Here is a 139,803-nt window from a genome sequence, read left to right on the forward strand (position 1 = left end):
GAACAACAAGGGATGGTCATTATGAACACCTAAATAAAGAAATAGCAAGTATAAAAAAGAATCAGACGGAGATGACAAATACAATATCAGAAATAAAGACCACAATGGAAGGAATTAAAAACAGGATAGATAGAGCAGAAGATCGAATCAGCGAGTTGGAGGACAACTGGAATGAAGGCATGAAAGGAGAGAAGAAAAAAGAAAAGAGACTCAAAAAGTCTGAGGAAAGTATTAGAGAGCTCTGTGACAACATGAAGAGAAATAACATCCGCATCATAGGGGTTCCTGAAGAAGAAGAAAAAGAACAAGGGATAGAGACTTTGTTCAATCATATCATAGCTGAAAACTTCCCTAAATTAATGCAGGAGAAATTCTCACAAGTTCAAGAAGCACAGAGGACTCCATTAAAGAAAAATCCAAAGAAACCTACACCACCACACATCATAATTAAAATACCAAAGCTAAGAAATAAAGAGAAAATATTAAAAGCTGCTAAAGAAAAGATGGTATCACCTACAAAGGAACCCCCATAAGGATGACATCCAACTTCTCAACAGAAACACTTGAGGCCAGAAGGGAATGGCAAGAAATATTCAAAGTAATGCAGAACAAGAACCTACAACCAAGACTACTTTATCCAGCAAGGCTATCGTTTAAAATTGAAGGAGAAATAAAAAGCTTCCCAGACAAAAAACAACTCAAGGAATTCATTACAACCAAACCAGTGCTGCAGGAAATGTTAAGGGGCCTGTTGTAAACAGATCAAAGTGGGAAAAGAATATAGCAAAAAAGGAATACAGCTTTAAAGAATAAAATGGCAATAAACAACTACATATCAATAATAACCATAAATGTAAATGGATTAAATGATACAATCAAAAGACATAGGGTAGCTGCATGGATAAGAAAACAGGACCCGTACATATGCTGTCTACAAGAGACACACCTTAGAACAAAAGATACACATAGATTGAAGGTAAAAGGATGGAAAAAAACATTTCATGCAAATGGAAATGAAAAAAAAGCTGGGGTAGCAATAGTTATATCAGACAAACTGGACTTTAAAACAAAGGATATAGTAAGAGATAAAGAAGGCCACTACATAATGATAAAGGGAGTAATCCAACAGGAAGATATAACTATTATAAATATCTATGCACCTAATATAGGAGCACCTAAATATATAAAGCAGACTTTGCTGGATTTAAAGGGCGAGATCAACAACAATACTATAATAGTAGGGGATTTCAATACTCCACTAACATCACTAGATAGATCCTCAAGAAAGAAAATTAACAAGAAACAGCAGACTTATTTGACACACTAGATCAACTCGATTTAATAGATAACTTCAGAACCTTTCACCCTAAAGCAGGAGAATATACATTCTTTTCAAGTGCTCATGGTACATTCTCTAGGATAGAGCACATGTTAGGGCACAAAAGTGCTCTCCACAAATTTAAGAAGATTGAAATCATATCAAGCACTTTCTCTGATCACAACGGCATGAAACTAGAAATGAACCACAACAGAAAAGCTCAAAATTTCTCAAACATATGGAAACTAAATAGCAGGTTGTTAAATAACGAATGGATTAAAAATGAGATCAAAGAAAAAATAAAAAAATTCCTAGAAACAAATGACAATGAGCATACAACAACTCAAAATTTATGGGACACAGCAAAAGCAGTACTGAGAGGGAAGTTCATAGCACTACAGGCACACTTTAAGAAGCTAGAAAAAGCTCAAATAAACAACTTAACCCAGCATCTAAAAGAACAGCAAGTAAAGCCCAAACGTAGTAGAAGGAAGGAAATAATAAAGGTCAGAGCAGAAATAAATGACATAGAGGCTAAAGAAACAATACAGAGGATCAATGAAACTAGGAGCTGGTTCTTTGAAAAGGTAAACAAGATTGATGAACCTTTAACTAGACTCACCAAGAAAAAGAGAGAGAGGACTCAAATAAATAAAATTAGAAATGAGAGTGGAGAAATAACAACTGACACAATAGAAATACAAAATATTGTAAGAAAATACTATGAAGAACTGTATGCCAAAAAAATAGACAACCTAGATGAAGTGGACAAATTCCTTGAAACATACAATCTTCCAAAAATCAATCTGGAAGAATCAGAAAACCTAAACAGATGGATTACACCAAATGAGATCGAACAGTTATCAAAAAACTCCCAACAAAGAAAAGTCCGGGGCCTGATGGCTTCACAACTGAATTCTACCAAATATTCAAAGAAGAACTAACTCCTATCCTTCTCAAACTATTTCAAAAAATTCAAGAGGAAGGAAGACTTCCAAGCTCCTTTTATGAGGCGAGCATAATTCTGATTCCAAAACCAGGCAAAGACAACACAAAGAAAGAAAATTATAGGCCAATATCTCTGATGAATATAGATGCTAAAATCCTCAACAAAATATTAGCAAACCGGATCCAACAATATATGGAAAAAAATCATACACCACAATCAAGTGGGATTTATTCTGGGGAGGCAAGGATGGTACAATATTCGTAAATCAATCAATGTGATTTATCACCTAAACAAAAAGAAGGAGAAAAACCATATGATAATTTCAATAGATGCAGAAAAAGCATTTGATAAAAGCCAGCACTCACATATGTTTGATCAAAACTCTCAGCAAAGTAGTAATACAGGGAACATACTTCAATATGCTAAAAGCCATCTATGAGAAACTCACAGCCAACATCATACTCAATGGGCAAAAATAAAAGCAATCCCCTTAAGATCAGGAACAAGGCAGGGGTGCCCCCTTTCACCACTCTTATTTAATATAGTCCTGGAAGTCCTAGCCACAGCAATCAGACAAGAAGAAGAAATAAAAGGCATTCAAGTTGGAAAAGAAGAAGTAAAACTATCATTATTTGCAGATGATATGATATTGTATATAGAAAACCCTAAAGTCTCAGTCAAAAAGCTACTGGACCTGATAAATGAATTCAGCAAAGTGGCAGGATATAAAATCAATACTCAGAAATCAGAGGCATTTTTATACACCAACAATAAACAGTCAGAAAGAGAAATTAAGGAAACAATCCCCTTCACAATTACAACCAAAAAAATAAAGTACCTAGGAGTAAACTTAACCAAGGAGACTAAAGACTTGTACTTGGAAAATTACAAAGCATTGATAAAAGAAATCAAGGAAGATACAAACAAGTGGAAGCATATACCGTGCTCATGGTTAGGAAGCATAAACATCATTAAAATGTCTATATTACCCAAAGCAATCTATTAATATAAATTCAATGCAATACCAATTAAAATACCAATGACATACTTCGAAGATATAGACCACATATTCCAAAAATTTATATGGAACCAAAAGAGAACACGAATAGCCTCAGCAATCTTAAAAAAGAAGAATAAAGTGGGAGGTATCACACTTCCTGATATCAAGTTATACTACAAGGCCATTGTACTCAAAACAGCCTGGTACTGGCATAAGAACAGGCATATAGATCAATGGAACAGAACAGAGAACCCAGAAATAAACCCACAGTTCTATGGACAACTGATATTTGACAAAGGAAGTAAGGAAATACAATGGAGTAAAGACAGCCTCTTTAACAAATGGTGTTGGGAAAATTGGACAGCTACCTGCAAAAAAATGAAACTAGATCACCAGCTTACACCACTTACAAAAATAAACTCAAAATGGATAAAAGACTTAAATGTAGGCCGTGAAACCATAAGCATCTTAGAAGAAAACATAGGCAATAAGCTCTCTGACATCTCTCGGAGCAATATATTTGCTGATTTATCTCCATGGGGAAGTGAAATAAAAGACAGGATAAACAAATGGGACTATATCAAACTAAAAAGCTTTTGCACAGCTAAAGACAACAAGAACAGAATAAAAAGACAAACTACACAATGGGAGAACATATTTGACAATACGTCTGATAAGGGGTTAATAACCAAAATTTATAAAGAACTTGTAAAACTTAATACCAGGAAGACAAACAATCCAATCCAAAAATGGGCAAAAGAAATGAATAGACACTTCTCCAAAGAGGACATACAGATGGCCAATAGGCATATGAAAAAATGCTCAACATCACTAATCATTAGAGAAATGCAAATTAAAACCACAATGAGATATCACCTCACACCAGTCAGAATGGCGCTCATCAACAAAACAACACAGAATAAGTGCTGGCGAGGATGTGGAGAAAAAGGAACCCTCCTGCACTGCTGGTGGGAATGCAGAGTGGTGCAGCCACTGTGGAAAACAGTATGGAGATTCCTCAAAAAATTAAAAATCGAACTGCCTTTTGACCCAGCTATCCCACTGTTAGGAATATACCCCAATAACACCATAGCACTGTATGAAAAGAAGAAATGCACCCCCCATGTTTATGGCAGCATTGTTCACAATAGTGAAGATCTGGAAACAGCCCAAATGTCCGTCAGAGGACGAGTGGATAAAAAAGCTTTGGTACATATATACTATGGAATACTACTCAGTCATAAGAAATGATGACATTGGATCATTTACAATAACATGGATGGACCTTGATAACATTATATGGAGTGAAATAAGTAAATCAGAAAAAAACTAAGAACTATATGAATCCATACATAGATGGGACATAAAAATGAGACTCAGAGACATGAACAAGAATGTGATGGCAATGGGGGTGGGAGGGTGGGGGAGGGGGAGGGGGCGAGGAAGGAGAGAGGGGTTGGGGGAGATGAGGGGCACAAAGAAAACCAGATAGAAGGTGACAGAAGACAATTTGACTTTGGGGGAGGTGTACAGAGCACAATCAAATGTCAAAATAATCTGGAGATGTTTTCTCTCAACATATGTACCCTGATTTATCAATGTCACTGCATTAAATTTAATAAATAAATTTAAAAAAAAAGGTTGGATGAATGAACCTGCATCTGGTGAAGCCTTAGACCAGGGGTCCCCAAACTTTTTACGCAGGGGGCCAGTTCACTGTCCCTCAGACCATTGGAGGGCCAGACTATAAAAAAAAACTATGAACAAATCCCTATGCACACTGCACATATCTTAGTTTAAAGTAAAAAAACAAAACAGGAACAAATACAATATTTAAAATAAAGAACAAGTAAATTTAAATCAACAAACTGACCAGTATTTCAATGGGAACTATGGGCCTGCTTTTGGCTAATGAGATGGTCAATGTCCGGTTCCATATTTGTCACTGCTAGCCATAACAAGTGATATGACGTGCTTCTGGAGCTGTGACGTGTGCATCCCACGTCACCGGAAGTAGTACTGTATGTGAGTGACGCCGTGCTTTGTGGTGCTGCCACATACAGTACTCCAGGAGCACCAATTAAAGAGGTGCCCCTTCCAGAAGTGCAGCGGGGGCCAGATAAATGGCCTCATGGGGCTGCATGTGTCCCATGAGCCATAGTTTGGGGACCCCTGTCTTAGACACTAGTATAAATGACATGATATATGAGTACATATGATTAGTTTTCATTTACTGAGGACCCACTGTTGCCAGGCCCTGAGCTGGACACCTTTCATTTACTAAGCACATGTATAAAAACTTATTCCTGGCCCTGGCTGGTTGGCTCAGCGGTAGTGGTGTGCAGGAGTCCTGGATTCAATTCCCGGCCAGGGCACACAGGAGAAGCGCCCATCTGCTTCTCCACCCCTCCCCCTCTTCTTCCTCTCTGTCTCTCTCTTCCCCTCCCGCAGCCAACGCTCCATTGGAGCAAAGTTGGTCGGGGCGCTGAGGATGGCTCTATGGCCACTACCTCAGGTGCTAGAATGGCTCTGGTTGCAACAGAGCAACACCCCAGATGGGCAGAGCATCGCCCCCTGGTGGACATCCCGGGTGGATCCCGGTCAGGCGCATATGAGAGTCTGTCTGACTGCTTCCCCGTTTTCAACTTCAGAAAAATACAAAATAAATAAATAAATAAATAAATAAATAAATAAAAATAAAAAGTTATTCCTATTTTACAGATGAAATTAAGCCATGTGCCTAAGGTCACATAGGTAGCACGTAGTACAGCCAGGTTTTGCAGTTAAGTTGGTCTGGAAGCCCAAGTTCTAACTAGCTTTCTTTTCTTTTCTTTATTAAGTGAGAAGAGAGGAAGCAGAGAGACATCCCACATGCACCCCGACTGGGATCCATTCAGCAAGCCCACTGGGGTGATGCTCTGTCCATCTGCAACGTTGCTTTGTTGCTCAGCAACCAAGTTCTTCTTAGCACCTGAGGTGGAGGCCGTGGAACCATCTTCAGCGCCCAGGGCCAACTTGCTCCAATTGAGCCATGGCTGCAAGAGAAGAAAAGAGAGAGAGGGAGAGAGAGGGAGGGAGGGAGAGAGGGATCGGGTGGAGAATCAGATGGATGTTTCTCCTGTGTGCCCTAATTAGGAATCAAAAGCTAAGACATCCACACGCTGGGCCAACACTCTACCACTGAGCCAACTGGCCAGGGCCATAACTAACTGTCTATGCTATACTGCTTTCCACCACCTGGCCTCTAGCCATATCCTTCAGTACTGTGTTGTTGTACACATTTGTTAGGTTATCTCAAATATATCTCATCAGTTTGATATACAGTTCTTTATACTTTTGTTTCTTCAAATACTACCTTTTTATGATGCTTAATGAGCTTTATAGTACCCTGCCTACAGGAGAGTCACAGTCACCATTCCCTTCTATTTAGAGTATTTGCCATAGCTATATGCTCTTGCTGCTTTTATCTGCTGACACAAGACTTGGGGGGAAATCTATAGCCAGCTGCACGCTGTTGTTCCTGGTCCAGCAGCATAAACATCACTTGTTAGACATGTGGAGACACTGATCCCACCCGGAACTTAGTGAATCAGGACCTCTATTTTAACGAGATCCCCAGGGATTTAAATGACCATGAAAGCTTGAGAGGCACTACTATCTGTAGCTGTGAGCAGAATCCCTGAACCCAAAAAGCTTTGGGGGAGTTTCTGGTAAAAAGCTTTTGAAAACTAATAGGCTGTGGCCTTAGCAGATCAAGAGCCCTCAAGATCACCTGCTAAGACCTCACCTGCCCCAGCATGCAGGTGTGGGGTATCAGTGGTGAGATTCAGCCAGTTCACACTGATTTGGCAGAACCGATACCTAATTTTTTGTTGAGTTCGGCAAACCAGTTGTTAAAATGGCACCTATAATCAGGGTTCTGTCTAAGGTGGGTGCCTGGGGAGCTGTTCAATGTATGAATCAGAAATTTACATTCCTTACTCTTTTTTTAATATTCATCTGCACAACAGTGTATTCTGAGTGCTTGTAGTAATGTTCATTCCGTCCATAGGTGAAAAAATTTGACAGAACTATGCTTGTAATATTTATTCATTTCATAAAACTCATTATACTTTTTTTTTAAAGGTTTTATTTATTGATTTTAGAGAGAAGAGAGAGAGATAGAAACCCCAGTGGGGAGGAGCCTGAAGCATCAGCTTTTTTTTTTTTTTTTTTTTTTACAGAGACAGAGAGAGAGTCAGAGAGAGGGATAGATAGGGACAGACAGATAGGAATGGAGAGAGATAAGAAGTATCAATCATCAATTTTTTGTTGCGACACCTTAGTTGTTCATTGATTGCTTTCTCATATGTGCCTTGACTGTGGGCCTTCAGCAGGCCGAGTAACCCCTTGCTTGAGCCAGTGACCTTGGGTCCAAGCTGGTGAGGTTTGCTCAAACCAGATGAGCCTGCGCTCAAGCCAGCGACCTCAGGGTCTCAAACCTGGGTCCTCCGCATCCCAGTCCAACGCTCTATCCACTGTGCCACCACCTGGTCAGGCCTCATTATACTTTTGATGAAATACTGCATTTTAATTCCCTCGTGTTTGTTACTTCAGTAAACAAACATATATTTATTTGGGTTTCAAGACCTAGCTCAATTGCTATCTCTTCCTTAAAGGCCTTCTCTTTTTCTCTGCCAAAGAAATGACTCTTTACTATGAACTTGCAAATAATTTTATCTCTATATCTCTTATAACATTTATCAATTTCTTCTTTGGGTTTAGTCACTTATTGAAATAGTTTGTTGGCCTTGGCCAGGTAGTTCGTTTGGTTAGAGTGTCATCTGTATAGGCCAAGTTTGCGGGTTCAATCCCCAGTCAGCGCACATACAAGAATTAACCAGTGAATGCATAAATAAGTGGAACAACAAATCAATCTCTCTCTCTCTCTTTCTGTTCCTCTCTCTAAAAAATCAATTAATAAAAAACTAATAAAAAAGAAATAGTTAGTTCTCATTAAATTGTAGGTGAGTTTCTGGAGGTCAGAGACCCTGTCTTAAACATTCTTGAACTCTCCACATTGGCTAATAGTGCATATGAACTCAGTGAATGTTTAATGTTAAATGACTGAATTTCTTCTTAACAATAATCTGAATATTTGGAGGTTGGGAGGTGCATTCATTCTGGAGTTAGTGATATTTTTCTGTGGTTTCCAGTTACTTCATGTGTACTTGTTACCACTTTCAGGAATACCTCTTCCACCTCCCACCCTTGAGGCAAACTCACCCAGAATTGAAACATGAAAGAGTGGTACATCTTGATTCATAGAAAAATGAGGCCCTGGCCGGTTGGCTTAGTGGTAGAGTGTCAGCCTGGCGTGCAGAAGTCCCGGGTTCGATTCCTGGCCAGGGCACACAGGAGAAGCGCCCATCTGCTTCTCCACCCCTCCCTCTCTCCTTCCTCTCTGTCTCTCTCTTCCCCTCCCGCAGCCGAGGCTCCACTGGAGCAGAGATGGCCTGGGCGCTGGGGATGGCTCCTTGGCCTCTGCCCCAGGCGCTAGAGTGGCTCTGGTCGCAACAGAGCAACGCCCCAGAGGGGCAGAGCATCGCCCCCTGGTGGGCAGAGCGTAGGCCCCTGGTGGGCGTGCCGGGTGGATCCCGGTCAGCTGCATGCGGGAGTCTGTCTGACTGACTCTCCCCGTTTCTAGCTTCAGAAAAATACAGGAAAAAAAATGAAAAAATGAGCTGGAAGGTATAGATATTTCTCATATACTCCCTGCCCCACTCATGCATAGACTCCTGTATTATCAACATCCCCCAACCAGAGTTGTACATTTGTTACAACTGATTAACTTATATGAACACATCATTATCACCCAAAGTATCTAGTAAATATTAACTTTTGTACTTAATTTTAGATATATGTTTGGCTATGATTTGAAATTTTTTTTTTTTGTATTTTTCTGAAGCTGGAAACGGGGAGAGACAGTCAGACAGACTCCCACACGCGCTGGACTGGGATCCACCCGGCACGCCCACCAGGGGGCGACGCTCTGCCCACCAGGGGGTGATGCTCTGCCCCTCCGGGGCATCGCTCTGTTGCGACCAGAGCCACTCTAGCACCTGGGGCAGAGGCCAAGGAGCCATCCCCAACGCCCGGGCCATCTTTGCTCCGATGGAGCCTCGCTGCGGGAGGGGAAGAGAGAGACAGAGAGGAAGGAGAGGGGGAGGGGTGGAGAAGCAGATGGGCGCCTCTCCTGTGTGCCCTGGCCGGGAATCGAACCTGGGACTTCTGCATGCCAGGCCAACACTCTACCACTGAGCCAACCGGCCAGGGCTATGATTTGAAATTTTAATAGAAATAACGTTGTGGAAGATTTGTCAATCATAAGTGTTGTAGAAATGTTACTTTGTTGGTGTTACTATTGTCATTATGATGGAGTTTACTTTTTATCTTTAAAGACAAAATTTAAAAATCGATTAATTCACATTGTAAGGTATTTTTCCCCACCGAGAAGGAAGGAAGAGGCTAGAGCCACAAAGTGTGGAATAGCAGACGGCTTTATTGAGTACAGAGTGCACATCCCACCCGGCAAGGTTCCCTGGCCCCGAGGAAAGAAAGATGGAGGAGAGATGGAGGTCAGGGAAGTTGCAAAGATTAAACTGCCTGGGAGATATTTAAAGGGTCCCTCTAGGGAAGTGGAGCTACTATGACGTGGTGAAATTTCACTGGCTGGCAGACGATCGCTTCTTTCCAAATGGTTCCTGGGAAGCTTCCTTTGGCAGGCTTGGTTGTGGGCGGTCCTAGCCAAAGTGGGCGGGTCTGAGTTACCCACATGACCATCCCCCATTATCCACCGACCTTACACACATCAGAAGAAATTTAGCTCTTTTCAAAAACTTTTAAGGCCTGACCTGTGGTGGCGCAGTGGATAAAGCGTCGACCTGGAACGCTGAGGTCGCCGGTTTGAAACCCTGGGCTTACCTAGTCAAGGCACATATGGGAGTTGATGCTTCCTGCTCCTCCCCTCCCTCTCTCCCCCCTTCTCTAAAATAAATAAATAAAATCTTTAAAAAATAAAAATAAATAAATAAAAAAAAAACTTTTAAAATTTTTATTTATTAATTTTAGAGAGAGAGGGTAGAAGAGAGAGAGAGAAATATCAATTTGTTGTTCCATTTATATATGCATTCATTGGTTGACTCTTGTATGTGCCCTGACCGGGGATTGAATCTGTTACCTAGGTGTATTGGAATGATGCTCTAACCAACTGAGCTATCTGGCCAGGGATGAGATTTAGCTCTTAATGGAAGAAAATAATTCTGAAACAAAGTAATAAGGGGTTTAACATTAGAAATGATTTGCTAGGCTTTGGCAGTGAAGGTTATTGTAAGGTGGGAGAGGGGGAAAAGACTGGAAACCTTGTAATATATACTTACTTAATAATTCAGTTCTTTTCAGTCTCTTTGAAGCTAATTCCATTAAGCAGAAAATTAAATAATGTTGATTATGACTACACACATGTATTTGGGTATGTATAAATGTAAGTCAACATCAGTAGTACATGGATGACTTGAAATGAAGGAAGGATTCACTAAGAAAAAGGAAATTAAGAGGAATTTAAAAATATTCAGGTTTTCTACACTTGAGAAGATATATCTGCCGTATTTTTTTGCTCTATAAGATGCCCTCCCCCCCAAAAAAAAGTGTAGGGGAAAATGCTCCTGTGTCTTATGGAGCAAAAAATAAGGTATTTTATTAAATATTTTAACACACCATTTGGTTCAGAATATTTTTTTCTTATTTTCTTCGTTAAAACCCTAGGTGTGTCTTATGGTCAGGTGCATCTTTTTTTTTTATTTTTCTTTACATATTTTAATACAGGCAGCCATTGGGGTGTTAAAATATCACCCTATAAAGTACAATTGAAACAAAGAATTTATCTGCTTCAGTTTGACATTTCAACTTCAGACTAATTTACATCACTTTAAAAGTAACTACAAAAGTAGGAGCAATTAGGTAATTTAGATGAGATCTCTGGTTATTCATTAAATATTTGTTAAAATGAATCATATTTTGACCAGGCAGTGGCACAGTAGATAGAGCATCGGACTGGGATGCGCTGGACCCAGGTTCGAAACCCCGAGGTTGCCAGCTTGAGCGCGAACTCATCTGGTTTGATCAAGGCTTACCAGCTTGAGCCCAAGGTCGCTGGCTTGAGCAAGGGGTCACTCAGTCTGCTGTAGCCCCCTGGTCAAGGCACATATGAGAAAGCAATCAACGACTAAAGTGCCACAATGAAGAATTGATGCTTCTCATCTCTCTCCTTTCCTGCCTGTCTGTCTCTATGTGTCCCTCTCTCTGTCATCAAAAAAAAAAAAAAAAAAAAAAAAAAAAAAAAAAAAAATCATGTTTTATTGACTTTTTTTTTAAATAAAATTTTATTTTAATAGGTGACATCAATAAATCAGGGTACATACATTCAAAGAAAACATTTCCAGGTTATCTTGTCATTTAGTTCTGTTGCATACCCGTCACCCAAAGAGAGATTGTCCTCCGCCACCCTCCATCCAGTTCTCTCTGTACCCCTCCCCCTCCCCCTTTCCCTCCTTCCCTCCCCCCACCCCCTGTAACCACCACACTCCCGTCCATGCCTCTTAGTCTCGCTTCTATGTCCCACCAATGTATGGAATCCTGCAGTTCCTGTTTTTTCTGATTCGCCCATTTCACCCCACACAATGCTACCAAGACTCCACCATTCTGCTGCAAGTGATCCGATGTCATCATTTCTCCTAGCTGAATAGTATACCATGGTGTATATGTGCCCCATCTTCTTCATCCAGTTCTCTATTTTTTTTTTTACAGTGATTAAAAGCCTTTAAGCAAACTCTTGGCCAATACAGCAAGAATCCCTAAAAGAGTAGTGTCCTTAACATGTTCACCAAGTCCAAGTTGGCCCCATCACCATGCCAAATCCCTGAAAAATGCAACCCAACCACAGTTCAGTCTGTTAGGAGCTGTCACAGGGAGCAGGAGTCCAGGAAAGTTCCCCACAGGAAAAGTCCGCATGGCACTGGAATTGTTGTCACCATTCTATACTTTGCAGCTCATGTCCAAGTCCCAATGACCGCTGCTTCTAGCTGGTAATGATTCAGGTAGACTGGAAAAAGCCATTTGCAGCATGCGTGGATATGGAGCTTCTGTTCTCCTCTGCCTGGAGAGTTGAGACCAGGTTGCTTTTCCCTGGAGCTCTGTGACTGTGGCATGGTAAAGAGAACCTTGGGATACACTAAGCTGGGTGGCAAAGGTAAATTCATAATACAAGTTGGCAAAAGGAGGAAAGAGAGCTCTAAATTAGGAGTAGGTCCGAGCCTGAAATATGAGTGGGGCATTGAGGTAGGAGGGATAAAGGAAACACTATATATTAAGCAAAGCAGCAGAAAATAGGACTATCAACACCCACAACAGAGATCTTTGAGGGAAGAATAAAAAACCTGACTATTCAGGCAAAACATAGTTAAGTGGCCCTTGTGCAAATGAGATCAGTTTACCTGCTTCTTGGAAGAAATATCCTAGGCTCGTCCACAGTGTCGTAGATGGGGCCGACGGCCCTGGGCACCTTCAGCCTTCAGTGGCTAACCCCAGCATTCTGGGCAAGGTTAGGTCATAGGTGGCTGGAGCAGGGCTGGAAGAGACTGAACACTCCCTTAGAGGAGCGAGGGGGAAGCCCACCTTCCAGTGTCCCTGTTTCCTCACAGCAGAGGCGTGTAAGCCTGGCAGGCTTTAGCTCAATGACCTTCCTTTCCACTATTGAAGCAGGACCCAGATGGCATTCTATGAGACCCCTTTGGGGCGTTGGAGCCTTTAAGGGTGTATCCTAGAAGCTGGTAGTTCCCCTGATCTCTATTGGGCTTTTTCTGCCTCTAGGTATCTTAAAAGCCATTCTCAGAAGATCTTGCTGAGGGGTTTGAGGATCCCGATCCGCCTATATAAATCTTTTCCATATATCTGGAGCTATTTGGAAAAAAGACAGAACAGTGTTATTAACTAGATTTAATAAAGAAGGTAGTAGTTTGCAGGCAAAAAAGATTTGGTGTCTCCTGTTCATCAGCATTCAAAAGAAATGTAAATTTTTTTTTTTTTTTTAAGTAAAAAGCATGATATGGTAGACCCGTCGGAGTCATTGGCCTGGTGTGCAGGATTACCGGGTTCGATTCCTGGCCAGAGCACACAGGAGAAGCGCCCATCTACCTCTCCACCCCTCCCCCTCTCCCTCCTCTTCGTCTCTCTCCACCCGCCCACAGCCAAGGCTCCACCAGAGCAAAGCCACCCCGGGCACTAAGGATGGCCCCATGGCCTCTGCCCCAGTTGCCAGAATGGCTCCAGTTGCAACAGAGCAACATCCCAGATGGGCAGAGCATTCCCCCCGGTAGGCATGCCAGGTGGATCCCAGTCAGGCGCATGCGGGAGTCTGTCTGACTGCCTCCCCATCCCCATCTTCAGAAAAATACAAAAAATAAATAAATAAAAGAAAAAATACTAAAAAAAAAAAGGGGGGAGGGGCATTCCCTTGTGCTAAAGCTCCAGGGAGCATGGAGTGAGCTTGAGTATGTCCTATGAAACATGGAGCTCTATGTTGACATATAAGTCTTTGAATAAGGAGGAACTGCTGAAATAGTTTATCAGCATTTGTCCCTAAGACAGCAGTCTTTATAGTGGGAACACCATACGTACATATTTGCTGTCTGTCTATAGATTATGGGGGGAATATAGCAAATGCTGAAAAGCCATGATCTTTGTGCCCCTCCCCTCCCCCAACCCCCTTCCTCTCCTCCCCCTACCCTGTAACCCCAACACTGTTGTTCATGTCTCTGAGTCTCATCTTTATGTCCCACCTATGTATGGAAACATAGTTCTTAGTTTTTTTCTGATTTACTTCTTTCACTCAGTATAATGTTATCAAGGCCCATCCATGTTGTTGTAAAAGATCTTATGTCATCATTTCTTATCAGGTGCATCTTATGGAGTGAAAAATATAATACCCACAGTTAAAATGAAATTGGTTAAAATTTTATTCACAGACACATATAGAGACCATGTAAAAAATGTCATTTAACATGTGCTATTAGAATGAGAAGAAAATGTGGTTGTACCTCTGGTGCTACCATACTCACTTAAATATTTCATTAAAATGATCTCTTGAATAAAACAATTGTGTTAGCATTAAAACATCACAATGACTCTGAAATTGTGATTATTTAAAGGTATAATTCAGATTTATTTTAGAGAATATTTGGGTGATCTGAGTTTATGTTCAATAATGTGAAGTTCTAGGGTAAAATGTATTTATACCTTTGGTTGTTCATTGATTGCTTTCACATATGTGCCTTGACCATGGGCCTTCAGCAGACCGAGTAACCCCTTGCTCAAGCCAGCGACCTTGGTTCCACACTGGTGAGCTTTTGCTCAAACCAGATGAACCCGCACTCAAACTGGCGACCTTGGGGTCTTGAACCTGGGTCCTTCCGCATCCCAGTCCAACGCTCTATCCACTGCGCCACCGCCTGGTCAGGCTGTATTTATACCTTTGGAAACAGAGAACACATGTTCAAATATTTAATCTATTTTGGTAAAAAAAAAATTCTATTTAGATTTTCCTGGAGGTTAGCAAATAAATGCAATTTGGTTAAAATGTTATATCATGCATGGTTCAGTTCTGTTCAAGCCACTTTTATGCATGATCTCAAAGCTGCAGTAAAAAGAATACCACTGCAGAAAACAAGTCAGGAGTAAAATACTTATCATCAATAATTTATATTGCCACAAGATTTTAAAACTGATGTATTATCTTTACACAAATGCTGAGTAAAATGTATAATCAGCACTGGGAGGTTAAAATACTGTGCTGACTTCATAGTCCAGTCCTCTTCCTCTCAATTCTATGTTTTATTCCCCACCCCGAATGTAGTCTTGAAAAACTTTATACAGAAAAAAGTAAGGAGGGCTATGCAGAGAAAATGATTTTCTGAAATTTCCTTTCAAAACAGATAATAGGACATTTCAAAGGGAAGAGAGAATACATGTAAACAATAGTCTATTGTAAAGCATTACTGACAATGATAAATACTAGTTTTGAGGACATGATATGACCAGATTTCTCTTCCAACAACGGAAGGTATAGTGAAAATAACTTAGCAGATATTAACTGTATTAAAGTGACTTAAAAATACAGTGTAGCCTGACCAGGCGGTGGCATAGTGGATGGAGCGTTGAACTGGGATGCGGAAGACCCAGGTTCGAGACCCCGAGCTCGCCAGCTTGAGCATGGGCTCATTCTGGTTTGAGCAAAGCTCACCAGCTTGGACCCAGGGTCACTGGCTTGAGCGAGGGGTTGCTTGGTCTGCTGAAGGCCCGCGGTCGAGGCACATATGAGAAAGCAATCAATGAACAACTAAGGTGTCGCAACGAAAAACTGATGGTCGATGCTTCTCATCTCTCTCTGTTCCTGTCTGTCTGTCCCTATCTATCCCTCTCTCTGACTCTCTCTCTGTCCCTGTAAAAAAAAAAAAATACAGTGTAAAATGTGGTATTTGCTTATTACACAGTTTTTGCTTTGGAAAGCTTTTTCAGTATACAGTGGTACCTTGACACACAAGCACTTTAAGTCACGAGCAATTTGAGAGACAAGCAGTCACTTGTGGGATTTTTTGCCCTAAGTCACAAGCGGATATTTGAATCACAAGCCTCTGCCACCCTCCACTAGATAGCCTGCTGAACATTCTGAAAGGAAGGAAGAAACAAACTTCCATGGAAAGGTTTTTGTTGAAACGGCCTCTAAGTGAAAGCGAGGAAAGTGTGGCGAAAAAGCCAGAAGTCAGTGAAGAAAGTGATGATTGCTGGGCAAATGAGTTTGTAAAATTTGTATTTTCTGAGTTTGCTCACTTTTATTGTTAAAAATGGCACTGGGCAGCTGTCTGTGAAATTGCTAATTACCTTCTCACTTGGGAAAAGCCATTGTTATGCTAATGTCTCTCTCCCTCCACCAGCATCTTCGCCTGACCTTGAAGGTAAACACATTTCATAAACCAGTTTATTTCTTTACTTTTTCTCTTATATATATATATTTGTTATTTATAAAGTACATTTTCTTATTTAAAAGCATGTAAAACAAACATTCGTGTGGTTTTGGGGGCCGGAATGAATTAATTGCATTCCCATTAATTTAAATGGGGAAATTCGATTTGACACACAAGCAAATTGAGTCACCAGCTTGGCCATGAAACATGAAACAAATTAAACTCGTGTATCAAGGTACCACTGTAATTCCTTCTCATCTTCACAACCATTCTGTGAGGTATGGGGCCCAGTAGGTCTTTCCTTTTCATCCATAGACCGGAGATGGAGACGCTGAGATCCGCCCCAACCACAGTCATCCCCAGATCAGGGCACTAGCCCTTTTCTTCCCAGCCCATTAGGCACTTGTCTGTGGAATCTCATAGCAGGCAAAGGGAGGAAGGAACTCCCCAGAGCGATGGCTCCCCCAGCAGTTCCTTGTCAAGGCGTATATTCCTGCCTACATCCTTTGTGCCATCAGTGATCAGGGTTTGAATCCCCAGATTACGTGATTTCAGGCAATCTCTCTGAGTCTTAATTTTCTCATCTGGAGAGGAAGGAATATTTTGATTTATTCCAAGGAGTTTACTGACAATTAAATGATATAAAGCAATGAAGTTATTAGTCTGTTGTCTGTGGGTAGAAGAAAACGCTTTTGACCGGGCGGCTATAAATATTGGCTCTGGGGCCTCTGACGGGTTAGATCAGTTGGTTAGAGCCTGTCGGATATGCCAAGGTTGCGGGTTCCATCCCGGGTCAGGGCACATTCAAGACTCAACCAGTAAATGCATGTGTGGGTGAAACAACAAATCAGTGTTTCTCTCTCTCCTTTCCTCTCTAAAATAAATACATTTTAAAACATAAATATTAGCTCTAAGATAGGCAGGCACGGTCTCTACTAGCTTAGGGAATGTCCATCTGCAAAATGCGCGCATTGTAGACCTCAGTCTTTTTTAATAGCAAACATTACTTTGCAAACAAAGCCCCCACCAACCTCCCCTGTGCTGTCCTATTCTGACTGTCCCTGTTCAAAATGTGGGGGCTGAAGGAGCGGATCCGGAACCTAAGGAAACATCATTTACCAGGAAAATTAATAAGCGGGAAGGCAGGACAGAGTGAAGTAGGACTAGGAGAGAGGAGGAGGGAGAAAACTTCTGCTCAGAATAGCTGCGACCCCAGTGTCAGCCCGGTGAAACGTGTGCGCCCACTGCTCGGCGCGGAAGCCTTCGCTGGGACTCCGTACACCGAACCCCTGAACCTAGAGCAGGACACTGGAAAAGGAAGCAAAGAAAGGAGGTAAGGGGATTCAGAGTAGGAGAGGAATCCTCCGAGGCTTGAGGGGCAGGGCAGCGCCTTCGGGGGCGGGGCCAAAGGCGGGACCTTGTAGAGGTCTATGGCTGCGCGCGCCACGTCTCCCTTAGCGAGGGTGTGAAGGAGAGGCTGGTGGGGATGGGAAAAACGAGCGGGGCGGGGACTGTCTTCTCGCGAGAGCTGGTGACGGTAGCGGCGGCGGCGGCGGCGTGTCCGTGAAAGCAGCGTGGGGGCGGGGAGGAGAGGCGGCGTCGGCGTCCGAGCTACGCCATACCGGGCCGGGGCGCCGGGAGTCAGAGCGCTGAGAGGGGTCGCGGGGCGCCGGTGAGGAGAGGGAGGCAGAGGAGGGTGTGCCATGGCGGGGCAGCAGTTTCAGTACGATGACAGCGGGAACACCTTCTTTTACTTCCTCACCTCCTTCGTGGGGCTCATCGTGATCCCGGCCACATACTACCTCTGGCCCCGAGACCAGACTGCCGGTAAGTTCTTGCAGCTGCCCGCGGACTTGCTCAGGCGCTGCCGGCCTCCCTGGGCCACGCCGCTCCCGGCCGCTCCGGCCCAGGCGGCCCGGGTGATGCCGCCCGCGCGGCCGGGTCTCGCGTCCAGGCGTCCGCCGCTGGCGGGGCCCGGGCTCGGCGGTGCTTCCCTCGGTGCTTCCCGGAGCTCCTCTCCACCACCCTTCATTGTCCTCCTCGGGAGTTTCGCTTAGCACCCTCTTCCCCCATTGTTCTAGACACTCTCAGCCTCCTCCTGTCTCTTTGTCTTCTCTGCCTCTGGTGTGTGTGTGTGTGTGTGTGTGTGTGTGTGTGTGTGTTTTCCCCTTTATGGAGGGAGCAGGGTGGGAGTTGGGATTGAGAGAAGAGTTGGCAAAGGAGGAAGCCGGAGGTGCAGCCCCTAAGCCACGGTCCTCTTCCTCCCACACCCCCGTTTCCTTGTTGCAGCTGTCGTTACAGATGTTTTGGGTACCGTCTGAACTGGGTGGCATGCTTAGGATTCCAGCTGAGCCCGCCAGCCGCCCCTCCCCTTGTCCCTTTCCCCCGTTGCTTTTTGGTTTGTGAACTCACACCTGTAGTGATTATACCCCTAGCAAATGTAGGCTTTTCTCTGTTTCCTTTTCTTTTGCATTTTCCTGTTTGTGGCAGAAAAAGTGCAAGTACGATGGATTAAGTCTTGTAGGTATTTCATCTTGTAGGTAGTTAGGAGGAGGTTGGTTCATTTTCTTTTAGCTCCAAATCTTTTCATATTAAATAACATCGGATTAGAACATAGAATAATATAGATTCTTGTCAAGGTATTTTATATTTAGGTAATGCTTAGATTCCATTTGTTGCACTCAACTAGGACATATGGCAGGTGGTATACTTAACGCTGATGAACTGTAGGCCCTACTAGGTTATTTATGGAAGCGTTGACAGTAACTAGTAGATTTTTAGTGTTAACATTTAGAGAAACCTTTTTACTTCACAGCTATGCTAACTTGATTAAGTATCTTCCGACTTCATGGCTATGCTAACTTGATTGAGTATCTTCCGTTAAGTTGGGTGTGGTGAAGGTCTAGGCTGTCCAGGTCACATACTGTACTTTGGGGCATTGTTAACACTGAAGCATTGATTCTGCTCACAACTTATGCTTTAAGACTGATTCATTGCTTTGCAAAATTCTTGAGTTATATAATGGAACTAAATTAAAATTGAATGTAGGGACAATAATAAAGGATTCCATCTTGTACATTTAACAATAATTGAAATATCCATTAGCTGCAGAATTCCAACCATAGTAACCAGTTTTCTCATTCAGTGGATACTTTATGAAGATTGGATTTTGGTCTGTTGTGCTTTCTCTTCCTAAGTTTATTTAAAATTGTCTGGGTTCTTTGTATAAGTGATGAAGTCTTAATATTGTAATGGTTTCCCTCTATCTGCGAAACCTAGGCCATTCTGGTAATTTTGTTTCAAGTAAAAAGTGTATTTTTCAATATAATAGTTTATTTTTACTTACCATCTGTTTGTATGTGCAGTTGGTTGTGTGGAAATCAAAAGGGCATTGGGAGAGTAGGTAGGTTTGTTTCAAATGTGTTGCAAAAAGATTTCAGAAATTAGTCATTTTAATCTACACTTAATTTTTGAAATTTGAAAGTTATATTTTCATGGTGTATTTTGTATTACGAAATTAAAAAATTTTTTATTATTATTATTTTTGTGTGTGTATTTTTCTGAAGTGAGAAGCGAAGGGGGGGGGGAAGCAGACAGACAGACAGACTCCCGCATCCGCCCAACCAGGATCCACCTGGCAATCCCACCAGGGGTGATGCTCTGCCCCTCTGGGGCGTTGCTCTGCTGCAATCTGGGCCTTATAGTGCCTGAGGCAGAGGCCATGGAGCTGTCCTCAGCGCCCAGGCCAGCTTTGCTCCAATGGAGCCTTGGCTGTGGGAGGGGAAGAGATAAATAGAGAGAAGGGAGAGGAGAAAGGGTGGAGAAGCAGATGGGTGCTTCTCCTGTGTGCCCTGGCCAGGAATCGAACTGGGAACTTCCATATGCCAGGCTGATGGTCTACCGCTGAGCCAACTGGCCAGAGCTATTTTATTTTAAATTTTTAAGGCCACCACCAGTCTAAGTCACCTCTGGTTCTCCATCTGCCAACATGGCTTCTTACTGTGCAATACTGGCTTCTCTGTATTATGAAATTTGCCTGATACCTTACTTATATCATAGGAAGGTCATACTCCAACTCGAGTCTTCAGCATATAGTTGGACTTCGGAAAAGTGGCAGGGAATTAATATTAACTCTAAGTCAATATAGACTTCACATGTTACTTTATTTAATCCTCTTAAAAATACAACGAAGTAGGTACTGTTATTGTCACTTTTATTCTTATGTAAAGAAACTGGAATTTAGAGGCTGAAGTAACTTTCCTGTGTGGTGGAACCGGGTTTGCTTAGCTTTCAAGTCTTCTCTTGTATTGCTAGATAGAAAGTTATGTGTTTGTCTTCCTCTTCTTCACATCTGGCTCTCTACGTCAGACTTGCCTTAGTCAGTAAATGTGCATATGTTGATGTATTTGTTTGGTCTGGCCCCAAATTACATTATGAAAATTAAGGCAGATACTTAAATGCTATTTTAATCATCATGAATATTGGTGGACACCACCTGGACTTTTTTGTGTGTGCATGTGTCTAACATAATAGAGTTGTTTCATTAGAATTACTTTGGTGTTAAAAGGAATTTTTTTGACATAGTGACTTTTTTTCTAAAGTCCAATTACAGTGTCTTGAATATCACAGAGAAATCTTGAATTATAGGTTCACCCAAAGCTCTGGGGAAAAAAAGTTTTTCCCAGATGTTTGCAGCAAAATAATTTGGTGACTTGTACTGACAGGAGGCTACTTATAATCGCTATTCATTGCACTAAAAAAATTATCCAGCCCTGGCTGATTGGCTCAGTGGTAGAGCGTCGGCCTGGCGTGCAGGAGTCCTGGGTTCGATTCCCAGCCAGGGCACACAGGAGAAGCGCCCATCTGCTTCTCCACCCCTCCCCCTCTCCTTCCTCTCTGTCTCTCTCTTCCCCTCCTGCAGCCAAGGCTCCACTGGAGCAAAGTTTGTCCGGGCGCTGAGGATGGCTCTGTGGCCTCTGCCTCAGGCGCTAGAATGGCTCTGATTGCTGCAGAGCGACGCCCCAAGATGGGCAGAGCATCGCCCCCTGGTGGGCGTGCTGAGTGGATCCCGGTCGGGCGCATGCGGGAGTCTGTCTGACTGCCTCCCCGTTTCCAACTTCAGAAAAATACAAAAAAAAAATTATCCTATTTTGCTATTGTAGTATTTGTTTGTTTATTGGAGCTGTTTTAGATCCTCTAGGACTTGTTAGAGTAGAAACATTACTGCCTTTCTAAAATCTGAGAAATCCTGAAGTGTATCAGTCCTCAAGGATTTTGAATAGAGGATGTGAACCTGTAGTAGTATTTTTGAATACAATAGTATATATATATTTTTTCTTTTAATAATTTTATTTTTTTAATGGGATGACATCAATAAATCAGGATACATATATTCAAAGATAACATGTCCAGGTTATCTTGTCGTTCAATTATGTTGCATACCCATCACCCAAAGTCAGATTGTCCTCTGTCACCTTCTATCTAGTTTTCTTTGTGCCCCTCCCCCTCCCCCTTTCCCTCTCCCTCTCCCCCCTCCCATACAATAGTATATTTTAATATTTGATTTTGAACCTTATTTTATTTACTGGTAGTTTTCCTGTGAAAATATAAGTAGGCAATACAAAATGTGTGCATATGAGTTTGAATTTCATAGTTCTTATGGCAGTCTTACTTTTCAGGAATAACCTCTGTATGAAAGCATGAAAATATTTTCTTTGCCAGCAATTATACTTAAAGTTAAGTGATCTTTGTTTTTTAGTTTTTCTAAAAAAGATGACATTGCCCTGGCAAGTGGAAGAGCATAAGCCTGGTGTATGGATGTTCCAGGTTTGATTCCCGGTCAGGACACACAGAAGAAGTGACCATCTGCTTTTCTGCGCCCTATTTCCTCCCCCTTCTCTCTCTCTTTTCCTGCAGCTATGGCTCATTGGGTTTAGCACTGCACTTAGGATGGCTCCATAGAACTTCTGCCTCAGGTGCTAAAAATAGCTCGGTTGGGAGCATGGCCTCAGATGGACAGAGCATCTGCCCCAGATGCAGGTTGCCATGTGGATCCTGGTTAAGGCGCATACAGGTGTCTGTCTCTGTCTCTTCTCTCCTCTCACTTGGAAAAAGAAGAAAAATAAATAAAAAGAAAAAAAAGATACGTTTGGAACATTCAGTTTTATAGTTGGCAGTTGTTTTAGTGTAGTTCATTTTGAATTGTAGTTCATCTTGAATTCTCAGAAAACATGGTGCCATTTCGCAGATTGTAAAATCTAGGGATTGAAAATTAGAAGTAGCTTGGTCATTGGCATAGTTGACATGTTAATTGAAGTTACTTTGATACCCAAAACATCCTCAGTGGAATCCTTTTGCCTTGATGTTTGTCTTATTTTTTGGGCTAAGTGTGTTTATATGATAATTAATAGCCCTGTTAGTAGTTGAAGGGTCCTATTTATTTTACTTTCTTGGTCATTTGCAAATTGGCTGAATAAGATGACAATACTTTTTTCAGCCAATTAAGGACAAAAGCTCTGTGTAAAGTAATAACATGGAGTATTTAGATTTCCTTAGGACAGTGGTTCCCAATCCTGGCTACATATTACACTTACTTGGGGAGCTTTTAAAAACCCTTAGTTATATCCATCCCCAGATATTCAGATTTAATTGGTCTGGAGTGAGTGTTGTGTATTGTTTCTATTTTTTTTTTTTTAACAGGGACAGAGAGAGAGTCAGAGAGAGGGATAGACAGGGACAGACAAACAGGAACGGAGAGAGATGAAAAGCATCAAACATCAGTTTTTCGTTATGACACCTTAGTTGTTCATTGATTGCTTTCTCATATGTGCCTTGACTGCGGGCCTTCAGCTGGCCGAGTAACCCCTTGCTTGAGCCAGCGACCTTGGGTCCAAGCTGATGAGCTTTTGTTCAAGCCAGATGAACCCGCGCTCAAGCCGGCCATCTTGGGGTCTTGAACCTGGATCCTCTGCATCCTAGTCCGACGCTCTATCCACTGCACCACTGCCTGGTCAGGCATATTGGTTCTATTTTTACAAGATCCTGTGTGATTGTAAATTGTAGCTAGGTTTGAGGAGTGCAAAGAAAACTTCCTTAATAGTGGTCGTTTTTTTTGTTGTTGTTTTTTTTACAGAGACAGAGAGTCAGAGAGAGGGATAGATAGGGACAGACAGGAACGGAGAGAGATGAGAAGCATCAATCATTAGTTTTTCATTGTGCGTTGCAACACCTTAGTTGTTCATTGATTGCTTTCTCATACGCGCCTTGACTGCGGGCCTTCAGCAGACCAAGTAACCCCTTGCTCGAGCCAGCGACCTTGGGTCCAAGCTGGTGAGCTTTGCTCAAACCAAATGAGCCCACACTCAAGCTGGTGACCTCGGGGTCTCAAACCTGGGTCCTCGGTATCCCAGTCTGACTCTATCCACTGTGCCACTGCCTGGTCAGGCAATAGTGGTCGTTTTTTAAAATTAATTAATTGTGTTTACATAGATTCTAGTGTCTCCCCGAATGATCCCCCCTCCCATGTATTCCCCTCAACATCTCCCTTATCCCCCTTCCAACAGCTCCCTCCCCCCTTCCCTTCAGGTTTAATTCCATTCCTCAGTTCACATTGTGCCGGGGTCCAGCCCCGGGGGGAATCCAGGGGTCCCACAGGAAGAGATAGGTTCAGCGCAAATCGAGTGGGAGAGCCGAATTCTTTTTTTTTTTTTTTTTTAGCATTCACTGCCAGGCATCTCTGCCAATGGCTAGTCCAGTTTTATTTTTTTTTAAATTTTTTTATTTTTTGTATTTTTCTGAAGTTGGAAACAGGGAGGCAGTCAGACTCCTGCATATGCCTGACCAGGATCCACCCAGCACGCCACCCAGGGGGCGATGCTCTGCCCATCTGGGGCATCGCTCTGTTGCAACCAGAGCCATTCTAGCTCCTGAGGCAGAGGCCACAGAGCCATCCTCAGCGCCCGGACCAACTTTGTTCCAATGGAGCCTTGGCTGCGGGAGGGGAAGAGAGAGACAGAGAGAAAGGAGAGGGGGAGGGGTGGAGAAGCAGATGGACACTTCTCCTGTGTGCCCTGGCCGGGAATCGAACCCGGGACTTCTGCACGCCAGGCTGATGCTCTACCACTGAGCCAACTGGCCAGGGCCTAGCTTTATTTTTATACACACACACTAAGTTACAATCACATGGTATTCAGAATACATTGATTAATAATTATTTTTGTTTCACTATGGTTACATATTTCTAGGCAACAGTTAATTCATTTGTATAAGCTATAAATCAGATGGTAAGTCATTCTAAGTATAGTTACACAATAACTTGAGCAGCAATAACAATATTGGCGCAAACTTCTAAAAGGTCAGTACTGATTAATAACTCTATTTTACCTAATGTTCTATTGTCTAGTCAAATTTTATTTATCTACTATATTCATACACTAGTTAAGTTCTAACTTTATTTTTCTCAGAGTTTCCACCACCTGCAGGTCAGGTATGCAAGAAGAAAGGAAAGTTTCTCTACTACCTGAAAAGGCTAGGGAGGGAAAGTAATGAATTAAGTGAAGGCTGAAAGGTGCTTCTGTGTATAGTTACTGTTTCCTACCTATTCATAAGTCTATTTTCTCTAACATGATTAATAGGAAGGAATTCTCCTACAAACATAACCCTTTTCGAGGGATATCATAGCCAGCCTCTTATGTCTGTGAGCCCAGGCGAAGGGGCTTACAGGCTTTTCTGTGGAACTCACACCCTCTGTCTCATTTCCAAAGAAATTACTATGAATCTACAGGGAAAGCACGGTGCTGTTATCCCTGTGCCATAAATGATAGCACACACACCCAGAAAAGGGGGGAGAAAAGGCCAAATTCATTCAAAAAGTTAAAGGGGGAAGTATCATTGCACCTTTTCTCTGCTGTGACTTTGTCACTCAGCAGCTGTTGATCTTCTCTGCTGTGACTTTGTCAACCAGCAGTCGTTGATCTTCTCTGCTGTGACTTTGTCAACCAGCAGTCGTTGATCGGCTTCCGACAACATTGTTCCTTGGATTCCTCATATGAGTGAGGTCATATGATATTTTTCTTTCTCTGCCTGGCTTATTTCACTTAACAATAGTTTCCAGGTCCATCCATGTTGCAAAAGGTAATATTTCCTTCTTTTTCATGGCCCCATAGTATTCCATTGTGTGTATGTACCACAGCTTTTTAATCCACTTGCCCACTGATGGACACTTCGGCTGTTTCCAGATATTGGCTATTGTGAACAGTGTTGCCGTAAACATGGGGGTGCATTTCTTTCTTTGAGTCAGTGATATGGTGTTCTTGGGATATATTTCTATAAGTGGGATGGCTGGGTCAAAAGGCAGTTTCATTTTTAATTTTTTGAGGAATCTCCATACTATTTTCCACAGTGGCTGCACCAGTCTGCATTCTCACTAGCAGTGCAGGCGGGTTCCCTTTTCTCCACATTCTCGCCAGCACCTATCATTTGTTGTTTTGTTAATGAGCGCCATTCTGACTGGAGTGAGGTGGTATCTCATTGTGGTTTTAATTTGCATTTCTCTAATGATTATTGATGTTGAACATTTTTTCATCTGCCTGTTGACCATCTGTATGTCCTCTTTGGAGAAGTGTCTGTTCATTTCTTTAGCACATTTTTTGATTGGATTGTTTGTCTTCCTGGTGTTGAGTTTTACAAGTTCTTTATAAATTTTGGTTATTAATCCCTTGTCAGACATATTGTCGAATATGTTCTCCCGTTGTGTGGTTTGTCTTTCTATTCTGTTTTATTGTCTTTAGCTGTGCAAAAGCTTTTTAGTTTGATATAGTCCCATTTGTTTATCCTTTTATTTCACTTGCCCGTGGAGATAAATCAGCAAATATATTGCTGCGAGAGATGTCGGTGAGCTTACTGCCTATGTTTTCTTTTAAGATGCTTATGGTTTCATGGCTTACATTTAAGTCTTTTATCCATTTTGAGTTTATTTTTGTGAATGGTGTAAGTTGGTGGTCTAGTTTCATTTTTTTGCAGGTAGCTGTCCAATTTTCCCAACGCCATTTGTTAGAGACTGTCTTTACTCCATTGTATTTTCTTACCTCCTTTGTCAAATATCAGTTGTCCATAAAGGTGTGGGTTTATTTCTGGGTTCTCTGTTCTGTTCCATTGATGTATATGCCTGTTCTTATGCCAGTACTATGATACCTCCCACTTTATTCTTTTTCAATATTTCTGAGGCTATTCATGTTCTTTTTTTGGTTCCATATAAGTTTTTGGAATATGTGTTCTATATATTTGAAGCATGTCATTGGGGTTTGAGTTGGTATTGTGTTGAATTTATAAATTGCTTTGGGTAATATAGACATTTTAATGATGTTTATTCTTCCTAACCGTGAACATGGTATATGCTTCCACTTGTTTGTATCTTCCTTGATTTCTTTTATCAATGTTTTATAATTTTCCGAGTACAAGTCTTTAACCTCCTTGGTTAAATTTACTCCTAGGTACTTTATTTTTTGTTGTTGCAATAGTGAAGGAGATTGTTTCCTTAATTTCTCTTTCTGACAGTTCATTGTTGGTATATAAAAATGCCTCTGATTTCTGAGTATTAATTTTATATCCTGCCACCTTGCTGAATTCATTTATCAGGTCCAGTAGTTTTTTGACTGAGACTTTAGGGTTTTCTATATACAATATCATATCATCTGCAAATAATGATACTTTACTTCTTCTTTTCCAATTTGGATGCCTTTTATTTCTTCTTCTTGTCTGATTGCTGTGGGTAGGACTTCCAGGACTCTGTTGAATAAGAGTGGTAAAAGGGGACACCCCTGCCTTGTTCCTAATCTTAAGGGGATTGCTTTTAATTTTTGCCCATTAATTTTGATGTTGGCTGTGGGTTTGTCATAGATGGCCTTTATCATTTTGAGGTATGTTCCCTGTATTCCCACTTTGCTCAGAGTTTTGATCATAAATGGGTGCTGGATTTTATCAAATGCTTTCTCTGCATCTATTGAAATTATCATGTGGTTTTTCTTTTTGTTTACGTGATGAATCACATTGATTAATTTACAAATATTGTACCAGCCTTGCCTCCCCAGAATAAATCCCACTTGATCATGATGTATGATTTTTTTTCATGTATTGCTGGATCTGGTTTGCTAATATTTTGTTGAGGATTTTAGCATCTAAATTCATCTTGTCTTTTATATCTTTCAAAATCTGCTTTATATATTTAGGTGCTCCTATATTAGGTGCATAGATATTTATAATGGTTATATCTTCCTGTTAGATTACTGCCTTTATCATTATGTAGGGACCTTCTTTATCTCTTACTATAGCCTTTGATTTATTAAAGTCCATTTTGTCTCATATAAGTATTGCTACCCCAGCTTTTTTTTCATTTTCATTTGTATGAAATATTTTTTTTCATGCTTTAACCTTTAGTTTATGTGTATCTTTTGTTTTGAGGTGTGTCTCTTGTAGACAGCATATGTATGGGTCCTGTTTTCTTATCCACACAGCTACACTATGTCTTTTGATTGGATTATTTAATCCATATACATTTAAGGTTATTATTGATATGTAGTTGTGTATTGCCATTTTATTCTTTAAAGCTATATTCCTCTTTTACTATATTCTTTCCCCCTCTGTTCTGTTTATAACAGGCCCCTTAACATTTCTTGCAGCATTGGTTTGGTTGTAATGTATTCCTTGAGTTTTTTTTGTCAGGGAAGCTTTTTATTTCTCCTTCAGTTTTAAACAATAGCCTTGCTGGATAAAGTAGTCTTGGTTGTAGGCTCTTGTTTTGCTTTACTTTGAATATTTCTTGCCATTCCCTTCTGGCTTAAAGTGTTTCTGTTGAGAAGTCTGATATCATCCTTATGGGGGTTCCTTTGTAGGTGATAGCCTTTTTTTCTTTAGCAGCTTTTAATATTTTCTCTTTATCTCTTAGCTTTGGTATTTTAATTATGATGTGTCTTGGTATGGATTTCTTTGGGGTTTCTCTTTAATGGAGTTCTCTGTGGTTCTTGAACTTGTGTGCCTTTTTCCTGCCTCAATTTAGGGAAGTTTTCAGCTATGATTTGATTAAACAAGGTCTCTATCCCTTGTTCTTTCTCTTCTTCTTCTGGAACTCCTATGATGTGGATGTTGTTTCTCTTTAGGTTATCACAGAGCTCTCTTAGAGTTTCCTCAGATTTTTTTATTCTCTTTTCATTTTGCTTCTCTGCTTCCATGTTTTCGTTTATCTTGTCTTCTAAACCTGTGGTCCCCAACCCCTGGGCTGCGGACCACTATCGGTCCGCAGAGAAAGAATAAATAACGTACATTATTTCCGTTTTATTTATATTTAAGTCTGAATGATGTTTTATTTTTTAAAAATGACCAGATTCCCTCTGTTACATCTGTCTAAGACTCACTCTTGACGCTTGTCTCGGTCACATGATACATTTATCCATCCCACCCTAAAGGCTGGTCCGTGAAAATATTTTCTGGCATTAAACTGATCCGTGGCCCAAAAATGGTTGGGGACCACTGTTCTAAACAACTGATTCAATCCTCTGCTTCATCCAGCCTGCTTTTAATTGCTTCTAGTGTAGTCTTCATTTCTGATATTGTATTTGGCATTTATGACTGGTTCTTCTTTATTATATCAGTGTCCTTTTTGATACTTGTTCTCTATTTATGTGCTCACTGTGACCATCCATTGTTGTTCTAAGATCTTTCAGCATTCTAATAGTCATTATTTTAAACTTTGCATCTGGTAGCTTGCTTATTTCCACCTCACTCAGTTCATTTTCTGGAGGTTTCTCTCATTGATTCATTTGGATTGCAGTTCTCTGTCTTCCCATTTTGTCTGTTGCCCTGAACTTCCCAGACCCGGACCTGGCACAGATCAGTGGAGGTCACTGCCAATGACTGGTTCTTATCCACCTTTTGGGAGCTACAGGTTATCCAGGTCTTGTGGCTGCCTCTGCTGGGTCCAGGTGCCATTGTAAATATCAGCTGCACTCCTAGGCTTGCTTTTATCTACACTTGGCCTGGGAGAAGTTCCTTTAAAAGTTCAAGTTCCCTTAAAATCTGTTTTCTGTTGTCTTTTATGACTGGCTACTTGTTGGGTTCAGTACTGTAATTCAGTGATTAGGTATGGTATTAGATGTGGCTACTCCTTAGTCTCAGGTGTCATTCTATCCAGACATTTTATTTACTTCTTTTATTTTGTTTTTTTTTTGTTCTTTTTCAGCACTCAGTAGGGTGTAGTGTAGCACTCAGTCTCGGGGGTCCAGTGGGTGTGGTCCCTGTGCTCCCATTGTGTGGTCTGTCTACCAGGCCACTGGTGCTGTTGTTGCCCATGGCTTTGGGGCTCAGGAGATGGTGGCTCCAGCCTTCCTCTGAGACTGCCACTGTCCTGGTCAGGCTTCCATGTGCCCATGCACCCGTTTGGACCACTTCCAGAGCTGCCTGGGTCAGCTCAGATCTCAGCAGCCGCCTGGGGAGGGGGGCCTCGCGTGCCCTTTCTTATCACGGGTGAGGTCACCTGTGCTTTAGCTGCTGCTGAGGGCATGCCTGCACCCCGAGTGGGGATCCCTCCAGCAGCCAGCCCGACCTCTGCCGTCACTGGCGGGCTCGCCTGTGCCCACGTGTTCCCCCTCAGCTGATACTCGGGCCTCTGCCTGGGTTCCGATCACCGCCAAGGGCACCCACTGCCTTGGGCAGGTTTGAGCACACCCCCCTCCCCCTCCCCCTCCCCCTCCCCGTCCCTGCAGCAGCTGGCTGGCGGGAGCCCTCGCGCTCCCCCTCAGTGGACGCTCGGGCCTCCGCCCGGGCTCTGATCACTGCCGAGGGCGTGCCCCACCCCGGGCAGGTTTGCGCGCAGGTTTGTGGGCCGGCCGGATCCTTGCAGCAGCTGGCGCGACTTCCGCCCTCACTGGCGGGCTGGTGCTCACCTGTGCCTTCCCCCTCTGCTGACTCTTGGGTCTCTGCGCCCACCAAGGGTGGGCCATCTAGCAAGCAGAGCTGTGTGTGAGCCCAGGCTTCCTCAGTGGCAACGGTGGTTCCCAGCTCTGCAGGCGGGCTTGCACATGCTCGCTTGAACCTCTGCAGCCCCGCTTTGCTGCCTCCGGCCTGCCTGCCCCCGCGAGCACTCAGCAGTGCGGGAGGTGGTGTAGCTTAGACCTCTGCACTCCCTATTTGTGTACCTAACATGCTGCCTGGCTCTAAGTGCCTTTGTTGTAGCTAGGGAAGGGGAGCCTCTGGTGGATGGGGTAGTTTCTTTCCTTTGCTGGTGATGCTGTTTCACTTTAAATTTGGGGAATGACTCAGCCCAGGGGTTAGGGTGTCCTCCTGGAGCTCTAGGGAAGTGGCTGTGAGTGAAGCTCTCCGTGCAGTTCCTTTACTACGGAGCCTGGGTCTGAGAGTCCTGCCTCCTTCGCAAACCGTGTCTAGGCTTTTTTTCTCTGCCAAATATAGTCTGTAGCCCCTTCCCGGCTCCAGGGCTCTAGGTTGGGATTCTGGTTTTGAAGATAAGGACCTACAACTCGCTGAATAGCCCTCCCCTTTGCGAAAGTTCCTCCCCGGCGCTGCTCCCCGCTCCTGGGAGCGGGGCAGCCTTTTCGTGCCTCCACTTTTCCTACCAGACTCAGTGTGGGTTCTTTGGTGGTCCTTGGCTGTAGAAGCCTCTTAGTTTAGCCCAAAGTTTGTCTTTCATGATGAGTATTCTGAGATTTAAGTTGTAATCCATCTTGGTTCTGGGAAGTGGGAGTTGGTGCGTCTGCTTACTCCATGGCCATCTTGAATCCTCCCCCTTTTGATTTATTTTTTTTATTTATTTTTTGGGTTGACCTGATTCACCAAACCATACAGGTTTCAAGTATACAATTCAGTATAACACTGTCTACTTACCACATTGTGCATCTTCTGCCCCAAGCAGTCTCTTCCCGTCATCCCCATTCCCCCCCTAACCCCCACCTCTTTGCCGTCCTCCACCTACCTCCACCCCCACCCTATCCTTTCTCTCTGGTTATTGTCACCCTGTTGGTTGTATCTATGTGTTATATATAAAAGTTTTTTGGCCTCATCTCTTCACCTTTCATTCAGTCCCCTGCCCCCAGCCCCTCAGTCATTTTTGGTATAATTATTTTGATGTATCTTTTTGCTAAAAACAAAAAAACTTCAAACTCTCTATATTTTTTAACCTTTTTTGTTTCACAAAGCTAAGAAGCACTCACTGTAGAATAATGCTGTAAAGTTCTTGTAGTGAAGCCAAATATTTTTGTTTATAAAAACTTTAATAGTGTAGGCTTACAGTGATATATGACAAGAGAAAATAACTGCTCGTAATTATTTTTTTATATAGATTTTTTTTAATTTTTATTTATTTATTTCAGAGACAGAGCGAGAGTCAGAGAGAGGGATAGACAGGGACAGACAGACAGGAACAGAAAGAGATGAGAAGCATCAATCATCAGTTTTTCGTTGCAACACCTTAGTTGTTCATTGATTGCTTTCTCATATGTGCCTTGACAGTGGGCCTTCAGCAGACTGAGTAACCCCTTGCTCGAGTCGGCGACCTTGGGTCCAAGCTGGTGAGCTTTTTGCTCACACCAGGTGAGCCCACGCTCAAGCTGGTGACCTCGGGGTCTCGAACCTGGATCCTTCCGCATCCCAGTCTGATGCTCTATCCACTGCGCCACCGCCTGGTCAGGCTGCTCGTAATTATTTTAAATAACCAGAGCATGCTTTTATTCGTCCCATAGTTAAGGATTATAGATCTTTGAATTGAGATAAAATATATCATTACTTGTTTTTCAAGCTTTGTTTTTTTACTCTATGTAAATTTTTACAATTTTTAGTTTTTAAATTTATTTTTTCAATTATAGATGATATATATTAGTTTCAGGTGTACAACATAGTGATTAGACATTTATATACCTTATGAAGTGATCACCACTATAAGTCTAGTACCCATGTGACACTATACATAGTTATTACAATGTTATGGATATATTTCCTATGGTATACTTTACATTGCTGCAACTGTTTAGAACTGGCATTTTGTCCTCTTTATTCCCTTCACCTTTATCCTCCATCCTGCCAATCTTGCTCCTCTCTGGTGACCACTAATTTGTTCTCTGTATCATGAGTTTGTTTCTATTTTATTTGTTCATTCATCATATATTGTTTTTTAGATTTCCCATATAAGTGAAATCAGACAGTGTTTATCTTTCTCTTATTTTACTTAGCATAATAACCTCCAGGTCCACCCATCTTGTTGCAAAGCCAAGATTTAATTCTTTTTTGTGGCTGAGCAATAGTCCATTGTGTATATGTATTACATCTTCTTTATATTGACCTTACTCCTTGATCTTTTTTATTTTATTTTTTTAAAGATTTTATTTATTCATTATAGATAGGGGAGAGAGAGAGAGAGAGAGAAGGGGGGAGGAGCAGAAAGCATCAACTCCCATATGTGCCTTGACCAGGCAAGCCCAGGGTTTTGAACCGGCAACCTCAGCGTTTCCAGGTTGACACTTTATCCACTGTACCACCACAGGTCAGGTGATCTTTTTTATTTTTAATTAATTAATTATTTTAAACAGAGACAGAAAGTCAGAAGGATAGACAGGGACAGACAGACAGGAATGGAGAGATGAGAAGCATCAATCATTAGTTTTTCATTGTGCATTTGTGGCACCTTAGTTGTTCATTGATTGCTTTCTCATATGTGCCTTGACCGCGGGCCTCCAGCAGACCGAATAACCCCTTGCTCGAGCCAGCAACCTTGGGCTCAAGCTGGTGAGCTTTGGCTCAAACCAGACGAGCCCTCGCTCAAGCTGGTGACCTCGGGGTCTCGAACCTGGGTCTTCCGCATCCCAGTCCGATGCTCTATCCACTGCGCCACCACCCGGTCAGACACTTTTTGATCTTTTTTAATACTGTTTGATCTTAGGCAAGTTAATTAACTTCTATGTGTTTTAGTGTACTCATCTGTAAAATAGAGACAATAGTTATCTCTTTCATAGAAATAGATATATGTAACCTGCCCAGGCGATGGCAGAGCGTTGGACTGGGATGTGGAGGACCCAAGTTCGAGACCCTGAGGACACCAGCTTGAGCGCAGGCTCATTTGGTTTGAGCAGGGCTCACCAGCTTGAGCCCAAGGTTGCTGGCTCGAGCAAGGGGTCACTTGGTCTGCTTTAGCCCCCCAGTCAAGGCAAATATGAGAAATCAATCAATGAACAACTAAGGAGCCGCAACGAAGAATTGATGTTTCTCATCTCTCTCCCTTCCTGTCTGTCTGTCCCTATCTGTCCTTCTTTCTGACTCTGTCTCTGCCACACACACACACACACACACACACACACACACACACACAAATATATATGTGTGTGTGTGTGTGTGTGTGTGTGTAAAATGTTAGAGCAGTATGTGGCACATAATGGGGCTATTAGCTCTTACTGTTTTTGCTGGTTACATAGTCTTTCTGGATCAATTTTATTAGGAACTTAAGTACTCAGATTTTTTTAAATTGTTTGAAAGTATTAATGAAACTTTTTCAAAAAGTTACATTTCTTGCCTGACCAGGTGGTGGCGCAGTGGATAGAGCGTCAGTCTGGGATACTGAGGACCCATGGTTTGAAACCCTGAGGTTTCCAGTTTGAGTGCAGGCTCATCTGGCTTGAGCATGGGCTCACTAGCTTGAGCATGGGATTGCTGGTTTGAGCCCAATGTCTCTGGCTTGAGCAAGAGGTCACTGGCTGGGCTGGAGCCCCCTTGTCAAGGCACATATGAGAAAGCAATCAATGAACAACTAAGGTGTTACAACTGAGTTGATAAGTCTCAGCTCTCTCCCTTCCTGTCTGTCCCTGTCTGTCTATTTCTCTCTCTGTCTCGCTCACTAAAAAAATAAAAATAAAAATAAAAATTACATTTCTTTATTCTTTGCTTGCTCCCTCTCAAATGGCGTCAGGCAATTCAGTTGTCTGACCAGGGAATGTGGTAGGAGTCTACCTTTAGTGCCTAGTAGTAGAATAAGAAAATTCTGAATTTGAAAAGGTAGAAGTTTTCGTTTTAAGTTCCAGTCTAGTCCCTATTTAGTTATTTCTCAACTCTCAGCCTTATTTTGTAGGGGTAGTAATCATGACTTTCTATACCTACCCAGGAAGTGATTATGAGAAGCAAAGAATTAATGCATATACAGAAGCATGCAAAACTAAATACATTATAGGAATTGCTTTATTTAGCAAACATTTATAGAGGATTAACTTTGTGTTAGATGCAGCTTCTAGGTGATGGATCAGATTTTTAAATTGCATATGTCCAATGCAAAAAAAGCACAAAAGAACAGAACAAAAATTACTTGTAATTCCATCACAGAAGGCTAATTAAATATTTTGCTATATGCAACCCCATTCTTTTCCCTCTATGGGCAAGACTAGATATTATTCCTCCTGTTGTGGGGGAAAGCCCCACATCCCATTCTAATCTGAGAGAGGTAATTGTGATTTTCCTTATTAGCTCTGCTACAGTTCATTGAATGTTTACTTGCCTCAAGGTTGGTGGTATTAAATAGCATTTTGATCTAGATTTTATGCATTATCTCAGTTTTATTAATGAAAACCTGGAGCCCCAGAGAGGTAACTAACTTATCTAAAGCCATATAGCTACTAGGTAGAAGATTGAGTGTTGGACCCAAATCTGTCTTATACCAGAGCTTCTCTTGTGAGCCACTACTCTATACTTCCTCCTGTGATTAATATAGCACATTATAATAAGTGTTAAATGACAAGTGGAAAGTGCTCTGGGAGCATTGAGGAAGGAGTGAATAATTCTGTTTTGGGATTTAGGTGTTTCATGCAGAGGAGAGGTGATTTACAATAGGTCTTAAAAGGTAAGTAGGATAAGAGCATTCTGGATGGGAAAGCAAGGACATGTTCAGAAATGGTAAATATATATATATGGGCTTTTGGGGTTTTTTTTTTGTTGTTTTTTTTACAGAGACAGAAAGTGAGTCAGAGAGAGGGATAGACAAGGACTGACAGACAGGAACGGAGAGAGAGATGAGAAGCATCAATCATTAGTTTTTCATTGCGCGTTGCAACACCTTAGTTGTTCATTGATTGCTTTCTCATATATGCCTTGACCGCGGGCCTTCAGCAGACCGAGTAACCCCTTGTTGGACCCAGCGACCTTGGGTTCAAGCTGGTAGGCTTTTGCTCAAACCAGATGAGCCCGCGCTCAAGCTGGCGACCTCGGGGTCTGGAACCTGGGTCCTCTGCATCCCAGTCCAATGCTTTATCCATTGCGCCACTGCCTGGTCAGGCTAAATATATATTTTTTATACCAAAGTTTTTTAGTTGTTTTATTACACATTCTAAGACAAAGGCAATGTATTTTGCACTTTATTTATTTATTTATTTATTTATTTATTTATTTATTTATTTATTTATTTATTTATTTATTGTGACAGAGACAGAGAGAGGGACAGATAGGGCCAGACAGACAGGAAGGGAGAGAGATGAGAAGCATCAATTCCTCATTGCAGCACCTTAGTTGTTCATTGATTGCTTTCTCATATGTGCCTTGACCCCAGGGGTTTACAGCAGATCGAGTGACCCCTTGCTCGAGCCAGCGACCTTGGATTCAAGCTGGTGAGCCTTGCTCAAACCGGGTGAGACCGTGCTGGTGACCTCAGGGTTTCAAACATGGGTCCTCCTCTTCCCAGTCCAACACTGTATCCACTGTGCCACCACCTGGTCAGGACAGAAATGGTAAATATTTAATGTGATTGACAGGAGCAAATTAGCCATTTTAGGAAGTTAATACTTTATTTTATAGGTTATTGGGTAAACAGTGGAGGTTTTTAAGTGGGTTAACAACATGGTTGGTTTTGCTTTTATGGAGCATTGTGTAAAGAATGATTTGGTAGAAGAGTGGTGGAGGTGTGATGATTGTGGCTAGGTGGGGAAAGGAGTCTAGCTCAGAGGCTACTTGAAGTTCACTGAGATATCAGCTTGTAGGGGAATGGGCAGATTAGAAAGGAGATACTAAAATAGCTTGGATTATTTATGGAATATAAGTACCATGGAGAGAATGAGAAAGTGGAGAACAGATTATATATTTTAACTTATCTCTATCTTTACTTATTTCTCTTTTTCTTTTTATTTTGAACACTTTATTTATTTATTTATTTATTTATTTTGTTTCACAGAGACAGAGAAAGAGTCAGAGAGAGGGATAGACAGGGACAGACAGGAACGGAGAGATGAGAAGCATCAATCATTAGTTTTTCGTTGTGCATTGCGACGCGTTAGTTGTTCATTGATTTCTTTTTCATATGTGCCTTGACCGCGGGCCTTCAGCAGACTGAGTAACCCCTTGCTCGAGCTAGCGACCTTGGGTCCAAGCTGGTGAGCTTTTGCTCAAACCAGATGAGCCCGCGCTCAAGCTGGCGACCTTGGGGTCTCAAACCTGGGTCCTCGGCATCCTAGTCCAACGCTCTATCCACTGTGCCACCGCCTGGTCAGGCTATTTCTCTTTTTCTTAAAAGCTGTTTGGTGATTGGCCCAATAATAACCTATGAACATTTATCAGTTTTGACCACTGAGTGCAGGGAAAAGGATGGGGATGAATATTTTTATTTAAAATGAAATGTTGGTCTTACCTATTGGTTTAATTTATCTAGATGATTTCTAATTATAGTCGAGTTGATTATCTCAATCTTTTGTGTGGATGTTTTCTTAAACATGAAAACTGACCAATTCAGCTTTGTTTTCAAAGGAGTATATTTTAGGAATGTGCATATTTAATTTAGAACGTATAGTCTTCCTAAGACTTTAGATCTTAAAGGGATGTTTGAAATTTGAGTCATTTTAAAATAAAGTCATTCCCACTCTATTCTATCCTGACAGAAAGGGGTATCAGACATGTAGTATAGACATACTTAAGTCCTACACAACAGAGGAAACAAGCTGGGAACTTGGCAATGTGAATTATGTGCAACGTTTAGACTTTATAGATGTGGTGACAAACATTGGATTAGTAAATGCATTATATAAAATTGTTTTTATTTAAAGGTCATATTGCATATTTGTTTGATCTTGGGTAATCTACAAAACAAAGATAGGCTTATTTTTTTCTCAGATGTTCCCTTAATTATAGTTTCTACTAGACATAAAGAAGGTCATAACAAGTATATTCATATTGTACTTAGACTTCCTTTTTACAAATGTTACCTATTAACAGACTATTGATAAATGTTGCCATCTCAGCATCACATTGCTTCTTTGAAGAGTGTAGTTGTTCATTTTCTTAAAAGGGTGTTCCTTACATTTTAGAATTGTTTGTGTCTCTATGGATGAAGGAATTTTCTCATAGAGATTCCAGATCTTTTTGGCTTTAGATTTTTGCCTGTTTAGTTAAATCTAGTAGTTATTGATTGAGTGTTCACTATTTGCCTGTATTGGTAGCAGCAGATGATACAAAGATGAATGCAATAAATCCTGTCTTGATAGCGTTTTAATCTGGGTCAGGTGGTAGGATTATAATTAGTACACGAATTACTATATTTAGAGCACAGCAAAATGTATAGTCCTACTTTTTTTTTAGAAAGCTATAAAAATGTTTAAAAAAACTAAACCTAATAAATCCACTTTTAGGTTTCTGCTGAGGATACAGTCCTTTTATAATAAACTGGATGTTTGCTTTTCTTTTGGATCTTGACATTTCTATAGCAAATTGAGCTAAAAGAACTGGTTTGTCATTTCCTCCCATGAAATTTATGCGCTATATTATATTGTCCCACTCACTTCAGTACTGAAGGCCTTGCAGCAGTTTTATTTGTAGCACTTTTTTGGGTAAACTTCTCTTTCATCAGACTTAATTAGAGGTATCATCTAATCAGTTGTTATTAGCTACCCTCATTCTTAAATTTTTTTACTTGGATTTCTTACATATTACATTTTCTGCTTTGGAGATATAGTTAGGACAGGTGTGGTTAAATTAATGAGAACAGTGACACAGTGTATTTTAGGCAATCTAGTTATTCTTTTTTAGGGAAAGGCAGTTAACATAAAGTGACTAATCACACAGGCCTGATTTAAACCTGGGCACAACAAGTTCTGTCTCTTTTCTTTAGTGGTCAGTCCTTTGGTATTCCTTTGGTACCATCTGTAACTTTGGGCAAGTTACTTAACCTTTCTGAGCCTCAGTTTTTGTTACTTTTTTAAGTAAAATAATGCATACATACCCTCAAGGTGATGGGGGAGGTGCCCTAATGAAATAGTTTATACAGTGAACAAATTTATTAACACATACTATTTGTCAGGCATTGATTTTAGAGTGAACATCATAGTGTGGGAGAGACAATCAACATACTACATATAAACAGTAAAAAGTACCAGAAAATGATAAATACTGTGTAAAGAAATAGAGTATTCAGAGAATCTTCCACAGAACATTTTTTCAAGCTGAGTGACAAAAGAGAGTCAGCCATTCAAAGGCCTGGGTTGGGTGGGAAAAGCCTGTTTCAGGCTGGAGGAACAGTTGTGTACAAAGCTTTTGAAGCAAGAAAGGGATGAGCATATTCCAGGAACAGAGAACACCAGAGTGCAAGGAGTGTGGCAGGGGAGGAGAATAATCCGGTTAAATTCAGAGGGAGTTGGAATGTATCATATCTGTAAGCCAGAATAAGAGGCTTGGATTTTTGTTTTAGATGCAATGGGAAACTACTGAAAGTTTATAAGCAGAGAAGATTTGACTTACTATTCTATTTCTTCATGAGATGAAAAACATTTTTTGGCCAGCTTGAAGATATATCCTTTTAAGGATGAAGTCACTTTCTACTTAAAATATTTAAATTACAATTTTTAGTTGGAAATTTAAAAACTACATACTATAAAATATAGTACTTTAAAAATAGTTTTATTCCTTTATACTTCAGGAAACAGTTATTTTCAAATCCTTCATGTGTTCAAGCTCAGTGTCTTTGTGATTACCAGAGGTATTTTTTGACTCATCTAACAGTTCTTCAGAATATACATGTTTCATTTACATTTGTTTGGGATATAGCACTTTTGGGTTCTGAATATTATACAATCACTGAAAATTTTATTGCAAATATATGATACACTTGTATTTATATAACTTTATGTAACAATTGTGTCATTATATAAGATTATATATTTTGATCATACTGTATAGGTATATATATTTAATCTCCATAATGTGTTTTTAAAGTGCTCTTTGCAAAGTTTGCTTACAGTAACAGATAACACTTGTAATTGTGAGCTATACCTGCCTGAGATAATTATGGAATATCTTAATTTTTGTGGGGTTTTTGTTTTTTAATTCTTATTTATTTATTTATTTACAGAGACAGAGAGTGAGTCAGAGAGAGGGATAGACAGGGACAGACAGACAGGAATGGAGAGAGATGAGAAGCATCAATCATTAGTTTTTCATTGCGCGTTGCAACACCTTAGTTGTTCATTGATTGCTTTCTCATATGTGCCTTGACCGCAGGCCTTCAGCAGACTGAGTAACCTTTGTTGGATCCAGCGACCTTGGGTTCAAGTTGGTAGGCTGGTAGGCTTTTGCTCAAACCAGATGAGCCCGCGCTCAAGCTGGCGACCTTGGGGTCTCGAACCTGGGTCCTCTACATCCCAGTCCGACACTCTATCCACTATGCCACCGCCTGGTCAGGCTTAATTTTTGTTTTTAATTTTTGCCTTTTTTTTTTTTTGTCGTCATTGTTCGACTTTTTTGGTCTTTTTAAATAAAGGAATCAAGCTCCCATCTTGATTGTACCAACAATGAGTGAAGCAGTATGTATCATCATGGTGAGGTAATATGTTCTCAACTAGATGCAGTTATTAGACTTTGGATAGCTAGAAAACTGATGTATAATGTTTTCTAGACTTTTTATTTTTTTTATTTTTTTTTAAAATATTTTATTTATTGATTTTTTTTTTTTAGAGAGGGGAGAGAGAGAGAGAGAGAGAGAGAGAGAGAGAGAAGGGAGAGGAGCTGGAAGCATCAACTCCCCTATGTGCCTTGACCAGGGAAGCCCAGGGCTTCAAACCGGCAACCTCAGCATTTCCAGGTCGATGCTCCATCCATAGCGCCACCACAGGTCAGGCTTTCTAGACTTTTTGAAGTATTAACTATGACTTTTTGATTCTTGGCACTATTTTCTTGGATCCTTGAGGGTTTTAGAAATAGTTTTAGGATTCTCTGAATATTGGAAAGAGGGGAAATGTGGTACATCTTTTTTGTTTAAATTCTGTTATCTGCATATCATTTGGCTTAAATTTTCATAATCTGTATTAAAGGCATGTCCTAGAATTCTCAGTGATTTTTATAATCCTCAAAATATCAAAATTTATAGATATATTTATCTGAACTGAAAAATGAAGTCAGACTTTTCTAACCAAGTTTCAGTTGCCTAATTGGCTTAACAGTGAGGACTGCATTTGCCAATTAGGTTAAACAGCATGTATGTTCTATAAAGTGAATGATTCAAACTAATTTGCAACTTCAGGTTTTGGCAAGATACATATGTTGAACGATAAAGCTATTTTAGCTTTATATTTTGCCATATGGGCAAAAGTGTACTTTTTATTTTTAAAAAATAAGATATTATTTAGAGTTTTAAGTCTTTGTACATATGGAATATTTATAAATGAAAGCATAACATAGTTTACTTCTATTTTAATAATTTATCAATTTATAATTATGTTGCCTCGATAACATAAAAAAATGTAACGTCAAAAATTTTAACACATAGGCTGACTGGTGGTGGCACAGTAGATAGAGTATTGACCTGCGATGCTGAGGTCCTAGGTTTGAAACCCCAAAGTCACTGGTTTGAGCGTAGGGTCACTGGCTTGAACAAGGGGTCACTGGCTTAGCTGAAGCCCCACGCCCCACACCTGGTCAAGGCATGTATGAGAAGCAATCAGTGAGCCCTGGCCGGTTGGCTCAGTGGTAGAGCGTTGGCCCAGCGTGTGGAAGTCCCGGGTTCGATTCCCAGCCAGGGCACAGAGAAGTGCCCATCTTCTTCTCCACCCCTCCCCCCTCTTTTCTTTCTCTCTCTTCCCCTCCTGCAGCCAAGGCTCCATTGGAGCAGAGTTGGCCCAGGAGCTGAGGACGGCTCCATGACCTCTGCCTCAGGCACTGGAATGGCTCCACTTGCAATGGAACAATGCCCCAGATTGGGAGAGCATCACCCCCTAGTGAGTATGCCAGGTGGATCCTGGTTGGGCACATGTGGGAGTCTGTCTCTCTGCCTCCCAGCTTCTTGCTTCAGAAGAATACCAAAAAAAAAAAAAAAAAAAAAAAAGAAGCAATCAGTGAATAATTAAAGTGACACAACTACAAGTTGATACTTCTCATCTCTCTCCCTCCTCCTTTAAAAAAAATTTTTAATACATAAAACCTTAATAGATGTTAAATTTATGATAAACTTATGATAAATAATCTTTGGTGTTATGTGCCAAGCACTTAGAGGTGAAATGTCTTGATGTCTGCAACTTGCTTTAATAATTCAGATGAAAAGAGGAAGGATGGAAAGAGGGAGCTAAAGATAAAGCCAAAGTTGCAAAATGTTAACAGTGGGCAAATTTAGGTAAAAGGTATTGTTCATTTTAATATTCTTTCGATTGTGCTGAAAAAAATTGAAATATAAAGTTGGAAAAACGTTATAGTCACAGGGATTTAAAAAGTTTATTTTAAGAAGTATGTGCCAATATTTTAAGAAACGTCTTACAAGGGTAAAAATATATTAGGATAAAATTATGTGGGGAAAATAGAATGAAGGGCTTTTTCATGAATTTTTGTAAATGGAGGATTGTGGGTATGAAATTACTATGGTTTTTAGATTTCATTGCTGCATTTAAAAGCAAAGAAACAATTTTATTTTAAAATGTCAGCTTTATATCAGAAATGGCATCTTTTACGCTCTTCTAAGTTATGATGAAAAATGTTAGATGCCAATTGAGACATCTACAAGAAGGTACATGATTTAAAAAAATTTTTTTTGTGGTAAGCAGGCAGACAGGTTTGAAGACTTCAGACCTGGCTATCAATTCTTTCAGCTCTTTGGGTTCTAGGAGTATGATTCTATGAGTTTACTCGGTTATGCTACGGACTGGCAGATTATCCTGGACAGATGGATGTGACTTTTAGCAAAGGCACTGTGTACTTAAATGAACACAACCATAGTAAGTAACCTTCCCCTCAAATCTGGACTAGTTCCTCAGACCTATAAACTTTATGTTGAGCTGCTGAGAGTAATCATAATATGTTGTTATGTTGGTTTTTAAACTACACAATTGTTTTTATGACCTGTACTATCCCTTTTCTATAAACATGAATAATTTCTTAAGAAACTATATTGTATCATATATTAATGATATTATTTACATAATTTTTACTGACTATGAAACTAGTAATTCTATAAGCTAGAAGTTTATAAGTGAACTTTTTATTCTTCTAAATGTCTTATAATGTCTGGAGGAACTTGACTTGTGATACTTTTTTACTTGTCACTCATAGAGATTTGGAAGTACTTATTGACTGGCTTAAATCTTCTCCTAAGAGGTTAAGATTTAATTATTTGGATTGGAAGAGTGAGGCAAAATGTACACATCACACAAGACTTATAGGGGTTGAAAACCATGTTGTAAAGCCAGTCGCCGCGGCCACCATCACAGCCGCCTGGCCCATTTAGGTTCACATTAGATTCGGACAGATGGTAATGAAACAATGGAGCCAAAAACTGGTGGGCCATTACCTTTAATCCTAGCTTGCACTCGGCGGGCAAGTAAAAACACACAGTGGGCTCCAAAACCCACTCATTCAGCTCTCACAAAGCTACTGACTTATCCGAGTTTCCTAGAATCAAAGGTTTCTCGCTCACTAGCCTCATTCTCCTTTGTTCCCCATCTCCTTCTCTCTGCACAAACTCTACACTAACTGGCTTCTCTTTCAGCACTCCACCATCTTGGCCGCCTCTCTCCTCTCCTCCTTGTAGCCTTACTCTGCTCTCCAACCTGCTCTCTGCTCTAATGCTAATCTCAGGAACAGAGAGAGAGCAAGCTCCCGGTCTGCCCCACTTTATAGTGCAGAAATCAAAACCTTTAATCCAATATACAAAATAGGGAAGTCTCTAACGCAAAGTCACTTATCTGGGGCATGATGGGATTGCACCACCCCACATCAAAAAGGGTGGGAAAGGCTTAATCCTAAAACTAAGCCCCAGGCTACAAGGATCCTGCCTGCCCACAGGCCCCCCCCCCCCACATTAATATCACCTGGGCGATAGGCTTCCATGTGGGCAGCGCCATCTTTAACAAAGTGAGCATAATATATTTTATCTGCCCAACACATGTGTATTCAGTACTTTCTCATGTCAGGGATATTGGGGAAATATCAGTTCTTTGAGTAGATGAAGCTGCCTGACATTGACTTCAGCATTGTTCTTATAACCTTATCAACTGTTTCTTTGGTTTCATACCTGAAAATGGGAGCCTGTGGAGGCTTAATTTAATGAAATACAGTTAAAATATTGCCAGTGGTATTCTCAAAAGTGTCCATAATTTAACCATGAAAATCAGAGAATTAACATTACTATCATTTCATTCTCAGATTCCATTCAAGTTTTGTCACTTGTCTCAGTGATGTCCTCTATAGTAGAAGAGCCAATTCAGAATCACACGTCACCTTTAGTTGGCATGTTTCTTTAGTCTCCTTAAGTCTGGAACAATTCTTCAGTTTTTTTCTCGATTTTAAAGATCATTGGCCAGCTCATTTGTTGAGTGAACCTAAACCTGAATTTGGATTGTCTGGTATTTTGTATGTTTGTTTTTTTAGCAAGAGAGAGAGAGACAGGAAGGAAGAGGGATGAGAAGCATCAATTTATAGTTGCGGCACTTTAGTTGTTGATTGATTACTTCTCATACATGCCTTGACTGGAGTGCTCTAGCCAAGCCAGCGACCTTGGGGTTTTGAACCTGGGTCCTCAGTTTCCTAGGTTGACGCTCTATTCAGTGCACGACCACCTGGTCAGGCTGTGGTTTTTAGTTGTTTTTTTATTTTTATGATTACATTCATGCAGGAATTTCACAACAGAACTGATTGTGTGTTCTTCTCATTGCCTTCTGTCAGATTGTATGATTGAAGTTTGTCCCGTTGCTGGTGATGTTCACTGATAACCTGATTAAGGTGGTGAGTGCCTTTCTGTATTAGTTTACTATTGTTGCTATAACAATTACAACAGTACGTTTATTCTCTTATAGTTCTGGATGCCAGAAGTTCGAAATTTGTTTCACTGGGCTAGTTATAGTGTTGGCAGGGCTGGTTCTTTCTGCAGGCTGTCAAGTAGAATCTGTTTCTTAGCTTTTCCATCTTCTAGATAGAGATAGCTTATATTCCTTGGCTGTGGTCCTCTCTCCATCTTTAGAGGATGTCTCTTTAACCTCTGCTTCCATTGTCATATCACCCCTGTCTTTGATCTTGCCTCCTTTTTATAAGGACCTGTGATATTGGGCCCACCCAGATAATCTAAGATAATCTCCTCATCTCAAAATCTTTAATTGAGTCACTTTTGTAGAATCCCATTTGCCATGTAAGATAATATATACACTGGTTCTGTGTATTAGGATGAAAACATCTTGGAGAGGTGGAGGAATTATTCAGCCTATACCACACTTCCCCACTGTAAAGTCACTCTTTTCTCTTTTGTAATGTCTTTGTGGGAAGATACTTTGATACCTGTGTTGGGCAGATAAAATGTATTATGCTCACTTTGTTAAAGATAACACGAGGAGGCCGTTGCCCAGGTGATATATTTTTTTTTTTATAATAAATTTTTATTAATGGTAATGGGATGACATTAATAAATCAGGGTACATATATTCAAAGAAAACATGTCTAGGTTATTTTGTCATTAAATTATGTTGCAAACCCCTCGCCCAAAGTCAGACTGTCCTCCGCCACCCTCTATCTAGTTCTCTGTGCCCCTCCCCGCCCAGGTGATATTAATGTGTGTTGGGGTGGGCTAAAGGCAGGCAGAATCCTTGTAGCCTGGGGCTTGGTTTTGGGATTAAGCCTTTCCTACCCTTTTTGATGTGGGGTGGTACAATCCAATCATGCCTCAGAAAGTGACTTTGTATTAGAGACTTCCCTATTTTGTATATTGGATTAAGAGTTTGGATTTCTACACTATAAAATAGGGAAGGAGCGGGAGTTTGGGCTCTTGGTTCCTGAGATTAGCATGAGAGAGCAGAGAGAGTAGAGCCAGCAGTGGAAGGAGGCCACGTGGAGTAGGCCAGGAGAAGCAGCCAGGATGGCGGAGTGCTGAGTGAGATGCCAGTTTGTGTAGTGTTTGTATCTGGGATAAGGAAGGAGATGGGGAACAGAGGAGAATAAGGCTGGTGAGCTAGAAACCTTTGATTCTAGGAAACTCGAATAAGTCAGTGGCTTTGTGAGCACTGAATGTGACTGGGTTTTGGAGCCCAGTGTGTATTTTTACTTGCCCGCCGGGTGCAAGCTAGAATTAAAGATGACAGCCCATCAGTTCTTGGCTCCGTTGTTTCTTTACCGACTGTCCGAATCCAATGCGAACCTGCATGGGCCGGGCGGCTGTGATGGTGGCCCTGGCCGTGGCTTCTGGCTTTACACCCTGGTTCTTGTTAGTGGAGAATGGTATTTAGAGGCTAAGATCTGGGTGCTAGGTGTGCTCACTACTATGTATTGAGATGTCACTCTTCTAGGCTCACTTATAAGATAGAGCTAGGGGGCCCGGCTCAGCGGTAGAGCATCGGCCTGGCATGCAGGGGACCCGGGTTCGATTCCCGGCCAGGGCACATAGGAGAGGCGCCCATTTGTTTCTCCACCCCCCCCCCCCCTTCCTATCTGTCTCTCTCTCCCCCTCCCGCAGCCAAGGCTCCATTGGAGCAAAGATGGCCCGGGCGCTGGGGATGGCTCCTTGGCCTCTGCCCCAGGCGCTAGAGTAGCTCTGGTCGTGGCAGAGCGATGCCCCGGAGGGGCAGAGCATCACCCCTGGTGGGCGTGCTGGGTGGATCCCGGTCGGGCGCATGCGGGAGTCTGTCTGACTGTTTCTCCCCGTTTCCAGCTTCAGAAAAATACAAAAAAAAAAAAAAAAAAAAAAAGATAGAGCTAGGGGACATATATGTATGTGTACAGAGCTACATCTCTATTAAAAGATATTAGTTCATACTGATATCTTCAATTCTAATCCAACACTACAGGGTTCATTCTTGTTTTCTGTTTTTTCATATATAGGAGACCCTTCTCTGACAGTGAGAAACTGATTCCAGTTATTCTTAATCTATAGGGGCGGCAAAAGTAGGTTAACAATAACAATAAGTAATAATAAATAGTATAAGAATAAATTGTTTTGCTCAGTCACAACTATAAATCTACTTTTGCCTACCCCTCAATTTTAATAATTTGATCATTCCCCCACATAGTACCCTTTCTGCCACCACCCCTTGTCCTGTGTAGATCCTCCTTCTCCACATCTGGTTCTGATACCTTCTGTCATGTAGCTCTCCCATGTTGATGCTTTCCTCAAAGCATGGTGGTAGCAGGGTGTGCTGTGCAGGAGGCGTGGTACAGAGATGCAGTTACTCAGGGATGGATTTTAGGGGGAAATGTATTATGTACAACAATTAAAAAGAAGGCAAAATCAAAAGGGTTTTTGAACTTATGTATCCTAAAGTAGAATAAAGAAAAAGAGCACAACAATAAGCTACACAACATCACCAGATGAAAAAACATTAGCCTGGGTTATAGAGTAACAGCTAGTTAAAGCAACAGATTAAGAAAAAGAAAATTTTGAGTATGTACAAATCTCACCAAACCATGGAGGAACAAACACATGATCAGACCAGGAAGCTTCAGCTTGGCCTGCAGTGTTGGCCACCCACTGTGTGCATTGAAGAGGAGTAGTTCTCTAGTGCTTCAGGGGCGGTCTGAGAACCTACCTACCCTATGTATATTTATAGGAACATTTTGGCTGGAGTTTATTACAGGAGGGCGCTTTGTGCATAACCTCTAGGGATAAAGAAAGGTCACCAAATTCTGAAATAATTAACTTAGGCCAGTAATCAAGTAGTAAGAACATCCTCCCTGGCTTCCCGGGAAACTGCAGCAGGATGTCCTATCCCACCCTGAGTCAATGATAGTCAATTACAGTCATTCCTGCAGCCATTTTTAGTGACCCTTTTTGTTCATGTTCAACTGAGTGCAAGTTTACATACACCCTCCCCCCCCCTTTCTCTGTTACTCCGTACAGGGTAAGTTGGACTTCTTGCATGGTGGCTTTGGAGCAGTCTGTTATGTGTAAAGTTCTTTTACTTATCTGATGTCTCATTTAATAACTGTGGTTTTGTAGTATTTTGATGTCATGAAAAATTTTATATTTAGTATTAGCTAGCTGGACAGTTTAAATTATGTTTGGTTTTTTTAAATTTGATTTTAATTTAATTTATTCATTTTAGAGATGAGAGAGAGAGAGAAGGGGGAAGGAGCAGGAAGCATCAACTCCCATATGTGCCTTGACCGGGCAAACCCAGGGTTTCGAACCAGCAACCTCAGTGTTCCAGGTCGCTGCTTGATCCACTGCACCACCACCAGTCAGGCTAAATTATCTGTTTTGTTGGCAATATCCAAAGCATCATGCAATAGTTAGGAACTAGTTGGATATATGCCTTCTTCTCTTCACTAGGTCTGACCAGTGTGTGACCTTGGCCATGTCAGTGTCATAGAGCTTTTTCACAGTCTTTTTTTTTTTTTCTTTCTTTTTTTTTTCTGAAGCTGGAAATGGGGAGAGACAGTCAGACTCCCGCATGCGCCCGACCAGGATCCACCCGGCACGCCCACCAGGGGCGACGCTCTGCCCACCAGGGGGCGATGCTCTGCCCCTCTGGGGCGTTGCTCTGCCGCGACCAGAGCCACTCCAGCACCTGGGGCAGAGGCCAAGGAGCCATCCCCAGCACCCGGGCCATCTTTGCTCCAATGGAGCCTTGGCTGCGGGAGGGGAAGAGAGAGACAGAGAGGAAGGAGGGGGGGGTGGGGGGGTGGAGAAGCAAATGGGCGCTTCTCCTATGTGCCCTGGCTGGGAATCGAACCCGGGTTCCCCGCACGCCAGGCCGACGCTCTACCGCTGAGCCAACCGGCCAGGACCTTTTTCACAGTCTTTTTGATCTGGTATTTGTTGGCTGTAAGGCCATTAGCTGCGGCCACCAACACAGCTGCCTGGCCTGTGCAGGTTCACATTTGATTTGGACAGATGGTAATGGAACAACGGAGCCAGAACTGGTGGGCCATTACCTTTAATCCAGGCGTCCCCAAAATATGGCCCACAGGCCGCAATGCGGCCCCCTGAGGCCATTTATTCAGCCCCCACTGCACTTCTGGAAGGGGCACCTCTTTCATTGGTGGTCAGTGAGAGGACCACTGTATTTGGCAGCCCTCCAATGGTCTGAGGGACAGTGAACTGGCCCCCTGTGTAAAATGTTTGGAGACCCCTGCATCCTAGCTTGTACCCGGCGGGTGAGAAATACACACAGTGGGAAAACACTTCCCTTTCCATTCAGGGCTCCCAAAGCCATTGACTCATCTGAGTATTCTTAGAATCAAAGGCCCCACCAGCCTTATTCACCTCTGTTCCCCATCTCCTTCTCTTTGCACAAACTCTGCATAAACTGGCTTCTCTTTCAGCACTCCGCCATCTTGGCTGCCTCTCCTCTGCAATGCTAATGGCAGGAATGGAGAGAGCGAGAGCCCCTGGTCTGCTTCATTTTAAAGTGTAGAAGATTAAAGCCTTTAAGCCAATATACAAATACAAAAGTCTCTGATACAAAGCCACTTATCTGAGGCATAAATGGGATTCTTCGTAAGAGTGCACCACCCCACATCATGCAACAGTTAAGGGTGTGGGGAAAAGCTTAGTTTTGAGAGGATCTTAGTATTAGAAGGATGTTGAAAAGATCTTAGTATTAAAAGGGTGGGGAAGGCTTAGTCTTAAAACTAAGCCTTAGGCTATAAGGCCCTGCCTGCTTATAGCCTGTCTTCCACACTAAATGCAAACTATAAGCGAGCAAACATATATAATATATTTACAAACTTATTTGACTAACATTGGCCTTGACATTTACAATGAACACAAGTGTGCTTTTGTCTTCTATCTTCATGGCTGACTTCAGTGCTAAAGGGAACCTGATGATGGCTTAGTGGTCAAGCTTGTTGTTCTTTTGAGGATATTTGGGCTGCTGTAAAGCCAGTATCCACGACCAACAACACAGCAGCCTGGCCCATGCAGGTTCGCATTGGATTCGGACAGTCGGTAAAAAAACAAAGGAGCCAAAAACTGAGGGGCCATCTTCTTTAATCCTAGCTTGCACCCAGCGGGCAAGTAAAAACACACACTGGGCTCCAAAACCCACTCACATTCAGTGCTCACAAAGCTACTGACTTATCCGAGTTTCCTAGAATCAAAGGTTTCTAGCTCACCAGCCTTATTCACCTTTGTTCCCCATCTCCTTCCTTCTCTCTGAACAAACTGCACAAACTGGCTTCTCACTCAACACTCTGCCATCTTGGCTGCTTCTCCTGGCCTCCTCCACGTGGTCTTTGTCCCCTCTCCCCTCTGCTCTCTCCTCTAATGATAATCTCAGGAACCGAGAGCAAGCTCCCATCTGCCCCCATTTTATAGTGTAGATTCAAAACCTTTAATCCAATATACAAAATAGAGAAGTCTCTAATACAAAGTCACTTCTATGAGGCATGATTGGATTGTACCACCCCACATCAAAATGGGTGGGAAAGGCTTAATCCCAAAACCAAGCCCCAGGATACAGGGATTCTGCCTGCCCACAGCCAGCCCCCAACACACATTAATATCACCTGGGTAACTGCCTCCACGTGGGCAGCGCCATCTTTAACAAAGTGAGCATAATACATTTTATCTGCCCAATAGCTGCCTTTGGAATGTCTTGGTTCACCGGGAGGTGAATAACATGCGGATCCTGTTTTTTAGTGTGTGGCTGTGTGTAGGTGCCTTATAACACTGCCTTCCTGGTTTTCTAATAGGCCTTTGTTTTGGCTTCAGCTTTGGGAGGGGTAGTGGCTTCTTTCTTTGCTTTCTGCATGCCATCTTTGTGAAAGGGTATTTTATTTTAAAACTTAAACGTGGTTTTATCTTGGAAACATTATTCAAACCAAGTGATTGGAGTTTTATTGTAGTAAAACTTTATATGATATTTTGCTTTGGTTTAAGTTCTTTTCAATTGAATTGCGGATTTTTCCTGGGGACTAAAATAATACCTTTCATTATGACTCTTGTGTGAACCTGTTTTAACTTCTTATGGGTTTGGTTGACTTTTCTAATTCAATTTAATTATTTTCATGTTTGAACAATATTTCTACTTAGCTTCCATTTTAATAAACCACGTTTCAACTATTTTATTCTGTTTATTCCTTCTATAGGAGAAGGAGGAGAGAATTTCTCAAATTACTGATTATGTGACAATATTTTGGGTTTAAGTCAGTTTTTACATTTTTCAATGAGAAGTTATTTAAATCTCACATTGTTGGTCAAATAAGTTTGTAAATATGATGTATATATTTGCTTGCTTATAGTTCGCATTGGGTGTGGGGGACAGGCTGTAAGCAAGAAGGGTCCTTATAGCCTAAGGCTTAGTTTTTTTTTTGTTTGTTTTTCCAGGGACAGAGAGTCAGAGAGAGGGATAGACAGACAGGAACAGAGAGAGATGAGAAGCATCAATCATCAGTTTTTCGTTGCGAGACCTTAGTTGTTCATTGATTGCTTTCTCATATGTGCCTTAACCGTGGGCCTTCAGCAGACTGAGTAACCCCTTGCTCGAGCCAGTGACCTTGGGTCCAAGCTGGTGAGCTTTTTGCTCAAACCAGATGAGCCCGCGCTCAAGCTGGTGAGCTCGGGTTCTTGAACCTGGGTCCTCTGCATCCCAGTCTGATGCTCTATCCACTGCACCACCACCTGGTCAGGTCTAAGGCTTAGTTTTAAGACTAAGCTTTTTCCCACACTCTTGACTGTTGCATGATAGAGGGTGGTACACTCTCATGAGGAATCCCATTATGCCTCAGATAAGTGACTTTGTAGCAGAGACTTTCTTGTTTGTATATTGGATTAAAGGTTTTGATTTCTACACTATAAAATGGGGCAGAAGAGCCCATGCTGGGGAAGAGCAGAGAAAGGCCACGTGGAGGAGAAGGGAAGCAGCCAAGATGGGAGAGTGCTGAAGGAGAAGCCAGTTTGTGCAGAGAGAAGGAGATGGGGAACAGAGGTGAATAAGGCTGGAGAGGTAGAATCTATCTTTAATTCTAGGAAACTCAGATAAGTCAGTGGCTTTGGGAGCCCTGAATGGAAAGGGAAGTGTTTTCCCACTGTGTGTATTTCTTGCCTGCTGGGTTCAAGCTAGGATTAAAGCTAATGCCCACCTGTTCTTGGCTCCATTGTTTCATTGCCGTCTGTCCGAATTCAGTGCGAACCTGCACGGGCCAGGCGGCTGTGCTGGTGGCCATGGCTACCAGCTTTACACACACGAATAACGGTTCCCTGGTAGCTGAGTAACATTTTCCAGATAGATCATTTGTTCTAAATAGCAGAAAATTTAGCCTGTCTTTTGAATGTTTCTTCAAGTTTATTTAAGCAGGCAGTACTTTCATGTTCCAAAGAAATATTAACATGGTAATGAAAGTGAAAGGTAGAAACCGTGGGCCGAACCAAAATCATGAGGATAGTGTGTTCCAAAAGAAAAATTTATTTTAAAAATGCCTCGGTGCAGATGGGCTGAGACCAGCAAAGGGTGTCAGCCCCGAGGGAGGGAGGGATGGGACAGGGGTTGTTGGGCAGATAAAATGTATTATGCTCACTTTGTTAAAAATGGCGCTGCCCACGTGAGGCCGTCGCCCAGGTGATATTAATGTGTGTTGAGAATCCTTGTAGCCTGGGGCTTGGTTTTGGGATTAAGCCTTTCCCACCTTTTTGATGTGGGGTGGTACAATCCAATCATGCCTCAGAGAAGTGACTTTGTAGTAGAGACTTCCCTATTTTGTATATTGGATTAAAGGTTATGGATCTACACTATAAAATGGGGGCAGAACAGGAGCTTACGCTCTTGGTTCCTGGGATGATTAGCATGAGAGAGCAGAGGGAGCAGAGCAGAGAGCAGAAAGAGGCCATGTGGCCAGGAGAAGCAGCCAAGATGGCGGAGTGTTGAGTGAGAGGCCAGTTTGTGCAGTTTATGCAGGGAGAAGGAAGGAGATGGGGAACAGAGGTGAGTAAGTCTGGTGAGCTAGAAACCTTTGATTCTAGGAAACTCGGATAAGTCAGTAGCTTTGTGAGCACTGAATGTGAGTGGGTTTTGGAGCCCAGTGTGTATTTTTTACTTGCCCGCCGGGTGCAAGCTAGAATTAAAGATGACAGCCCATCAGTTCTTGGCTCCATTGTTTCTTTACCGACTGTCTGAATCCAATGTGAACCTGCAAGAGCCGGGCTGCTGTGATGGTGGCCCTGGCCGTGCCTCCTGGCTTTACAGGGGTTATATGGATTTATCAGAGGGCCTTGGGCAAAAGCAGCTGCAAGATAACTTCTGTGGTTGGGAGTGGCACCACAGTTTCTCAAAATTGTCTGCACCCTGGCCCAACTATTCCTTGTCAGCGTCCAGCTACACGGGAGGTCTGAGCTGGATTACTGAGTGGGCAAGTCCTTCTTCTGCCTTCAGGCCCTCATTGTTCTTAAGAAAGATGGTGGCTGAGTAGCCATTTTATCTATCAGAAGATTGGTATGGTATTAACTCTGGTTTTGCCTTCACTGTGAAAAATGATTTAATTTACCACCTTTTTTTTTTTTTTTTGACAGAGCAAATTCGATTAAAGAATATCAGAAAAGTATATGGAAGATGTATGTGGTATCGTTTACGGTTATTAAAACCCCAGCCAAATATTATCCCTACAGTAAAGTAAGTAATTGCTTTCAATAAAAAGAAACATACTTAGTGTTTACTTTTTTGCTAGGTATCATTTAAAATAGGAGTATAATAATGAATAGAATATGTATCTGTAAAGAAATTGTGGCCTTAGTAAGGGTAAGATGTGAGTGGTAATTTGAAAGGTCTCTGAACAGAGTAGTTTACAAATTCAAAGGAGAGAGAGAGTGCTTCCGACTTAGGAAGGCAGGAGAAAAGAGAAATCTTGAAGGAAGACCTTGTGCATCTTGTGTCGGGATTTGAATGTTCCCTTAAAAGACTATAGGAGAATCTTTAAAAGATCAGCAAAAGCAGGAAGGTGACATGATCAAGTTTGCATTTCATAGTGATAAAGTTTATTGAGCACATACTGTATGCCAGGTTCTGTGCTAGGTGATGTTATCATTTTTTTTATATTAAGTTCAAGGTACCATATTTCCCCATGTATAAGCTACCCCCATGTATAAGATGCACCTTAATTTTGGGGCCCGGAATTTGAAAAAGAAAATATATTACTTAAAAGTTATTGAACTCAAGTTTTATTCATCATAAAATTCATACAACTCCTCATCACTGTCAAAACTCCCATCCATTACCTTGGCCTCATCTGTGTCTGATGACAAATCACTGTCTTCTATAATGAGCGCAAAAACAAGCACAAAAAAGTGGGAAATGCAATTAAAAACCCTACAACCACTGTATAAGATGCAACCAGTTTGTAGTCCCCATATTTTTCGAAAAAGGGTGCATATTATACATGGGGAAATATGGTAGATGTTTTGCTTTTTCTCAGCTGAGGAAGCAGACTAAGAAAATAAGTTAACTTGACCAATGTTATATAGCTAGAAGTGGTAAATGGGGGCCCTAGTCACCCTTTGTTTTGGCAGGCTCAGCTCTTAAGATTTTATTTATTGATTTTATAGAGAAAAGGGGTGGAACGAGAAGTATCAACTCATAGTTGCTTCACTTACTTGTTCATTGATTGCTTGTTGTATGTGCCTTGACTAGGCAAGCAAAGGGTTTCAAACTGGTTCTTGATCTACACTCTCTCCACTGTGCTACCACAGGCCAGGCGTGGCAGGCCCATCTCTCTTTTTTTTTTTTGTCTTAAGTGAGGAGCGGGGAGGCAGGGAGACAGACTCCTGCATGCACCCGGACCAGAATGCACCCGGCAAGCCCCCTATGTGGGGATGCTCTGCCCATCTGGGGCGGTTGTTTGACAACGAAACTATTCCAGCACCTGAGGTAAAGCCATGAAGCCATCCTCAGCGCCCAGGGCCAACTTGCTCCAACCAAGCCATGGCTGCAGGAGGAGAAGAGAGAAGAAATAGGGAAAAGGGGAGGCGTGGAGAAGCAGATAGTTATTTCTCCTGTGTGCCCTGACCAGGCATCGAACCTGGGACATCTACATGCTGGGCCGATACTCTACCTCTGAGCCAATCGGCCAGGGCCAGGGCCATCTCTTAAACAGGTCATTAGCATGTTTAATTAGAGAAGGCCTGTTGGATTTTGTGAAGCTATGAGGTTAGAGCATAGGCTTTGGATCTTTGGCCTAAGTCATTAATTTAGAGGTTATAGATAAGACTGAGAGGTGAAAGAGTTGTCATTATTGGAGGACTGCATCTTGTGAATTAACCTACATTTAACTATCCAGTAGATAGGAGAGGAAAACTTAACAGGAAATTAGTAAAAGTCTAACCAATTATACTTTAATCTTGGTTTAAATGATGATAGTTTTCAACATACCTGTGCAACTTCAGGGGGTTTAAGCAGGTTTTCCTTTTTAGGCTTGACTTTGCCTGGTTTAGTACCTTTATAGAGGGAGGGAAGTCTTGCTTTGGTGTTTAGTTCTTCAGTGATGTGAACCTAAAAGGCACAATTAGTGATTATAAGACAAGTTTCATGTTCACGGTTTATTCTTTGCTATTGCTTCTTACTTTAAATTAAACCTTTATGCAGGAGCAAGGCAAATATTCTTTTTTTTCTGGGCTTTGTGGGTATTTGAACCCCGGTTTTCAAGAAAAAAGACTTAACTCTGTGAAGTTCTCTTTGGTGATAAATAAACTGACTTACTTAACTGGAAGTAAGATTAAAGGATGTTTAAGGAAGAGTTTCATAGATACTGGTAACAATTTAGATAAGGTCAGAAACCATCAAAACCTTTTTTGCTACTTAACTCTGAAGTATTCTTTCAAAATTATGCAGTCATTGTGTAATACTCTCATCTCTGGAAGTGGCTTTCAGAATAACTTTTAAAGTATGCTTAAGTAAACAACAAGACTTCTCACAAGTTAATTCATCACTGAAGCTATATGTAGTGAAAATGGTTGTCTTTTCAAACAGACCAAACAAGCTTTTTAAAAAATTTGGTCACAGAGAAGGATGCAGTCTCTTGTTTCCACGTTTGGTTTGGCGGGTCGGGAAGTTGGAGCATGGTTTTACTAGTTGTGGTAGTTATTCCATCAGCCTGACGTTCTGTCCATGAGCTTCTGCTCTCCTCCCATTATTTGGCTCTGAGATCAAGATGCTACAAATAAAGCATCTAACAAGGGGTGTAGCATATCCTAGATGTTCTTTTCCCCTTTCCTCCTACCCTTGTTTGCTTTTAACTCTTGCTTCAGTGGTTTTTAATTTCACCATTGGCTTCTGAGTTTTGTTAGCCTGTTGCAAGAGCTGGCAAAAGAAAATAAGAGGTTATTAATTTGTGTGGGAATGAAATATATTTTCATGTGTTCTTTAGCATATTGGGGGTATTAGCAAACTTTAGTTTCGAGTTGAAAAATTAGTATTTTAAATTATTTTTATTAATTCAATAAGTAGTTACTGTGCACCTACTGTACATGTATTAGGTAGTATACTAGGTTCCAGTATACTGTGATTAACAAATAGACATGTTTCAACTATATACTTACAGTCTTGGGGGATACTGGTAAGTAAACAATGATAATAGAGTTTAGTAAGGGTTGTGAGGGATGAAAGAGTGGAGGAAAGGCTCTTAACTCTGGCTCTAGACAGAGAGGCTTCCCTGAGTAATGTGAACTGAGATTTGGGTGGAGTTACTAATAACAGCCAATATCTATTATAATATGAATTGATTATTTGCTGTCTCTGAGGCACCTTCTAATATCAGTTGGTTCTCAGATCTACCCTAAAAGTTGGAAACTGACTTATAAAAGGCTGAGCAACTTGCTAAGATCTCTTGGTTAATAAGTGGTGAGGTTGGGATTTCATCTTGGGTAGCTTTGTTCTAGAGCTCGTGTTTGTAACTACCTCCCCCTAAATAGAAGCAAAAGGGGTCTGTGTTCCAGGTGGGGCTCTATTTTCTTTCAGAGTGTAGATAGTGTGGGAAGCTGTCTGCAGTCTTGCAGTATTTATTATGCCCTTCGTAAGGTTTAGAGCATTAGTTTGGCTGGATGGAAAGAAATTTTTATCTCAGTGTATACTTTGTTTAAGCTACTCTGAAGTTTGTCAAAACTGAATTAATATCCTGTCTAGGTGCTCAAGGAGCTTGCAGCGAGTCAGAGAAGGAAAGTCATAGTTTATGCTTCTTTGTGACTGTAACCAGTTTCCCCATTGATGAGGATTAAGGGGCTGCTTCTTGGAGGGTGAATAATTTGAGTTGAATTTTGAAGGATGTATAAAGTTTGGATAGGCAGAGGAGAGAAATGGAAATTCTAGGTAGAAAGATCCAAGATAGCGAAAGCGTTATGGTGGCACAAGCTTAGGGAACTGTGGGCATTGGGGATTTATTTTGTTTGAAAACTCAGGCTGATAAAGGTAAGCAGATGGGTTAGAACTGGATTCTAGCATCTCATTCCAAAACTAGGTTCCTAATAAGAGAGCTTACACATAGGGAACATTTCCTTCATGTCTTTGAAAACAGGTCACTCCAATTTTTGTTTGATTAGTTCCCATTTAATTCATTTTGTCTTTGTTTAACAGTTCCTAGTCAGTGTTAACAAATTGTGATACAAACGATATATAAAAACAAATCATTCAATTTCATCACTTAAAGATAGCCACTATTAAGATTTACCTTTCTATATTTTTACTTAAAATAAGTTTATTTACTAAAAGAGGATTATATTACATGTACATACAGCTTTGAAAGTATGTGTTTTTTAATTTAATAATATAAGGAAGATAATCTTCCACTGTAAATATATATATTTAGTGTCTAGATCAGGCATGGCCAACATATGGCCCGTGGGCCACATTTGGCACGCGTAATGAGTTATGCGGCCCGCGATTAAATTTTTAATATTCTCTGCACCACGCACTGTGGAAATGAAATAAGTGGTACTTTTAAATCGTTATACATAAACTACGATATCTAACCATTATACAATAATGAAAGTTAAAATCTCAGCTACTCAGAAGTGGAAGCGTCTTTGATTATTGGAAATCGAGATATTTAAGAAGATAGTGATATGCAGAAAAGAATTCCGCGTGTGACTAATATAGGGTTAACTTCTAATAATTGGTTGAATGGATTCGCGATAGTTATTTTTTAAAAAATTCCATTATAAAGTTTTACAGCCCTGGTCGGTTGGCTCCAGTGGTAGAGCGTCGGCCTGGCATGCAGGAGTCCCGGGTTCGATTCCCGGCCAGGGCACAAAGGAGAAGCGCCCATCTGCTTCTCCACCCCTCCCCCTCTCCTTCCTCTCTGTCTCTTTCTCTTCCCCTCCTGCAGCCGAGGCTCCATTGGAGCAAAGTTGGCCCAGGCGCAGAGGATGGCTCCATGGCCTCTGACTCAGGTGCTAAAATGGCTCTGGTTGCAGCAGAGCAACGCCCCAGATGGGCAGAGCATTGCCCCCTGGTGGGCATGCCGGGTGGATCCTGGTTGGGTGCATGCGGGAGTCTATCTGACTGCCTCCCCTTTTCCAACTTCAGAAAAATACAAAAAAATAAATAAATAAAAATTGAGATTTACAACTTTTGTATTCATCTGTGCAATTTTTATAAGCAGGTGAATAATGGAAAATATGGAAATTTAAAAAAAACTCGCCAAGGAATATTTAGTAATCTTCAGCTCATCTTATATTTGTGAACAAAGCTTTTCTTTAATGAATCTAAATAAAAGTACAAGATCAAGATTGAATGATTTACATTTGGAGGCTCTGTTAAGAGTAGCTACTATAAGTATAGAGCCAGATATTAAAAAATAATAGGCGATGCAAAGTGCCTCAACATGTCACATTAGTTTTTTTGTTAATTTGTTGTACTAAATTATTGATACTTACATTTATTCATAAACAAATTACGTAATAAAATTTTGTTTACTTAAACGAATCGTTTTTGTATTTAATATTTTTAAATTTTAATATTTTGTCCGGCCCGTGAAAAAAGTTTTCTTTCTAATCTGGCCCGGGGGCAAACACTGTTGGCCATGCCTGGGCTAGATAGTATTTCACTCCATGGATATACTGTTAATTTGTGTAATACTCTATTGGTAGGCATTTATGTATGTGTGTATTTTCTGCTGTTATTTACATCTGTAACTACTTTTTTACACTTTATATGTAATATTTAATTCTAGTTTATTTTTCTAAGTTTCTTGAAGTAGATGAATAGTTAAAAGGATATGTACCATATTTCCCCATGTATAAGACATACCCTTTTAAAAAAAAATTGGGGTCTAAAAACGGGATGCGTCTTAACAGTGGTTGTAGATTTTTTAAACTTGCATTTCCTGCTTTTATGCTTTTTTTTTTTAATTTCGGGCCCCAAAATTAAGGTGTGTCTTAATACATGGGGAAATATGGTACTTCTTTAGGTCTTTTGATACCTGTATTCTTTCAGATTGTAGAGGTATGAGAGTTTTTTTTTTCTTTAGTGTGTCCAACACTGGTAATACCAGTCTTCTAAATATTTTCACTAAATGTACCATATCGGAGAGAAGAAATTAGTTATTTCCCCAAATCAAATGTCCTTATATATCTTTTTTCAACCTATTATGTATATCTTTCTATATCTTCCATGGCTAAAAAATGTTCCATTGTGTGGCTGTCTTGGTTTATTTAATTCCGTATAAGTGAACATATAGATTGTTTCCAAACTTTTACTATTATAAACATGGCTATTTATTCATCTTTGTGCAATTGACCTATTATTTTTCATGATTTATCTTGCTAAAAGTGTTATTACAAGGTCAAGAAAAATTACTTTTTATATGAAGTGGTTTACTGAATACTTGATATTAATGTGTTTTGATAGAATGTAATATTCTAATTAGTTGAATTAACTTTGGTACTTAAATTCTGCAAGTAGTAACTGAGAGAATATTAAATGCCAGGCACTGTACAAGATTTTAGAAAATTCAAAGGTGAAAAAGACACTTTTCTTGCTATAACAGGAATTTAGAATTTGAATCAATAGCATAATGATATGAAACTACTTTTGATTATTTTATGCCTTGATCTTGCTATAATGACTCTTAAAGGAAAACCATATAGATATATTTATTTTTACTTTATTTTATCTTTTTCCTAAACAGGAAAATAGTTCTGCTTGCAGGATGGGCATTATTCTTATTCCTTGCATACAAAGTTTCCAAAACAGACCGAGAATATCAAGAATATAATCCTTATGAAGTATTAAATTTGGATCCCGTAAGTAGTATTTTTATATAATGCACATTAGTTTAATGACCCCATGAATATACTGTAAGTTCACAACCTAAAAGAATCTTGACTGTGCCTAAAAAATAAAGCTTCAGTCAGTTAAATTTTTTATTAAAATATCTAACCCATTATTTTTTTATTATTCAGTTTAAGCTACAGAGATAGATGATTATCATCTTATTAAGGATTGATTTATAATTGCTATAATGTAAGAATATTTGAAGATCAGATGAGAAGTATATTTTTAAAAGACATGTAAGGTGGGTTTAATGCAAAGTTAAAACCAGGAGATTTGTATGTCAGTTGAATGATTGAAATCTTATGTCCCTATGTTAGTTGACTGTAAGGTAGAATATTAACTCTTCATGACTTATAAAGAACTTTTCATAGAAATTCAGGTTAACCTTGGGTTTATCCTTGGGTGGTCTCTTGATTGAACTTGATTGATGGGTTTCAACAGAAAATTAGTTTTTTAAGTGTATCAATGGAAAGTTGGAACTGAAACGAATGCTAGCGGTCATCTAGCCTTTTTTTCTGATGGTGAAAATGAGGCCTGGAAAATTTGTATCTTGTCTGGGGTCCCATAACTTTGTAGTAGCCAAGCTAAATTAGGTGCTCTTTCCATTTTCCCCCCAAACCACTTCTTTAACTTCTAATGTCTACTCAGTAGATGACTTAATTCAGATAAGGAGTTATTTAACTTCTGGTTTTCTGCTTTGTAGAAGAAAAGTATACCTATCATCTGTTTTTTCTTATTGTGCTGATCATGGTCACTGAGAGATTTTAAAGATTAAAAGATTTGGGGGCAGCCTGACCAGGCAGTGGCACAGTGTTTAGAGCACTGGGACTCGGAGCACCCAGGTTCGAGGCCCTGAGGTTGCCAGCTTGAGTGCAGGCTCATCTGGTTTGAGCAAGGCTCACCAGCTTGAGCTCAAGGTCGCTTGCTTGAGCAAGGGGTCACTTGGTCTGCTGTAGCCCCCCAGTCAAGGCACATATGAGAGAGCAATCAATGAACAACTAAGGTGCCTCTCTCCTTTCCCCTTTCCTGTCTGTCTGTCCCTATCTGTCCCTCTCTCTGTCTCTGTCACCAAAAAAAAAAAAAAAAAAAAAAAGGTTTGGGGGCAGTTTGATGCTATGAAAAGTCAATATGGAAAACTTGTTAGTAGAAATGAGTCTAATTAGGAAACAACTAAGATTAAATATTTACTTAATATTAAAATTTTGACAAGCAGATAAAACAAGATATTCTTCAGATTATTTCTTAAAAAGGAAACTAACTTTGGATAGAGGGTTTTTTCAGCCAGACTTAATTTACTGTGATCATTCTTTGATATTTAAATGTCACCATCCTTTTATTTTATTTAAATATGGCATTACAGTTGACCCTTGACAATGTAGAGATTGGGGTGCTGGTCCTGCCAATTAGCCCTTTTTTATCATCATATTAGTGGGAAAACAATATTTGCAGTCTGCAATTGGGAAACTATGATTGAGAATGCAAAAAGACTGTTTTTGATCCATACTTAATTGAATCTGCGATGTGAAATCCATGAATATAAAAAGAAAATCCACATATAGGTGGACCTGTGCAATTTAGTCTGTGTTCATGGTTTTAGTCTCATGTCATTGGTGCCTAGAGTAGTGATAGCACATTGTAGGTGCTCAATAAAATAAATATATTGGACAAAATAAGTATATTTTTATTTAAAATACATGGGGTGAAATTTATGGGACAAAATATATACGATAAAAACTTCATTTTTGGCCTGACCTATGGTGGCGCAGTGGATAAAGCATTGACCTGGAAATGCTGAGGTCGCCGGTTTGAAACCCTGGGCTTGCCTGGTCAAGGCACGTATGGGAATTGATGCTTCCTGCTCCTCCCCCCTTCTCTCTCTCTGTCTCTCTCTCTCCTTTCTAAAATGAATAAATAAAAAAAACCACAAAAAAACAACTTCATTTTCTCTTTCTGGAAATATTGAGTAGTTTATATTTTATGTTCAAAATGGGATGTATTATGTATTTGCAACATTGTGCTTATTTATACTAAGATAAACCTTTTCATTTTAGGGGGCAACAGTAGCAGAAATTAAGAAACAATATCGTCTGCTGTCACTTAAATATCATCCAGATAAAGGAGGTGATGAAGTTATGTTCATGAGGATAGCAAAAGCTTATGCTGCGTAAGTATTATAGAACTCAGTACACATTTTTTTTTTTTTTCTTGTGGAAGAGACAGAAAGAGGGACAGTTAGGGATAGACAGACAGGAAGGGAGAGAGATGAGAAACATCAGTTATTCATTGCATTTCCTTAGTTGTTCATTGATTGCTTTCTCATATGTGCCTTGACCAGGGGGGCTACAGCAGACCGAGTGACTTGTTGCTCAAGCCAGCAACCTTGGGCTCAAGCTGGTGAGCCTTGCTCAAACCAGATGAGCTCGCACTCAAACTGGCGACCTCGGGGTCTTGAACCTGGGTCCTCCACATCCCAGTCCAACGCTCTATCCACCGTGCCACCGCCTGGTTAGGCTCAGTACACATTTTTAAGAGTGGTAAAGATAGGTTTCTATTTGAATAAAATAGTAAATAAAATAGTTGTCATACACTTTAATTAATTGCTGACCTCATATGGTGAATCTCATTTATAGTACTGTCTGTCTGGCAATGCTAAAATGCTAATCTTAGTAACCTTAATTTTGAGTAATTTAGAGTAGTGTATTTGCCAGATGAAGTTGGTTAAATTAAATAGTGATATGTTAATTGAGCTTTTACTAAACATCTTGATTAGAAGAGGATATACTTACACCTGTTTTCATGTCTAGGCTTTTTTATTAGGCTAGATCTATTTCTCTTAGCAGTATAGCTTGTCTCATTTAAACTCTTAAAGACCAGTTTAATTTTTGGGAAACAAGATAGAGTATATAAAATTAGAAGTACCAGTGTCACCCCAATAAATTTTAAAAAATTAGAAGTAGTTATTCCTTGAGCATTACTGTTACAGAGATAAAGGTTAGCTGGATTCTTTAGGACTCATGATAGGTATATATCTACATAGCTCTTATGTTTAAGAGTAAAATACAGACAATATGTCTGTGTTTTGAGGAATCAGTGATATATAATATTGTGAGCTGATTTAAAAAATATAAGTAAATAGTAGGATACTCAAAGTAAAGTAAAAGTGGTGTGTGAATTATAGAAGTTTGGGAAATACTGTTTTCTTCAACTTTTTGCATAACATGAGTTACATTGACTTTATCTCCTTTTGCCCCTTTTCTATGGATTGCTTGCTATCTATACGAATGTGATTCTGTAATTCAGGAGCTTCTGAAGTTGACTGCATTTTCTTTTCTGCACAGCAGATGTCCTCCAAAAGACTGTCTTTCTCTTGGTGGCTCCTCTCCCCCCTTTTTATTTATTTATTTATTTATTTATTAAAAATTATTTTTATTCATTTTAGAAAAGAGAGACAGAGAGAGAGAGAGAAGGGGGAGGAGCAGGAAGCATCAACTCCCATTTGTGCCCTGATCAGGCAAGCCCAGGGTTTCGAACTGGCGACCTAAGCGTTCCAGGCTGACGCTTGATCCACTGAGCCACCACATGTCAGGCTCCTTCCCTCCTTTTTTAAATGTGTGTCCTTCAAGCTTCTACTCTTCACTGCACAAATATTTCATTGCCTTAGTTACTGGTTTCAGGTAATTTAAGAAGAACTGAAGATTTTCTTTTGTTTTTGTTTTTTTTTTTTACAGAGGCAGAGATAGACAGGGACAGACAGACAGGAACAGAGAGAGATGAGAAGCATCAATCATCAGTTTCTCATTGCGCATTGCGACTTCTTAGTTGTTCATTGATTGCTTTCTCACATGTGCCTTGACCGCGGGCCTTCAGCGGACCGAGTAACCCCCTGCTGGAGCCAGCGACCTTGGGTCTAAGCTGGTGAGCTCTTTGCTCAAGCCAGATGAGCCCGCGCTCAAGCTGGCGACCTCGGGGTCTCGAACCTGGGTCCTTCCGCATCCCAGTTCAACGCTCTATCCACTGCGCCATCACCTGGTCAGGCAAGAACTGAAGATTTTCATAGGAAGTTAGATAGACAAGACTACTTAGTTAATAGTTTTAATTTTAGTGCAGCTATTTTTTCCACCCTAATCTTCAGGTATTGTAACATTTTCAAGTTCATGAGTTTGTTTTCAGGTTACTGGAAATCTGACTTGTAATGATGTATAAAGTACAGAAGAATGAAATGTGGCCTTTAGTTTTAACTCATTTTTATGATTGAGATATAGAATGTTTTGTATGTAAAATGCCTTAGTTGATGGTCTGTGTCACACAAATGAAGAAGTAAATGATTGTGGGACCCAGACTTTGTGATCTTATAACTTGTACTGCAAGTATAACAAGATAAAGCTGTACATTTTACTAAATACAAGTTATGACTTACTGAGTTGATGCTCTCATCTATGTATAACTGTAGCAGCCTAAGTATAACTCAGGCAACTTTTGGAATGCAAAAGTTACAGGCTTTGATCTACAAATCTTTTTAGAATTTGCTTTGGTTATTCAGGAAATTTTCTCTTCCCTTATTACCTATTTTAATAAATTAGCTGGGTCACTCCTACAGTGTATCCATAAAGTCATGGTGCACTTTTGACCGGTCACAGGAAAGCAACAAAAGATGATAGAAATGTGAAATCTGCACCAAATAAAAGGAAAACCCTCCCAGTTTCTGTAGGATGATGTGACCAGGTGGTGGCGCAGTGGATAAAGCGTTGGACTGGGATGCGGAGGACCCATGTTCAAGACCCCAAGGTCGCCAGCTTGAGTGCGGGCTTATCTGGTTTGAGCAAAAAGCTCACCAGCTTGGACCCAAGGTCGCTGGCTCAAGCAAGGGGTTACTCAGTCTGCTGAAGGCCCACGGTCAAGGCACATATGAGAAAGCAATCAATGAACAACTAAGGTTTTGCAACGAAAAGCTTATGATTGATGCTTTTCATCTCTTTTCGTTCCTGTCTGTCCCTATCTATTCCTCTCTCTGACTCTCTGACACTCTCTCTGTCTCTGTAAAAAAACCCACAAAAACAAAAACATGTTTTCATGTGATTGTACACATGAATATGTTTCTTAGCTCTACATAGCAAACTCAGAGCCCCTAATATATAATTTAGTGAGACATCCTCTAGATCAGAATTTATAATCTGGAATCCTGAAATTGAATACAGAATTTACATATATTTATAAATGTGTCTATATTCCAGAGCAAAAGGGGCACAGATTCCATTAGATTTATATTAGGATCTATGATACAACCCCCACTTCCAAAGTTACGAGATATAATCATGTTTAGGAAACTTTATACTCGTTGAATTTTTAAAAAATTATGTTAGCATTAATTGGGCTTGTTTAAGCTTGTTATATATAAATTAACAAGTCACCTAGCTATTAAATATTTTAAGTCTTAGGAATGGTATTATACTAAAGCACTAGTAAGTGGCAAAAAAATCACTACTTTTTAAAAAGTTGATGAATCCTTTTATTTGATTGAGTATCCAGCATGGTGCCTCTCACATAGCAGTGTACAAGTTGGTTTAAGGAATGAGTTAATGGAATTGTAATCAGGTATGTCTACAGGTTAAAATCAAGTGCTTCTATGATGTGAACTGTGCTTTATTTTGCAAAATCTAAGGGCATTTTATAGAGAATAAAGCAGTTTATCATCCTGCCATCAGCAGAAGGGCAGAGGGGACAGAGATAATTATTTTGGGGGAAAGAATGTAATTAGAAGACAGAATATTGAAACAACGGCTGAAGCTTTGGGTGGAGTATACAATTGTAGAGGTAAACTGGGGCAGACTGTTTTTTGAGAAACATCCCTCAACAGAAAAGAATCTTAGCACCATTTATGAAAATAAGTACCTTGACATCTTTAATCCTTATTTAACTGTATCTCTGCTTACACTGTTTAAACTAAGGCCACAATAAAATAAGGAGCCCGGGAAACCTCACTTTCCATTGTATTCTATAATGGAAACAGTGTTAAGTAGAGATACAGTTAAATAAGAATTAAAGATGTCAAGGTACTTATTTTCATAAATAACCAAATCAGTGTTTGAAAATATTCCTTCCTTTTCTTCTTTCCCTTTTGAAAATATGTTGCCAGTTTGAGGGATTATTATTATGAATTAATTTTATAGTTAGAAAATAGGTATATATCATTATTAAGTGCGAACATGCTCATTAAAAAGAATTTGGAAAATGTATGAGCATATAAGAAAGAAAAGGCACCTACAATCCTCTCTGCCTTTTCAGAAAATGTATTTACTTTCAAAGTTAAATCTCCTGGCTTGAAGTGGCTCAATGTGAGGAGCCAAGGGGCAGCCAGGAATTTGTATCAAGGCTCACTAGTTCTTGTTTCCCTGGGCCCCTTATTTTTTCTGATTTCAGAGTCACGCTTCTTGAATCTCTGACATTAATATCTTTAAGAAATGACTTGGTTGGTTAATTGAATTTGTATATATAAGTACTTATTTTTCAGATGGGGCTTTCTAACTATTAAATTTTGTTCTTTTGATTTTTTTTTTTTTTGATGCTAGTTTAACAGATGAAGAATCCCGGAAAAATTGGGAAGAATTTGGAAATCCAGATGGACCTCAAGGTGTGGTAAATGATGATTAAAAAACACTGGGGCTGGCCTGACCTGTGGTGGCGCAGTGGATAAAACGTCGACCTGGAACACTGAGGTCGCCGGTTTGAAACCCTGGGCTTGCCTGGGCAAGGCACATATGGGAGTTGATGCTTCCTGCTCCTCCCCTCTCCTCTCTCTCTCTCTCTCTCTCTCTCTCTCTTTTTCTCTCTCTCTCTTCCCTCTAAAATAAATAAAAATATCTAGAAAAAAATTTAAAACAAAACAAAAACACTGGGGCTATGATATATGTTTTTAAAATTTTAATTAGATTGAAAAGAATATTTTGATTTTCGTATTGTACGAGTAGGAAAATTACAACCACAGGGAGTTAAATAGGTATGTAAATTTAGTTCCCTTTAGTTTTTTAACTTGTTTTTTTTCCTAGGTACTAGTTAGGAAGATAGAACTTTGATTTTATGGGAAGAGTAGTCATTCAGCATTTTTAGTTAGTAGTTTATAAAAATTGGATGGAAAAAATGTTTTTCTTTGCTGTCTTTAAAAAACATTTTCTTAATATTCAGTGTTTACATAAACTCAGGTAGGATAAAAGAATATAGATTTTTTTTTTTTAGGAAGAAGGAATTCATGTACTTAGATTGAATATTTTTTTTCCTTCTGGAAAAATGTTTTTGATACAAGCTATATATCTGTTATCTTGTGCAATGGTAACACACATAAGAAGATGATCTTTAAGTTTTTTTTTGTGAGGGGTAGGAGGCAGAATTTGGGGTTATAAGCAAAACTGGAAGTACAGGAATATTCTTCTTATTTTAGCCACAAGTTTTGGAATTGCTCTGCCAGCTTGGATAGTTGACCAGAAAAATTCAATTTTGGTAAGTGCATTTAAATAAGACACATTATAATGTGTCTGACATATCTTGGTAATATAAAGAGAGATATTACAATGAAAATACTGGTATGCTATTTTTAATTTGTGTATTGTGAAATTTTTTACGTAGTGGAGAAAAGAATTGGTTCCCATTATTAGGTTGCTGGTTTGGGGCATTGTGTTCTAAATGTAGTTTTAAAACTTTAAAGTTGTATCGATTTTCTTTTGGAGGCAGTTTCAGATTGGGTAGTACACTTGGTTTGGGGAACTACTGTTGATCCTAAATTGTGCTTAAAATTGAAATTATCCTTCATATCACATTTACCCAGGTTAAATTAATTTTAATACATGCTAACTTAATGGTTTATATTCCATATGGTACTTCAGGAGGCAGTAGAATATCAGACTTCAATCAGTTTTAGCTGCTGAACTTGGAAACATTGGGAGTTCCTATTGTTCAGGAATAGATGATTCTCTACTTTCTTGAAGATAATTATCTAGGAGCTATCCTTGAAATAATAAAAACCAAAATCCAAATAGTCTGTAGTTTGTTTTGAAATGATTAATATTATTTTATGGCAGATTAATGTTTGTTATCTTTAAGGTATATAGTTGCTCTGTGTAAGTGTGTTTATTTAGCATGTTTACAATTACTCTGGGAATACTAGAGAAGAGAAAGATAGGTTAGCTGCCATTTTGGGATCAAGCAGTAGGAGAAAAATCTGAGACCAGTAGACTTCAAACAGAATATTACAAAGTTGCTCCTTGATGTTTAGACAAAGGAACAGGGCAGGATTTTGTTACTTATTTTCAAGTCACTAACCACTTGCCAGGGTGTGGAGATATATTATATATATTATAGGTACTTACCGGAAGGGAAATAGAATTTATAAAGCTGCTTTGCTGGTGTTATCTATAGACCAATGAAATGAAAAGGTAATTTATTATAGTGGAAAAGAACGTAGATTCTAAAGCTAGAATGCCAGTCCTAGCTCCCACTTGCTAGCTGTGTGACCTAGGACAAGTCATCTAACCTGTATATGCTGAAGGTTCTCTATCTACAGAAGGAAAATAATAATGGTACCTTCCTCAGAGGGTTTGAAAATAAGAATTAAATAATACATGAGGAGTGCTTTTAATAGTGCCTTCTCCATGTTAACCTCAAAATAAGTGTTCATGGATGTTGTTATAATTTGATGAATGTCATAATTTTTTCTCTTTAACTCTAGGTTTTATTTGTATATGGATTAGCATTCATGGTTATCCTTCCAGTTGTTGTGGTAAGTTCTAGCTCTTTTTGTTAACATATTTTTGGAAAAGGAATTGGTGACATGCTTTGGAGTGTCCATGTAAGATTGTAATTTGTATTATTATATAATCCTTTGATCCTTGAAATTTAGGAATCTTTTTTATTTTATTTATTTATTTTTTTGCAAGAGAGATGGACACAGTGAGAGGGACAGGTAGGGGCAGACAGGAAGGGAGAGAGATGAGAAGCATCAGTTCTCTGTTGCGGCACCTTAGATGTTCATTGATTGATTTCTCTTATGTGCCTTGACCTGGGGGCTACAGCAGAGTGAGTGACCCCTTGCTCAAGCCAGCGACCCTGCGCTCAAGCTGGTAAGCCTGTGCTCTATCCGGATGAGCCTGCGCTCATGCCAGTGACCTCAGGCTTCAAATCTGAGTCCTCTGCATCCCAGGCCGATGTGCTATCCACTGCACCACCACCTGGTCAGGTGAAATTTAGGAATCTTATATTCAACTATACTTTAAAGGTGACATCACTTGAGTATGTTAAATTTCTTCCCAATCCAAAAGTTACAATTGATATAATACAGATGTATTTAGAGTTTAAAATGAGTTTTTCTTCATCACCTCCTAAACTCCATTTCTGTCAGAGATAATTACTGCTTAATTTGGTGTTTTCCCTTTTAAATAGTATTTTTCTATGCATTATGTATACATACACATTTAAAAAATCTTACTATATGTATGTACACATTTAAAAAATTTTACTATATGTATTGCTCTGAAACTTTTTGCTTCAGATATTAGGGGCACAATGTATAGAGCAACCTCAGTTTTAAAAATAATATAGTACCTCAGTATGGAGATACCATAAACTTTATGATTTTACTGTTTATTACTTTTATGATTGGTAGCGGTATTTCTGATCTTATAGTACCTGAGACCTATAGTGGGGCTGCTAATTAACCTGTTGTGCCTTCTTCATAGGATTTTTGTGTGAGGATTCAATTATATGGAATAATGTAAATGAAAGTAGTATATCAACTATAAAATTCCTTCTACATTTATTAAATATTTATTGAAGATATGCTAGGTGTCAGGAACCAGCTTGTTGCTTCTTGTAATGGGTTGTTACATTCCTATCTTGTTTTCAAACAATTTCTAGCTGAAATTTCAAATGTTTTAATGATATATATGTAGTGAGATAGATTGATGTTCTGGCATCAGATAGAATAAATACTTGCTAAATAAGTAATTTGAAATATGTAGTGAAGGCATTTGTTCCAAAACTGAGGTATTTTTATTGATTTATGAACATTTAGAAAATTTCAACATAGACATATTCTGTATCAAACTTAACATTTATTATAGTTTTCATGCTTTAAATTTATTTGTGTTTTAGGGGTCTTGGTGGTATCGCTCAATACGCTATAGTGGAGACCAGATTCTAATACGTACAACACAGATTTATACTTATTTTGTTTATAAAACTCGAAATATGGATATGAAACGTAAGTAACTTTAAGTAACTATGATGTTAGATTATTTTCTGAGCCATTTATGTGGACTTGATACACATTTAACTGGAGAAATTCCATTTTACGATTTTATTGATAGTTCATGTAACTAAAGCTGGAGGAAAATGCTAACACCCTTTATCACATTTCTTGATCTATTTCTGTTATTCCCAGCTACACAGCTATAGGTGTGTTTTTCCCCCAGAAATTTTATGTTAGAGTTTCATGTAGGTGAATTTTATAATAGTACCAACATTTCTTGAGTATTTATTATGTGCGAGGCATTACTGGGGACTATACATGCATCAATTCACTTAATTTTTGCTATGCCCCTTTAAGTAAGTGCCATTTTTAAGTACATTTTATAGATGAGGAAACTTAAACCCAGGGATACAGAATAAATGAAAGAGCCAGGATCCCAACCAAGCAGTCTGGTTCCTGAGCCATAAACCAGTGTGATATAGCATATTAATTGTAATACAATAAGTAGAGATCTTGGGTGTGTTGAAAGAAAACTGCCAGGATAGTTCATTCCCAGAGCCTTATTTTAAGATTTCTTATATAATAAGTACCATTCTAAATACTTTATTTGATCCCATAAAGCTAACTTTGTAAATTTTATACCTGGAATATATAATACTGCCTTTCAGAATCACTGCTATGCAGAAATCATGGATATCCCTCTTCCCCTCCTTAGAAAGAAAAAAGAAGATACAAGTTTTAAATTGTGTCTCACTGGAAAATGCATTTTTTTGTTCCAAAACCTAAATGGGCTTTTGTGTATTTTAGATTTGTCAATTTTACTATCTTTCTTGATAATGAGAAAGAGATTCCTCAGGATCACATGACTGAGATTATATTTCTGAGGAATGAGCAGATTTTTTATTTCTGAGGCACCAGTGAATGTTACTCTACCTTATGCACACATATCACTCTTCCTTATGCTGGATTAGAATATTAATATAGAACTCATTTCCTTATGAAAAATATTTCATGTTTATAATGTTTTAATATGTTTTTTGCATCAGTTATCTTGATTTCTGCTTCATTTTTGAGGGCAGTACTTAGTCTTATACAATTAATTGAATTAAAATATTGTTTAGCTGGTGGGTTAGGTTATATATTCTTGGTTACTTTAGTATTGACACCATTTATATAGCCATCTTAGAAACAATTTTCATGAAAATATTTGAAGGTAGTAATAGCAATAGCTCACACATTAATGTGCTTACTGTGTGTCAGGCTCATATGAAGAAACGAAGATCCATTGAGAAGTGAAGACTATTATCTAAGTCAGTGGTTTTTAACCTTTTTTACACTTGGGGACTGCTGAAAATAGTGTTATTTTGGAGATTGCTAAGGCAGAAATCACCCTGAGTGTAAGTGAATGCAACTAAGATCATTAGGTCTGTAATCTTTATACAACATCAGGGTGGTTAACTCTTTCACTGACCGGCATGAAATTTCTGGCAGACTGGGACCAGTGGTTGAAAAACATGCTCTAGGTCATATAGCTAAGAAGCGAAAACTCCAGGGTTTATGCGCTTAACTTTTATGTTCTCCTGCTTTCTGTGAATATACATTGCGTGTATTTTCTGCTGTAAGGTAAAATTGATAACTATAGTGCCAGTCATTACAGAGTTTGTATAGGCTAACAAGAGTAATGCTAGTTTATGGTGGAGCAAAGTAGGTTTATAGTATAGTGGTTTATATGAAAAATACAATAATTAATAAATAATAAGAACAAGAATAAACTTTGTGTTTCACATAGTCACAACCATAAACCTATTTTTGCACACTCTGTATGTGGCTGCGAATCATGTGTATTTCAAGGAACACTTCCCCCAAAACCGCGAGGGTCCTGTAATGAAAGTTTCAGTAAATGACAGTGTATTTTAGTTTACTGAAGGGTCTGAGAAGTCATAAAGTGAAGAAACCTAAAACTCTTTAACTTATTATTTCTCAGCCATATTTAACCATAGAGCCCCCTTTTTTCACATAATGTCTATTATCACATGAAATACTTAATGCTCTGTAGAAAGTTTCTGTGAAACACATACTTAGGTCTAGAAACACTTGTTATTTGAAGTGATTTTAATGGATCCAGTTGCTTAGGGACCCTTAATTTGATGTATATTTCTATTCACTTGTGATGGGAGTAATAATGTGCATGTTTAAAAAAGTGAGACTTTTTTGTGGGAGAAATTAATACTTGTTAGTAGTAGAGTTCAGATGGCTTCTAAGTACTGTATGTGGTTGGAAAACTGCCTCACTCTAGGCTTAATGAAGTATCATTGGAAAGTAATAGGTGAGCAAATATATTTATTTACCTTTGTATTATTTTGTTTTCTTAGTTCTTATGGTTTTGATAGGAAAGTAATAGGTGAGCAAATATATTTATTTACTTTGGTATTTCTTTTGTTTTCTTAGGTCTTATTATGGTTTTGACTGGAGCCTCTGAATTTGATCCTCAGTATAATAAAGATGCCACAAGCAGACCAACAGATAATATTCTAATACCTCAGGTCAGGCTTATCTCCGAAATTTATTGATAAGCATTTAGTTATTAAAGTTAATGGTCATTTAAATGTGTGTTTTTGAATAATTATTTTATTTACTCTAGTTAATCAGAGAAATTGGCAGCATTAATTTAAAGAAGAATGAACCTCCACTTACCTGTCCATACAGCCTGAAGGCCAGAGTTCTGTTACTGTCTCATCTTGCTAGAATGAAAATTCCTGAGACCCTTGAAGAAGGTATTTGTTATTCTCCTCTCTGCACGGTTTTAGTGCTGTGAATGCAGTGGACTTAATTAGACCTCATGGTGCAGTGTTTTTGTCACTGTTATATTTTGCTCAATCAAATAATCGCTCAAGGGGCTTTTATAAAATCTATTTGCTACATAATTACTTCACAAATACTTTGAAGGTCTAAGTCAGTCAGATGTTTCAGAAAATGTTAAGATTTAGTATTTTACAGTGAGAGAATACTCTGTATAAATAAATGTCTAGTCAGTTGCAGACTATGCAATTATTTCTAATGACTCTTTTTTAAAATTAATTTTATTTATTTATTTATTTACAGGGACAGAGAGAGAGTCAGAGAGAGGGACAGATAGGGACAGACAGACAGGAATGGAGAAAGATGAGAAGCATAAATCATTAGTTTTTCGTTGTGACACCTTAGTTGTTCATTGATTACTTTCTCATATGTGCCTTGACTGAGGGCCTTAAGCAGACTGAGGAACCCCTTGCTGGAGCCAGCGACCTTGGATCCAAGCTGGTGAGCTTTGCTCAAGCCAGATGAGTCCGCGCTCAAGCTGGCGACCTCGGAGTCTCGAACCTGGGTCCTCTGCATCCCAGTCCGACACTCTATCCACTGCACCACCGCCTGGTCAGGCTCTAATGACTTCTTAGAAAAGGTTTTTGTAAGCTTTTGGGGGTAGGAGAAAAAAATGGATTTTACAACAAATATCTCAATCAACTCCACTTCTCACCACTACTACAACCACTCTCCAGCACTAGTTACTAATAAAGTGTTTAATCTTTAGAATTTCATAAGTACTTGAAGCCATTTACTGAATTCTACTTAAAAGTAGTAGATTGAGACAATGGTGTTACCAGGGAAGTCATGAAATTGTCATCTCTTCTTCACTTGCAGTATTTCAATTGAAATTTTAAAAGAAAGCTGTTCTTAGGGAATTAATGTTCTTTCTGAATGAGACACCCTGCCCCCCCCCTCCCCCCCCCTTTTAAGCTGGTAATGCAATCGAATGCCTCTGCAAACAAGGCCTGTTGAAGCTCAGGGATTGGTGATTAGGATAGGATGCTTATGATGGAATGAAGCAGTAATATTTAAGCATTGTTATTAGAGTTGGAAGTTAACTAATCTCTTCCTAATGTCTTGTACAGATATGAAACCATCTGCATTTTACCAATTATCTAAGAAATAGGGAACACAATTTTTTAGGTTTGAATATTAACCCAATAGATGATCTCAATGGTTAACTGTTATATGCAGTATAAATGAAAGAGTTTCCCCCACTCCTACACCTCTTCTTCCTCTCTTTCTCTCTTGTGGATTTAGTTGACATTTATTCTCAATCTTAGCCTTTGGATTTATCCATAATGACACAGAAATGTACGTGGACAAGAAGAAAATTCTTAAAGTTCTTTTTTAAAATTTAATGTACCTTCAGAGAAAGTCAATAAATTGATTTTTTAAAAAGCTATGCAGAGTGGTAAAGGTGGTAAAATTGAGAACAGTAAATTAGTGAGATGAATGACCACCCAGCTTGGAGAAGGTAATTTTACAGATCATGTCATTGATTTGCTAGTTTATACTTAACTCTCATCCAGAACATCATTACTGATGAAATTGTTGTAATCATTTCAAAATAAAGTGACATGCATTTATTAGGATGATATAAAATTTTATTTTAAAAAGATATTTTTCCATAAAATTGTTTTTTGCATTTTCCATAAAATGAATTATAGTAGTAGTACTAAGTTTTTCTTTTTTTTTTTTTTTTTTTTTTTTGTATTTTTTTGAAGTTGGAAATGGGGAGGCAGTCAGACAGACTCCTGCATGCGCCCGACCGGGATCCACCCAGCATGCCCACCAGGGGGCAATGCTCTGCCCATCTGGGGCTTTGCTCTGTTGCAACCAGAGCCATTCTAGCGCCTGAGGCAGAGGCCTCAGCGCCCAAGCAAACTTTGCTCCAATGGAGCCTTGGCTGCGGGAGGGGAAGAGAGAGACAGAGAGGAAGGAGAGGGGGAGGGGTGGAGAAGCAGATGGGCGCTTCTCCTGTGTGCCCTGGCCAGGAATCGAACCCGGGACCCCTGCATGCCAGGCCGACGCTCTATCACTGAGCCAACCGGCCAGGGCCAGTACTAAGTATTTTTAAAAAAAATTTTTATTGAATTTATTGGAGTGACATTGATTAATAAAATGGTACAGGTTTCAGGTGCATAATTCTATAATACATCATCTGTATTTTGCCTGTGTGTTTACCACCTCAAGTCAAGTCTCCCTTCATCACTATCCCCCCATCCTCCTCCACCTTCACTCCCTCTCCTTTTCCTCTTGCAGTCCCCATACTGTCTTAAATATAGTTCTTAAAGGTTTCAAATGTAGTAAGATTAAGTTAAAGATTAGACTGTTTAAAAAAAAATGTAGGAAGTTAATTAATGATGTCCAACACCATAATACTAAAAATTTGCCTTTGAAACACCTAATCTGAGTTAAGGTTTTCTGACTGATTTGTGACATGTATCTACTTAGTAGACTCTATTGGGATCAAACTGTAAAATTCTGAGGTCATGTGAGATATTTGTAGGATACCTGAAGTTTGGTATTAGTCATGGAGCAAAGGTGATAAAGATGTTTTAGCTATAGTGGTAGAATGATTTGTTGGGTTTTTTATTGTTTTGCAGATCAGCAATTTATGCTGAAAAAATGCCCTGCCCTACTTCAAGAAATGGTTAATGTAATCTGCCAACTAATAATAATGGCACGGAGCCGTGAAGGTGAGGAAGAGATGTGATTAATTATGTTGTACTTTTTCTTGCAAGCATTTGCAGATTACACTTCATAGTTTTAAGAATTTATGGGTACTTATTATAATTGTGTCTATAGTTGGAATCAGCTTTTCCAATTTTATCTAAGTATTTTCTTATTTCTCTCCTTATATTTTCCATTATGTGAAGTGTTTATAACTTATATTTTGAATTTATTTTTTTATGTTTTATTGTTATTTATTGTTTGCAAAGATTTAAAATATCCTTTTTCTCTGATTATTTTCAGTGTTAGGTTTTTCTTTGTTCTATAATGAGTTTAGAATAATTCTTTAAATGATGCAGTGATGATTTATTTGATATGTAGTGTTTTTTTCATGAAGGGAAAAAAGTGAGGAAGTTTGTAGTCAGTTATGGAAAGGGAGAGAGGCCCATAGAAAAGGAGGGAGTGGTTGTGGTTTATTATTACAGATGATGTCAGTTCTTGGCATGGTGTCAGTATATTTTTGATACTGATAATATCTGGTAAGGGAAAAGAATTTTTCTATAAAGTCAGTGTTTTTGGATAATGTGCATTTGACCAAGTTTGTATATATTTTTTTGTATTTTATCCAATAGCTTTTTAAGATTTATTTATTTTTTTAAATTAAGTGAAAGGCAGAGGCAGGGAGGCAGAGACTCCTGTATGTGTCCCACCTGGGATCCACCTGGCAAGCTCCTATAGGACGATGCTCTGCCTATCTGGGGCCGCTGCTCTGTTGGCTCAGCATCTGAGCTACTTCCGCGCTTGAGGCGAGGCCATGGAGCCATCCTCAGCACCTGGGGCCAAATTGTTCAGACCATTGGAGCCGTAGCTGCGGGAGGAGAGAGAGAAAAAAAAAAGAGAGAAGGGAGAGAGGGAATGGTGGGGAAGCAGGTGATCGCTTCTCCTGTTTGCCCTTACCATGAATCAAACCCAGGACTTCCACATGCTGGGCTGACGTTCTACCGCTGAGCCAACTGGCCAGGGCCTCCAATAGCTTTTAAAGGAAAATCAACACTGATTTTAAATTTGATGGGGGGGTGTTAAGGATGTTCACATGGATCTTTGCCATGAATTGATACTTCTGAACATATAAAAAGTCCAGCTGTTTTTTCTGTTCCTCCTATTCTTTCTAAGAAAGGGAGTTTCGTGCTCCAACTTTGGCATCCCTAGAAAACTGCATGAAGCTTTCTCAGATGGCTGTGCAGGGCCTTCAGCAGTTTAAGTCGCCCCTTCTGCAGCTCCCTCACATCGAAGAGGACAATCTCAGAAGGGTTTCTAATCATAAAAAGGTAATTCTTTGCTACTTTAAAATCACTTTTAAGCAGTTATGTTAGTTAAAAAGAATATGAGTGAAAGTTTTCTAGAAATGGTTAACTCAATTTTTTAGATTTGGAATATCTTAAACTTTCTAAAACTGTCCCTCAGCTGGTTCTATTATCCTTTTCTTGATTAGATGATTTTACTATGATGGGGGGGGGGGGGGTCAGTGCATTTTTAGCAGTTAACACTTTGTTCTTTATATTATGTTACTAAAAATAAATGTACTAAGCAAAAATGCACTGTGTACTTTCCAGTAATTTTATTTGTGGCTTAAATATTGGGCAGTGTTTATTATGAACAGAGTAAGCATTAAAAAATAAGTAGATCAAATAAAGATAATTTGTATATAGAAAGCACAATTTATAGTAAATACATGATAATGAATTTTAAGATATATGAAAAACTTGAGGAAATATAAGAAAATACTGAAGGAAATTGTAATTTTGTATATTTTAAACATTAGTTTTTATGTGTTAGACAAAGTAGGCAGAAGGTAGACATTGAATTTGATAGTGTATTAAGGTAAAAAATAATATATATTAGAAATTTGCATCAGAGTTCTCCTTTCAAGTAGTGTTACACTTATAAATTTGATCACATTTTAAGTCATAAATGGAAATTTCAGAATCCAAAAGCAGGCATTTCACATGCCTCACAATCTCATTTGTGGCTGTGAAAGTGAAAATAGGCAGGAGACACCTGGAGACTAAGGAATGTTCTGCGGAGTCCCCATGTGGCGAGATGGCTATCACAGTAGTAAAGGACAGCTATATGTAGAAAATAACAGAAAATGAGCAATTGCACTTGGAGATACATTCCTACTTTTAAGTTTTTATCATTAAAATGGAAAATAAAGGTGAGCAAACTGAGCATATCAAATTACAATAGTTCTTGCCTGGGTCAAAATTCTATATGAATACTGTTTTTCTTCTATAACTTTATTCTAATTAAAAAAAACAAACCCTGTAATAAAAAAAAATCCTAAATTTAAATTTCTTTGGAGAAAAAGGCCATGAAATGCTATAAAGTTGTATTTGTCGCTTTGAAATATATGTAGTTTTAACATTTTTCCAAAAGTTTTTGGATTTTGTTTTGGTAAACATGTTAATAATTTTCCTTTATGAAAAGTTTTATGACTTGACGATTTCCTTTCTTTCACTCTTAAATTCAGTACAAAATAAAGACTATCCAGGATTTGGTGAGTTTAAAAGAAGCAGATCGTCACAATCTACTACACTTCCTTGAAGATGAAAAGTATGAAGAGGTTATGGCCGTCCTGGGGAGTTTTCCATATGTGACTATGGACATAAAATCACAGGGTAATTGGGAGGTTCCCCTGCGGAACACTGCTTCCCTTTTGCTAGAATAGCTCTTGTTTGTTTGACCAAAAGTTGTTAAAACACTTTTTTAAAAATAATTTTATTTAGACAGTTAATTTTAACGGGGTGACATTGGTCAGCTAGAGAACACAGATTTAGAAAAAACATCTCCATATCTTTTTTTTTTTTTGTATTTTTCTGAAGCTGGAAACGGGGAGAGACAGACAGACTCCCGCATGCGCCCGACCGGGATCCACCCGGCACGCTCTGCCCACCAGGGGGCGATGCTCTGCCCCTCCGGGCATCGCTCTGTCGCGACCAGAGCCACTCTAGCGCCTGGGGCAGAGGCCAAGGAGCCATCCCCAGCGCCCAGGGCCATCTTTGCTCCAATGGAGCCTTTGCTGTGGGAGGGGAAGAGAGAGACAGAGAGGAAGGAGGGGTGGGGGGTAGAGAAGCAAATGGGCGCTTCTCCTATGTGCCCTGGCTGGGAATCGAACCCGGGTTCCCCGCACGCCAGGCCGACGCTCTACCGCTGAGCCAACCGGCCAGGGCCTCTCCATATCATTTTGACGTTCGATTATGTTGTATACCATCACCCACGGTCAAATCGTCCTTCATCACCCTTCATTTGGTTTTCTTTATACCCCTCCCAACCCACTACCCCCTTCCTCTCTTCCCTCCCCCCCTCCCCGTAACCACTGCACTCTTTATCTATGCCCATGAGTTTTAATTTTGAAAACACTTCATTGACTAACAACTTGTAATTAGTCTTTGCAGAATTCTAGTTTGCCTGTCAGATTTACTTTGTTGGAAAATGATGTATACTTAATAGTTTTGAGAACAGTAAAAGAGTCTTACTTTTATTGTCCTTGTAATATAGTAGGATTAAGTTTGAGGAGTCTTCTCTAATTCAACTTTCAGTACTATCTTTACAAACAATGAAAGACAGTTCCAGCTGTAATGAAGGATACTTAAAATATATCTTGTTAGTGTTAAAAACATAGCTGCTTAATGCTAAAATTACTTTTAAAAACCTGCCTGACTAGGCGGTGGCACAATGCATAGAGCATTGGACTTGGACACAGTGGACCCAGGTTCAAAACCCCAAGATCGCTGGCATGAGCGCAGGCTCATCCAGTATGAGTGCAGGCTCACCAACTTGAGTGCGAGGTCATTGGCTTGAGCGTGGGATCATAGACATGACCTCTTGGTCTCTGGCTTGAGCCCAGAGGTCGCTGGCTTGAAGCCCAAGGTGACTGGCTTGAGCCCAAGTTTGCTGGCTTGAGCAAGGGGTGGGTCACTCTGCTGTAGTTCCCCGGTCAAGGCACATGAGAAAGCAATCAGTTAACAACTTAAGGAGACTAAGGAGCCGCAATGGAGAATTGATGCTTCTCATCTCTCTCCCTTCCTGTCTGTCTGTCCCTATCTGTCTGTCTGTGTCACAAAAAAATTTTTTTTTTCTAAATCTAACTAATTTATGTTAAGACTTGAAAATTACCGTATTCTCTGCCACATTTCATTTGTTTTTCTTGACTTATCTCGAGCTATGTGTTTGCTTGGAGTGAAAAAAATAGAGTTTTTTTTTAACCTACATAATTGCTCCGTTCCCATTTTAATAGCTGAATGATATCGTAGAATGATAGAATTATCTGCTTATAGAGATTATCTGCTTCATTCATTGTGACATTTTTCTGAGCTTTGACATTTATTAAGTTACTGTTGTGGTAACATTTTTTGTGGGACCAAGAATACAAAGACACATTAGGAATGGTTTCTGTCTTTAAAGGGCTTATAGTCTAGTTGGGGAGATAAGTCATAAAGATAGGATAAAAACAAGGAATTAATAGGGTAAGTGTTAAGTGAATGACATAGACATTGTGCACCTAATTTATTCAATAAATATTGAGGGATTATGTTGTATACCCGTCACCCACGGTCTTTGGTGTGTTAGGGAAGCAGTGGTGAGTAAGAGAAAGCCTCTGCCTTATTAAGTTTGCATTGTAATTGTAATTGAGCTAAACATCTTCCAAAGATTGGGTGTTTGAGAAAGGGAGGTAAATTGTGATCGAGTTTCAAATGGCTGTTGTGTAGGATACATGTAGTAAAATCTGGGGCTGCTTTGATGAGGAGTTAGGATTTCTTTGTGGGCCATGCATTTTCAGACATTAATAACATAAAGCATCTTTCAGGACCATAATCATTTAATCATAAACTGTTAAAAAAATCTAGCTTGGGACTGAAGAGATATATAATCAATGGTTATGAAAAGTATATACTGCTGAAAAATATGAATGTTAGATTTTTATTAGATGTGTAAGGTAAGATTATTCAGTCTCACTGCAGAACTTTATGAAGTGTATCATTTCATAGTATTTTGTATAGACAGTTTATTACTTTGTATTTTTACAGTGCTCTCCATATGTGTAATGTGGGCAGTATAGTTAATGGAGGGAGAGGAGAAGAACTAGAGAAGCAGAAAAGGGGCAGCTGCCTGACCTAGTGCTGGAAATGGTGGTCCCTTTCCTCATGTTGCTGGCAGTTACATAGACTCTCTGGTTGGCTCTTTTTCACTTTAGTGTCAAGCGGCAGGTAGACATTGTTAGAGCTGTTAATTGCACATACAACTGTGCAGTGTCGATGAATATGTAGCCCAGATTTTATTTGAGGTAATAGAGACTTCCTGGTTGAAAAAAAGGACATTGATCCTTTTTTGATGCCTCACTGTTGTCCCCGCCAGTGTTGGATACAAGTTACAGGTTGTTAGAGGCCGTTCTCTTCACCTGGTGGCATGTCAGTGCAGGCCAGGACAGACGTGCTCACTTCACTGCATTAAACAAACACGACAAACAGGGAAACCTGTAGTCAGAAATACATAGCGAAGAAAACGTTTATAGATAAAATTAGGGCAATTGTAATTCCTGGTAAATTCATGTATCTATCATTTCTCAACTCTGTGGTTACATATAAAAGGAAGGCAGTTATTAATTTTATAATATATGGTGAGGGGTGACGAGGAGAAAGAGGAGAAAAAATGGGAAAATTATTGTTTCTTCTGGAGAGAGAGAACTCAAGAAAAGAACCTTGCCAGGCCCTGGCTGGTTGGCTCAGTGGTAGAACGTCGGCCTGGTGTGCAGAAGTCCCGGGTTCGATTCCCAGCCAGGGCACACAGGAGAGGCGCCCATCTGCCTCTCCACCCCTCCCCCTCTTCTTCCTCTCTGTTTCTCTCTTCCCCTCCCGCAGCAAGGCTCCATTGGAGCAAAGATGGCCCGGGCGCTGGGGATGGCTCCTTGGCGCTAGAGTGGCTCTGTTTGCGGCAGAGCGACACCCCGGAGGGGCAGAGCATCGCCCCCTGGTGGGCAGAGCGTCGCCCCCTGGTGGGCGTGCCGGAGGATCCCAGTCGGGCGCATGCGGGAGTCTGACTGACTGTCTTTCCCCATTTTCAGCTTCAGAAAAATACAAAAAAAAAAAAAAAAAAAAAAAAAAAGAACCTTGCCAAGCCAAGTCCCTCATCCAGTTAAGATCCAGGTAAGGAGGTTGTCAATTTCTGTGCTGTAAGGTCTGAATCATGCCATGTCTTCGAAAACCTGAGTGAGGAAGTAAAAAAATTTTGCAAGGTAATAATTGTTAGTTGCTTACTGTGAGTGCCAAGTGGACAGAGTGACATGGTATCCTGGATGAGCCTCATGAGACATGCTGGTCTGGTTCCTCTCGGATGGGAGGACATGTGGAGATTTTTAGAGATGGAACCTGTTGGTATAAGTTTTAGAAGGACTGAATATGTGTGGTTTAAAAGGAAGGGGGTTTGGAGAATATTCAGGACGGAACTTCTCGGGCTGAGGGGTGGCTTCTTCCTGCTGTCATCCCTACCTATTTGATATTTCCCTCGTGAAGTTCTCCTTGGGGTATTGGGGAATAGGAGTGTAGGAGCATTTGATTGTAGGTAATCCTAGAGATTACTCTCATCTGGGCCTGTAGGAACTTGATAAAGAAGGGGGCAAGCATTAAAATTAGGCACAGAATTAGGATTGGTCCTATAATTGGTGCTAGCATGGAGAACAAGGGTTTTTTCCACCATTGTTTGGAGTAGGGGTCAGTACCGACCGGCTACTGTGAATTTGTTTTTGAAGTTTTTAGAGAGTTGATATTCTCCTCGACCAGGCCAGACTCGTTAATGTAGTAGCAACACTGTTCCTGTAAAAAGAGGCAAATACCGCCCTTCTCTGCTGTTAGTAGGTGTAAAGCCCTCCGGTTTTGTAGGGTGACCTGAGCTAGAGAGGTCAGTTGTCTCTGGAAGGAGGCTAGAGAGGTGGCTGAATTATCAAGGGCCTGTTCTAGGTCTGCCTTTAGTTGATTAGTAGTCCATATACTATGGCCCAGGCCAGCCCCACCTATCCCTATAGCTGTTATAGAGGTGGCAAGGGTAAGGCCAAAGAGGACCGGGAGGAAGGCAGCCTGTTTATTCCTGCTTGTTTTCAGCTGGTTGAAAATTCTTACTCTCCATAATATATATGTTAGTTGTGGCACAACTATTACCGGGACACAAGGGGGGGGGGGGGGGGGAGAAGAGGTGTTTAAGGTTTTTAGAATGGTTCCATTGCACCAGAAATGAGTTCTGTTAGTTTTGGTTAGAGAAATTTTGATTGGGATAGTCTTATTCCATAATGGGGTAGGCCGATTGGTATAGCAAATTGAGAGAGAGGGTCTTTTTGGAAGAGAGGAACTCCAGAGAGAGAAAAAGGGTCTTGAATTTTGTTGGTGTTGAATGGGTATGGTAAAGGAACTGCGGTGATGGGAGGCTTGTTTAAAAAGGCACAGAGAAAGCAGTGAGAAGTGTTGTATACAGAAGTGAGGTTGAGAACTTGGATGCCCTGCTTGATGAGTCCTAGTCATGAGAAAGGTCGGGAGTAGGGGTGTATTTATAGGGTTTCAGATTTTTCTGTTTTGCGAGGGCAGGTTTCAGGGTTTGTGTGTAGGGTTAGGTAGATTTTTCCAATTTTCTGATTGGCGAAGGTCTGCATGCGATTCTGTAAGAAACTAATGAACAAACGTAAGAGGCAGGTTCCAAAAGTTAGAAAAATAAATAGGAGAGTGAGTGGACCAATGAAAGGCAATAGTCAACACACCCAGTTTGTGTGAAACCACTGATGCTTACGAATTCACTGGGCTTCAGAGAGAGAGAGAGAGAGTAAGACAGGGCAGTGGCCAGTCCCCTGCCCCTAGACCTATTTTTATAGAAATTCTTAAAGCAACAAGAAGAGGAATTACCTGTATATCTCATTTGGTCCTTAGATTGACGGGTAGTGTATTAGGAATTGAAAGAGGCTCATGGGGTGGGATTAGGTTGATATTTGGGGTGAGATAGATTAGGGTGCAGGTTTCTGTCCAATTAGTAGGAAGACACATATAGCTGTTGGTCCCAAACAAGTAAAAAGCCCCTGATTGGTTGATACAGGATGAGAGGTGGATTGGATAGAGTATAGAAGGACAAGGGGTCAGTTTTGTTTCTCTGTTTTTGAGCTCCAGATAGTCAGGGTGGAGGAAAGAGTCACCCCAATAAGTGGGGAGAGTAAAGGATCGTTAGTTAGGGTGACTAATTAAACATTCTTCGGAAACCAGTTTTCTGACTGTTCAAATTCTTTTTTCTCGGTACAAACCTCCTACAATCTGCACAAACCTTCTACAGATTACATACACCTTCAACTTTCATGCACTTTCTTATCCAGAAATAACTGGCCTTCATAACAACTTGCTTTTCCTTTTTCTTTCAAAAGTATTTCTATACTTTAAACCTTCTATTATCAAAACCATACAATTCCTTTCTAGTCAGAACTCTTGATTTAAAAATCTTTAACTTTTAGTGACAATTAAGTTGGCTTTCATTTTACACTAGTTTCCCTTTTCCCAAAGTGGTCAGGATAATGGAAGATAATGTTTGATAAGTTATATTAATTTTAATTTAATTTATTTTAATATTTGTAAGAATGAGACGGCTCTCGAACTCCAGGTGTGCAGGCTTTATTAGAGGAGAAAGACCTGCCGGGGCACCTCTCTGGGAAGAAGGGCCCCCAAAACAGACTGAGACAAAATTTTATAGGGTTGGGGATAGCCTCGAGCAAGGGTGTGCTGGTATGTTAGGCTTTCTGGTCTACTCTTCCTTGGTGCGATTGACCAGCTTCCTGGATCACGGTGTGTGGATCTGTCACGTGAAAGTCAATCCTTGGGTGATGTAATGCTGGAAGCGCCTCTTGGACAGTCTTTGAACAGTTTACTGAGTCGCCTGTAAATCCTGCAAGTGCTTAGGGAAAGGGTGGTTATATTTCTACACTTTGCAGTTAGAGTTTAAGTCCTAGTGACCACTGCTTCTAGCTGGAATTAGCAGCAGGTCCCAGCCTACAATAGGCATGGGGCATTGAGACGAGGAATAAAGGAGATGCTATACATTAAATAAAGCAACAAAATTGGACTGTCAATACCCACAGTAGAGATCTTTGAGGGATAAATAAAATTTAAATATTCAGGCAAGGCATAATAGATGGCCCTTGTGTTCACAAGAAATGAGATCAGTTCATCTGCTACTTGGAAGAAATACCTTAGGCTCGTGAACGATGTCCTTGGGACTTCGGTGGCAATTCCCAGCATGCTGGGCAAGGTCAGGTTCAGAAGTAGCTGGAGCAGGGCTAGAAGAGACTGAACCCTCCCTCCATGGAGCAAGGGGCAGCTTACCATCTCGTGTCCCTCTTTCCACAGCAATGATGTGTCCCTTGATGGGGCCAGGAAGCCTGGCAGGCTTCAGTTCAATGACCTTTTTCCACTCTGGAGCAGGGCCCTGATGGAATTCTATGAAGTCCTTTAGGGTGCTGGAGCCTTTAAAAGTGTATGCCACAAACTGGTATTTTCTGACTTCTTTTGGGCCTTATTTGCCTTTTCTGTTACTTTCTTGGCCATTATAGACCTTAAAAGCCATGCTCAGAAGATGTCACTGAGGGGCTTGACTAAAAGACCAAAATTGGGAATCTAGTGTTTAAGGAAGCTTATTAGACCGAGGAAAGAAAAGATTTGATCTGTGGTGGTAGGTGGTTGGAGATTGTGGAGGGTCTGAGTTCAATCTAAGGTGAGACCTCAGGTGGTAGGGGTTAAGATAGACTATGGACTAAGAGTAAAGTTGAGCCTTAGCAGAGAAGAGGCCATCTCACTTCATGGCGAGGAAGTTAAGGGTGGAGGTATGTCTCCTTGAGGCAGGTAGGGAGGGGCTGCAGAGGAATAAGTTATTTACATATTGTAAGAGAGTACTAGTTTTGAGATTGCATGTTACTAAATCCTGAGCTAGTGCCTGCCCAAACAGGTGTGGGCTGTTTCTGAACCCCTGGGGTAAGACAGTCCACATAAGTTGCTGGGCTGCATTAGTGTCCGGGTCAGTCTAGGTGAATGCAAACAGAAAGTAAGAGTCAGGGTGTAGAGGGATGGTAAAGAAGGCATTCTTGAGGTCTAGGACCGTGAAGTGAGTGGTGTTTGAGGGAATGTGTGACAGTAACCTATAGAGATTAGGGACTACTAGATGGAGGGGAATTACCGCCTCATTGATTAGGCGTAAGGCTTGTACGAGGCGATAAGCCCCTGAAGGTTTTCGAACAGGAAGGATGGGGGTATTGCAGGGAGAGTCCCTGGGGATGAGTAAATCTTGATTTAAGAGGTGGGTAATTATTGGTTTAAGGCCTTAGAAACAAACACAGTTAGTTAGCCCTGGCCGGTTGGCTCATTGGTAGAGCGTTGGCCTGGCATGGGTTCGATTCCCGGCCAGGGCACACAGGAGAAGCGCCCATCTGCTTCTCCACCCCTCCCCCTCTCCTTCCTCTCTGTCTCTCTCTTCCCCTCCCGCAGCAAGGCTCCATTGGAGCAAAGATGGCCGGGCGCTGGGGATGGCTCCTTGGCCTCTGCCGCAGGTGCTAGAGTGGCTCTGGTCGCGACAGAGCGACGCCCCGGAGGGGCAGAGCATCGCCCCCTGTGGGCAGAGCGTCGCCCCCTGGTGGGCGTCCCAGGTGGATCCCGGTCAGGCGCATGCAGGAGTCTGTCTGACTGTCTTATCCCCGTTTCCAGCTTCAGAAAAATACAAAAAAAAAAAAAAAAAGAAACAGACACAGTTACACATTAAACAAAGATTTTACATATAAATTATGAATTAAGGAATTTAAATGAGCGCGCTTTACTTGTTTCAATTAAAATTATACTAGAGATATTTTCTGACAAATAGAAAGACGGATTGCTCACATAGCTTAATATATAATTATATTTTAAAAATTTTTTCGAGATGGCAGGGAGTTGTCAGCATAGAGGGGAGGAAGAGAGAAAGCAGACAGATGGACAGCGTGTACAGCTGGATGGAAAGAAGGAGGGTCAGAATCTGCAGGAGGAGGGGGAAGAGACCAAGGAGAGACAGGCGGAGCGGCAGCCTGTGTGGGGTGGGGGGGTTAAGAACACAGTGGAGAAGGGAGGGGCCCCTGGCCAGCAGGGGAGGAGAAGAGAGACTGGTATTTGCAAGTGAATGAGAAGCAGGATTCTGCGAAGGGAGAGGGCTTTCTGGAGGAGAGAGACTCTAGTGGAAAAGATTTGCAGAGGGACCAGAGAGGAGTCCCGAGAGAGAGGTGCCCCTGGGGGTCAGGCAGGAGGGAGAGAGAGTTGTGAGTCTGCGGAGAAGGAAAGATTAGGAGCAGAGGTTTTAGGTGAGATTTCTCTGGCCAAAAATGGCCTGCATGTGGGACAAGCAGTACAGATATTAAGGACAGGAGAGCTACAGAATCAGAGAGTTAGCCCGGACGAGCTGCCGCTGTCCACAGCTTCCCTGGTTGTAAGTTCAGCCGGCAAGGGGATCGTCCAGGAAGCTGGTGCCCCGTCCAGGATTTCAGCACCAGATGTAAGAATGAGATGGCACTCGAACTCCAGGTGTGCAGGCTTTATTAGAGGAGAAAAACCTACGGGGGCACTTCAGGTGAGGGGATGGGCCCCAAAAACAGACTGAGGCAAAATTTTATAGGGTTGGGGATAGCCTTGAGCAAGGGTGTGCTGGTATGTTTGGCTTTCTGGAATACTCTTCTTTGGAGCAATTGACCAGCTTCCTGGAACCCCTCTGTCCCAGGGGCGATTGTCCGGTAATTAAGGGTGGGGTCAGGCAGCCAAGCGGGACAGCAAAAGGGCAGTTGTAATTCTTGGTAAATTCATGTATCTATCAATATTAAACTTATTTCATTATTAGAGTTTTGGGGCTGTGTATGGCAAACATGGTTTTAAAAATTAATTGCAAAAATACTTTTTAAAATATAAACAATATTTTGAAGTTCTTCCCTTAAAAATAAATTTTTTCAGTGTGGCTTAAGATGCTAGTTTTATGTTTTATTCTGATAGGCAGGCACTGAACATACAGGTAAAGTCTGGTGAGTATACGGTGTGCACAATTTAATAGTGACACAACCCTATTTATAATATTACTTTGAGAGGTTTTTTTTTATTTTAGAGATAAACATTGATTTGTTGTTCCACTTATTTATGCATTCATTGTTTGATTCTTGTGTGTGCCCTGACTGGGGATCACTCTGCAACCTCGATATATGGGGACAACGCTCTAACCAACTGAGCTACCTGGCCAGGGCACATATTTCTTTTAAAAAACCTGGGTTTGAAACTTGGCAGTGCATATTTAGCCATTATGTGACCTTCAGTATTTTGCTTTATTTCTGAATCTCAGTTTCTTTTTAAATGTGTAAGTAATAAAAATCCTTCATAGAGCTACGTTAAAGATTTAAATGAGTGCATTGCTGAAGGCATCTACTGGAGAGTAGTCAATAAATTATTTTTTATTGAATACATTTTAAAATATAGTATATTTTAAATACTGAAGTACCAAATTCTTTTGTGTAAGTTTTGTTGTTTGCATTGACATAGATCTTAATTTTTACTTTATTTTTTACTCAATATATTTACTTTTCATTGTACAGTATTGGATGATGAAGATAGCAACAACATCACAGTAGGATCCCTAGTTACAGTGCTGGTTAAATTGACAAGGCAAACAATGGCAGTAAGTAAACTATTTGTACTTTTATGCTTAAATTAACATATTATTTAACCAATGTCACCCTAATAAATTTAATAAAAAGAAAAAATTTATGTTAGTTTTTATATTTAATTTCTCATTTTAAGTTATACATTCTCAAAGCAAAACTATCGAGTAGCAAAATCTAATTTTGCGGCCCTGGCCAGTTGGCTCAGTGGTAGAGCGTCGACCTGGCGTGCAGAAGTCCTGGGTTCCATTCCCGGCCAGGGCACACAGGAGAAGCGCCCATCTGCTTCTCCACCCCTCCCCCTCTCCTTCCTCTCTGTCTCTCTCTTCCCCTCCCGCAGCCGAGGCTCCGTTGGAGCAAAGTTGGCCCGGGTGCTGGGGATGGCTCCTTGGCCTCTGCCCCAGGCGCTAGAGTGGCTCTGGTCGCAACAGAGTCACGCCCCGGAGGGGCAGAGCATCGCCCCCTGGTGGGCGTGCCGGGTGGATCCCGGTCGGGCGCATGCGGGAGTCCGTCTGACTGTCTCTCCCTGTTTCTAGCTTCAGAAAAATACAAAAAAAAATAAAAATAAAAATAAATAAAATCTAATTTTGCAAGTTCTGTTAGCTGTTTTGAAATTTTAAATTAACTTGTAGTTTTTCACATTGGTTTTCACAGAAAACCTTGGAAAATAGATTAATTCTTCATGTGATGATTTAATATCCTATGAAACATTATAATAGGGTTGTGGATATGGTTCTTAAACTTTAAAGTGCTGTATGGCCCTGGCTGGGTTGCTTAGTGGATCAAGTGTTGACGAACTGTGCCAGAGGTCATGGGTTTGACCCCTGGTCAGGGCACACACGAGTGGCAATCAAATAATAACAAAAATAACTTCTAATGTGAAAAATTCATTCTGTCTGAGAAAAAATTCAGGCAGTGCAGAAAAATATAGGAAGAAATTAACATTAGCTAAAACCCTGCCATTCTGTGATTACCGTATTTCCTCACGTATAAGACACACCTTTTTTCAAAAAAATTGGGATCTTTAAACTGGATGCATCTTATACAGTGGTGGTTGTATATTTTTTACTTGCATTTTCTGCTTTTTCGCGCAGATGAGGAGTTGTATGAATTTTATGATGAATAAAACTTCAGTCCAGTAACTTTATGTAATACTTTTTTTCCCCAAACTTCGGGCCCCAAAATCAAGGTGCATCTTTTTCAATGGAGCATCTTATACTTGGGGAAATACAGTATCAGTTTTGAAGCTCAGGCCTTTCGACATCCTAATGCATGAATATCCATGGAGTTAAATGTATATATTTTATTATGGATCCCTTCTCTCACTCCCCTTAGGAAAACCCCAATGACCAGAATTAAGTCCTGTATAAAATTCTTTCATATGTTTCCCCAGGGTTGTATTTACTATCTGGACTTTACAGTACATATAAATATATATATATAAACATATATACTGGTATTTCCTCATTTCTTTTTATTAAATTCAGTCATATTGTATATGCTTCCTGTATCTTGTTTTTCTCAGCTTTTATTATATATTTATATTACTTTCCAAGTTATAACTGTAGTTATAACTTGTTTTTAATAGACTATATAGTATTTCTACTCAGTTTATTCAACTAGTGGTATATTTTAGCCTGTTTTGCTATTCGATCTGTGAGCATCTGCAGAAAACATTAGCTGCCTTTAGACCCCACGTCTAAAATCTCTGGTAGCAAAAGCATCTTTTGTAATAGGATATATGAAATCAAAAGATGTTGATTTCATGGTAGTTAATGGTAAGGAAGCAGCTGTGTCATAAACTCTGGATGAGAGGTGCCTCCTGGGAGGAGAAGAAGCTCTAAGCCAGTGGTCAGGATTAGTTTTGGAATCCAAACTTATACTGCTGACATAGTATTGGAATTACCAGCCTGAGAAATGAACAAAAAATTGGCGTTGGGCTGTTGATACTAATTGGTAGAAGAGAAAACAAAACTGCTCTGGAGGAAGGGAAAGGATCGAGTATTATTGTTCAATTCTTGTGTGAACTATACCTCAGATTAATTATTAGAACCCAGTAATAAGTGAAGAAATGAAGTAGCGATGATAGAATTAGAAGAAGGTGGCAAATTTTTCTATAAGGGTCCAGTTAGTAATTATTTTACGTGTTATAAGCTATTTTCTCTGTAGCAGCTATTGAACTCACAAATGGGCATAATTGTGCTCCAATGAAACTTTATTTAAAAAGCAGGCAATGGGCCCTGGCCAGTTGGCTCAGTGGTAGAACGTTGGCCCTGCATGTGGATGTCCTGGGTTTGATTCCTGGTCAGGGCACACAGGAGAAGTGCCCATCTGCTTCTCCACCCCTCCCCCTCTTGCTTCTCTCTCTCTCTCTCTCTCTCTCTCTCTTTCTTTCTCTCTCTTCTCCCCTCCCCTCCTGTGTAGCCATGACTCGATTGGAGCGAATTGGCCTGTGAATGGCTCCATGGCCTCCACCTCAGGCACTAAAAATAAAAATGGCTTCTGGTAACAGAGCAAGGGCCCCAGATGGGCAGAGCATTGCCCTCCTAGTGGGCTTGCCAGGTGGATCCTGATCAGGGCACATGTGGGAGTCTGTCTCTGCCTTCCCTCCTCTCACTTAAAAAATAAATAGAAAAGCAGGCATTGAACCTGACCCCTGAATCAGGCAAACAGTTTAGAGCCTAATAGGTGTCACTGTACTTGTTGGCTTTAGTAATATCAGGGAGTTTATTAAACACAACCCATATCACTTGTCATCTTTTCATATAGATTCTTACTGGAGTTTAAATGCTAAGTGTACTGATTCTAAATGGATTGTATGGTGGATGGATATGTCTTTAGGGCAGGGGTCCCCAAACTTTTTATACAGGGGGCCAGTTCACTGTCCTTCAGACCGTTGGAGGTCCGGATTATAAAAAAAACTATGAACAAATCTCTATGCACACTGCACATATCTTATTTTAAAGTAAAAAAAACAAAACAGGAACAAATACAATAAAATAAAGAACAAGTAAATTTAAATCAACGAACTGACCAGTATTTCAATGGGAACTATGGGCCTGCTTTTGGCTAATGAGATGGTCAATGTCCGGTTCCATATTTGTCAGTGCTAGCCGTAACAAGTGATATGACGCACTTCTGGAGCCGTGACGCGTGCGTCCCACTTCACCGGAAGTAGTACTGTACGTGAGCGATGCTGCACTTTGCGGCGCCGCCACATACAGTGCTCCTCTCACTGACCACCAATGAAAGAGGTGCCCCTTCCGGAAGTGTGGCGGGGGCCGGATAAATGGCCTCAGGGGGCCACAGTTTGGGGACCCCTGCTTTAGGGTATGTGGATTTTCTTGGTGTTCTACTTCTTAGTTACAGATCCAATGAGGAATGTCCCTGGCAGTAATGAATAAACTAATATTGGTCTCGTGAAGTTTTCATGTTAGAAAATAATATATTCCAATTTTCGTAACATTAAAATAGTTATATCTGATCACTATTAGAATAAAAGTGAAAATTTAAACTATAAAAATATTTTTAGTTTATAATGTGTTTACATATCTTTATTATATTTGTAAATTTCAGTAGACTATCCCTCACAAAAAATATTTCAGACAGATGTGAGATATTTCAGAAGGTAAAGTCTGAAGTATCATTTAGTAATAGCTAAATTTGCATACATTTATCATTTAGTGATTGCTAGGTTTCCTGTCCTCTCTAACTGCTCCCCCCACCATTGTTCACCAATTTAAAAACTTGCTGGCAATATATTTTGAAAGCTTGTGTTGCTTATCTGAGAGGTAAATGTGGGCTGTCAGACTTTATATTTTCCTTCTCGCCACTTTTAGGAAGTGTTTGAAAAGGAGCAGTCCATCTGTGCTGCAGAGGAACAGCCGGCAGAAGAGGTGGTAAAGACTTGAGTTTTCTTAACTATCTTTCCCGCTGACAGAAATGTGTTTATTTCTGATTTATATTGCTGTGGGAGAATCATTCAGTTTATGAAAACATTGAGTTTAGCCATTCACATCTAAAAATTAGTAGACTCCCAATTGAAACTATTGCTGTGATTTCTCAATGTGTATGTGTGTTGTGATTTACAGCAGGGCGATACTAACAAGAACAGGATGAAAGGAGGATGGCAACAGAAAGGTAAAGGACCGAAGAAAACCACTAAATCAAAAAAAAAGAAAACTGTAAAAAAGAAACCTATACCTGTGCCATTATCACAGTCAAAGCAACAGAAACAAAAGCAAGCAAATGGAGTCATTGGGAGTGTAAGTTTATTATTGTTATTCTATAATTATCTTTATTAAGGAATAACATACCCTAAGATGTTCAAATCTTATGTGCACAGCTCTGAAGTTGTACATATGTATGTACTCATGATACCAGGTCAAGATATAAAACCTTACCAGCACCCTAGATAGCTCATGTGCCCATTTTCAATGAGTGACCCTTCCACCCACCTCCTTACCCTCCCCCGTATTATTATCATAGATTAGTTTTCCCTATTCTTAAACTTCATGTAATTATGTTTGGCTTCTTTGATTCAACGTCATGTTTATGATAGTCATTTATATTGTGTGTAACATCAGTTCATTCGTGTGTGTGTGTGTGTTATTCTATTGTATGAATATACCACAATTTATCTATCTGTTCTGTGGTTGGCACACATTTGAGTTGTTTCTAGTTTTTGCCTATTATACTGAAAGGTGCTATGCTTATTCTTGTACATTTCGTTTATGGGCATTCATTTTTCTTGGGTATGTACCTAGCAGAATTGCTGGTAAAATGGGTGTATATTTAATCATTAAAGAGCCCATTTTCCAAAGTTGTACTAAATTTTGCTCCTGCCAGCAATTATGAGTCTAGTTGTTCTACATCCTCAACAGTATTTGGTTTTACCAATTTTTTTTAATTTTTAATTTTAGCCACTGTGGTTGATCTCTTGTAGTATCTCTGTGTGTGGTTTTATTTGTACAATATTTACCTGATGACTAATGATATTCAACACCTGTTCATATGCTTACTGGTCATTTAGATATCCTCTTTTTCCGAGGAGGGGGAGAGAGAGAGAGAGAGAGAGAGAGAGAGAGAGAGAGAAGGGGGGAGAGGAGCTGGAAGCATCAACTCCCATATATGCCTTGACCAGGCAAGCCCAGGGTTTTGAACTGGCGACCTCAGCATTCCAGGTCGATGCTTTATCCACTGAGCCACCACAGGTCAGGCCTATCCTCTTTTTCTAATGGGTTGATTGTCTTATGAATTTGTAGAATTCCTTCCTTTCTGGATATGAGTCTGTTTTTTTTACTCTTCATGGTAGCTTTTGTTGGTTCTTAATTTTAATAAAGTCTATTTGATCCATCTTTCATGGTTCTTTCGTGTCCTATTTAAGGCATCTCTCTCTATCCCAAGGACATGGAGATATTTTTGTTTTCTTTTACAAGTATTATTTTATTTGTTTTATTTAGCACTATGGTACATCTTCAGTTTTTGTGGGTAATGTGAGATAGGGATTATGGAGTATTTATCCTAGCACCATTTGTTGAAGAGATCATCCTTTTCTGTCTGAATCACAATGGTGATTTGTTGTGAAACAAGTGACTATAACAGTATATGTGCAGATCTGTTCATGGACTTTCTACTCCATTCATTATTTGTTCTTGTGCTACTACCACACTGTCTTAAGTATGGTGGCTTTATGTTAAGTCTTGAATTATGGTAGTGTAAATCTTCAAACTCTTATTTCACTTCAAAATTGTCTTGACTATTTACCGTACTTTTTGCTCCATACAATGCTCCTGACCATAAGACACACCTAGAGTTTTAAGGAGAAAAATAAGAAAAAAAAATATTCTGAACCAAATGGTGTGTTAAAATATTTAGTAAAATATGGTAAATCCTTTGCATTTCCAGCTAAATTTTTAGAATAAGCTTGACAGTTTTTGCCAAAACATGCTGCCAAGATTCAGACTAGTATAGCGTTGAATCTATGGTTCAGTATGGGGAGAATTCACTGTTAACATTACTGAGTCTTTTTATTCATAATCATGATTTATCTTTGTTAGTTTGGATCTTCCTTGATTTTTCTCAGGGGGTTTTGGTAATTTCTAGTGGCAGAGCTGTGGCATATCTCTCATTAGATTTGCTTCTATATATTTGATACTTTCTGGTGCTATTGCTTCAAATAACTTTAAAAAAATTATTCTGCCGAGCTAATTGCTGATGTGTAGAAATACTGTTGCTTTTTAAATATTAATCTTATATCAAGAAGTCTTAATGAATTGACAGTAATTCTAACCACTTGTAGATATTTTTAAAAAGGTTTTCTACATACATAATTATGCCATCTAAAAATAAAGACAGTTTTGCTTTTTTAATTTTAATCTTTATGCTCTTTCCTTCTGTCTCTCTTAATATACTGGCTAGAACTTTCAATGTAATGTTGATTAGAAGTGAAGATAGTGGTTACTCATGTCATCTATTGATCTCAGGGAGAAAACAAACATTATTTTACTACCAAGTATGATATTAGCTCCAGGGTTTTTGTAGATATTTTTTATCGGCTTAAGGAAGTGCTCCTCTGTATTCCCATGCTAAGAATTTTTATGAACAGATACTGAATTTTATTAAATGCTTTTCCTCCATCTAATGAGATGATTGTATGATTTTTCTCCTTATAGGTTAAAATTTTTTAAACAATCATTGCATTACTGGAACAAATCTCATTTGTCATAATGTAGTATACTTTTTTTATATTTATCTGGACTTAATATTTTGTTCAGGATTCCTAAATCTCTTATTACGAGAGAATGTTGATTTGTCATTCTCCTTTCTTGTAATATCCCTGACATGTCTTGTATTGGGTTTATGCTGGCCTCATTACACAAGTTAGGAAGTAGTCTCTCTTTTTCCTAGAAGAGTATGTATAAGATTGGATTTGTTTCTTTTTGAAAGAATTATCTAGAGAAGCCATCTGGGCTTAGAATTTTAAAAAAGGGTTAAAGCTATAGAGTTCGTATCTTCAACATATTCTACCTTTTTTCTTATATCAGATTTTATAATTCTGTTTTTCAAGGAATTTCTACTTGAGTTATCAACTTTTTGGACATAAAGCTATTCATAATATTCTTTATTTTTAATGTCTTTTGGATGTGTAGTTATGTTTCTCTCTCTCTCTTTTTTTTTTTTTTTTTTTTACAGAGACAGAGAGTCAGAGAGAGGGATAGATAGGGACAGACAGACAGGAACGCAGAGAGATGAGAAGCATCAATCATCAGTTTTTCGTTGTGGCACTTAGTTGTTCATTGATTGCTTTCTCATATGTGCCTTGACCGTGGAGCTACACCAGACCGAGTAAACCCCTTGCTCAAGCCAGTGACCTTGGGTCCTAGCTGGTGAGCTTTGCTCCAACCAGTTGAGCCCGCGCTCAAGCTGGCGACCTTGGAGTCTCAAACCTGGGTCTTCTGCATCCCAGTTCGATGCTTTATCCACTGCACCACTGCCTGGTCAGGCTAGTTATGTCTCTTTTATTCCTAATATTTGTAATTGCTAATCTGATCAGTTAGTTCTGCCTAATAACATTTATCAATTTCATTAATCTTTTCAAAGAACCAACTTTTTTATTTTTTTTTATTTTTCTGAAGTGAGAAGTGGGGTATGGCAGACAGATAGACTCCCGCATGTGCCCGACCAGGATCCACCCAGCATGCCCACCATGAGGCTGTGCTCTGCCCATCTGGGGTGTTGCTCCGCTGCAATCGGAGCCATTCTGGTGCCTGAGGCAGAGACCATGGAGCCATCTTCAGCGCCCCAGCCAACTTTGGGGGGGGGGGGGAGAGAGAGAGAAAAAGGAGAGGGGGGAGGGGGGAGAAGCCGTTGGGCTCTTCTCCTGTGAGCCATGCCCTGGCTGGGAATTGAACCCCGGACTTCCACATGCCCGGCTGATGCTGTACCGCTGAGCCATCCAGCCAGTGCTGAACCATCTTTGGTTTTGTTTGGGTTTCCCTTTTGTATATCTGCTTCCTCTTTACTTGATTTCTGGTCTATTTTATTTTCTACTGTCTTTATTTGCTGTTCTTTTTCTTCTTGAAATGAACTTGTAAGTATTTTGTCTGGGTTATTGGCTTTCCTTACTGTATTCATTATACTCTCTCAGTTATAGAAGATATTAAACTCCCAAAACAGTACTTTTCTTAACTTCCTATATCCCCTACTCAAATAAAATACGTTGCATAATATGTGATTTTGAAGTATGAGCCATCTTAGTCATTGTGGTAGTATACATTACAAATAGGAATAAAATATTTTTATTTTACAAACTATGAAGAATGAATAGAATAACTAACAATGGGCAGATAAGCCAAATGTTAAAACCTTCCTCTGACTCCCACATATTTTTATAAGTAAGAATGTTTATAATTCTCTAAAATTCTGTATGAATAGTGAAATTATAATTTGAGCTAGTTGAAATATGACAGCAAGTTACCTTCTGTGACTCAAAGTGATATAGTCATTGAAATGCTCAGAACTCTTGTGGTTGCTTTTTCCTTATAGGAAGCTGCAGTAAAGGAAGACGAAGAAGAAGTTTCTGACAAAGGCAGTGATTCTGAAGAAGAAGAAACGAATAGAGACTCCCAGAGTGAGAAAGAGGATGGTAGTGACAGAGACTCTGATAGAGAGCAAGATGAAAAGCAGAACAAAGATGATGAAGCAGTAAGATTTATAGGCTTAAGTCACTGGAATTACACCTCTGGAGACAGTTTTGGTTTTTGTTATTGTTTATTTGCCTGCTGGCTTGTTTGCTTTCCAGTTTGCTTCCAGTATATTGTGTATAATCTTGTATTGCTGAGGAGTAGTGGTCAGAATTATAAAGAAAAATAGTTTCTAACAAGGATTGGAAATCCTATTTCCTTAAAGTTTTAATTGCTAAATAGATTAAGATAAGGGTCTGAGGTGAAGCCAGTTTGGTCTCTTAGAGCGGAGTCCAATGTTGGCGATGACACTGGGGGTGTAAGGAAGGGGCGTTATGAACTCTGTAGCTGTTTGCTTGGGAGAGGCTCTCAAAAGTTCAATGTAATGGTTAGGGTAAAGAAGCATTATTGTGAACTCTAACATCAAGAGGTTGGTTAAGGGAAAAGTAACATTTTATAGAGTGCCACCTTGTTTCGAGAGGTGTATAAGATATTAAGGACAGGGAAGTCTCCAACCAATTTATTAAGATTGTGAGGATATAGAGCCTAGAAAACAAAATCTCACAGCATGGCATTAAATTGCACATGATTTATGGGAAGACAGCAGAAAAGAATATTTGTGGACAATTAGTGGCCACTAGAAGTTCCCTACAAATGAACTCTAAACTGATCAGCTGTTTCCTTTATGTTTTTGTTGTTCTTTTTGATTGGCCCATTGTTCTAAACAACCCTTGTGGTTTAGGAGAGAAAAAGAGATTCCCTGAATAATCCCTGAGGCAAAAGCAGAGGCCAGAGAGAAAAAGGAAAGAGGAAAGGATAAAGGGCAAAGAATAGAAGTAAAGGAAATGCAAAGAAAACCAGATAGAAAGTGACAGAAGACAATTTGACTTTGGGTGAGAGGTATACAGCACAATCAAATGTCAGAATAATCTGGAGATGTTTTCTCTCAACATATGTACCCTGATTTATCAATGTCACTGCATTAAATTTAATTAAAAAATTTTTTAAAAAAAGGAAAGGAAAGGATGGACCTGCCTGGGAGTGGTGGAGAAAAATAAGGATGCCTGGTTTTACAGTTACTGGCCTTTGACTATTTTCATACTTTGGAAGTAAAGTTGATAGCCAGAAAATTAAAACCTGTCAAAGAAATTATCCCAGCCTTGCTTAGAGAAAGAGTTGACATATTCCTTTCTGAACCTATTAGGGTTAGTAGAGGTGACTCTTAGGGTTTTGATAGATTAGTTTCTTTGGATGACCAAAAATGCATTCATTCAATCTACAAAAATTATACAAATAAATTTCATTATCTGTCATATTGCAAACACTGCGTTAGATGACAGGAGGGCAAAGCCAAATGTTCAACAGTTTCTGCCCTTTAATGATAGTAGGGTTGTGGGCAAGGCAGGTTAATAACCATTATAGTACAAAAAAGATTATGCCCATTTAGTGCAAGGTGCAGTAGTAGTACAAAGGGGAGAGTAGAGAAATTTGTGGAACTCAGAGGCTTATGCTTTATGCTTTAGATGCTCCTGAAAGAATAAGTAGGAATTTGCCAGGTAGGGAAGGGGGAAAAACAAAAAGTGATACAGGGCTTAGGAGGAGTGTAATAGCTCTCTGTATGGCCAGTAGCCACGGCTACCATCACAGCCGCCTGGCCCGTGCAGGTTCGCATTTGATTCGGACAGGTGGTAATGAAACAACGGAACCAAGAACTGGTGGGCCATTAGCTTTAATCCTAGCTCGCACCCAGTGGGCAAGAAATACACACAGTGGGAAAACACTTCTCTTTCCATTCAGGGCTCCCAAAGCCACTGACTTATTCAAGTCTCCTAGAATCAAATGTTCCTAGCTCACCAGCCTTATTCACCTTTGTTCCCCATCTCCTTCTCTCTGCACAAACTGGCTTCTCCTTCAGCACTCCGCCATCTTGGCTGCTTCTCCTTTCCTCCACATGGCCTTTCTCTGCTCTCTTTAATCTCAGGAACCTAGAGAGAGCAAGCTCCTGGTCTGCCCCATTTTATAGTATAGAAATCAAAACCTTTAACCCAATATACAAACAAGGAAGTCTGTGATACAAAGTCACTTATCTGAGGCATAATGGGATTCCTCATGAGAGTGCACCACCTTCTATTATGCAACAGTCAAGGGTGTGGGGAAAAGCTTAGTCTTAAAACTAAGCCTTAGGCTATAAGGGCCCTGCCTGCTTACGCCTGTTTACAGCCTGTCCTCCACACCCAATACAAACTATAAGCGAGTAAAAACATATATATCATATTTACAAATTTATTTGACCAACATTCCACCCCTTTTGCTCGCTTACAATCTAAAGCACAGGTATTCCGGTACAAGGAAATTAAGCACATTACACAAATTACAACTACAGCACAAATCATACAGTTTCAACAATTACAAAGGTATATTTCACCAGTTTCTGAGCACTTTGCCAAAAGCACGAAATGTCCTCAGCCTTCTTTCTAGCTGTTTGAAAAGCTTCTTGGGGCACAGGAAGGGCCTCCAGCAAAGTCGTCCCCCACCCCCATCAGGGTATTTCACATTGTCCAAAATCCATAAGTCCATCCAACAAAGGAGCCAGTGCCCACTCTGGTCATAGTCCAGGAATCAGTCCACACACATGGGGCCTCAGCAACCCCCCTCATCCCTGCCATCCTGGCAGGTCTTACACTGTCCCAAAGAGGAGCACATGGCAGTGGAAGTCAGCATTTCCATCTCTGCTCCAGAGAGCATGATGGCATCCACCCCGATGTCCCAAAATCACAGCTCTACCAGGGGTGTAGCGAGTACTCCTTGCTGCTGGGCTTTCATCTTCTGGAGACTTTGGATCGCAACTCCAGACCAATTCTCCTCATCCTCCAAAGAGGAACTGGAAACATCAGCTCCTGCTGCTGGGCTTGAGACCAAGGCCGCCGCCTTCTGCTCCGCAGGCCCTGCAGCCCCAGCTCTGGCCTTCTACCGCTACGGGCTCTCCACAATGTCCAGGGCAATTTGCAGCTCACGAACCTGTGATTCCTTCTCCAGTGGCTGCTCCATTTCCAAGTGAATCTCATGAACCTGGTCGGCCTCCTCTGGTGCTTGCTTCAGCTCCAGGGTCGGCATCTGTTTCTCCCACGTTTGCTCCAGCTCCTTCCACTGCTCGGTTTGCAGGTCCTGGGCAGCCTTTTCCACAGAGCTCTTGATTTCCTCACGCATGACTGTAAAAGTCAGCCAGCCTACGGTCCCCAAAAGGACAGCCATGGGGAACCATAATAGCAGCCAGTCCTCTACTCCACTGCTCAAAGGTGGTGGTGGCTCCATACTGATCTGCCACAGACTACGCCAAATGTATGGCCAGTAGCCGCGGCCACCATCACAGCCGCCAGGCCTGTGCAGGTTCGCATTTGATTCAGACAGATGGTAATGAAACAACGGGGCCAAGAACTGGTGGGCCATTAGCTTTAATCCTAGCTCGCACCCAGCGGGCAAGAAATACACACAGTGGGAAAACACTTCCGTTTCCATTCAGGGCTCCCACTGACTTATCCGAGTTTCCTAGAATCAGAGGTTTCTAGCTCACCAGCCTTATTTACCTCTGTTCCCCATCTCCTTCTCTCTACACAAACTGGCTTCTCCTTCAGCACTCCGCCATCTTGGCTGCTTCTCCTTTCCTCCACATGGCCTTTCTCTGCTCTTCTCTCAAATGCTAATAATCTCAGGAACCTAGAGAGAGCAAGCTCCTGGTCTGTCCCATTTTATAGTGTAAAAATCAAAACCATTAGTCCAATATACAAACAAGGAAGTCTGTGATACAAAGTCACTTATCTGAGGCATAATGGGATTCCTCATGAGAGTGCACCACCCCCTATCATGCAGCAGTCAAGAGTGTGGGAAAAAGTTTAGTCTTAAAACTAAGCCTTGGGCTATAAGGACCCTGCCTGCTTACAGCCTGTCCCCACACTCAATGCAAACTATAAGTGAGCAAAAACATATATATCATATTTACAAATTTATTTGACCAACATTCTCTTGAGTTCAAGGAAGTCTAGGTAGTTTGAAATGATTAGTATAGAGTTCAAGGAGGAAGGCAGTGGCAGGAGACTGGAGAGATACACCATGTCAGATTATGAACGACTGTGTAGTCATGCTAACCCAGTTAGATCTGATTCATGAGAAGAAATGTCAGTTTTGAGCAGGAAAATGATCTTATTTGTGGGACTGAACTTGGCAGTAGTTAGCATTATCAGGAATAATAAATAGAAGAAGATGGCAACTCCTCAGAATGATGGAAAACATTTTTTACTTCAGCGATTTAATTTTTATTTTACCAGGAATGGCAAGAATTGCAACAAAGTATACAGAGAAAGGAGAGAGCTCTGCTGGAAACCAAATCAAAGATAACCCATCCTGTTTATAGTCTTTACTTTCCCGAGGTGAGTTATACACAGCCAGCTGTTTTCCTTATTCCGTTCACTTTCTCTTTAGGTGTTTCTCAGGGGCCGTTTATCTTTGTGGTGAGTACTGGCTCAGGTGTGCCAAGTGTGTCTATTCTCAAGGAAAGAGAGGCCACATTGTTGAGGATATATTTCAATATTATGTTCAGTGAATGTGTTTTGGAAGAAGATTCACTTTTTATTTTTAAGATTTTAGTTAATTGATTTTAGAGCAAGGAGAGAGAGAGAAAGGCGGGGTTGGGGGCACGGACCGCATGAACTCGTCGTTGCTTCTTGTATGTGCCTTGTGCCTTGACTAGGCAAGCCAGGGGTTTTGATTTTTTTTTACAGAGACAGAGAGTCAGAGAGAGGGATAGACAGGGACAGACAGACAGGAACGGAGAGAGATGAGAAGCATCAATCATCAGTTTTTCATTGGGGCACTTTAGTTCATTGATTGCTTTCTCATATGTGCCTTGACCGGGGGGGGGGGGGGGGGGGGGGCGACAGCAGACCAAGTAACCCCTTGCTCAAGCCAGCGACCTTGAGTCCAAGCTGGTGAGCTTATGCTCAAACCAGATGAGCCCGCGCTCAAGCTGGCGACCTCCGGGTCTCAAACCTGGGTCCTCCACATCCCAGTCCAATGTTCTATCCACTGAGCCACTGCCTGGTCAGGCAGGATTGTTAACTTTTTAAGAAGTCGTGCGGTTTCCTGTGCTTTATCTTTTGTGTGCTCAGATTACTAAGGGTTGTGCTTTACGATGATTTCTCATTAGCAGTTCAGGCAGCTAATCACACAAATGCATATTTTGGTTCTGACTATGTGGCTATTATCAATCTCTCTATCAAGTTTTAAATAGGGCAAAAAGCTCTTAAATTTTTCCTATGGACTTTCTCCAAGGGTCCTGTACTGGCCACCTGGACTTGCTGTGGTCCCAGTAATTGCCCTAGCCAGTGGTCGGCAAACTCATTAGTCAACAGAGCCAAATGTCAACAGTACAATGATTGAAATTTCTTTTGAGAGCCAAGTTTTTTAAACTTAAACTATATAGGTAGGTACATTCCTTATTGAGGTAGCGCCCACACGTGGTATTTTGTGCAAGAGCCACACTCAAGGGGCCAAAGAGCCGCATGTGGCTCACGAGCTGCAGTTTGCCGACCACTGCACTAGTCCATGGGCATCAAGAAATCAGCTGAGTGCAGTAAGAGCTGAGCATGGTTGAGCCCTAGCTCAGGACAGATCATTGCTGTGCTGTTTTGTTCCCTTGTCCTTGTTTACTTTGTGATTGTATTCTGCTCAACTTTTATCTCCTTGATAAGCTGTGTTTATCTTTCAAATGAATTTGGATTTGTTTGACGTTTCACTTTTGTGCATGATTCTGTCTGTGGCTAGAGGTCAAGGACCGGTTGCTTCAGTGCAGGGAAACTGTTGCAGACTGCCTCACAGCTTTGCCCCACAACCTTCTGTTCGCCACTCATGTTTGGCAGGTGATTTCATGTGCAAATCTGCTTTCTGTTCTAGAATGTCAATCTAGAGTTGCTGGGGGCTGCTGAAAGCAAATTCCTAAGTAATTTGGCTTTCCTAATAATAAATGAATGGCTCTGCATAGACTGGTTTTTTGACTTGGAGAGACGTCAGCCCAGGATTCCATCTTACTGCGCACGCTGATCGTCTGGCGCGTCCTGAGCATTAGCCCATCTGTTAGGGCATTTTGCCCATTGCGCTGGTAATCTGCCAACACCAAGGCTCCTAAAATCAAGTGAATAAATTCCACTCAGTGGTTGGTTTTTAAAAGTGCCATGGGATTCTATAAGCTGCATAATTTTTATCCTTGTAACAATTTCATTTTAGACCATGCTTAGTTAATAGGCAAAATATTCATTCACTTTCTTAGAACATTTTAACAGTAAAAATATCCTTTTCCAATTTAATTTTCATCTGCATGTTCAGTGTCTCAAAGTACCACTTATCAGATAAAATTTATTTTCAACATTGCTAACATCTACCTGTCTACCTTCCCATTTACTTACCCAACTACCCTAAGTACCACACTACCCCTTTACAGATTTATGTTAATAATTGACTTACATGTTATTTAAACTCATTTATTATACTTAATATGTTAAGAATGGTTGGGAATCCTGTACAATAGAGAAACAGTTTTATTTAAAGTGCTGATAACTCATGGTAGAGCATCTTCTCCACTTTCACCATGTGCATCAGTGTCTAGGCACAGGTGTCCTGCCATAGATTGATATTCACATGCTTCCTAATAAATATTTTTGAATGAGTCTCATTTTAGCCAAGTAGCCTGGGAGAGGGGAGGAAGAGACAATCTCCAAGTGGAGAGGTAAAAATGAAATGCATGTTCTTGAACATAACCCTGTGCTTATTATGTTATTACATGTCCTGGTGGTAATATTTCTGACAGTGAAATGTCAGAGCTTCTTAAATAACCAAAGTGTTTACTTCATTTCATTAATAATTATAACTTCTTATTATTTTATTGAGAGGTGGGGATGCAGAGAGACAGACTTCCCAGCATGTGCCCTGAATAGGATCCACCCAGCAAGACCCTACTGGATGATGCTCTGCCCATCTGGGGCCATTGCTCTATTGCTTGGCAACTGAGCTATTTTAGTGCCTGAAGTGAGGCCATGGAACCATCCTCAGCTCCTGGGGCCAAATAGGTTGAGCCATGACTACAGGAGGGGTAGAGAGAGAGAGAGAGAGAGAGAGAGAGAAAGAAAGGGGGCAGGAGAGGGGTGGAGAAGCAGGTGGTTGCTTCTCCTGTGTGTGCCCTGATCGGGAATCAAACCTGGAACATCCACATGCCAGGCCGATACTCTACTACTGAGCCAAACAGCAAGGGCCTAATCATAACTTACTTATTGCAGTCTATATACTAAACATTCTAATGTATTTTACTTGTGTTATCTGAGTTCCTCTTTACTACACAGCCTGAGGTGTAGGCACTCATCGTTTAACAGAGAAGAAAGCGATGGTTAGAGAAGTGAAATGATCAGGTCTGTGTGACTTTAAAACATCAATGGCAAAGTGCAGCCTGTAGACCAGCGATTCTCAACCTGTGGGTCGCGACCCCGGCGGGGGTCGAACGACCAGAACACAGGGATTTGGTCACCTAAAGCCATCGGAAATACATATTTTATCTTAAAATGTATTGTATAATAAATATGTATTTTCTGATGGCTTTAGGCGACCCCTGTGTTTTGGTCGTTCGACCCCCTCCGGGGTCACGACCCACAGGTTGAGAACCGCTGCTGTAGACAAATCTATTTCCCTGCCTGTTCTTGTGAATGAAATTTTTTTTTTCTGTTTTTTTGTTTGGGTTTTTTTGAGAGAGAGGCAGAGAGAGAGACAGGAACATCAAACTGCTCCTGTATGTGCCCTGACCAGGGAATCGAACCAGCAACTTCTGTGCTTTGGGATGACACTCTAACCACAGGGCTTAGGGGTTTTTTGTGTTTGTTTCTTAGAGACAGAAGAAGGAAGAGAGAGGGGAGGGGGGAAGGGAAGCATTCATTTATTCAATTATTCATTTGTTGTTCCACTCAGTCATGCATTCATTGGTTGCTTCCCATGTGTGCCCTGACCAGGGATGGAACCCACAACCTTGTCGTTTTGGGAGGATGCTCTTAATCGACTGAGCTAACCGGCCAGGGCCATCAAACAAGTTTTATTGGAACACAGCCACATTCATTCTTGTTGCACTACAGTGGCAGAGTTGAATAGTTGCAACAGACCCTATGGCTCACAAAACCCGGGTATTAATAGTCCACTTTGAGTCCATTGTGTGCAATGGACTCCCACTTTTTGTGTGCAAAAACACACAGCCAAACATGTATACATATACATTTATGTCTGTTTTGGTAGTCCTAACCCTTGGGTTAATCATGCAGTTGTAATTTATTTGTTTTGCCTATTGCATTTCCTGTTGTTTAAGTCATTTATACAAAAGAGTTTTTAGCTGAATTTAGTATAGCGTAATTGAAAAGATAATAAACCACGTTTTAATGTCTTATGCACTTAATAAGTGCAAGTGATTTTGGCTTAAAAGCATGAACGTTTTCCCTATGAAACTTTTCAGTGAAAAGTTACTTTTTAATCTTCTTTTGGATAACTGAGAGTTTAGAATAGTCTGGTATTTTTTGGGCTAAGTGAATATTTAGAATATCCTAGCTCCAAGATATCTTTCCTAAGCAAATGACTAAGCAATAACTGATGGTTGTATCTAGTGCTGCTCCCTGAGCAGACTGATGTTTGGTGCTTCCAGACTGCTTGGCTTTCTTTTTTATTGTCTTTCTTCCCAGTTTTCTATCTTATCTCAGTTCTCTCTGCTGTCCCTGCCATGCATTCTGTTGTCTACTTTTTTTTTTTCTATTCCTAATCTTTTATAAAATACAAATAAAAACGCTGAATTTACTAATATTAAAATCGTGTAGTGAAAGGTATAAATAGGTTCTTAGATTTCAAGGTGGTATCTTAGGAGTAATGTATTTTAATGTACTGATTTCCCATTTGGTTGCCCAAGTCTCTTCCACTCCTACTTCCTGGCTTTTGCTTATTAGTGCTAAGATGTAGCTAAGATTATTTTCTAGATGATGTTGTCATAGTTTATACTGTTTTCTTTTATAGAATATCTTTTGTCACTTTTAAGGTTAAATCAGGGGTTTTTAATACAGAGGCCCATCAGTAAGGTGTAAGGGGCCATTTGAAACCCCAGACTTACATACAGAATTCTCTTGGAGAGCAGATCCAGAAATGTGTAAGAACAATTTCTTGGTTCAGTAAATATTTATTATACATCTGTTTTGTACAGTGTAGCAATGACTAAAACAAGGACAATAATTCTTAATGAGACAAGGCAAAACTGTTTCTCTAGTTCTAATTATACTTTTTTTCCTTTGCAGGAAAAGCAAGAATGGTGGTGGCTTTATATTGCGGACAGGAAGGAGCAGACATTAATATCTATGCCTTACCACGTGTGTACACTAAAAGATACAGAGGAGGTAATTACCCAACAACAGTATTTCAGTTTTTACAAATGTATAGTATCTCATCATCCTGCTGCTTCATAAAGTCATTTTTAGAAAACAGTTTATCATATTTGGCTTATTACATTTTAAGATATTTATAATTGTTCTCTGATGTCTCTTGGGGGAAGCTCGTTTGAAATTTACAAAGTTTGAATTGCTAAAGGCAGGCAGCTTAGTCTTTTAAAAACTTGTTTTTATTTTTGGGAGTTTTCACAGTATCTAAGAACAAATATGTCTTCTTTCTAGAATTTAATTATATTGTAAAAAACTATATGATTTTTATTCTCAGTGGATTAATGCTAAGATATATACCTTCTTAAAAACAAATGTAAGAATAAATGATGCGATTTTTAGGATGGAATTTTTGATGATGTAACATTGTCAATGACATCACTGTGATAGCATTGTGAAGTACATATTATCCCCTTATGGACTCTTTTCTGTTTTCTTCTTGATTTTTTTTTTTTTTTTTTCATTTTTCCAAAGCTGGAAACGGGGAGGCAGTCAGACAGACTCCCGCATGCGCCCGACCGGGATCCACCCGGCATGCCCACCAGGGGGCGATGTTCTGCCCCTCTGGGGCGTCGCTTTGTTGCATCCAGAGCCATTCTAGCGCCTGAGGCAGAGGCCACAGAGCCATCCCCAGCGCCCGGGCCATCTTTGCTCCAATGGAGCCTTGGCTGCGGGAGGGGAAGAGAGAGACAGAGAGGAAGGAGAGGGAGAGGGGTGGAGAAACAGATGGGCGCTTCTCCTGTGTGCCCTGGCCGGGAATCGAACCCGGGACTCCTGCACGCCAGGCCGACGCTCTACCGCTGAGCCAACCGGCCAGGGCTTCTTCTTGATTTTTTATGTTAACTTTGTAGGAAGAAGGTTCTCTCTGTCTGGACTAGTTGGAAAAGAGCAAGGCTTTGAATTATTTATTTATTTATTTATTTTTACTTTTAGAGAGAAAGAGAGGGAGAGAGAAGCATTCATTTGTTGTTCCACTTAGTTGTACATTCATTGGTTGCTTCCCATATGTGTCCTGACTGAGGATTGAACCTGTGACCTTGGTGTATCAGGATGAAGCTCTAACAAGCTGAGCTAACTGGCCAGGGCCAGAGCTTTGAAAATTTGAGATTATTTTATGCTATTGATTTTTTTTTTTTTTTTTTTGTATTTTTCTGAAGTAAGAAGCAGGGAGGCAGACTCCCTCATGTGCCTGACCAGGATGCCCACTAGGGGGCGACGCTCTGCCCACCTGGGCATTTCTCTGTTGCAACTGGAGCCATTCTAGCACCTGAGGTGGAGGCCATGAAGCTATCCTCAGCACCTGGGCCAACTTTGCTCCAGTGGAGCCTTGGCTACGGGAGGGGAAGAGAGAGATAGAGAGGAAGGAGAGGGAGAAGGGTGGAGAAGCAGGTGGGTACTTCTCCTGTGTGCCCTGGCCAGGAATCAAACTTAGAACATCCACATGCCGGGCCGACGCTCTACCACTGAGCCAACTGGCCAGGGCCTTATTCTATTAATTTTTATTTCAGAAAGTATTTTCCCCTTTATAAACAATATAAATGTATGTAGTGCTCTGATTATTTGACACTTAGAGGTAGAGCCAACTTAAGGGTATTTCTTTGAGCAATTTTTCAAAATGTAAATTTTACCTATTTTTGAATAGATAATACCTAGTTAGTATTTCAGAAGATATACAAAAGCATACACATTGAAACATCTTGCATCTCTCTCACTCATTTATTTTTCTTTCTGGAGAACATTATTGGTATCCAAGTTTTATTCTTCATTGATATTGTAGGTAAATTATAAGCAAATACATAGGTATATAATTTCCCAGTTTTACACAAAAAGTAGCAAACCATGTTCTGCACCTTACCTTTTCCACCTTAGTGACACAATATGGAATTTGTTCCATGTTAGTGCAGAAAAAGCTTCCTCATTTGTTTTTACAGCTACATGATGTTATTTTTGTGTTGATTTTTATTTATTTATTTAGTGCTCTGCTGTTTAATGGAGTTACCAGTTTCTTTGCTGTGTACATTTTGTCCATGTGCAATAAGTCCTATAGGATGTGTTCATAGAGGTTGAATGATGAATCGGGCTCTGTCCATTTGTCATTTGATAGATACTCTTGTTCATAGGGAAAATAAATAAGTATGCCCGTTGCTTCTCAGTGTGTCAGGTGTTTTGAATGCCATTGCTAATCAGAAAGGTAAAAAAAATGGCAGCTCAGTGTTTTTCTCTCTGATTTTTTATTTTGAAAACTTTAAAACCTAGCAAAGTTTTATAAACACAGTGTTATGAGCCCCATAGACCCTTCATCTACATTGACTAATTGCTAACATTTTTCCATATATTTTATATTTTTCTCTGCTTGTATACACACAAAGAAAATACACACACGTGTGTGTATTTTCCTGTCTGACCCACTTTAGGTACTTGCAGACATGGCATTAACCCTCAGTACTTGAATGGTATCTCCTGAGATCAAGACCTTTCTCCTACATAAGCACAACATTACTATATTTGGAAATTTAACATTGATACCATATTATTTGTCTAAAGTGCAGTCTGTATTCAGATTTCCTCAAATACTCCACTAATGTCTGTTACAGTTTTTTAAATTTTATTGATTGATTTTAAAGAGAGAAGAGAGAGAGGGAGAGAAAGACAGAAACACCAGTCTATTTCTGTGTGTGCCCTGACTGGGGATCGAACTGGCAGCCTTTGCGTAGGGATGATGCTCTAACCAACCAAGCTATCTAGCCAGGGCAGTTTTGTTTTGTGTTGTTTTTAAATTCAGGATTCAGTCAAGGATCACACGCTGCATTTGGCTGCCATTTCTCTTTGGAACACTTCTGTACACTTCTGTATTTTTTCTTTTTAAATTTTTTATGCCATTGACATTTTTGCAGAGTCTGTGCAAGGTATTTTGTAGGATATCCCTGAATTTGAATTTGTCTCATTGGTTACTCATGCTTATATTCATCTTAAATATTTTTGGCAAAAAATACTACAGAGGTGCTATAACCTTCTTAGTGCATCTTATCAGGGGCACAGTATATCAGTTAACCCCACATGGGTGATACTGTGGTTGATTAATTAGTTCATTAAGGCTTTTTTCTCTTCTAAAAGTTATTTTATTCTAATCTGTAGGTGATACTTGGGCACTATGTGAATACCCTGTTCTTAGTCTTTTACCCACTCATTTTAGCTTATATTGATGATTCTTGCCTGCATCAATTTTTACTATGCTGGTTGTATTCAGTGTAGTTGTAATTTGTATTTCTCTTAAGAGTGAAACTGAAAATTGAAATTCAGTGTATCTGAATTGTATTTTTGTATTTGTTTGTGACCATTGTTCATTTTTGTTGGGTTATTAGTCTTTAAATTGGTTTTGGAAATTTTTTTTAATATTATGAAATCAGCCCTTTGTTAAATGTACTGAAAATATTTCTCCCCAGTTTATTTTTTTATTAAGATTGTTTTTACCAAGCAAAAATATAAATATTTGCTTATCCATTTATTCATTTGGAGTTTTTTAATACTGTGATTAACTTCTCTTTTATGATTTTAAGTTTTGTATTATATATTATGAGGCCAAATGTGAGATTAATTTTAAAAAAAGATTCTAACATGATTTTTTTCCTACTTTTTTTCTGTTTTCAGAGAGAGGGTCAGTTAGAGACAGACAGACAGGAAGGGAGAGAGATGAGAAACATCAATTCTTCGTTGCAGCTGTTTAGTTGTTCATTGATTGATTTCTCATATGTGCCTTGACCAGGGGGCTACAGCAGACCGAGTGACCCCTTACTCAAGCCAGCGACCTTGGGCTCAAGCTGGTGAGCTTTGCTCAAACCAGATGAGCCCACACTCAAACTGGCGACCTCGGGGTCTCGAACCTGGGTCCTTCACATCCCAGTCTGACGCTCTACCCACTGTGCTGCCGCCTGGTCAGGCTCTACTTTATTTTAATGGCATATTTTAATATATAATCTTCCCTACAAAATCTGGATTTTGGAGGTTGGAGGCAGATCACCAGAAATTTCAAATGTCATCTTAAAATTTTATTCTCTTTTTGTCCAAGTAGAATTGAAACTTCTAAGACTTTATTTGAAGTTTATGATTTGATAGGAAATTACCTTCTTGACCTTTTAAGTCATTATAGATTTATAAAGGAAAAACACAACTCTTGTGTTTCTCCTTGACACACATTACTAGCAGCTTTACAACACTTCTGACACAGTTGTGTGGGTTTTCCCCCACACCAAGCAATTCTCTGTCATACCAGCTAAATGGCCTACAGTTTAACTAAATGCTGACATTACCTGCATTGTGTGTGTGTGAGATTTATTGTTTATATTTGTAATATTTGTTAGGACATCCTGTGTCATCTGATAAACTAGCTATTAAATACTCTGGTGTAGGAATTTTAGGAGCGAGCTGTTGGTTTTTCCATTCCACAAGATACAAATTTTAAGTGCTGATTTTATCTTCTAGGTAGAACTGAAGTTTCCTGCACCAGGCAAGCCTGGAAATTATCAGTATACAGTATTTTTGAGATCAGACTCTTATATGGGTTTGGATCAAATAAAACCTTTGAAGGTAAGAATAGTGACTTTTCAGTAAACATGGTTGTTCATTTGAATAAGTGCTTGATATATTTCTAGTTTTAACATGTGGAGTCATAGAGGGAAAAAGAGTTCATCCCATACTCTATGTATGATATATTTGATCAGCTAATTTTTCAGTTAATAAACTGTAGTTGTATAGTTAAAGGAGTGTTAACAATTTAGAACCTTAAACATAAATTATTGTAATGACTGAGAACCTTGACTATAACGTACTTAAGTGATACTTTTAATATGCTGTAACTTTATGGGATTCTGTTTTCTATAGAAAACGACATGTGTTTTCCCACAGATTTTTTTTTTTTTTGTATTTTTCTGAAGCTGGAAACGGGAAGAGACAGACTCCTGCATGCGCCCGACCGGGATCCACCCGGTACACCCACCGGGGCGACGCTCTGCCCCTCCAGGGTGTCGCTCTGCCGCGACCAGAGCCACTCTAGCGCCTGGGGCAGAGGCCAAGGAGCCATCCCCAGCGCCTGGGCCATCTTTGCTCCAATGGAGCCTTGGCTGCAGGAGGGGAAGAGAGAGACAGAGAGGAAGGGGGGGGGGGGTGGAGAAGCAAATGGGCGCTTCTCCTATGTGCCCTGGCCGGGAATCGAACCCGGGTCCCCCGCACGCCAGGCCGACGCTCTACTGCTGAGCCAACCGGCCAGGGCCTCCCACAGATTTTTGTTGGAGTGTTTATTAATTTTTTTAAGGAGACGATTTTATTTGGGTTATTGTGATGGGAAAAGGTTTATTTTATCAAAAAGAACAGGCTCTGAGTAAACAAGGGGGTCATCCTCAAATTTCATGGCAGTCATGAGGAAAGATGGAGATGAGTCACACCTGGCATTTGAGAGGGCAGATGATCTGTCACTTAGCTATTGTCTAGAACACAAAAAAGTGGGAAACTTCTCAACATGCTGCTCAGATAAAGTCCAATGATATCAAAATAACTGTGTAAAGCGTTTAGCATAGAGACTTAAGAGCTAATAGTAGGCACTTCAACTGACAGCAGTGGTTGTTTAGAATAAACAGAAGAATAAAAGCTGCCCTTTAAAGGGCCCTATCTCTAGGAGTTTTCTCATTGACAGCTGTTCCCAACAGTGCTGGAGGTCCTTGGCTGCTTCTCACTCTAGGCTGCCCGCCAGTCTCCTCTCATCATCCCACTGCCTTCTTCTCCAGCCATCTCCCTCTGAGACCTGTCCACTGCCTACTCACATAGTAGGGGTTCTCCCTCTGAGACCTGTCCACTGCCTACTCACATAGTAGGGGTTCCAGAAGCATAAATTAAATGAATGCATGGCCAAAGGCCCAAGTGTCAGAAAATCTAATGCTGTACTTACGAGAATAATTGTTCCTGTTTTCCCTCTTTTATTTTATTTTTACTTTTATATAGTTTATTTTTTATTGAATTTATTGGGGTGACATTGGTTAATAAAGTTATAGGTTTCAGGTCCACAGTTCTATCATACATCATCTGTATGTTGTATGGTGTGCTCACCACCCCAAGTCAAGTCTCCTTCCGTCCCCACTCACCCCCCTCCCCATACCCTCTCCTCCCTGCCCAGCCCCTTTCCCTCTGGTAGTCACCTCTGTGTCTGTGAGGTTGTCGTCTAACCTGCCGAATCCCTTCGCCTTTTCACCCAGCCCTGTAATTCCCCTCCCCTCTGACAGCTCTCACAGTCTGTTTTCTATTTATGAATCTGTTTCTGTTTTGTTTTTTAGTTTATTTAGTTTATTTTGTTCATTAGATTACACATATGAGTGAAATATGTCTTTCTCTGACTGGCTTATTTTACTTAGCATAATAATTTCCAGGTCCATCCATGCTGTTGCAAAGGGTAAGATTTTCTTTTCTTTTATAGCTGAGTAGTATTCCAGTGTATAAACATACCACAGTTTTTTTATTCACTCATCCCCTGATGAATGATACTTGGGTTGCTTTCAGATCTTGGCTCCATACTGCTTTCCACAGTGGTGGACCATCTTCATTCCCACCAACAGTGCACTATAGTTCCCTTTTCTGCACCTCCTAGCCAACACTGTTGGTTTATTAATGATAGCCATTGTGACAGGTGTGAGGTGGTATCTCATTGTGACTTTAATTTACATTTCTCTGATGATTAGTGACATTGAGCATCTTTTCATATGTCTATTGGCCATCTGTATGTTCTCTTTGAAGAGTGTCCATTCAGGTCCTTTGCCCATTTTTTATTGGATTTGTGTGTGTGTGTGTGTGTGTGTGTGTGGTGTGTAAGTTCTTTGTAAATTTTGGATCCCCTTGTCAGATGTATCATTGGCAAATATGTTCTCTCATTCAGTAGGTTATCTTCTTATTTTGGAGGTTTCCTTTGCTGTATAAAAACTTTTTAGTTTGATGTAGTCCCATTTGTTTATTTTTTCTTTTGTTTCCCATGTCCAAGGAGATATATCAAAAAATACTGCTGTGAGACTTGTGTAGATTTTATTGCCTATGTTTTTCTTCTAGGATTTTTATGGTTTTGAATTTACATTTAAGTCTTGATTCAATTTTTTAATTTATTTTTGTGTATGGTGGTGTAGTTTCACTTATTTTGCACATATCTGTCCAGTCTTCCCAACACCATTTTTTTTTTCTTTTTCTGTATTTTTTCTGAAGCTGGAAACGGGGAGAGACAGTCAGACGCCCGCATGCGCCCGACCGGGATCCACCCGGCACGCCCACCAGGGGCAAAGCTCTGCCCACCAGGGGGCGATGCTCCGCCTCTCTGGGGCGTAGCTCTGCCACGACCAGAGCCACTCCAGCGCCTGGGGCAGAGGCCAAGGAGCCATCCCCAGCGCCCAGGCCATCTTTGCTCCAATGGAGCCTTGGCTGCGGGAGGGGAAGAGAGAGACAGAGAGGAAGGAGGGGGCGGGGGTGGAGAAGCAAATGGGCACCTCTCCTATGTGCCCTGGCCGGGAATCAAACCTGGGTCCCCCGCACGCCAGGCCGACGCTCTACCGCTGAGCCAACCGGCCAGGGCCCCAACACCATTTATTGAAAAGACTATCTTTACCCCATTGTATGTTCTTACTGCCTTTGTTAAATATTAATTGACCATATAGATATGGATTTATTTCTAGGCTTTCTCTTCTGTTCCATTGATGTATATGTCTCTTTTTATGCCAGTACCATTATGTTTTGATTACTGTGACCTTGTAGTATAATTTGATACCAGGTAGCATGATTCCCCCAACTTTGTTCTTCCTCCTCAAGATTGCTGTGGCTATTTGGCGTCTTGTGTGGTTCTATATAAGTTTTTGGAGTATTTGTTCTAGTTCTCTGAAATATGCCATTGGTTTCTTGCTAAGAATTGCATTGAATCTATAGACTGCTTTGGGTAGTACAGACATTTTATCTTATTTATTTTGTATTTTTCTGAAGTAGAAGCAGGGAAGCAGAGAGACAGATTCCTGCATGCACCCAACCGGGATCCACCCAGCATGCCCACCAGGGGGCAATGCTCTGCCCATCTCGGGCATTGCTCTGTTGCAACTGGAGCCATTCTAGTGCTTGAGGCGGAGGCCATGGAGCCATTCTCAGCACCTCGGCCAACTTTGCTCCAGTGAAGCCTTGGCTGTGGGAGGGAAAGAGAGAGACAGAAAGAAAGAAGAGGGGGAGGGATGGAGAGGCAGATGGGCACTTCTCCTGTGTGCCCTGGCCGGGAATTGAGCCCTGGATTTCTACACGCTGGGCTGACACTCTACTGCTGAGCCAAGTAGCCAGGGCTAGTATGGACATTTTAATGCTAAGTTTTTCTAGCCATGCACATGGTATATGCTTCCACTTATTATTTGTATCTTCTTCAATTTCTTTCTTCATTGTCTTAAAATTTTCCATCTACAAGTCTGTTACATCCTTGGTTAAATTTATATCCAGGTATTTTATTCTTTTGATGCAATTATAAATGGGAATGTTTTATTAGTTCCTTTCTGATAGTCCATTATTGGTATATAAAAATGCTGTTGATTAATTTTTGAAACTAACTTCAGCATGTTAGAGTATGTGCTTTGTCTAAGTATCGTTTGAACCACGATTCCAGTAGTGTTTACCACTCTACTTAGGGGACTATGGGAGCACCCTGTTGACCTAGGAGGATGTGCAGCGGTGCTGCTTCACTGTTCACTGGGGCCCAGAGTAGAGAGAGCAGTGAAGACATGCCTCTTCCCACAAGGGCACCACACTTCTTCCCCTGTCGGTAGAATTTTACTTCATGAATCTGGAGGCTACAAAATACCTCTTTGAAAGTCATTTGAGTCTTTTTGCCTCAGCAGAAGACATTCTAAGACATCACTCATTTTTCTCGCTCAAGAATCACAATTATTAATCTTTCACACCATAGAATAAATAGTATAGCTTCTATAAAGTCAGTATATCAGACAGAAATTTAACTACATTTACACGTTAGTAGATTTGCCTTTTTATTTCTGGGATGAATATCTCTTCTAAATGAATGTTTCTAATTTAGAGTTAAAACCATAAAATCTATTTCTTTATAATTGCTTTGGTCAAAGAAAATCTTTTCTTTTTTCTTTCTTTTTTATTTTTGAGTAGAGAAGGGGAGGTAGAGAGTCAGACTCCCATACGTGCCCTGCCCAGGATCCACCTGGCAATCCCTGTCTGGGGCAGTGCTCGGACCAACCGAGCTATCCTCAGGTAACCGAGCTAAGCCTCAGGTGCTGATGCTTTGACCAACAAGCCCTGGCTGCGAGAGGTGAAGGGAGGTAAAGGGGAGAGCGAGGGGGAGCCAGGCAGATGGTCGCTTCTCATGTGTGCCCTGACCAGGGATTGAATCCGGACATCTGCACACCAGGCTGACACTATACACTGAACCAACCAGCCAGGGCCAAGAAAATCTTCCCTATCAGATATTTCTTTCAGTATTCATCCTAAAATTATTGATGTCTAAATTTAATTTTCTTTTTAGTTGGAAGTTCATGAGGCTAAGCCTGTGCCAGAAAATCACCCGCAGTGGGACACCGCAATAGAAGGGGACGAGGACCAGGAGGACAGCGAGGGCTTTGAAGACAGCTTTGAGGAAGAGGAGGAAGAAGAGGAAGATGATGACTAAGCAGGACTACAAGTAGACCATAATATTTGCACATATTTGCAAATTTTTGCTGTTTTGGAAGTGTATAATAAACCAGAAATGGTGCGGAACTGATGTTGAGGGAGGTTGTTAGTTCTTTCCTAGAAATGGGTGCGTAATATATCTTAGGCAGTGCTGGTGCCTTGGTACAGTCTGAAAAGATGCTTAAGGCTTGTTAAAGCCTTTCAAGTGTGGGATGGTGCATTTATTTCATTTGCAAATGATAATAAACCCTTTGTTATAACTGTCCAGAAGTGTGGGCTATGTATTATCTGATCAACTTATGGTCCCAGTAAAAAAAAAAAGTACATGAAAAACAATTTGTAAGTGAGCAACTTATTTGTTCAGCTTTAGTTTTAGCAAACATTAAAGTATGATAAACATCACAACTATGTTTTAAATAACATCTGCTCAAGTTTTAATCCTTGATAAACTGTCATTCATTTATTGACATTTTGCAGTGATACAAGATTATAACAGCTCCATTTACAGCTTTAAACTTTTTATTTTTACCTATCAGATGGTCATAAAGTTAGCATTCTCTCACATTCCATATAATATAGAGGGCTACATTTTGGGATTTTCCTTTCCTCTTTTCACAGAGTTAATCAGACATTATAAAAATGGCTTTTAATGGCTTAAAACATTTTTAAGCCTCTATTTGAGCAGATCAATGCAGGATCTAATTCTTTTTATAAGCTATAGATCTGAAAATGATTGTGGGACCATATGTTCTCTGATGTTGGTGACTTATGTTATTAAACCTTTTTTTAAAAGGTTCACTATAAAAGCTGAAATGCATTCTTAGCTTTTAATCTACCTGACTCTATCAGAAGCCTTTTAAGGAAAAAAATATATATAACATGCAAAGCAGGCATTTTTTTGTATTCATTTTGGACTCCTGTCAATAAAATAGAAGTTTGACTCGTTTTATGTTTGTAATGTGTGTCTTTTTAATCCCAGAGAAAGGATATACTAGGATCATTATTTTATTTTTCAACTAAAAATTTAATATTATGGTACATTATATTACCTGCTCTAGTAAAACCCATGAGTGGGAGGAATTTCCCCCTCACAGAGTGCATCCCTGAAGGAGAGTACTTACAAAGAGTAGAAATATGTACGGGATGAATCTTTGAGGTAAGATGAATATTTTTATGACTAGGTATGGAGGAGCATTGGTCTATTATTATAGGGCTGATTGTAATAATCCTCTTCTATCAAAATCTTCATAGGCCAAAGTACTATTGGAATACTAATTTATGACCTTGTTTATTTAAAAGATTGCCACTTTCCATGCAGAATTGCCACTGATATTTCGTTACTGCAGTAGTTGGAAATAAAATTTGATAATTACCAGAAATATGCGTGATTTTTTTTGAGTTCTAGGTTGAGGATGTAGAATTTCCTATAACATGGTTAAATGAGTTGTTTTCATTGGAACTTCCATCACCTATTTTTCTTTTTAAAGGTGTGAGACCCTTTTGGCAGGCAGGAGTGCCACTGAGGATTTGTTTCATTTTACAAGTAGGGATGGGTTTAATTTTTGAGTCGGGTTTTACTGGCAAGCTCCAGCATCAGGGAAGGCAGCTGCTGGTCACCTGAATGATGGGAAGGAGAGAGCCAGCCCATAGCGTCCAGTGAGAGCGGGAGGTGAGAGGACACTGGCGTGAAGGCCTGGCAGGGGAGCAGCAAAGCAGTGTGTGGGCAGCACGCACGTGTCCTGGTCTTAACACTGTTCAAGAAAGGTATTTCTATTCTAGTAGCTCTTTCGTCTTAAAGAGGCTTTGTAAGTTCATTGAAGTAACTGGCTTTCTTTTGACTCTAATAAAGGTGATTTCACAACCTAATAACTTACCACAGTGCTTAAAAAAAACAGCATCACCTCAACCCTCCAGACTGTTTTCCTTTGCCCTTTGTGTGGGGGGCAAAAATAGGTTTACAGTTTGTATGGGAAATAATAATACAAGAATAAACTTCATGTTTCTTGTCCTCAAAACTGTAAACCTACGTTCGCCACACTGTATGTGTACTTCCCAAGAAAAGAAGTACATTTTCCTATAATGACTACTTCAGGTAAAACTTCATACCACAGTAGTGAAAGAATTGAGCCTTCAGTTGATGATTCTCATCTCTCCAGCAAGTCTGTAGATTCCACATTTCATTTTTCTTTCTCTTGATTGAGAGTTGAGAACTAAAGCTTAAGCTGGTTCGTATTTAATCTAATGGAAACTTTATTGAGTGTAGGTTTTTTTGTTTTTTGTTTTGTTTTTTTTCAGAGACAGAGTCAGAGATATAGGGATAGACAGAAACGGAGAGATGAGAAGCATCAATCATTAGTTTTTCGTTATGCGTTGCGACACCTTAGTTGTTTATTGATTGCTTTCTCATATGTGTCTTGACCATGGGGCTACAGCAGACCGAGTAACCCTTTGCTCATGCAAGTGACCTTGGGTCCTAGCTGGTGAGCTTTGCTCAAACCAGATGATCCCACGCTCAAGCTGGCGACCTTGGGGGTCTCGAACCTGGGTCCTCTGCATCCCAGACCGACGCTCTATCCACTGTGCCACCGCCTGGTCAGGCTTGTTTTGTTTTGTTTTTGTTTTTTAAATAGATTTTAGAGAGGAAGGGAGAGAGAGAGAGAAAAAAAAAGAACATTGATTTGTTGTTCCACTTATTCATGCATTCATTGGTTGAGTCTTGTATGTGCCCTGAACAGGGATCAAATTTGTAACTTCAGGATATCGGACAACAGCCCAACCAACTGAGCTACCTGGCCAGGGTTAGTTTCTGTTTTGTTCCCATTAAGAAACAGTGATGTTTTGTCAACAGAATTGATGAACATAGATGAAAACTGTGAGTATGCAAAGTGACACATGAAATTGTTAAATTGTATAATATTTTTATATCTATAAATTGAAGTAACTATTAAAACAAAAAATAACTCTCCCAGGAAGAAGCCACAATTGAAAGTCTAGCAGTTGTAAATTTTAGTGTGATAAAATTTGATTGAGGCCCCCGGTGTCTTCTGGGTGCATATCTCAATCTCAAAGTCAGGTGTTCATGTCCTTTAAAATGTTTGTCAGTTTTTAAAAATAAAAGAGCACATTGAGTAAGGTTGTGCAGAACAAGTACTCTGTACTGAGGGGTGAAGTAGGTCCAGCCTGTCTGTCTGTACTCCTCCACTGTGTGGTGGGAAGCTCAGGCCTTCAGTGGAAGCAGAGGGGACCAAGGGTGGAAAAGGGAGGGTGTTGAATGCAATTAGGCTCTCTGAGCGCGCTATTCTTGACCACAATCTTTAGCCAGTTTCTTATTTCAGCCAATCAAAACCAGATACTGGTGTGTTTTTTAGCAACAATTCTTTTTTTTTTTTTTAATTTTTTTATTCATTTTAGAGAGGAGAGAGAAAGAGACAGAGAGGGAGACAGAGAGGAGAGAGAGAAGAGAGAGACAGGGGGAGGAGCTGGAAGCATCAACTCCCATATGTGCCTTGACCAGGCAAGCCCAGGGTTTCGAACCGGCGACCTCAGCATTTCTAGGTTGACGCTTTATCTACTGCGCCACCACAGGTCAGGCAGCAACAATTCTTAAATGTTATTCGGCACTCCACATATTTTTTGAGGGGTGTTCATCATTTATTACATATGTACTGAGTTTATGTTTCTGGGTCTGTGATTGGATACTTAGGCTATACAAATAAAAGAATGAATGTTCTTAGGGACTCACTCATATTAGGGCAGACAGATGTGTAGCAATCTGGTATTTTTGTTTTTTCAAAGTGTTGATTGGGGCTGCGATCTCTCTTATTTATTTATTGAATTTTAGAGAGAAAGGAGAGAGATGGAGAGAGAGAAAGGGGTGGAAAGCAGGAAGCATCAACTCATAGTAGTTGCTTCCTGTATGTGCCTTAACCGGGCAAGCCCAGGGCCTTGAACCAGCAACCTCAGAAGTCCCGGCAGATGCTTTATCCACTGTGCCACCACAGGTCAGGCTGTAGCAATCTGTTTTAATACTGCATTGGCTCATGCTCATATTTTAGAATGCCTTTTTTGTTTGTGTTTTTTTTTTTTTAATTTTAAGTCCACTGTAGGCAGGGGCATTAATTTTTTAAAGGTAGGTGCTAGCTGTTTGTTGGCTTTAAAAGAATAGGCCGATCCTCATCTTTTATCTTTGTGTTTCTTTAAAGCATTTTTCTCCCCAAATACTCTTACTCAACTCCACGAAACCCCATATTGTAGTCTGCCTTAAAGTGAAACAGCTTATCAGCGAACCGTAACCTGACATCTTACCAGCTGTGTAGTGAGTGATTAGTTCAAATATGTCTTAAGGATTTAGCATCAAGCATCTTCACTTATTTAAACTTGATGTTAGGGCCATTTTGCAACACTTTAAAAAAAGAAGGCTGTGCTCCTGTTTGTTTTCTTGTAACCTGGCCTAACAAATCCAAATACAGTATGATTTAGGGCTGTGGTGTCAGGTGGGGTGTGGACATCCCAGGGGTGTGCAGATGATCCGTCCTCTGGGAAAATGTTAAAATGGTGATTTGTATTTAATCTCACCCTTTTAAATTTCTATTTGTGTGTGTTTTATAATGTACATAATATATTGTACAATTGTACACTTCTATAATTTATAAATAAATAATACATTTATTGGTGCATTATATATTCCTTCTGATTTCAATGCATGATAAAAAAACAAACCTTTGGATACACGGCTTTTGAAGTACTGATAGAGTGACATTTAAGCTAAAATTAAGGTTTGGACCTTTACCACTCACCATTTGAGTTCACAAGTTGATGTTACTCTGCTGGAGTTGAAGGCTTGGCATTCACCATGTCCAACCCTGTAGTAGCACCCAGAGCCAAGTGATACTTTTGGGAAATGGAACTGAGTAAGTTTGGTGATAGGGGTTAATAGGCAAGGGGAGGGGTATAAGCAGCTGCTGTCCATGAAATGGAAGTGGGTCAGGTGATGGTAGAAGGGCTGGGTTGACTTCTAGCAAAAGCTACTTGCTCTATTAGAGGTCCCTGCAATCAGTTGCTGCTACAAGTTAAAGGTGAGTGGTGAGGACTGTCCACTATCTTTTCAGCACTAGGTGGTTCAGTATGAACCTGTCAGGCTGGGTATGCAAAGGGAGCTTTGTTCCTTTTTCTGAACACCCAAGGTTCAGAAATCTGGACAAATGAGTTTAAAATCTGGACAGTGGCAGCAATGGATACCACATAGGAGTGCAGATTCCACAGAGCCACTTCGCACCTATTAGCCTGTAGTTTTCAATTTGGTCCCAGTAGAGGGCGATATGGCTATAATTTTCTGAAGAATAGAATGGTTTAGCTTGTGGGACAAAGAACCAAAATTTAAAACATGTTTTGTGATTCTTTTATATTTCCACATTCTAAGATTACTTCCTTTCCCTGTAATCTTTGTTATTCCTATCTAATCTTTTTCTTTCCTACATGTGTCCTTTAATACATTAAATTTCTCAATTTTTCTGGCCAGAAACATTAAATCCTTTTGCAACAAACTACAGAAGACAATCCATATTTACTCATTGTGTCAGGACTGTATTAGATGGTTTGCCTGAGAGAGGTGGAAAGTCAGGTAGGACAAATAAATCCTTTTATTTTACAAAATTTAAATTTTTTGGATGTTGGTTGTCAAGAACTGTGAAGGGCCCTGGCCGGTTGGCTCAGCGGTAGAGCATCGGCCTAGCGTGCGGAGGACCCGGGTTCGATTCCCGGCCAGGGCACACAGGAGAAGCGCCCATTTGCTTCTCCACCCCTCCGCCGCGCCTTCCTCTCTGTCTCTCTCTTCCCCTCCCGCAGCCGGGGCTCCATTGGAGCAAAGATGGCCCGGGCGCTGGGGATGGCTCTGTGGCCTCTGCCCCAGGCGCTAGAGTGGCTCTGGTCGCAACATGGCGACGCCCAGGAGGGTCGCAACATGGCGACGCCCAGGATGGGCAGAGCATCGCCCCCTGGTGGGCAGAACGTCGCCCCATGGTGGGCATGCCGGGTGGATCCCGGTCGGGCGCATGCGGGAGTCTGTCTGACTGTCTCTCCGTGTTTCCAGCTTCAGAAAAATGCAAAAACAAAAGAAAAAAAAAAAAAAAGAACTGTGAAGGGTCTGAGATTTTTACTCTGTGTACAAGCTAACAAGTTAGCCCACCACAGAGTCCAGGACACTGGCAGAAGACAAGATTCCCGGGTCAGAGACACCGCAGGCTGCATGAGCGTCCTGTTCCCCACCCGGCCCTCTGTCCCCTCGAGTGGATGTGTGGAGTGGCCCAGGCGGATGCACATGCAGTGTTTGTGTCACACCTAAGAATGTTGAGCTCAGAAGCCTAATCTTTTTAAAGAGTCTGCAAGCAAAGTTGTCCAAGAGGAAGATCCTCTGTCTTCCAAGGCTGTTCCTTATGCAACCAGAGAAAGCTGGCCGGGAACAAACGCTGTGTGCAGAAATGTGAGATAGCGTGGAAAACAGTCTCTCAAAAGTTGGAATTCAAAATATGTAGTTCCTCTACTTACAAAGAGGTATAGAGTACTTATTTTCAAAGGGGATGGGTTCTGTTTAGTAAAAATTAGGACCAGCAAGTTTATCTTCCTTGAGAATAATATGCATTTAAGTCTCTTGCAAATGTTTTATCTTATTGTCCAAGACAGTTATATGTTACAAATGAAGGTAGTTCACCAACTAAAAAATACCAGAATTTTCCAAGTTGAATCCAGTCCAGCATGACAATGGGAAAGAGCTGTCTAAAAATGAAGCCTGTATATTGTAACCATAAAAGATTTTGATTATTGCTCTCTGCACCTCTCCTCTGTGCTGCCCGCCCCGATAATAACAACAGAGAATCTCCACACTCTTCCCGACAAACTGTTTGCCTCCCAGTGAATCTGAGTTCTTGAGGCGAGTTGCCACTCCTTTAATGATTTCCTTGTTTCCCCTGAGACACTGCTCAGGCTAGGAAGGCTTTGGAACCTCCGCTGGTTGAAATGATCGAGGAACCTCTGATACTTTCTTCTGAACAGTCGTGCTGGTGCCTCATGGTCCTTTGAGGGAAAATTTGTTTCTGACTGAAAAATGATTTGGAGATAATACAAATGAGTAGGGAGGGTAATCAAATTTGCTGATATTTTGATCAAATATTAGGCATGTGACTCAAATTCAATGAGACATTAAAAATCATGATCTTTAAACTAGGGTAGATTCCCAAGGCAATATCCAATATTACTGGAATGACTATAGCCTCCCTCATTTCTGCATTAGTCTGCCTCTGTATCTTCATAAAATTAGTCTACTTTGTAATCACATCCAAAGTTTCTCCAACTTTTTTTTTTTTTTTTAATTTTCTGCCACAGTCTTGGGACTCCGGTAGCTGACTATGGTGTACGTCACTTCCCAAATTTCTCCCAAAGCCTACACTTCTTCTTGACACAGCAGTGCAGGAGGGAGAAGGGAGAGCACCAGCAGGGGCCCCACGTTGAAGGAAGGTAAGGCATCCCTTTAAGTGTCTTGGAGTTGCAGCTCCCCCTACAACCAACTCCTGGTTCAGAACCCGGCACTTACTCCTTTTCCCATGATCCAAAGGAGCTCGGCACTTACTCCTTCTCCCATGATCCAAAGGAGCTCGGGCCCCCTCCCCCCCCGCCCAGTGGTGGGATTCAGCGGTTTGCACTGGTTCGGCAGAACATATACCTAATTTTTTGTTGAGTTTGGCAAACTGGTAGTTAAAATGGCACTTATAATCATGGTTCTCTCTGAGGTGGGCGCCTGCACAGCCGCCCAATGTGGGAATCACAAATTTACATTCCTTACTCTTTTTTAACATTCATCTGCGCAACAGCGTTGTATGGCCAGGGGCTGCCATTGTGGCCATTCACATGCAGGTTCTCATTGAATTCGGTCAGACAGTAAAGAAATGGCGGAGTTGGAGGATGGTGGGCCATTCTGTTTATTGGTGTCTCACCAAGACAGGCAAGCCACAAGAGAAGAAGGGCAGGGGGTCAGGGAGGCCCCTGTAATGGTGATAGCAGGAACCGAGAGAGAGCAAGCTCTCGGTCGGCATCACTTTATATTATATACTGTAAATCAAAACCTTTAATCCAATATACAAACAAGGAAGTCTCTGATACAAAGTCACGTATCTGAGGCATAATGGGATTCCTCACGAGAGTGCACCACCCGCTATCATGCAGTCAGTCAAGGCTGTGGGGAAAAGCTTAGTCTTAAAACTAAGCCTTAGGCTATAACGACCCAGCCTGCTTACAGCCTGCCCCCCCCCCCCCACAATGCAAACTATAAGCGAGCAAACATATATATCATATTTGCAAACTTATTTGACCCACAAGCGTATTCTAAGCACCCATAGTAATGTTCATTTCATCCATAGGTGAAAAAAATTGCAAGTGAGGATGCCAATCAAGAAACAATATGGCCTGACCAGGCGGTGGCGCAGTGGATAGAGCATCGGACTGGGATGCAGAGGACCCAGGTTTGAGACCCCGAGGTTGCCAGCTTGAGTGCGGGCTCATCTGGTTTGAGGAAAAGCCCACCAGCTTGAACCCAAGGTCGCTGGCTCCAGCAAGGGGTTACTCGGTCTGCTGAAGGCCCGCGGTCAAGGCACATATGGGAAAGCAATCAATGAACAACTAAGGCGTTGCAACACGCAATGAAAAACTAATGATTGATGCGTCTCATCTCTCTCCATTCCTGTCTGTCTGTCCCTGTCTATCCCTCTCTCTGACTCATTCTCTGTCTCTGTAAAAAAATTTTAAAAAAATTTAAAAAAAAGAAACAATATGGAAATATCTTAAATAACAGTTTTATTGTTTTTTGTCAGGTACTATTCAGTATTTTTTCATCAATATTTCAAAACTTTCTTATAACAACATCTAGTTTTGTATACCTCTTTTATTGTTCTTATTTAAGTATTAAGTGCATGAAACAATAAACTACCTTTCAGTATATATATTTTTTATATTTAAAATGGTCATTAGGGCAGAGAACCAGTTGTAATATTATTTGAATCCCACCACCGCCCTCGCCCTATGCACAGCGTGCTGATTTGGGCCTATTATCATGGAAATTATAAGGATTGATGTGATTTTCAGCAAAGTACTTTTAAGAATTGGAGGTAGAACTGTAGTGTTGTGATTCACAGCCTTATTTCTTTATGCACTGAAACCCCCACTCTCTCCAGTGTGCTGACTTAATGACAGGGAGTCTCACGACATGTCAGGAGTGACACTTCAGGAGCAGTGCATCTCAGATGGGAGCTTAGTTTGGTAATAAAAAACTGAGTTTTGAGTACAATTGTGAATGTGTCAGTGTGTTAAAAGAGATTAATTTTTAGAGTAACAAAAAGTCTTGAGAAAAGAAAGCCTTCCTCCATCTCAGTATGATTTGCAAAAGTTGCTTTGGATTTGTAAGGTTCCTGTAATGTAATTGAACCCAGTGCCCCCCCCCCCCCATCCCTCCACAGCCTAATATAAGCAGAGCGGGAACGCAGGGATGGAAACAGGATCCTGGACTGCGGTCTGGGGGCTACCTGCGTGGGTGGCATTACGGTGGGAAGTCAGTGCCGGAACCTGAGTGCCTCCCCCTCTGCCACTCTCGTCGGAGGTAAATTGCACTCCCAGTTGCACCCACAGAGGAAACCCAGGACAGCGGTATCAGGAAGACTCTGTGTCGACGAGAAGGGGGCATCGCTGGTGTCAGCTGCTGCAGAGAAGGCAAGTGAACCAAGGACTGAGAACTAACCACTGGATTTGCCAAGAGGAGGTGTTGCTAATCTTCATAAGAGCCATCTCAATGGAACAACTGGAGACAAAAACCCCACTAAGTGGGCTTGAAGAGAATGGAGATGATGCCAGTGTGGTATTGGGACAAGAGCAGACCAAGGGGCCTGTGGGAATCTGGAAACAGATCCACACATGTGGACAAACTCACACCTTTGATACATGTGACAAGGAGGCCCTGTAGAAGGAAGGGGAAGGAAGGTGTAAAGCCGGTAGCCATGGCTACCATCACAGCAGCCGCCTGGCCCATGCAGGTTCGCAATGGGTTCGGACAGTCGGTAAAGAAACAGCGGAGCCAAAAACTGATGGGCCATTATCTTTAATCCTAGCTTGCACCCGGCAAGCAAGTAAAAACACACACTGGGCTCCAAAACCCGCTCATTCAGTGCTCACAAAGCTACTGACTTATTCGAGTTTGCTAGAATCAAAGGTTTCTAGCTCACCAGACTTATTCACCTCTGTTCCCCATCTCCTTCCTTCTCCCTGTACAAACTCTGCACAAACTGGCTTCTCCTTCAACACTCCGCCATTTTGGCTGCTTCTTCTCTCCTCCACGTGGCCTTTATCTGCTCTCCTTTCTCTGCTCTCTCCTCTAACGCTAATTTCAGGAACTGAGAGAGCAAGTTCTAGGTCTGCCCCCATTTTATAGTGTAGAAATCCAAACCTTTAATCCAATATACAAAATAGGGAAGTCTCTGATACAAAGTCACTTATCTGAGGCATGATGGGATTCCTCATGAGAGTGCACCACCCCACTTAAAAAAGGTTGGAAAGACTTAATCCTAAAACCAAGCCCCAGGCTACAAGTATCCTGCCTGCCCACAGACCGCCCCAACACACATTAATATCACCTGAACAACGGGCTTCCACGTGGGCAGCGCCATCTTTAACAAAGTGAGCATAATGTATTTTATCTGCCCAACAGGTTTGTAAATCTAAATTTGAAAGGCAAAAGAATAAAAGCTGTTAGAATCTATTCATGACCTTAGGGTAGGACAAAGAGCATGTCTAAAATAGGAAAAAAATGAAGGACTTCTGTTTTTCAGAGATACAATAAAAAAAAAATAGAAAAGGCAAGCCCCAAAGTGAAAGAAGATATTTGCCACACATATAATCGACACAGGACTTGAATCCATACAAAACAAAATCTCTTACAAATTTGTAAGTGTTGGGCAGATAAAATATATTATGCTCACTTTGTTAAAGATGGCGCTGCCCACATGGAGGCCCATTGCCCAGGTGATAATATTGGTTGCCCTTCTTGCTTGGGATGGGCGTGATTATATTAATGTGTGTTGGGGACAGGCTGTAAGCAGGCAGGATCCTTATAGCCTAAGGCTTAGTTTTAAGACTAAGCCTTTCCCACCCTTTTTGATGTGGGGTGGTGCAATCCCATCATGCCTCAGATTAGTGACTTTGTATTAGACTCTAATAATTAGAGACTTCCCTATTTTGTATATTGGATTAAAGGTTTTGATTTCTGCACTATAAAGTGAGTGTTGGGCAGATAAAATATATTATGCTCACTTTGTTAAAGATGACGCTGCTCACATGGAGGCCATTGCCCAGGTGATATTAATGTGTGTTGGGGGCAGGCAGGATCGTTGTAGCCTGGGGCTTGGTTTTGGGATTAAGCCTTTCCCACCCTTTTTGATGTGGGGTGGTACAATCCAATCATGCCTCGAAGAAGTGACTTTGTATTAGAGACTTCCTATTTTGTATATTGGATTAAAGGTTTGAATCGACACTATAAAGTGGGGACAGAACAGGAGCTTGCTCTCTTGGTTCCTGAGATTAGAGAAGAGAACAGAGAGGAGAGCAGAGAAAGGCCACGTGGAGGAGGCCAGGAGAAGCAGCCAAGATGGTGGAGTGTTGAGTGAGAAGCCAGTTTGTGCAGTTTGACGCTGGAGAAGGAAGGTGTAAAGCCAGAAGCCGCCATCGTGGCCATTCACATGCAGGTTCCCATTGGATTCGGACAGTCGGCAAAGAAACAACGGAGCCACAAACTGGTGGGCCATAGTCCTTAATTCCAGCCTGCACCCGGCGGGCAAGTAAAAACACACACTGGGCTCCAAAACCCACTCACATTCAGTGCTCACAAAGCTACTGACTTATCCGAGTTTCCTAGAATCAAAGGTTTCTAGCTCACCAGACTTATTCTCCTCTGTTCCCCATCTCCTTCCTTATCCCAGATACAAACTCTATACAAACTGGCATCTCACTCAGCACTCCGCCATCTTAGCTGCTTCTCCTGACCTCCTCCACGTGGCCTCCTTCTGCTGCTGGCTCTACTCTCTCATGCTAATCATCCCAGGAACCAAGAGCGCAAACTCCCATTTTGCCCCCACTTTATACTGTAGCTTCACAACCTCTAATCCAATATACAAAGTAGGGAGGTCTCTAATACAAAGACACTTCTGAGGCATGATAGGATTGTACCGCCCCATATCAAAAAGGGTAGGAAAGGCTTAATCCCAAAACCAAGCCCCAGGCTACAAGGATTCTCAACACACATTAATATCACCTGGGCAACGGCCTCTTTAACAAAGTGAGCATAATACATTTTATCTGCCCAACAGAAGGAGATGGGGAACAGAGGTGAATAAGTCTGGTGAGCTAGAAACCTTTGATTCTAGGAAACTCGGATAAGTCAGTAGCTTTGTGAGCACTGAATGTGAGTGGGTTTTGGAGCCCAGTGTGTGTTTTTACTTGCCTGCCGGGTGCAAGCTAGAATTAAAGATGTTGGCCCATCAGTTTTTGGCTCCGTTGTTTCTTTACCGACTGTCCGAATCCAATGTGAACCTGCATGGGCCAGTTGGCGGCCGTGATAGTGGCCCTGGCCTTGGCTACTGGCTTTACATTGAGGCAGACCAGGAGCTTACTCTCTCAGTTCCTGAGATTAGCATTAGAGGAGACAGCAGAGAGCAGAGAAAAGCCACGTGGAGGAGGCCAGGAGAAGCAGCCAAGATGGCGGAGTGTTGAGTGAGAAGCCAGTTTGTGCAGAGTTTGTGCAGGGAGAAGGAAGGAGATGGGGAACAAAGGTGAATAAGTCTGATGAGCTAGAAACCTTTGATTCTAGGAAACTCATTAGCTTTGTGAGCACTGAATGAGTGGGTTTTGGAGCCCAGTGTGTGTTTTGCTTGCCCACCAGGTGCAAGCTAGGATTAAAGATGATGGCCTGCCCTGGCCGGTTGGCTCAGCGGTAGAGCGTCGGCCTAGCGTGTGGAGGACCCGGGTTCGATTCCCGGCCAGGGCACACAGGAGAAGCGCCCATTTGCTTCTCCACCCCTCCGCTGCGCTTTCCTCTCTGTCTCTCTCTTCCCCTGCCGCAGCCAAGGCTCCATTGGAGCAAAGATGGCCCGGGCGCTGGGGATGGCTCTGTGGCCTCTGCCCCAGGCGCTAGAGTGGCTCTGGTCGCAATATGGCGACGCCCAGGATGGGCAGAGCATCGCCCCCTGGTGGGCAGAGCGTCGCCCCCTGGTGGGCGTGCCGGGTGGATCCCGGTCGGGCGCATGCGGGAGTCTGTCTGACTGTCTCTCCCTGTTTCCAGCTTCAGAAAAATGAAAAAAAAAAAAAAAAAAAAAAAAAAAAAGATGATGGCCTACCAGTCTTTGGCGAACCTGCACAAGCCAGGCAGCTGTGATGGTGGCCTTGGCTACTGGCTTTTCATTAAGAAAGAAAAAAAAGAGACAACTCAATAGGAAAATGGGCAATAAGCTTAAAAAGACACTGTGTCAAGTTGGGTTCTTCAGAAGCAGACACTGAGAAGGAGATTTTGTGCAAGATGTTTATTCTGAACCAAAGGGAAACATAGCAGGATTGGGCAGGGGAAGGAGCTGAACTTCAATACAGGCTTAGCAGTCTGGGCCGACCTGGTGGGGACTCAGGAGTGAATACTGTTCGTTAACTTGTCCTGTGTCAGGCTGAACTGGCCTTGCTCAGTCAGAGCATGGACTGGGCTCACAGAAAGAATGTGACCTCGGACAAAGTAATTCTCTGCAGTCAAGTCTGACCCTCAAAGAGCTGCTGGCTGGAAGCTATCTGCTTACCACCTCCTTGAAGGACAATCTGACTGCTGTGGCTCTATGTCTCCTACTTCACACACTCTCTATCTTAAGAGCCCCAAACCCCCATTTTATTCATCGGGGAAATGCAGATTAAAACCATACATGCTCACTGGCATGGCAGAAACTGAAGAGAGGGACTGTTGGGCAGATAAAATATATTATGTTCACTTTGTTAAAGATGACGCTGCCCACGAGGAAGCCGTCACCCAGGTGATATTAATGTGTGTTGGAGTCAGGCGGTGGGCAGGCAGAATCCTTGTAGCCTGGGGCTTGGTTTTGGGATTAAACCTTTCCCACCCTTTTTGATGTGGGGCGGTACAATCCAATCATGCCTCAGAGAAGTGACTTTGTATTAGAGACTTCCCTGTTTTGTATAATGGATTAAAAGTTGTGAAGCTACACTATAAAATGGGGGCAGAACGGGAGCTTGCGCTCTTGGTTCCTGAGATTATCATTAGAGGAGACAGCAGAGAGGAGAGCAGAGAAAGGCCACGTTGAGGAGGCCAGGAGAAGCAGCCAAGATGGCAGAGTGTTGAGTGAGAGGCCAGTTTGTGCAGTTTGATGCTGGAGAAGGAAGGAGATGGGGAACAGAGGTGAATAAGTCTGGTGAACTAGAAACCTTTGATTCTAGGAAACTCGGATAAGTCAGTAGCTTTGTGAGCACTGAATGTGAGTGGGTTTTGGAGCCCAGTGTGTGTTTTTACTTGCCCGCCGGGTGCAAGCTAGAATTAAAGATGATGGCCCATCAGTTTTTGGCTCCGTTGTTTCTTTACCGACTGTCCGAATCCAATGCGAACCTGCATGGGCCGGGCTGCTGTGATGGTGGCTGCAGCCACTGGCTTTACAGGGACCCTACCAAGTGATACTGAGGTTATATAGCAAATGGAAATCTCATCTACTCCAGGTAGGAGTGTAAATTTGTCCATCAGTTTGTTGCACAGTTTGCCATTAGTTACTAAAGTTGACATGGTGCATAGGCAGTGACCTAGCAATGGCACTCTCAGGTATTTACCCAACAGAAATGTATGCAGTATGTACCAACAGACATGTACAACACTGTTCATAGAAGCTCTTTTCAAAACGGCTACACACTAGAAACCACCCAAATGTTGACTGATAATAAAATGGATAAATGAACTTTTCTGTGTTTCTATATACAAAGGTTGTGGTAGGGAGCTGCCAAGATGGTTCCCAGGGAGCCCTTCCTCCTGGCCCTTCCATCTCTGGGTGGTCCCCTCCGACACCGCCGGGATGGTCCGTGTGATCAATCACATACGGCAGCAGTGATGTGTCACTTCTAAGATAAGGTGACAATATAAAATATAAAGAACATTGCAGCGTACTTCTAAGGAGCTCTCCTACCCACATACTTTTCTGTTGGACTATTTACCCTGGAGAATCTATGTCATGAGCAGCCTGCAGTACATAAGAGATGACCGCCTCAGGTGACAGATTGACTGCAACTATGTGAGAGACCCAAAGCCAGAACACCTAGCTAGGACATAAACGATTGATTTCGGACCCTCAGAAGATAGGGGATATAATAAATGTCAGTTTTAAGCTGCTAAGTTTTAGGGGTAATTTGTTGCACAGCAATAGATAACTAATGCAATGGGGTTCTATAAAGTAATGAAAATAAATGAAATGCAGTTACATATCTCAGCGTGGGTGAGTTTTACCAACACAATATTGAGCCGCAGAAGACATTCTTTATTGTTCCATCACTTAAAGTTCTAGAAACAGGTTTAACTAAAGCACAGTTTTTAGAGATGCATGCCTAGAGGGTAAAAAATAAAATAAATCAAGGGAGTGATGTCTACAAACGTCAGGATGGTGGCCACCATGGGGGCAGACAGGGGGAAGCGGGCGGGGCATGGGGAAGGCTGTGCTCTTGCTAATGTGCTGTTGCTTGCCCCGGATGGCGGCAGCAAGGGTACTTGTTTGGGATAAATCAGGCTGTCTGCTGCTGTTTTTATGCCCCCCTCCCTTTTTTGGGTGTATGTGTTATATTTCACAATAAAAAGGCAAACAAAGAATGGGAGCGAAGAACCTGGGGACAGACAGCATAGATATCTCTTTAGAGAAATGTTGCAAAGGGGACCAAAAAAACCAGAGCATTAGCTGGATGAGAACTGAAATAAAGATTTTTTTTTTTTTTAAGATGAGAGGAAACAATATGTTTTATGTGGAAGAAAATCATCTATCAGAGGAAAAACTGACAAGGCAATACGTTGTATAGCTGGAGCTGAGTTTTTTGGAGTAGGTGAGAGGTATGTGTCTGAGCTGAGCTGGGTACCAGGCCCTGGGGATACTGAATTTCAGGGTTCTGCAGAGAAACAGAACCAATAGGTTGTATCTATAGTTATACAGCCTATTACTAAGCTTCTGTCACCTTTCTTTCTCTTTCTTTCTAACTATCTTTTCTTTCTACCTATCCTTTCTTCTGTCTTTTCTTTCTCCTTCCATCCTCCTTTCCTTCCTTCCTTCCTTCCTTCCTTCCTTCCTTCCTTCCTTCCTTCCTTCCTTCCTTCTTTCCTTCCTTCCTTCCTTCTTTCCTTCCTTCCCTCCCTCCCTCCTTCCTTCCCTTTTTCCTTCCTCCCTTCTTTCCTTCCTTCCTTCCCTCCTATATATCTATCTATCGATTAAAGTAGAGAGCTAAATATTGGCTTATTCTAAGGAACTGGTTCACACAATTATAGAGGTTTGTCAGTTCCAAATCTCCAGGGTGGGCTGGCAGGCTTGGGGACTCAGGGAAGAGTCCATGCAGTCTTGAGTCAAGAGGCAGAATTCCCTCTTCTTTGGGGGAGGTCAGTCTTTTTCCTTTTGAGGCTTTCAGCTGATTAGATGAGGGCCACCCACATTTTGGAGGGTGATCTGCTTTATTCAAAGTCTACTGGTTTAAATGTTTATTTCATCTAACAAATACAGCAACATCCAGACCAGTGTTTGACCAAATATCAGAGTATCTTGGCCCAGCCAAGTTGACACAAAAAATTAACTACCATGGATTGAGGACTTGGACAGTCTGGAACAGTTAACTTGCTTGGGGTAGAGAAGGAGGGCAAGAAACAAACTGAAATTTGAAACACCTCTTTCCCTTGGCTTTCATTTAGAACATTGGCCTCCTGAGCCTTCCGTTTGCAGGGAATGACCCCACAGCACTGTGGGGAAGGAAGAGAGGATGGAATCATTGTGTAAATAATGTAAGCCAAGCCCCAAGACCTTGATCTTTTATTTTGAATTAGTAGCAAGAGCCTAGAATATTGTTAATTCTGAACGAGGAATACGTCCACTTGTATTTTTCTTACAGTTTGTCAAGTCTTATATTTGAAAATATGGGAGTTCACACGTATCCAAGGTGATCTAACTGGTGGGGCCCACAAAGTACTGGCTACCTAATGCCTGCAGAAGAGATGGGCAAAGATGCTGTCAGGGGCAGTAGGGATCTTCCCTGGGGCCATTCAGCCAGGTCTCCTTCTGAGCTGGGTGACCAGGTAGATGCTTTGGGGACACACAGCTGTGATTCCCTCGTCCGTGAAGACACTGAATGAGATGTCTTAGGTGGAAACAGTCACTCTCTTCTCTGCTCCAGGAAGCATTACTCCTTCCAGGACTCACCTCACGAGCCCCAGTTCTCCTTCCGTGAGTCCGGATTCAAGAGGCGATAGAAGTAGTGAGTGGCGTCTCCAGTTGTGGCCGCCAGGGGGCGGGAGGTGGCAGGGAGCAGGGACAGCCCATGGCGGGCGCGGGTGTGGCTGGAAAGCCGATGCCCTCTCCGCCCCGTCCTCCCCACCACCTGCCAGGCCCCGTACACTCGGAGGCAGGGCGGCCGGGGCATCCGCTAGTTCACTAACCCCGAGTCCTGACCATTCCCCCTTTGCCCATTCCCAGAACCGATCTCCTCCTCCTTGGACCTCTAAACGCAAAAGGGAGGCATTGCCATTTCAATTTTTGTTTTTTCTGAGGGATCAAACTGGCGCCCTCCTCCTAAGAGGGCACCCCCTTCTGTTCCAGGCACCCCCCACCGTGGGGAAGGAGCACAGCCACCTAGACCACAGCCTCAGGGGGGTTACCGATTGAACTCTCAGGGTCTTTCACCAGAGCAAGGGGGAATACGACCGCCCCCATAAACAACTCAGTCCTCATTAGGACTCGCCATCGCTCATCCCGTCTGAGCTGTCTGGGGACCTACTTTGGGGCCAGGAAGAGGGCTGCCAGATTTAGCCCTCACAGAAAAGGAGACCCACGTAAATTCGAATTTCAGAAAGGCAAATTCTTTTTTAGTATGTGTTCCATGCAATATTTATACTAAATACATATTAAAATATATACTTTATATTACATATTTGGGAAAATACTGTATATATATGTTTACCTGAAATTTAAATTTGACTGAATGCCCTGTATTGTTTTTCTGACAACCCAGCCAGGAATGACTAGATGTGGAGGGAGGAGGGGACAGGTCATCGAGGAATCAAGAATGTGTGAAGGTCTTGTTATGAGAGAGTCATTTTATGTTTGGTCTTTTGAATGTCTTCCTATCTCTTGTATTTTAAATCCACTTATATAAATACCCAGCTAGTTAACAAAATATCCAACTTCTCTCTGTTTTGTTTTAGTTAAACTCAAGTACAACCTTGTCTGTGACTCCCCCCACCCACCCAAGCCATCAGTTTTCTCAATAGATTTTAAAAAGAAGCAATGGGTCATGTTAATCATGGTATTTGGCTAAAGCTGCTGCCCTTTGAATGTATGGAACCTTTCCTTTCATGGAGCTTAATATAAATATATATATATGTATATAAATTTTTATCAGTTTATTTGAGCCAAACTGATGACATACGCTGGGGAATAAGATCTCAAATGCTCCTGAGAGTAATAGTTTTGCAGCTTCTTTTATGCACTTGAAGTTAAGGAGGGGAATATTTTTACACGAATTTATCTGTATGGGAAAAATCTGTATTTTGATATTTTTCAGAGAGCTTTACTTTATGACTAGAGTCCAAGCCAAGTAGGAACTGTTCTGCGGGGCAGAAATATTGTGGCAGCAGACGGGTGGGCTTGAACCACCTCTACACCACCCTGAACAGGGCCAGTAGGCACCTCCTGGGGACCTCACTTCCAGGCAACTATTGTACACCTGCTATCCTATGGGGGACACACACACACACTTCTCTTGAGTCAAAGGACTCAACCCCCTATAAGGGCACAAATCTTTTACAACCCTGACAACACTGCTGGGCCTTGTGGAGCTCATTTCCCTCATTGCACTGTGGAATCTCATCCAGAATCAGACTGGCTCAGACGTGGATAAGCACCTCTCGGTCCTGACCTGCCTGGTCCTGGAGGAGAGAAAACCAAGCGTATTCATTTCTGAGGGCTACTGCGCCAAAGCAGCACACACCCGGGGCTTACACAACAGAAATGTATTGTCTCAGAGCTCTGGGGACAGAAGCCTGAAATCAGTGTCAGCAGGGCTGGTTCCCTCTGACGGCCGCGAGGGAGGGGTCTGCTCCAGGCCTCGTTCCTGGGCTTGTGAATGAGGTCTTCTCCCTCTTGAACATGTGTCTCTGTGCTCAAATTTCTCTTTTTCATAAGGGCACCGGTCATGTTGGATCAGAGCACACCCTAATGACCTCACTTTTACCCTGATCTCTGTAAAGACCTTATCTCAAATAAGGTCATGTTCTGAGGTTCTGGGGGATAGGACTTAAACATACCTTTTTTTTTTTTTTTTTTAGGGGGAGCACAATTTAAACTATCACCAAGGAAACCCTGAGTGAAGGTGCAATTCATTGGTACCTGAGAAATGACTCTTGGAGCCCTTCAGTGTACAGGGCCTTGGCTGCCAGGCTGCGCGCTTTTAGAGCCCAGGGGTGCTGGCACTGTGAGAACTCGCTGTCCCTGCAGGACCCCTAAGCTTGGTCTGAGCAGCCAGCCTCGCTCCCAGCAGGCCTGGCACTCCCCCCCCCCCACAGTGAGCCCTGTCTCCCCCATCCCCAAATGTGTGTGGGGGTCCTTCTTTTTCCCAAGGCAGAGGCTCCTACGCCTTCTCTCACCATAGGCAAGGAGAATGCTCCTTGAGTGGAGCATTCTCCACAGATCTGTCCAACAAGTGTGGCACCCGCGTTCAATGGTGAGCTGGGAGCAGGTCCAGGAAAGATAAACAAGGGCAGGCATTTGGAGGGTTTGAGGTAAAAATTTAATAGCATGTGTAGTAAATGTTCATAGTAATGTGGGTCTCATAAAACCCTGCTTCCACACGGTCTCTCCTTACTCAGACGATAAACCTGTAATGCAACTCCGTGTTCTGTCACACACAATGGAAATCTGAGGACTCAGAATAATACCTTGCCTGTTTCTTTCTGAGGGAGCATAGTCACTGATGAGTTTCAGACTGACTGTGGTCACCTTATCATCCCCATGAGATTTGAATATTCTAATTAGTAACAGGAAATCACGCAAATAAACCAGAAAATCCCAGTTCCTCCATGAACCAACAAAAAGAATCCAGTCAATCATTCTGTAATTTCCAGAGAACCACCACTGTTGGGGACCAAAAGCCAACAGGGTCTTTGCAGTTTAGATTTTTGGGGGACAGAGGTGTGGGGAACTGGCTGTCAGCTGACAGTCTGCCCAACCCCCCACCTCACTTGTTCTGTAAAGTTGCTAAACGCTATTTTTTTTCCCACAACTTCATGTTAGCTATGGTGCTGAATTGTTTATACTCCTCCTATCGCCCATGTCCCTTGGAAAGACTGGAGGCAGTTTCTTTTTTTTTCTCTTTTATTTATTTATTTTTATTTTTTATTTATTTATTTTTTTTATAAATAAATTTTTATTTTAATGGGGTGACATCAATAAATCAGGGTACATATATTCAAAGAAAACATTTCCAGGTTAACTTGTCATTTAGTTCTGTTGCATATCCATCACCCAAAGAGAGATTGTCCTCCGTTACCCTCTATCAAGTTTTCTTTGTACCCCTCCCCCTTCCCTCCCCCCACCCCCCCGTAACCACCACACTCCTGTCCATGTCTCTTAGTCTCGCTTTTATGTCCCACCAATGTATGGAATCCTGCAGTTCCTGTTTTTTTCTGATTCGCTTATTTCACTCCGCATAATGTTATCAAGGTTCCACCATTCTGCTGTAAGTGATCCGATTTCATCATTTCTTCTAGCTGAATAGTATACTATGGTGTATATGTGCCCCATCTTCTTTGTCCAGTCTTCTACTTTTTTTACAGTGATTAAAAGCCTTTAAGCAAACTCTTGGCCAATACAGCAAGAATCCATAAAAGAGTAGTGTCCTTAACATGTTCACCAAGTCCAAATTGGCCCCATCACCATGCCAAATCCCTGAAAAATGCAACCCAACCACAGTTCAGTCTGTTAGGAGCTGTCACAGGGAGCAGGAGTCCAGAAAAAGTCCACACAGGAAAAGTCCACATGGCACTGGAATTGTTGTCACCATTCTATACTTTGCAGCTCATGTCCAAGTCCCAGTGACTGCTGCTTCTAGCTGGTAATGATTCAGGTAGACTGGAAAAGCCATTTGCAGCATGCGTGGATATGGACCTTCTGTTCTCCTCTGCCTGGAGAGATGAGACCAGGTTGCTTTTCCCCGGAGCTCTGCTACTGTGGCATGGTAAGGAGAACCTTGGGATACTCTAAGCTGGGTGGCAAAGGTAAATTCATAATACAAGTTGGAAAAGGGGGGAAAGAGAGCTCTAAATTAGGAGTAGGTCCCAGCCTGAAATATGAGTGGGACATTGAGGTAGGAGGGATAAAGGAAACACTATATATTAAGCAAAGAAGCAGAAAATAGGACTATCAACACCCACAACAGAGATCTTTGAGGGAAGAATAAAAAACCTGACTATTCAGGCAAAACACAGTTAAGTGGCCCTTGTGCAAATGAGATCAGTTTACCTGCTTCTTGGAAGAAATACCCTAGGCTCGTCCACAGTGTTGTAGATGGTGCCGATGGCCCTGGGCACCTTCAGCCTTCAGTGGCAAATCCCAGCTTTCTGGGCAAGGCTAGGTCATAGGTGGCTGGAGCAGGGCTGGAAGAGACTGAACCCTCCCTTAGAGGAGCGAGGGGGAAACCCACCTTCCAGTGTCCCTGTTTCCTCACAGCAGAGGCATGTAAGCCTGGCGGGCTTTAGCTCAATGACCTTCCTTTCCACTATTGAAGCAGGACCCAGATGGCATCCTATGAGACCCCTTTGGGGCGTTGGAGCCTTTAAGGGCGTATCCTAAAAGCTGGTAGTTCCCCTGATCTCTATTGGGCTTTTTCTGCCTCTAGGTATCTTAAAAGACATGCTCAGAAGATCTACCTGAGGGGTTTGAGGATCCCCATCCGCCTATATAAATCTTTCCATATATCTGGAGCTATTTGGAAAAAGACAAAACAGTGTTATTAGCTGGATCTAATAAAGAAGGTAGTAGTTTGCAGGCAAAAAAGATTTGGTGTCTCCTGTTCATCAGCCTTCAAAAGAAATGTAAAAATTAATTTTTTTTTTTTAAAGTAAAAAGCATGATATGGTAGACCCGTAGGAGTCATTGGCCTGGTGTGCAGGATTCCCGGGTTTGATTCCTGGCCAGAGCACACAGGAGAAGCACCCATCTACTTCTCCACCCCTCCCCCTCTCCCTCCTCTCCGTCTCTCACTTCCCCTCCCACAGCCAAGGCCCCACCGGAGCAAAGCCACCCCAGGCACTAAGGATGGCCCCATGGCCTCTGCCCCAGTTGCTAGAATGGCTCTGGTTGTAACAGAACAACACCCCAGATGGGCAGAGCATTCCCCCCTGGTAGGCATGCCAGGTGGATCCCGGTCAGGCGCATGCGGGAGTCTGACTGCCTCCCCATTTCCATCCTCAGAAAAATAAAAATATAAATAAAAGAAAAAATACAACCAAAAAAAAAGAAAAAAAAAAAAAAGAGCATTCCTATGAAACATGGAGCTCTATGTTGACATATAAGTCTTTGAAGAAGAAGGAACTGCTGAAATAGTTCATCAGCATTTGTCCCTAAGACAGCAGTCTTTATAGTGGAAACACCATAAGTAAATATTTGCTGTCTGTCTATAGATTAAAGGGGAAATATGGCAAATGCTGAAAAGCCATGCTCTTTGTGCCCCTCCCCTCCCCCAACCCCCTCCCTCTCTTCCCCCCACCCTGTAACCCCAACACTGTTGTCCATGTCTCTGAGTCTCATCTTTATGTCCCACCTATGTATGGAATCATATAGTTCTTAGTTTTTTCTGATTTACTTCTTTCACTCAGTATAATGTTATCAAGGCCCATCCATGTTGTTGTAAAAGATCCTATGTCATCATTTCTTATGGCTGAGTAGTATTCCATAGTATATATATACCAAAGCTTTTTAATCCACTCGTTCTCTGATGGACACTTGGGCTGTTTCCAGATCTTTGCTATTGTGAACAATGCGAGGCAGTTTCTTTTTATCCTTTGTTTTATGAAGTTAAGATGTTATGTATGGTGGGGGTTTTCTGCACTTGGTAGAATCCTTGGGATGCTTTGGAAATGTGACTTTGTTTTAATGATCTCTTTGATTTGCTAA

General features: G+C 41.0%; 1 protein-coding gene across 3 annotated transcripts; it reads left to right on the plus strand.

The window, feature by feature from the left end:
• Positions 1-17,872: 17,872 nt before the first annotated feature.
• On the plus strand, positions 17,873-117,280 carry SEC63 (SEC63 homolog, protein translocation regulator). Of its 3 annotated transcripts, XM_066373536.1 has the most exons (22): positions 18,012-18,149; positions 44,475-44,534; positions 53,239-53,338; positions 59,841-59,955; positions 62,038-62,150; positions 66,553-66,614; positions 67,419-67,477; positions 68,703-68,753; positions 70,124-70,232; positions 72,669-72,763; positions 72,862-72,994; positions 75,674-75,766; positions 76,914-77,068; positions 78,271-78,418; positions 88,405-88,487; positions 92,310-92,369; positions 92,562-92,735; positions 97,018-97,176; positions 101,477-101,578; positions 106,511-106,609; positions 111,128-111,232; positions 116,190-117,280. In XM_066373536.1, exons 3-22 carry the CDS (start codon positions 53,283-53,285, stop codon positions 116,331-116,333), a joined length of 2,115 nt encoding a protein of 704 aa, XP_066229633.1. In that variant the 5' UTR covers positions 18,012-18,149; positions 44,475-44,534; positions 53,239-53,282; the 3' UTR covers positions 116,334-117,280. The 3 variants fall into 3 exon arrangements, with proteins under 3 accessions (XP_066229631.1, XP_066229632.1, XP_066229633.1); XM_066373534.1 differs by lacking the exon at positions 44,475-44,534 and having other exon boundaries at positions 17,873-18,149; XM_066373535.1 differs by lacking the exon at positions 44,475-44,534 and having other exon boundaries at positions 17,873-18,149; positions 92,310-92,366.
• The last annotated feature ends 22,523 nt before the right edge of the window (positions 117,281-139,803 follow it).

Source organism: Saccopteryx leptura, chromosome 3 (genome assembly GCF_036850995.1).
Source record: "Saccopteryx leptura isolate mSacLep1 chromosome 3, mSacLep1_pri_phased_curated, whole genome shotgun sequence".
Classification (NCBI taxonomy): Eukaryota; Metazoa; Chordata; class Mammalia; order Chiroptera; family Emballonuridae; genus Saccopteryx; species Saccopteryx leptura.

Coding starts and splice junctions, on each gene's coding strand:
- SEC63 (XM_066373534.1), top strand. CDS start 18,026: ATGGCGGGGCAGCAGTTTCAGTACGATGACAGCGGGAACACCTTCTTT. Junction 67,478..68,702: donor ACCAGAAAAATTCAATTTTG/GTAAGTGCATTT, acceptor CTTTAACTCTAG/GTTTTATTTGTATATGGATT. Junction 72,764..72,861: donor ATAATATTCTAATACCTCAG/GTCAGGCTTATC, acceptor TATTTACTCTAG/TTAATCAGAGAAATTGGCAG.